The 141,920-nt window shown below is 42.6% G+C and overlaps 6 protein-coding genes across 12 annotated transcripts in view; 3 read left to right on the top strand and 3 right to left on the bottom strand.

Annotated features, from left to right (window-relative positions):
* The window catches only part of SIGLEC15 (sialic acid binding Ig like lectin 15), a gene marked incomplete at its 3' end in the record, with an annotated part of 6,751 nt that extends 5,860 nt beyond the window's left edge, over window positions 1-891 (top strand). The window contains exon 5 of the mRNA XM_082783289.1: window positions 795-891. Coding sequence (XP_082639415.1) covers window positions 795-891 — 97 coding nt within the window. The remainder of the gene's footprint in view (window positions 1-794) is intronic.
* Window positions 892-2,814: 1,923 nt separating this feature from the next.
* Window positions 2,815-52,369, bottom strand: EPG5 (ectopic P-granules 5 autophagy tethering factor). Of its 5 annotated transcripts, none has more exons than XM_082783968.1 (44): window positions 52,314-52,369; window positions 50,000-50,938; window positions 48,296-48,539; window positions 47,355-47,491; window positions 46,881-46,988; window positions 46,118-46,191; window positions 43,764-43,872; window positions 43,142-43,256; window positions 42,546-42,696; window positions 41,490-41,645; window positions 40,982-41,139; window positions 37,552-37,706; window positions 36,888-37,028; window positions 36,529-36,693; window positions 35,143-35,265; window positions 34,504-34,763; window positions 32,635-32,775; window positions 31,935-32,079; window positions 30,949-31,146; window positions 30,316-30,426; window positions 29,349-29,468; window positions 27,599-27,765; window positions 27,172-27,399; window positions 25,435-25,558; window positions 24,891-25,035; window positions 23,696-23,867; window positions 22,614-22,776; window positions 21,882-22,024; window positions 20,546-20,702; window positions 19,370-19,564; window positions 18,059-18,272; window positions 17,549-17,709; window positions 17,226-17,433; window positions 16,489-16,564; window positions 15,552-15,655; window positions 14,438-14,613; window positions 13,578-13,763; window positions 11,628-11,837; window positions 11,346-11,490; window positions 8,940-9,182; window positions 7,963-8,182; window positions 6,293-6,508; window positions 5,416-5,530; window positions 2,815-4,756 (listed from the first exon to the last, which is right to left on the bottom strand). In XM_082783968.1, exons 1-44 carry the CDS (start codon window positions 52,365-52,367, stop codon window positions 4,574-4,576), a joined length of 7,755 nt encoding a protein of 2,584 aa, XP_082640094.1. In that variant the 5' UTR covers window positions 52,368-52,369; the 3' UTR covers window positions 2,815-4,573. The 5 variants fall into 5 exon arrangements, with proteins under 5 accessions (XP_082640094.1, XP_082640095.1, XP_082640096.1 ...); XM_082783969.1 differs by having other exon boundaries at window positions 35,143-35,262; XM_082783970.1 differs by lacking the exon at window positions 32,635-32,775.
* Window positions 52,370-54,840: 2,471 nt separating this feature from the next.
* On the bottom strand, window positions 54,841-71,539 carry PSTPIP2 (proline-serine-threonine phosphatase interacting protein 2). The gene is made up of 15 exons (XM_082782730.1): window positions 71,438-71,539; window positions 65,336-65,436; window positions 64,158-64,235; window positions 63,195-63,229; window positions 61,983-62,089; window positions 61,408-61,470; window positions 60,940-61,038; window positions 60,738-60,783; window positions 60,307-60,386; window positions 59,158-59,256; window positions 58,386-58,482; window positions 57,998-58,079; window positions 57,081-57,115; window positions 56,518-56,575; window positions 54,841-56,322 (listed from the first exon to the last, which is right to left on the bottom strand). The coding sequence occupies exons 1-14, from the start codon at window positions 71,468-71,470 to the stop codon at window positions 56,526-56,528; spliced, it is 1,005 nt and encodes a 334-aa protein (XP_082638856.1). The 5' UTR covers window positions 71,471-71,539; the 3' UTR covers window positions 54,841-56,322; window positions 56,518-56,525.
* A 1,087-nt stretch (window positions 71,540-72,626) lies between these two features.
* On the bottom strand, window positions 72,627-80,162 carry ATP5F1A (ATP synthase F1 subunit alpha). Its single transcript, XM_082782447.1, has 12 exons — window positions 80,013-80,162; window positions 78,929-79,007; window positions 77,681-77,850; window positions 76,691-76,864; window positions 76,450-76,616; window positions 76,162-76,310; window positions 75,089-75,240; window positions 74,730-74,954; window positions 74,524-74,631; window positions 73,829-73,973; window positions 73,475-73,625; window positions 72,627-72,836 (listed from the first exon to the last, which is right to left on the bottom strand). Exons 1-12 carry the CDS (start codon window positions 80,070-80,072, stop codon window positions 72,755-72,757), a joined length of 1,662 nt encoding a protein of 553 aa, XP_082638573.1. The 5' UTR covers window positions 80,073-80,162; the 3' UTR covers window positions 72,627-72,754.
* A 1,244-nt stretch (window positions 80,163-81,406) lies between these two features.
* Window positions 81,407-90,655, top strand: HAUS1 (HAUS augmin like complex subunit 1). The gene is made up of 9 exons (XM_082784285.1): window positions 81,407-81,478; window positions 81,744-81,918; window positions 82,865-83,000; window positions 83,995-84,129; window positions 85,081-85,204; window positions 85,975-86,040; window positions 87,385-87,456; window positions 89,241-89,288; window positions 90,322-90,655. Exons 1-9 carry the CDS (start codon window positions 81,443-81,445, stop codon window positions 90,403-90,405), a joined length of 876 nt encoding a protein of 291 aa, XP_082640411.1. The 5' UTR covers window positions 81,407-81,442; the 3' UTR covers window positions 90,406-90,655.
* A 7,802-nt stretch (window positions 90,656-98,457) lies between these two features.
* ARK2N (arkadia (RNF111) N-terminal like PKA signaling regulator 2N) lies at window positions 98,458-141,556 on the top strand. 3 transcript variants are annotated; one of them, XM_082782968.1, is made up of 5 exons: window positions 98,458-98,598; window positions 113,115-113,931; window positions 130,678-130,860; window positions 134,792-134,918; window positions 138,506-141,556. In XM_082782968.1, exons 2-5 carry the CDS (start codon window positions 113,208-113,210, stop codon window positions 138,693-138,695), a joined length of 1,224 nt encoding a protein of 407 aa, XP_082639094.1. In that variant the 5' UTR covers window positions 98,458-98,598; window positions 113,115-113,207; the 3' UTR covers window positions 138,696-141,556. The 3 variants fall into 3 exon arrangements, with proteins under 3 accessions (XP_082639094.1, XP_082639096.1, XP_082639095.1); XM_082782969.1 differs by lacking the exon at window positions 98,458-98,598 and adding an exon at window positions 99,197-99,240; XM_082782970.1 differs by lacking the exons at window positions 130,678-130,860; window positions 134,792-134,918; window positions 138,506-141,556 and adding an exon at window positions 119,434-126,050.
* Window positions 141,557-141,920: the final 364 nt, after the last annotated feature.

Below are 141,920 nucleotides of genomic sequence, written 5' to 3'. Positions count from 1 at the left end.
GAGAACCTGTCAGAGCTAGTGAGTTCTGTTAAGCATGGAAAAAGATAAGGTAGGTACCAAACAGCCCATATCAGAGGCAGCCCAGGTGTAGCAGGGCCCAATTCTAGCACCCATCACACACTGCCACAGTACCACGGGCATTTCCCATCACCCAGCACAACGCTGCTCCTGGGGATTCCTGACAGCTGTAGTGACCAAGCTAGGGAGAAAGAAAAAAAAAACCTCTAAGGTAAATATACAGAAACAGTACCTAAGGCCAGTACAATTACGTGTGTTTCGGGCTACTCCCTTCCAGCCTCTGTGATGTCGCCGCCTTCCACCTCACCCAAGAAACATGGCCATCAGCAGGACACTTGGGTGTGCAGCATCAGGCTACAGCCAAAGAGGCAACAAGGAATTCAATCCTACAGCTGCTTTTGAAATAATTATTTGCAAAAGTATGGTTTTGCTGATTTAGGTGCCTAAATAATACTGCGCCTTTGGTTGTGCCTGTACAGATACATAGATGAAAGCTGAAAAACCAAGATCCTCCGTGATCTGCAGGGACCCCTCTCAGGAGAGGTTTGTCCCAGAGCCTCCTGAGGCTCTGAAGCAGCAGGAGATAGTGCTGAGGGTGCAGGGTTCATTCCAGATGCTTAAGGATGTAAAACACTGGTTGTATATCAGACACTAAAAACCACCAGCTGCAGGAGGCAGGACCTGTACCAGACAGTATTGCAGGGATACTTGGAGCTAGCTGAAGTCTGGAACTGCCAGAAACGTGTCCTCACCTTTCTCACTTCTTCCACCACCAGGCCACAGCAGCAGGATTCCACCTACGAAAACTTTGACCGCAGACACAGCAGCAGCCAGAGCTTGCCAACAGAAATACCCGTGGCAAGATGCAGCTGAGCACCTGGGCTGTCCCACATGCACCTGCTCGCACGGAGAGCTCCTCTCCCCTCTGTACAAAGCTGGATCACCTCTCAGTGCTTTTTCCTGCCGCATATAAGACTGCTGTGGACTGATGCAGGTGGTCATACAGGCCCTGCAGGTGTGTGTTTTCCATCTCTGCTGCAACTTACGAATAACAGAAGCCTTCAAAGGGAATAAAAGAGGAGTGGAGCTGAAAGAACAGAAAGATTTCCATGAGATGACAGTTCTAACCAACCTGCATGTTTCTAGCCTGCATCAGAGTGTTTAACAAAGAGCTAAGTCTACCATTTTCTCACATCTTTTTGCTTTAGCATATATCAAATGTTACTTCAAAAAGTTTTCACCACTCCACTTGTCAAAACAAGTGCAGACTCCTAGAGCCAGCAAGTGAATTATTTTATGTTTTAAATATCAGCTGTAAAGAAAAATGCTACTGGAATTTGTAGATTTTATTGTTATCAACCCTTAACTTCCAGAAGAGTTTGTCTAAAACTTACCTTTCAAGAGAAGTCCAAGCAAAAAAGAAAATAGGTTTTCAGTTGGCTGACAGAGCTGAAAGCGAGACATTCAAAGGGAGGTCTGTATTGCAACTCTGCTGTGGCTCCTGATAGGGGTACCTGGTACACAAGCCCATGTGCACACTAACAAAGCTCTGATACTCTGCAATAAACATGGTATGAAAACATTCCAATAAAGCAAACTACACCAGCTCTATTTGTGTTTGTACATAAGTGCACAAATAGACACGATTCTGTAATATGTGCATGCACAGTTGATCCATCTTATGGTATTTGTTTTTCCTGGTGAAAACAGCTTCTTAATATAGATTTTTTTTGGAAATCTATATTGCAATATTATCTCTTTCTACTGCAACCTACAACACTAAAAGCAGCAAAAAAAACAGTTTTTCTTCTACTGTCACCTGGATCTATTTAAGGCAGAAACAAGCAACTGCACGATGTGGGGTAGGGGGAAGGATGGAAGATGCTGAGAATGCAGAATTGTTTCCAGTAATAAAAGAAGAAACAAGAAGTCAAATCTGTTGAGCACTATTCAGAGAATGAAGTCCAAGCCCTGAAATGCACATTTGTGACAGTGGGATCTGATAGCTGATAAAATTGCAGCCCTGTTTTTGAGGAAAGCAAGCTTTTAAAGACTTATCGCTATAATGTCCACTGGGAAGCCAGCACATTGGTTTGTCACTGACACACATAAAAGTATCAGCTCACTGAGTTTTCTATGCCTCTAAAAACCTGCTGCAGAATTATTTAATGTCTTAACCATGGTGTGCACTGAAGTAAATCATTTCCACCAGGATTACTGGACCAAGATATGGAAAAAAAATAAAAATACCTCCACCTCTAATATATTTAAACAGTAATTTCTTAAGGAAGCTGTTTCTATGGTCAGGACAAAAGCTGATGTGACGTTTGTGTCAGTGGCATTTGCTGACAGCAAAGCCCTCAGTAATGATGCTGCACCACCAGCCCTGAAGGCAGGGTTTTCCTCTACTTCCTTCCACACTATCAGCTTCCTCCTCATTTAGGATAAAAAACAAATTCTATTGTCTATTCTGGATCAGTTGTAAGTGTTGAAGGAACAGATCCATGATCTTACCACAACACTGCCACAGAGGGCTGTGAAATGTTAAGATGGAATCATCGTTTCTGCCATTACATAGATGAGCTTTCCCGTGGGCTCTGGCCACAAAAACAGAGTGTTGTATCATGTACTTGTTAAATCCAGGACTCCCCAAACCTCCATCAACTGAGCAAAACTGCATGGCATTCCTCCATCATACTTTCTTCTCCAAGAACAGGCATGTTTTATCAGATACGGTCTCTTCCAGCAAGTTGAAAATATCATGGCATTTGTCACAAGGTTTTCATTTTTCATTTTTATTTTGCATGGTCTTTGCAGACATAGCATGTTATAAACACATTTGTAAAAACTCAACAGCTGAAACATCATCATCTTTTAAAAGTGCATGTCAAATACATGTATCCCCAACTCCTTCACATTTTTATACAACTGATCAATAACATATCTAATAAAACCAGTGCTTTTAAGTCTTTGGGCAGGCAGGAAAAGCAGCAGAACGTATTCTTCCAGGAGTTAATTTTCCAAGAGTCTGTTAAAATCCATGCTGCGTCATGATCTGGTTAATATACAGAGAGATGTACATATATATATATATATATATATAAATACATATAGGCTCGCAGATAGAGCAAAGAACTAAGACCACAAGAAGATGATGGTGATCTAATGACCCAACTGGCAGAGTTAGCAGGATTTGTCAAGAAGAGAAAGGTGGTTTGTTTTCCAGCACCAAAAATCACAGTTAAGAGCAACACTGCAAAGCAATCCATTATTGAACAGACAGTAGGTAGTACACTTCCTTCCCCTGGGGACCCAAATAAATGTTTTAACATGCAACCATGTTCTAAACAGAAAGGCACAATTAATACAGGAAGAGAAGAAGCTACCATTGATCCTTCATACAGGCGTACAGATTGGGAATGCAGGACCTTGGGCACCTCAAAGAATCAATGATGAAACATGATGAAATGGCCAACATTAGGCAAGCAACCAGGGAAATTCACTTTCTGCTGTCATCAAGCAAAGGTGCAACAGACAGTCCAACAAAACCAGTGATCATTCAGCTGAAACAACAGATTTACAGGACCATGGTTTGTGCTTTGGTAATGGAATTTTAACAAGCATCCACCTAATTAAATACAAGCTAAATAGCTTTTCACAGTGTCATCTAAAATCCTGCTATGGCTTGCCAAGCTAGGAAGAAATGAATAAACTTAAGTGGTGTCCACTTAGAAAGCCATTATTACCTAAACAACCAGATTTTCAGAGTTACAGGTTATTATCTGACAAGAACATAACTGTTTCCCACACAGACTCTGGGGATCCAGAAAGAAAATCAGTCTTTAGGCATTGCCTGATTTAAAACATGGCCAGAAATTACTTGTGTTTAATCAAACAGTATGGAGGCAGACTCACTAATACCTAGAAAATCAGAAAAAGCTAAAGTCCTTTAGTTCAAATTTTAGTTTGTATTTACAGGTGTGGGAGAAGATTGGTAGGCATGCCTTTTAACTAGAGTTCTGTGGAATATCAAAAAGTCAAAATTTAAAATATTATCTTTTCAAACACAAGGACTTGACAAGTCTCCCAACACACACTCACACACGATTTAGAGGTATCCTGGCTAAGAGAAAGGAAACCTCTTTTATACACAACCCTCCATTCCCTTTGCACTGGCTTAAGTGTTGACACTGAAAATGAAAAAGGCACAAAGCAAAAAAGTAAGATGCTACAAGAAACAATGATGAGCTTTGCTGTCTAATGACTTGAATGTCTGTTCTCAGGTAACCTCCTCTCAGAGGCACACCATACACAGGAAGGTATTCCACTGCTTTCAGTCAACAAAAACTGAGCAATTCCACAGGCCTAAATATCATAAGAGCTTTAAAGGAAGGAGAAAACCTCAAAGAGGATAAAACTTCCAAGCGTGCAGTTCCTATCCACACTTCTGACTTGGTTAAGTGGGACTCTGAAGGTAAAAATTACTTGTGCAATAACAACTACATGTAAACCAGAGGAATCGGAATCGCACGATGGTTTTGTGAGCTCAGTGCTGCTACCGTATGCAGTCCAAATAATGCACTTCTGGGTACAGAGTGTTAACAAGGAGAGCCAGGAGATTATTGCCATCTTGAAGACAATGTTCTGGATGCTTGATGAACACAGAAGCCTGGGAGAGCTGCTCCTGGTAATCCATGTACTGTTTGTTTGATGCCATAGATTCAAGAGCAGTCAGTGCCTAGAGACACAAGGGAAAACGATGTTAGCTGTTTGTGTTTTGGTCCATAACAAATCAGTTCATGAGCCACCAGAAGAACAACTCCACTGGAAGATCTTTACCTACTAGACATCCTGGTGTATTTTGAACAAACATTTGTAAAAATACAGTCACATAATGTTGCTTCAGACCACCTCATTTTTCAAGCTGACTCCACCCCGAGATAAACAACAAGTGTTCTATTCCAGGCTTGCTCTGATCGTTATAAATATTGTCCTATATGTACTTCATGAACTGAAGACATGTTTTTAGGGAAACCACACCAAAATACAAATTGCAGCTCACAACTATTCCATTCAAGTTATTCTTGTTAAGAATCTTTGACTTATGAAACTATTATTTTGCTCCCATTATTAGTATTACAGAAAACATGAATTTGAAATTTTATATACAAAAACCTATGCTGGAAGAGGAGCAATGAACCATTTCTGAAATTCAGAATTCCAAATGTAAAGCAGCAACAAGAAGAGGGTGGGGCCATTTAGCACTGAATAAAATCAACAAGTTGAGAGCTGGACTTAGTGGAAGCTGTGCCTGAAGTGGCTCAGAAGTCTCACCCCAAAAGGTGAGCTAACACAGAAAAAGGGCATTTCTAGATGCCACTGATGGGCACACCCTACCTGCTGGGCTTTCTGCGACAGCTTTGGTTCTGACCCTGCTTTCAGGCGGACTTGACTCTCTGCAGGAATCTGCACCAGGAGGAAGGCAGACAAACTGCGGGCAACCACCCGAAACCTTGAGCAGGAAAAGAGGACAGAGAAAAGGTGACATCAGATTTGCAAGTCCTCAGCAGCACATAAACTGGAAGTTCTGTCCCATGACAGACCTCTTACATGACAAATATTGTAAAGCCTTTAGAAGATCATTTTTCAATGCATTAATAAAGCAGTATCACTGTAATATACACTTCATAGTATATCATCATATATGCTCGCAGATAACATGCTACCATAGATATGAAATGTTACATGTGACCTAAGCTTAGCTGCAGCCTTGAGGTCACATCCAAAATGCTCTTTCTTTCATTTTACAGCATTGAAATATCCACATCATCCAAACCAAAAACTGACTTGAACATGATTAAGATTCCAGAGCAACTTCAAAAGGATGGCACCCCAGGAGGCCTCAAACAACTTTTTTCCTTATGAAGTACTGTGCTGAATTGGTGTTCCGTAAACATTTTTTTCTTTTTTTTCCCCCATGCTGAACTCCACTTTGATACCTAACAACCAAACTGTCTCTCTTCAGAAAGGAAAAAACTAACAAGCAAGCATACATATCTTTGAATTTCTCTTAATATTTTCCAGCAACTGAAGGTTCAGATAGAAAATGCAGCAAGCATGTGATCATAGAATATTCCTGTGATGTCAACCAGAACTTCACTAGAAACAGACATTAAGTCAGAATCCCAACTGCACTTTCTTTCCTGTTCCACTATAAACTTTACAGAAGTTCACATGCATTTCTTAACCACAGTCAAACACCCCCAACCCTTACCTGGGTGACAAAGGAGACCTCCTGCCTAGCCCAATAGCACCGAGTATTCCAGAAGTCAGTCTCTCCTCAGCCAGCTGGCTCTGCCTGCCCTGGATGGACAGCAGTGTCCGAATGACAGATTCGATCAGAATGGCATCGTCTTGCTCCATCTGAATCAAGGATAACTGCATAGCTTTATGCCACCAGAGAAACAACTTTGCCTCTTCCTTTGCTGAGCTGTAGGTTAAGATCGAAAAAATAAAATGAAGTATAGATTCCAAAAGTCAAAAGCATAGTTTAAGAAGTTTGTGCCTCTCCCCATGAGGCCTATGAAGAATTGAGGTAGCAAATTAATGTCAGCTAATCTTACTACATCAGACCAGCATAACTGTTATGTCCCTTTATTACACTGATGTAAGCATTACTGTAATAGACTTGATGCTAACATCAGCAAGCAGGTTTCCACTGCCTGTAAGAGAACAACACTTCATTCTTAGATTTAAAGCCTACAAGGAAGATATTGCATCCATAAGTGGATTTAAATCTTTCTAAATCTTGTTATAAAGGGATTGAAGCTGTACTTCGGGTCTGTCTTTCCTTTATTTACCAGAAAAAAAAAAATAGGAAGCACTAGCTATTGCTTCCACAATAATTTAGACTCTCCTCAAAAAGGAAACACTGAAGTCTTTTGTTGAGCAAAGCACAAAGTCAAGTTTCCCCTGAGGTATTTTTAACCTTTTGCCAAACAATTTGCAGATTCAGTTTAACTTGAACTCAGACTTTCCACACATAGCACTGGCACGAGTTTTCTGCATCAGACTATCCTCAAGCTACTTTATCCAGTCATTTCCCATCCCAGACAGCCTCAGTTTTGATGGTTAGGACAAGCTGTAATTTGCCCTCTAAGGTGGCTCTGCTGCCTTCTTTCCACTTTGGCAATAAGATTACTACAACTATATAGTACCCATAACAGTACCCATAACAGTCAAAGCACTCTTTGAATTTCAAGAAACAAGGGGGAACGTGCATGTTCCCAATACATTCTTTCACATAAATATAAACATTATCAACATTAATATTAAAACTATTCATCACATTAGCTAAATCCTAGTAATTTCAGCAGCAACTGTATATACGGTTGTCATATACCTTAATGTATTATTGTTTTAACCCCACAGCTATTTAGAGCCCTCTGTCCTTTCTCATCAGAAGCCAACTACCTAGTACGTTGTTTTACAGCAATGCAGGCCTCTAATTTGGGGCACCCCACTAGATCCACTGGGTTCATATTTGGTTCAGAGCTGCTGACGTTTTTACCAAGCTTTATGGGTTCCACTGAATATTTAGCATGCAACTCATCCCACCTAGTGGACATCCTGGGAAGTGGAACTCCCGGTTATCTAGGATTTTCTTGAAATATTTTGAACTGAGCAAAATTCCAGGCTGCCATTGAAATCAAGCTTCTCCAACTGGAAGCCAAGCAAAACTGAACAGAAGTGTTCAACCAGGTAAAACATGAATACGCACCAACCCAGACCATTTTGTGACTCTGTTGTTGGCACCCAGAGTGGGCAGACTGACAGGGGATACGGAAGGACTGGCCACTTCACTCTGCAGCCTGATTATACTGGCTACGCAACCACAGCCTTATTTAAGAGTCAGTGCATGTTGAGAAGCTTTGAGGTCCGTACCTTGGATACACTTGCTCCAGCCACTTGCTGATGGTTATCAGGATTTTCATTTCATTGCTAAGAGTTTGGTCAGAATTTAGGCTTTGCAGCAGGTAGACATACAGGGTCAAGTAGCTTCCTAAAGACAAACACTCCTGCAGGAATTCTTCCATAGTTAGCTCAGGAACTTGGAGGGATGCAAGTATAGGGCCCCAGCCTAACTCCTGGTGGTGAGGAAAATCTATAAAGAAAACGAAAGCATCTGAGTAAGCAGCATTTGACAAAACCTAAAAACTGAAGTCACTTTACTGTGTTACTTTAATTTAAAGAACTCAGGCAATTTTAGCTTTTTTCCAGGTTATTAGTTTGACATTCAACTGATGGCAAGAAAAACTCCAATCACAGAGCACCCCCTGGAGGTCAAGGCAAAAAAACATTCTCTCAGTATTAAGTCAGGATTAAATTCTATGATTTTAGCCAATAGCATTATAAATATTTCTGTTAGATGTAATGAAATCTGATGACAGAAAGAAAAAAACCCTTGTGGAACTACATGCTGAGTTATGTAAACAGAAAAAAAAACTAGTGTTTTTTACCACAATTTATTTTCCCTGTATTAGCCTGCAGAATGGACAAAAGCATCTGTTTCGTTCCCTTTGGATGACATTTTTTTTTTTGTAAAAAAGATCCAAAAACTATCCTCCCCTTTAGCTGGAAAAATAACAACCATTAGACACAGCAAGTGGGTCTTGACAGAGTCACATACACTTCTTAAGAAAATACACAATTAGAGCAGTTACATCCCAAACCACGTAGTACTGCACATACATACGTGACACTTGGGACACATCGAATACAAAGAATGGAGACCTGATTGTGAAAACCAGAGTAAGACCCAGTCCCAGTACTGGGCAGCGCGAAGCTATTAGGATTCCAGGTGATTCATGCCTCGTGGGCACCCAAAGACCGATCAATGTTTTCATAAGACGTGTTCCTACCTCCACTGAAGTAAGAGGTGATACAAGCCTCTGTTGTCTCTGCCATGTGTCGCACAGAGGCCAGGCTCTGACAGGCAGCCGTGAGGAGGGGCATGGCAAGCAACCCGTGCACTTTACTGTCGATCCACTTCCGTAAACTGCCCCGCAGCGACTCAGCTGTTGTAACACTGGAATTGTTCATCATCATCAGTGTTTCTGTAAAGAGACTACTGAGGGCCATGTGACGTGTTTGCAGATCCATATCTAGAGGACAGAAGTAAAAGAATTATTTCAGTAATTACATACCAGAACCTAAGTGACTTGAATTCAGCTTCATCACTGAACACTTGCTGTAAATACTGGGAGAGGTCTCTTGCTCATTAGACACCTAATTTCCTTATCTGTATGTATGAAGCTACAACGACACTCATTCCTTGCAGTCTCTCCCCTTGGTAAGTTAATTCATAATATTTATTAAACACAGAGTAATCGGAGCCCATTTTTCATTTACAGTCTTTTACCAGGGCTATGGGCAAATAATATGAATGATAAAACACATTTATAATCGCCAAAGAAAACTTGAGTAAAGCACAATTTGAAGTACAGACTGAAGTGATTCAATTGGAAATATAATCAAGATGAGCCTTGAAATGTTGCAATCCCCTTTTGCACTTTCCAGGAGTCTAGATTTCCTGCTAATTGCTGCATTCAACCCCAGAGCATTGTTTTGAAACCATCTCTTGTAATTGCCTGAACATGCTATCAAGAGCCACTTGAAACACTACCCTCAAAACACAAACTTCTCCTGATCTTAGCTCTTAAAAGCTGAAGTGAATAATAGGCTTTATTTTGTGAAAAGTCACCATTGTTATAAATGAAAGTTTCCAATCAACATCAGGCATTTTAGTAAAAGAAAAGCTTATAAAAAACAGATATGATGAAGAGTTATGCACAAAGTGGGATTAATCACTGGAAAAACACTGCCAAAAGGACTGAGACCTCCACATTTGCAGATATTTAGAAGCTGACCAGACAAGGCCCTAAACAACCTGATTTAACTTCACCTCTTGTTTTGGAAAGGCTACAGGCCTGCAGAGACCCCTTTCAAACAAAGGAATTCTGTCTTAACCTACCTATTAAGAAACAAATAAGCCTTCCAAATCATCTGTCTGCACAGCTCTCCCAAAAGGTAAACACCTCCTATCACAGATGGACTGAAAATGATGATGCCAGGAGGTTAACTGACTTGCCTAAGGTGACTACTAGTTTTACAGCCCGCTCCTACTCCACAAACTGCAGGCATCAAACACCAGGCCCTGCCAACTTCCTTGGGCACTGCCCTTGTAACAAGCCCAGCTTTCCCTTCTCCAGCTGCTGTCAGGACAGTGCTCCAGAACCCTTCCCCTGCCCCCTCCAAATCTAACAGACACCAGATCTGACTTACACCACCGCTTTCCTGCCACCCTGCATCACTGATCCTACTGCACTCTGCAGCCTGCTTGAGCTTTGTGAGCACCAGGGAGCATTCTCTCCTTCAGCCACATAACATACAAACTTGCACAGCAGTTCATGAACCAGAGCTGCTCCTCTCATAACACAGGCTTCTGCCTCCAAAATTTCTCACCTATTAGGAGTGTCAGCAGTGACAGGCAAGTCCTCATTTTATTGCAAGTCACAAAGAATTTTTCTGATTCTGGGGCTGCCCTAAAGAGCTTCCCCAAGAGCGATACAAAACCTGAAAAATGGTCATCAATGTCACAAATTTTTTGATAGTTACTGTTAACTTCTGTTGGCACACTGTGTGGAGGTCATAGAGACATAATTACCAACAAAGTATGTCAGTGTGATGCAGTCAGTCAGCTGATGTGACCTGAAATTCTGTTTCGACAATGGAAGGTCAGAGTGGTACTGGTACTAAAACCTGGGATCAATACGGATGCTGTGGATGCAGACACACCACACTACCATTGTACACCAATGTAATTTCCCTGCTTCCATACTGCAAGTTATCCTGATTGTGAAATGTTTTAGAATCCATTCTTAAAATGCCATCCCTCAGGGCGTGTATTTGTGCCATCTTTACTTTTTTTTTTTTTTAAAGAAAAGGCAGTGTCAAATAAAGAGATTCAAAAACTAGACAGCAAAGAACAGCCGCCCCACACAAAATCCCCTATATTAGCCAGTTTTACTTACAACATAACCCATTTTTTTCTGTTGATACTATCACTCTTAACAGTTCTTTGAGGGTAACAATCCTATTTTTGCTTTATGCTCATTTATCACACACACCCCAAAACACCATGACCTGAACTTAACAGAGATGTTATGGTAAGGCAAGTAATTACAGTCACAGAAGTTCAAAAAACCATGTGTTAGAATAAAGGATCTTGACAGCTTTGAAGTAATTTGCACTACTTTAACACAAACCTGGAGGATTAAAGATGACTATATCATCTAACAACTTGGACATTTCTTGTTCTAAAACTGCAAGAGTTATCTTTCCGCTTTGTTCCAAGGTGCTGAGAAATTGAACCACCTGACGAATGTATGCTTGGCACTTCAGCGTTGCATCCTGTTAACCAAAATTAGAACAATTTAGAAAAAAGCAATCACACCTACAGTTCACTCCACACTCTACATATAATATACAAAAGAACATTGCAAATGACAGGAACAGCTTAGAGACAATGCAAAACCAATTGAACTTACAAGGTGGATGTGACTATCCGAAGATGTGCCAAAGCCTGCTGAGATTTTCAGGAGCTTCACTATCAGTGCAGCTGCAGCATCCTTCGCAAGGATGACAGAGGGAGGGTAGTGGCTGTTACAATAGCTGATGATGCTTTGGTAAGAAGAAATGCCCACGAGTTGCCAAGGAAGGGAGCTGGTCTGTCCGAGAAGATTTATGAGTGGTGATTCCTGAAGATGTAAAGACATAAGCCTAAGCTCCGCTTTCTGGTCTGTTTTAAATTAAATATTCAGAATACCCAAGAACAATTACAGAATACACAATAATAGAAGTAAGCTCAGATGCCAAAATTCAAGTAGACAAAGCAAAAATCCCCCAGAAATAGATGTTTACTGAGAGCAGGCTGAAAAGCAACTTCTTATTCAAGTAGCACATATATGATACCTCCAGCATTCATGTAACAGTATTTAGACTGCTGTAGCAGCTGTAACCAATCACTGCAGTCAGAGAGCCATTAATATGCAATATATAAACACGTAAATACAATTAGAAAGAAACGGAAAACCTGCAAGCTAAAGCTTCTTCAGGGTTTGTTTTTCAAAAAAAAAAAAAAAAAGACAAAAAAAGTACAGAGTTCACAGCAGGACCAGGGACAGAAGCCAGGTCATTTGATTTTCCATTCAGTGAATCATCTGATAACTTGGGGACCTCCTCAATAGCTTATTCCTTAAGAAAAAAAAAAAAAGGAGTTTCCTGTTTTTTTAAAAAAAAAAAAATAAAAAATAAAAGTACAGCAACCTAGTGTCCACAACTGACACAGCCAGTGCAAGTATGCAGACAAACATCTGTCAAAAAGCAGCAGAGACTCTAGCCTTAGCTACTGCCATCTTCTTCTCAAGGGTTCTTCCACGTCTGCAATACAAAAAAGCACCACCTGGATACCAAAAAGCATTAAATTTCTGCAACCTATAGATTGAGTAAATACTGAAATTTTGCTGACAGCCAAACAAACTCTCTGAAGTAATCTCTACCCAATAATGCATCAGAAGCAGATAGTGACAAGCTGGAGAGCACAGTAAGATACAGAGCTAAGTTTTTTTAAAAGTTAAAGATTCTTTACCACCCCCTCCAGACATTTTTGTGTGCTGCTCTGAAAACTAAGTAAACCAAAGCTCAGGTTGACTTAACTGGCCATGGCAGAGTAAACACGTTTCAGTCTCCTAACCCACAGCACTGCAAGTGCTACAGGCGTGGATGCCACACAAAGCTGCTCCTGCACTTACTTCAACAGACTGCCTGAATCAAAACAGACTGACACAAGACACCCATTCCCACTCAGCCTTTCAGAAAATGCTTCACATTAAAATATATATAATTTTGTACACATATATATGCCCATTCTGTATAGGCAAATACATAAATTCTTGCCAGTGCTACTTCCATTTCCTATGTGTGTATACCTAAGGCTTTATAAAGCTAGGAAAGAGAGAAGGAAGGAGGCATTTTAATTAAAGATCACATTAAAAGGCAAGATGTACTATCCAGCAACCCATGCTTAACTATGGAAAGGAAAACAGTAGTACAGTAGTTTTACATAACTTCTTTTTTTTAAAAAAAAAAATAATATATATATATATATTTGTTCTTTCCAAAATCCAAAGAGTCATTTTGTAACTCCAGGAAACTATCTGTATGCATTTGTTTACTCTTTGTGGCATTACTGGATCACAGCTCCTACAGAAACTTCTCAAAACAAACGGCAGAACTTCCTTTTTTCACGCAGCTTATACACAATGTCTCACATATGGATTTAGTCTAACCTACTTATAGCTTGGGGTAGTTTACCTAGGCAGTAAACACTTCTGAGTTAATAATTCCGTAAATAAGGAAGAGGTCACAGCCTGTCTCCTTTTCAGCCATGGATTATTATTCTTCAAAGACAGACAGGTACAAGCCTTTTCAAAAATTACCTCTTTGCCTATAAGTTGTTCCTCCTTTGCCAACAGGACCATCATATACAGCAAACAGACAATCATGTTGTGGGTCTGAGGGTTCGGGTTGGGACTCCAGGCATCAGAGAGGACACTGACCCAGTTTATTTCACATAAAACATAACCCAGGAACAAGAAACAACTCTTGGGGCTGCCTCTTTCAACCTAGGAAAAAGAAAAAAAAAGAGCCACATAGAGCAGCGTAAGATTTAAGTACACTTGCACTTCTTAGCTCCTTATCCAACCATAAAACCACGGCAGCATTTTAGATCAGGGGAGCAGACAGACACCAGTTCCATATCACTTTACTCCCTGCCAGGAGAGCTGCACACATAGCTTTCTAAGTCTCTGAAACAACCAGCACAGCATACAAACTATGGCAAAATAAGGAATCTGGTATAAACTTAACTGCATGATTGTAACTTCTCTTCACTGTAAGGAAAACTGAGAAGTTCTGAGCCCATTTAGAATTGCATGAAGAACCTATCCCAAACAGGTAAGTAGTAAGTCCTGCAGCACTTACCCACCTTGCCACAACTTTATGTTGTCTTAGATGACTTGGAAAGAAGAACATGACCACAGTAAAATACAAGCTTCCTATATATCAAGCACAGCAGTGACAGATTACAAAGACTGCCAGCTTTACAGCTCCCCACATCCTTGTATAAAACTCAATAGCACCCCTTCATAAATATCATGAAACACAAAGTGAGTAGCTGTGAATGCTACAATAAACTTTAAAAGCTTACTTCTTAAAGAACTGTATCAAGCTCTCCAGTTATTTCCAAGTGGAACACAGTTTAGGAACTTAATTCAACTGATGCTATGTACGTACTCACTTTAAAGAACTCCTCCATAAGCATCTGGTCTGGATGCATTTCCTTCCATGGAAGCTTTTTGAACTCAGTATGGAAAGTATAGAGAATAAACTCCGGCATTTTGGGGGCCGTGCAGCATTCACAGTAATGCATTAGATGTAACCAGAGAGCCCCATGGTGGCTTGGCAACAGCTTATCTAGATCCAAAGGAAATAGTCTAATTAACAACAGAAAAAGTTAAGAAGCACGATCCAACTTTGAAGGTGAAAAACCATAAGCACAAGTTACACCAAAGTCCATGCATGAAAAAAAAAAAAAAACACATTTAAGTTTTTCATGTTTGTTTTGTATTTTCTGTTGTTGCTTGTTCCTTCCTTATTTGACATTGTCCTAAATGACATGTCCTAAATTGACAAGTCAGGTAGCTTGCAATTTCCCTTACTCATTCTTTTGAGCAGCTGCTGGCCAGTAATCTGAAGTTATAGAATACTGCTTCCATGTAGAACTTCACCATTTTTACACTTGTGGTTTTGCGTGAGATTTTTTTTTTTATTTAATCTCACAAGTCTGGAAGCTTATCAAATGCCTGATGTTATTTTATGCATTTATTTCTACAACTAAGCTTGAATCCAGCCCATCACTAAAAGTTGAGGCATTTGTGAAATTAATTTCTTCCATTGTTATGTCCAGGTACACATTAGACATAATAAGCAATGCTAAATATTGGTTCAAAATGATTGGATGTGGAGATTAAATTACACCAAGACTAGCTGCTGAGAAACACACACTGATCATCCTGACATGTTGCTACTGTGTATTTTGTACAGGAATCAAGACCTGGAGTGAAGTCATGCACTTTTCATGAGAGCTTTTGTTTCACTTTAATCCACATAAATGCATATCTATCAGATGATACGGTTAATTAACCACATTCTCTGCCTTTGCCAAGAAAAAAAAAGCTGTATTTTAAGGATGAAAGAATATACATGCTAATGGTACCACTACAGTGATCATCTTAGCTAAAAGTTCGTAACAAACAAAATCTCCTCACATCCCATGTCTTAACAGAAAAATCTTTTTTGATCTGATAGAACAGAAAGTGCCATGACATTAAGACAACATCGACCTCACCTACCTTTAAAGCTCTCATGCAAAAGCTTGATGCAATCTGTAAACAAACGGACCACGCTGGATGCTACAGGAGTGTCACTCTCTAACCAAGGGTAGCAGGGCTGGTTACTTAAAAGAAGCAGGAGTGAAACAACAAAAATTTCAGTGCTGTGTTAATAGGTATCATAAACAAGTAGATTTAAATACTCTGAAGCTCAGTATAGTACAGGTATCAACAGTCCTTTCACTCAAACAAAACTCTCTAGGCTTGTTCTTCTTTAAAACAGGTGCATATGTTAATGTCACAGTGAAGATCCATGATACCATTTAATAAGCAGAGATTACTTGTTTAGTATTTTATAACTGAATTAATTTCCAAATTTATTTCCAAATGATGGCACACACCACCAGCAGTCAACGTTCTAATTAAATACTGGAGATGTGCTCAGAGCTCAAAAAGCTTCTGGCTTCAGAAGAAAGTCAAATTTAAGTGCGTAACACTACAGAATAACCCTTCATGTGAAAACAGAAGTACACAGCATAATAGATCATCGTAGGACTGATTTGCCCAAGGTTTGTTTACACAGCACTGCCATTTGAGGTTGTATTAGTACGTTTTGTTCATATGGACTGGTGGTATTAAGTTAAAAAAATACACTCAAATTTGAGTGTGTCTTCAGATCTAACAGCAATCCATATTTTTCTCATCTCTGCTTCCTGACAAGTGTGTGTGGCATTAATTTTGTACCTAAGACAGTTATTCAACCAAGGTCTTGTAAAATGTATCTAGGGAACTGATGAATTAGTTGCATAATTGTTAACAATATGACACACACGTAACAGCTATTTAAATGGAAAGTCACAATACAATTATGAGTTAGAAAAGAAATCACATAAGAGACATCTCACAGGACTAATGTTCTTTCTTTAACAAAAAAAACATTTTGAAATGCAATGTATACCTTGCATCTTCCTTGTCTAAGACCAGTATCCATGGTTTAAAGAGTCCAGCAATGACTGAATACAAGGACTGCAATGCTAGAAGAAAACAAAGTGAAGAAGTTGACATCTCAAACTAGCAACACTGAGACAGTTAATTTTCTGAACTGGGATTAAATCTCTGCTTAGTTCAACTTTAAATCAGTTCTTCAGGGTCAAATAGAATGTTGACCTCAATATGCTTGTTTGTATCTTTGACTAATAACATGATTGTTTTAACAACAATCCTGATCATTTCGTATTTAGATGTTTTATTAATACTACCTTAGCACATCTTTCAGACTGCAGGTGTAATGATTATTCAGACTTTAAAGCTTCATATACAAAAGTTGCTTAAATTAAATTAAAATTATGCCATGACGAAATTCAGTAGTCCCTTGTTCCCAAACCTGTTCTCAGTGCAAAAGACCATATTTCTTTGAAGAAAGTACAATCTCTCCATAAAATAATTCAAAAGCAAAGTCTGGATTGGTTAATGTAAACAAGCCTCCAGTAACAAATATAAAAAAGGAGGAAGCTCAACATGGACACAGAGTAGACACCTATAATAACTTGTATATTTTTTAACACTATCATCATTAAATAAATACAGAGCAAATTAAAGTTGCTCAACCCAAACCATTCTATGTTTCTATGAAATGGTCTTTAACGGGAGAAATTAAGTGCTCAGTTGAAGTCATTTGCTTATAAGACACATTACCTGCTAAAACTTTGTTACTGCCAACATGCTCGTGGGCTAAATTGACAACTTCAGTTTCAATGAGCCGTTTGACAAGGTACTCCAGAAATGTATTCATTTCAGCCACATAAGTACTCCATTTTGAAAACAGGCCAAAGGTCCTGAAGTCCACTGAAGCCAGTCGGAGTTTGCAGAAAGAGCTGGAAAGCCATTCTATTGTCTCTCTAACCTGAAGAAAGAAACTATCAATCAGATAAAGAAAGACTGTACAGCAGTGTTATTTGTCACTGGTGGGCATGTGTTTCAGCTGCAGAACACAGCAAATCAACCAGAAAGGCATCCACCTGTTCTTCAGAGAGGAGAATTTCCACAGACTCCCGCAGTACAGAACTTTCAGTACAATCGTTTTTCTTGAAGCTTCCCTGTTCAGTCACGGATGAACCACATCCCAAAGCTTTAAGCGATGCCTTCCAACATTCAGGGCTTAGAAGCTGCTCTGAAGAGCCTTAGGAGGAAGAGAAGGGAATACATTTGTGAAAAATCTGAAGGATATTAAACCTATTCTCATTTTAAGTCAGAAAAGGTTGAAATTAGAGCTTCCTACCACATTAAAAAAAATACATAGTTCAGGCACGAGTTTGAAAGCTCCAGGTTTAAGGTTGAGCAGTCTCTAATTCCATAGCAAAAGTAATTTCACGTTCCCATTTGGCTCCTACATGCTCTCTTCTCAGGAGACAAAGAAGTTTAGATCATTCTATATTTGTTACTGTCTAACACTACTGCATCAACTTCATGTTTTTTAGCCAGAATAGCGCTGTACAAGAGGTCTAGTATGTATCAATTCAGATACTCACTTTGCACGAACAACCTTAGAAAATCACTATAGTGATCAGGAAACTGATACTGGAGAAGGTTAGTCCAATGTTTGCAGAAGATATTAAACGGCATCAAAATATCTTCCTCAGGTTCAAGGCCGCATGCATTGAGAGCCAAGTGAATAGATTCCAGAAGCCTGGTACGTTCAGATAGGGGTGGCTTAGTAACACTTAACCATTGCGTAAGGTCAAACTAGAACAAAGGACAGGAAGCATTTGTAAGCAGAAGCTTTAATGGCCACAACACCTTCAGGAGAAGGGAGAAACTGTCAAGGGAAAATGCCTCCCTAAGATTTTGTGTACTTAAGTAAAACCTAAAATAATCATCATCATCATCTCACTAAGCCTAGCTCAAAACCAATGTAATTCTCTCTAAAGGTTATGATTCAGCACATTACAGAAGTCCCTAAATGTACAAAATAATTTTTATCAGAGGTTCTCTAATTCATACAAATGCACGTGAGCTTCTGTATTTCAGTACCACCACCAAACACTCAAATGCATTAGACTAGGGGAGCCTCTGTAGCCCCTAGATTTTCATATGGAGATGCAAAGCTTTTGTAGCCTCCAGGCCATCTGTTCAGAAAAAGTGCAGCAGGGACAGCGCTGATTTTTGCCACTAACAACAGTTCAGAGTCATGCCCAAACCAGACCACCTGCTATTCACAGCTATCAAGCCCAGTCCCTGAGTAACTAATGCAGAGAATTAGAACATCGTCAAGGTCTAAGTGTAGCAGTCATTTCTCCACAGATACACAATATCATGCAGCCCTGATACAAGATATGTGCAAATGGCTTGCTCTTACTTAATCCTATGCATTTAAAGATTACATTTGTAGCACTCTTTTCATTCACAGCTAACAGAGGTGGAAGATTCAGTCACTGTTCCTGTTTTTGATAACTTGTTTTTAAAGTAGTTGATATTCACTGTTTCGATGAAGGTCTCCACAGAGATATCAGGCAGAAAATCATAAAGACTCATAAATAACCTGCTTTGACTTCAACTTAAGAATAAGAGTGTACTAAGAGGAAGCCCTAGTAAGCACACACTGATACTATGTGGGAAATGGTAATTCAAGCTTCCCATTTGATTTTCCCTCTAGTTCCTCTTCAGCTTAAAGATAACAAACAGCATTTAGTATGAGCAACATTGATTAATAAAACCTGTCACTGTTATTTTGCAGTTTGAGGTTTGTATCTTTCTTCCATAGCTTAAAGGTGCAGTCATTAAAGGGAAATAACATCCACATAGGGAACCCACAGAACAGAAAGTATTTGTGAGTATTTTACCTTTGTCAACAGCATGAAGACAACATCACTGTTATCCTCACTCAGAAAGGCCACGACTTTTTCATATAAAGTCACAAATTCATCAGGAGAAGCAACAGGAGTGAAGTAAGGAGAAAGAAGTGTACAGAGCCTTCGATTCTGCAGGATCGTCTGGAGGAGACGCTTGCACTCTGACTTGGTCCCACTGATGAACACCTGAGGAAATCAGTAATAATGAGAAAAGTGGTCCAGTGTGAGTCTATGGGGAAAAAAAAGCACTTTGAAACTTTTTGTTGAGATAAGCACAAATGCATTTGTTTTGTTTTTAAAGCTTTCCAAAAAGCAAAAAAGGCAGACTGTATGAGACCAGCTTCAAATAAACACTGCTGTTCCACAAATATTATTGTAAACTAAGCAGTTTCCCTAGCACACTGAAGAACAGCACTTGTGACCGCACACATCACATAGAAATACCCCAAAATCCAATTTTTCTGGCTAACAAAAAACAGAACAGAAAGTGAAGCCAGACTTCAGTAGCCCTGTCTGATACTAGTGAAAATTTAATCAGAACTATGACTATGGAAAGCTTTCTGCACCCCAGCTGTCAGACTGGGACAGGACTTCAGGACAGCTGGGTACAGGGAAACCTGCATCTAATAGATCCAAATAAACACCTGAACACATAGGAAAAATCTACTGATTTTTCCTCAGAGCATCCATGTAATATGATCGCTACTGTGAACAAGGAGTTCATATTTTTTCTACCAGAAACATTCTGGCCAACTCATTACACAAAGGATATTGCAAGGCTTCAGAAGAGAGGTGTCAAAACACAGAGGTTGACAAGACACGTGTAAGCTAGGAAGTCATCAATAATAAAGAAATATATGCCAAAACAACTTTTTATATACTGCACTGGACTTTAAACAATACCCTAAAAATCCAGCCTTCTTCAGCACTTGATACACACAGAGTATTTCAGTGTTCAGCAAGCACTTCAGAGCAACAGTTGTAATTTTGCTCATATGCAAGCTTAAACTCTCCTATATACTGCATGTATTATACAATTAGCTGAAGACAAGAATGGGATAGAAGCTTAAAAGCTAATTTTCAGACTTTCTAAAGATTTTAAGACCTCAATATCAGCAGACAACTGGGGTAAGTGCTAACGCATGCAATGCTAGAGAATAAACTTACTTGGCCGAGAATCTCAATGCATGAAGTGAAGAACTGCCTCGTGGGAGGATTGCGTTGAGTTTCATCACACACATATTCCACTACTATGAAAAACAAACTAATTCCAACCTTCTGAATTGCAGGCATAGGCTGCACCTTGTAGATATTTATTAATGCCCTGCAAAACAAAAGATTAAGGTAACGTGGAAAATAATTATGATATTGATGAACAGTTTCTTGTCCACACGTAGCATTAAGATAAATGTACCTGGCTTACATGATAATTAAGAGTGGTTTCACAGAATTGCTAAGGTTGGAAGCGACCTCTAGTGGTCATTTGGTCGAACCCCTGCTCAAGCAGGGACACCTAGCACAGGCTGCCCAGGATCACATCCAGGCAGGTTTTGATGCTTAAACAGCGTCTCCTGTTTCAGTTTGTGTCATTTTACTGGGAAGACTCAGTGATTTTGCTTTAATTCTTCTATTAATGTTCTCTTGCATATTGCTAAATAAATGTTTGAGGTCAAATCAAACTCCATATTCACTGAGTCTGAATTCAAACATCTGAAGAATATGCAGTTCCACAGATATAAATCGCAATTGCGAGCTCATCTACAGAATTTTTCAGATTAATGATCAAGAATGAATGTGTAGAAACAACAATCAAATACTTTACAACAGAGGATGTACTCTACAAGGGTTGTTTTGTTGTTGTTTTGTTTGTTTGCTTGTTTTAAGTTGTATTTGGTTTCCTAGCTGAAATCTGGATCAAAGAAATGATGTTGCAAAATTGGATCTCTGGGATGAACTCTAAAACGGCTTCAAGAGATGGTAACCCTTGGACTAATCCACTCATTCACACAAAAATTCAGATTTAATAGTCCTCTTCCAGTACAGGATTTCATTCCACATACTGAAAAGCTACTTGAAATCATAGTTTTCCATTACAGAACTATGTCCTCCTACACAGGAGGCACATATTAAAAACATCTCCTTTAGCTTATGGCTGGAACAGCTGTTAAATTTTTTTTTGAAGCTTAACATATCATCCCTGTCTTCACTCAATCTGCTCTTGCACATTTAAAATGAGTATTCTAATGCTGAGTACAATAAATCAAAATAGAGAACATGTGTGCCCTGTTAAGGCTGAATGACCAGCAGTTAGCTCTTCTGATAATGCATGGAGTTATTCTTTCAGGGATCTGTCAAACATGTAGGTCTCCGGGTTCCAGCTCTGTTGTTGACTCAGACTGATAAAAGCATGAAAACCACACAAGTAAGTTCCATATTTTACCTCTAATATATAGGAAAAGAAATATAAAACATCACTACCTAAAGCAATGTCTGAACAACCTACGTTATAAAATTTTCCACATGTACTGCTGCTTCCACAACACCCAGAGAAGGTGGCTTCGTAGCTTCTGCTTGCAGTTGTCTCACTTCTTTACGCAAAGCATGAAGCTGCTGGCTCACTGCTTCATTTTTATGTTTCCCTTCAAACTAAATGACAAAAAGACACATGTTCATTTCAGAATAGTATCCTTTACCAAAATTCTTCAATGTTGCACATAACTGTAAAAATGAAGCAGAGCACACTAAGAACTGAGCATAGAAGGCTTTCTCCTGAGAGTTTTGATCAAGTTCAGTGCATACAGCCCAAACACACATCCTTATGGCACACGAACATAATCCTTACCTTTGTAATAAGAATTTTTATCCACAGACACTGACACTTGGATGGGATCAAGAAATTCACACACCAAATGACATGGGAATTTTTCTATGAACTTTTTCAGTTTTATTCCTAGTAGTGTGAATATTGCTACACTCTCATACTGGGAAACAGTTTAGTACAAATGCTATGAGTAATCCAAAACTTTAAACAATTTATTCTTCCGCTGTTGATCTGCATCTCCTTCACAGAATTACATATTAAGTATTTCAGGTAATTTTTTTTCTTTTTAGAACTTAATTTGTTTCTAAAGGTATAGAGCAGCACTTCATCAAATATGTCCACTCTTGCAACCATTCAATCATTTCATTTTCATTAACCACAGGCCCAAAACAGAAGTGATGTTACGCCTCTAACCTGGATTGTCAGAAGAGCTGCTCCCTGGCAGGCTTTATTTGAAGTTCCCCGGCACTCCAAATGGAGGGTGATCTGTTCTTCCCGGTTGACATACAGCTTAGGTATAGTATCCAGTATTTCACTGTTGAGAGCAACATGTTGGGATTCCCAAAGAGCTGCAGTTCTGAAATGCATTTATTAGTCTTTAGTAACAGTACTGCTAAGAATTTAAAAGCAAGAGCTAAGACTTCACTTAAATGTGCTGTACAAAGACTCATGACACTTCTCTAGGAAACAGTAACTCCATTTCATAATCTTTTAACTCCAAAGTGATAGCTCCTCAAAGTAGTAACAGAATTAGCTTAATTTAAAGAAGAACAAAACTAATAAAGTTTGCATATTTTAATTATTCCCTAAGACATCCTGAAAGGAAGTTAAATAGATTACCCAGTACAGAAGATGCAATTCTCCACCAGACAAAATAAGATAGATTCAGTCAACAGAAAAAGCCCAGGTGAAACTGTTGCTGGAATCATTTACACATCCCTTCTTGGGATTAACAAGGATTTTGCATTTATTTTAAATAATACTACTACATTACTACTGTATTACTACATTGTGTGAGAATACATCTATCACCTGTGTTTGACACTTCAAAAATATTTGATCTGAGTTCTCATAGAGTAATTTTAATAAACAAAGTTTCTTCTCTTTTATACACAAACTTAACAGCTCCAGAAGTCAGGTTTCTCTCCAAAGGGTTTCACTGTTTCAAATTATCATCACTAAACTAGTGTAAAAGGGTAACATTGTCAATAACTCTAGGTTAAAGGGAAGCATTATTTTTATGTCAAATGACAAAAACTGCAGCTGTTAGATATGAACTGAAGCAATCTTAGGTCATTAAATAAGACTTGTATAGCCAGTTAAAGGAGTGAAATAACAAGTGACATGACAGCCAAGAAAAGAAAACAAAAGAAAAGGGCCAAGAGACAGAAGTCAAGTATTGCCAGTCTTGTGCACCATCAGTAAGGCTGCTGTAAAGGGCAGCTGAAGACACTGTTAAACACTAGGGAGGCAAAGGGTCAACAGCTAAGTCTTACTTGGCATGTCGCTGCAAGACATTAAGGTCTGTTCGTGTGAGCTGAATTGCTTCTTTCTGACTGATCAGACTGGCAGAGGAAATAACTGGCACAGGAGCTTTCATTAGCTGGAGCGGAAGAGGGGGCTTGGGAGTATCAAACTTCTTCAAATTATTCATTATCCTCTCTTTGGCTAGAAAAGAAAGCAGAAATAAGTTATGCTGCTAAGAAAACTTTAGAATGATTTCAACAAAATATTTCAGATTTATATATATTTTTTTTAATTTATGAAATATTTTTAGGAGACATTCTCAGGACTCCTCCCCTTTTATTATCATTTAGCTAACCTTTTTCTGTTGTTGTTGACAAAGCTTAATTCACACAGCTAATTTTCACGGCCAGCTCCATCACACACCATTAGGATCCAAGGTGCCACAGTTTACCTTTTTTCCCCTCCACCCACTCCTACCTTCCAGCTTTTCTGTTTTCCTCTTACCACCTTCTTTATTCTCCTCACCTGACAGAGGCTCCTAGTTCCTCCTAAGCCAAATTCATATTCTTTGTCTAAAATTCATCCTCATCTCTAGTCTTGTCGCATCCAAATCCTTCTCAAAGCACAATCTCTTTCCAGGTCAGCTCTTTTCCTGCTGATTCCCACTCAACTTCTTTGCCTAAACAGTACAAATTCACCCATAAAAATATCCTAGTTTCCTTCTTTTCCCTCACTCCCCTTTTAATCAGCCCACCAAGAATATCTCCCACATCCTTAATGTATCTACCATGATTATTATCCCTTTCCTAGGCTAGAACACCCCTTTCGCTGTGCCAGAACTTCAAGTAAACAACAAGGAAATGTACTAGTAACAAAAAAAAAAAAAGAGAATCTTTCTGGTTTTAGTTATAGTGTTTTTTGCCTTTGCTTGCAACTGTCTCTAGATAAACATTAGGAAAATTCAGCCTGTCTGATATGTGCTCTGCGTGGAACAATCTTTGCAGAGCCCACTCACAAACCTTTAGGCGCCACATGACATGCGGTTCTGTGATGTGTCATGCTTTAAACCAGGAACCATGATAGCCTCATATATGAGCATTTCAGTTAGAACACCATGAAAATTGTGTAAAATGCTGTACCAAGCTGTGTTAACATTTTCACTCACAGACATCATTATATTTTTCAAGATACCAGGGTATCATTAATAATTCTCTTATCTCTTACCTGACAAAGGATTGGTGAAATCTGTTTGTCCTGCAGAAATACTAGCTGTTGTATGTGATTCAAGCTGAGACCGCATCCAAAGGTTTATAGCTTCCTGAAACTCATGGTGGATGAGTTCAACATTGACATACTCCATCCACAAGTCCTAAAGCGTAGAAGAATTAATCATTACAATTTTGGTTATTACCATATATTGCGCATCCGTCCCAGTAACTAGGGAGCTAAATAATTAAAACCACACCCCGCAGTTTAAAGTTATATGAAAACACTATGAAGAAAAAATTAAGAAAACTGTTGCAGAATTTTTATCACATATACAGATAAGCCACTGAAAAGGGTTCATGATACTTCAAGAAGAAACCTGACAAACATACATAATATAATTACTAACAAATTAGAGAACAAGTAGGGATGATTACAATTTATGCCCTGAAAGCGTAACACAGAGGAAACCAAAGTTGTCTAAAACATCATAGCACAATTTTACAGCCCACTTTAACAAGTGAATTCAAATCCCATGTTGCCAGAGTCATTAGTACTTCACCTGTTGATTCTGCATGATTTTAGCAAGTCTATGTGCATCATATTGCTTTGGTAAAGAAGGAATGTATGTGTTTCCTTTCTGAAAGCTCTCCTCTTCCAACCACAGAACAAAAACATTACAAAGCCTGAGACGAAAAACAAAACAGGGGAAAAAAAGTCAATACTAATTTTAATTGTATGCATACGTACAGCATAGATTACAGAGTAGTCTTAATCTGGGGTTTAAAGTTAAGGCAACAAATCTTGCTACCAGTTTACACAGCAGAAAATTTGGACTTCTCAGATGCTTTGTGATTAATTTACTAAGCATCAGTTCAAGGACCAGCAGTGGGAAGAAGCTACTTACAAATACATGAAGTGCAATGATGATGAGTAACAGGAAAAATTTTGAAGAGGAAGACATTTATTATGAAGTCACACACAACCCAGGACCAGAACTGTGTGTCAGGGAATAACATCCATAACCCCATTCAGAAGACCAAAGAAGAAAAAATTATATATATTTGAGCAATCTTAGCTTCTCACACCAGGACTTGTCTAGGAAGCCTGCTCTGAAATTTTACATCTGAGCTGAGCTGCATCTTCCAATCGTTTTCTGACTCAATTTCACACCTAGTTTATTCTCATTTCTTTCTCTCCTAACATAATACCTCAATGGATAGCCTCAAAGGCTATCCATTTTTTTTAAGCATAGAATCCAAGTTTTCTTGACTGAATCCAGGGGAGAACAAGAATGCCACTAAATCTTTCCACCATAGGAGTTTGCTTGCGATATTTAATACTGTTTTCTATATCAATCCACTGATGAGAAAATGGAACTAGTCCAGTTCCAAGACTCAACCCTGATGAATTCAAGTAGTATTTTCCCTTCTGTCCAGGTGGCCATTAAACTTTCTCAGCGTAAGATTACTTGGCTGTAGAATCCTATGGTTTTAAGATGGAGTGTGGAAATCCTTCGATGTGTCTGGACTTTCTTAGAAATTAACACTGCAAATATTTCTGAAGGTAGACTTCTCAAGACTAGAAGTCTGCCTAAACAAACATGGACTTCTGAACAGCATAGTTATGGTTTCATCGTGCATGAGATTCATGTCTCCTAAAAACAACCTACTTGACACTGCTTACAGAAATGAGAATTCCTCAGCTGAGTTGCAGTATGTCTCTCCAGCATAAGGAGAGACTCTTCACTAAGATTTTGATTAAGTAGACATACCACATTTGTCTTTCCACCTAGCACACAATGTATTTATTGCAGCTCAGCATTAGCACACTGAGTAAACTGCACTAACTGAATTATGAGCTGAAGTCCCTATTGACTTCCCTGCTGTATTCAGATGTAAACTGGGGCCCCAAGTCTGTGCCAAACAGGTATACATGCAAAGCAGCACTTAAAGCTGCTATTATGTACTTATATATACAAGACTATGAATGTGTCTATACTAGTATTTTAACAGCATGGGAATGCCACTAATTAAAAAAAATATACATCTCCCCTCTACGGAGGGTGACAATTCAACAACGTTTAATTTTTAGTAGTAAAGTCAACCTCCTTAAACAAAACAACTTGCATCAGAGGAACAGACATGATCATGACTAGGTATATAACAAGTGCTTAGTACATCTATGTCAGCCAAGAGTCCCACCCCTTCACATCTCCCATGGCTAAGACTGGTAGCACAGCAGTCTAGTAGCTCAGGTGTTGTCGTGAATAAGACTGAACTGGGCTGGAGTTCTTTACCTGACAAGCTCCTTATGCAATTCCGGTGAAGTCAGGTAATCTGATGAGCAGCTTGCCTTCTCCAGTGATCTTTCACTGCCTTCTGCAGGACTCTCCACTTTAAGAGCCTTACTGGCAGCATGGTGGAAGTCTGCTACCTCTATTAAGCGCTGCTTCATTTCATTTAGTAAGTTAATATGAGCTGCACTCTGGAAAAATCGTCTTCCAATACAGCCATCTACAGGTAATCTAAAAAAGAACAAAACAGCAAAAACAAAGTCTTGTTGCAAGTGTCAGATCAGAATGTCTGCAAATGAACTGACTCTGGAGAAGTTACCAATACCTACTGCTTTCAAATGAGCTCTTAGTACGAAGCACTTAGACACGTTTACAGTGCAAGCATATTAGTGCTTGCTATTTTACCTGAAGGCTTTATGATCAGACTCACCCATATTGTGGTCCTGGTCGGTGAAGGTAAAGCAGAAAGAATTTCTGCCAGATTAGTGGCATGAGAGGGTGATCAGCAGGTGTAGCAAGGGCCTGGTGAGCCCAGCGGTAAATCATTAGCCTCTGAAGGGAAGGTACAATGGGCAGCTTCAGCTGGATCTGGGCTTTCTGCAAAAACAGTATTTTCAGTTGGGTGCCCCGCTGCGGTTTCCTGCAACAGGCTGTCACATCCTAACCCAACAGATCAGCACAGCAGGAAAATTCAGCAGTTCCAAGGCAGAAAACTTCAGATACGTTCATGTATCTGTTCAAGGTCTTGTAGGAAATCTGCCCAACTAACAGTTATGTTGGACAGCTATTAGAGAGCAGTACTACAACTCTGACACTTACAAAAAAATAACACAAGTATTACTGTGATGCAAACCCAACGTAAGCCTGTTGGTGTTACAGTTCCTCCTCACAGAAGTATATGCTTTAAGCTTCCAGAAGGTGGTGTTAAGAGAACAAGGCAGCAGCAGTGAAGTATAAGGCATGTTCCAAACACTAAAAATAAGTCATAAGCTACATGAGGAAGTAGAGCCCTACATCATGCTACCGATTTTAGCAATTTTCCATACTATGTTCTACACAGCCCTGCTGAACATCCAAAACAAAGTAGAACTGATGTGAAGAAAGCATACAGAAGGAAAAGCTTTTTTTTTTTTTTCCTGCAAAAACAGAATAAAGGCAGTGCAATGTACAAAAGCAGAACACAGAATGCTAACTCTATAAACTAAATCACAGGAAACTCATAGACCAAATCCCCATGGACTGTGCCTGTATCAGGGGAACTCTTCTGAGACCCCAGGCCTCAGTGAAGATCCTGGCACTACCTCATCCCCTACGTTAGACCTCAGAAACCCTCAGCACGCTTTTCTGCCCAGTCCCCACACACCATCTCACTGCTTACCAGGGAAATTGAGACAGGTAAGCCCAGGGACAAATGTTCTCCACACTTGTCTCCAAGTAACCAAGACACATACCAGTCTGGCTGTAGCCAAGCAAATCCACTTCCTTAGGACTTCTAGACTAACTTCTTCAAAAAAAAAAAAAAAACACAACACACTAACAGTTGAGATGAAGGACAGTCCAGAATTTAAACTTTTACACAAGACAGCTTGTTCTCGACTTGTTTCATTCAGAATTTCTCACTGAATTTGGGCAAACAAACTGCAAAACACTGCACTCTGGCTTAAAGAACACCTGACTTTGCAAGTTAATAACAAACTTCTCTGTCAGTTTTGAAAAATACTTCAGAGAATAAATAGGGCAACAAATAAGTGTAAAACGCTAAAGCCCAGACTTTTTTTTCAGAATTCAGATCATCTGAAAAATTGATCTTTGACAGAGATGTTTCCCTGCCTGCAGATTAAGAGTATCTGCACTACTCATCTCAGTGGCACAGAATAAATCCACCAAAGACTGGAAGGCATTCAGCTGATCTAGGAAATCATGTAAAAACCCTAGTTACTGAATGAAACTTTCTGTAAATAATTACGTATTAAGAACAGATTAAAAAGTAATCTTTGAGTATTCAACTCAAAATGTGAAGGGAAGCATTCGACATACATTTTCTCCAGGAGAGCCAAGCAGATATAAAGCATTAGTTACGACTTTGGCTTGGTAAGAAAAAGCAGAGGAGATAAAAGCTATGGAATACAAACGAACACTTTTCTATACTAACCCTCTAAGAGGATGAACAGTTTGCTCACCTTTAAAGCTTGATCAGGAGTTAAATCATTAATAACTAATTCCCCCTCAACAACTCTGCGAAGCTGCGAATCTTCTTCAAATATTGACTCCATATTTAACACCATCCATGAAAACCAGACCTGTACAACACAGTAATAATGGAAATATTGGTAACAAAATTGTAGGTGCAGGATCAGAAAGCTTGCTGTTTTCTTAAGTGTATGTCTTTTCCAGATTTTCATTACAAACATGAAAGAGTATTGTCACATCAAGGCAAGAAAAACACTTTCTTTACCTACATTCACACATCCTTGTTGTATATGGTATTATTTTGAGAAAGGAAGGTGAAACCAGGGACCACTGATAGAATTCGCCTGAGAGTTTCAGAGGGATACCATAAAACAGGATCTCCTCTCTCCCACCTGCACTACATTTCCAGCTGGGGTACTACAGGTTTTTTATTTTTCTTTTTGCTTCAGTGAGAACCTTTTTTAAGCAGAAAGAAAGCAAAATATTAATCAGAAATTGACTGATCTAGGAGAAGAGTCAGTCTTAAATTTATTGAGAGAAAACACGTAGTTGAGAACAACTGAAGATTCTTATTAAATAAGTTCTATTGTATGAATCCTTGGGCAGATCAGACAAACTTCATCTTTGAAAAATTCTTCACGCTTTCTTTAGTGTAATAAATCTGCAGCATTCTCTTATGCTAAATTAGGATTTTATTACAACACTGCCCACAGAAAGGGGGATATGGAAAAAGAGCGAGCAACAGAAAGTCTGCAACAACTTGTGAAAGCAGGAAAAAAAAAACCTGCTGCCCATGGAAACTGTAGATGCCCCATCCCTTGACGTGTTCAAGGCCAGGGATTTGAGCAACCTGATCTAGTGGGAGGTGTCCCTGCCCATGGCAGGGGTTGAAATTAAATGATCATTCGAAGGCCCCTTCAACCCCAACCCATTCTATGATTCTATGATACCACTTACCTGAGAGGAGTTGGCATTTCCCTCTACAAAGGATGGTGTCACATTGCCTGCCACAATCCAGCTTACAAGCGAAGACAGCAGACCTTTGTCACAATGATAGCCTAAAGCATTCTGCAAGGAAACAAAACTGTTTATTATTATTTTGTAGGAAGCCTAACAGATGATTTACAAACTACAGACATCATGCTGCTTTTATCCAAGTTCCTTTCTACCTCATATGACTACTTCCCAACATTAGCTCAGCCAACCAGCACTGAATCCCTTGTTTGTACCTCATTTCTCATCAGTGAAAAGGTTGTTTTTTTTAGTGACTATTTTCCAAAAGATGATGCTCTATTGTTGTTCTCAATATACTATTGAACATATGAAATGCAAAGACCACAAACTAAGATACTGTTATAGAATTATTCTGAATGAAACCTGAGTTTCAAGTAGATTTAATTATTATTAAAATATAATTTATTCCACTAATCCTGAACCACTTGGAACCAAACCAGATAGCATAACCACATCATGCATTATTACAATTGTTGTTGGTTCCTTTCAGGAAAACAGATTCACATCAAAATGAGAATAAGTAACTCTAGAACTGACATTTACTCAATAGCAACACAAACACAACAAACTGTTTACCTTGTGTTGTTGGTAAAGCAGCTTTTGTACACAGTCTTCCTGACTGTACTGAAAAGCAGCTTTACAGAGGTGATCCAGCAGGAAAAGCGTTGCCCTGTCCCTGTGCCACAGCTGCTGGCTGGTGAGGACCTGAACCCAGAACTCCAGTACTGCAGCCGGCCCCACACCATTTGGCTGGCTGCTTAGGAAAATGTGAGTCTGCCAAATTAAAGGGTAGAATCGTTCAAATGCTTTCAGCTTGAATTACAGCATAAGAATTTTATGAAGAACTGTTTAACTTGCATGAGGCTGTGGGCCTACCCTTAAAATAATACAGAGCAATGCTCTCTATACCTATGTAAAAACAGGTTTATCATCTCCAATCTCCAAAAGAGATTCTGCAGACTGAAGAACTGCACATCTCACACAATCAGCAGAAACAGACACGAACACAGGACCCCCTGCAAACTGCAGGTATAAATAACACCTACATGTGAGGCCTTGCCTGCTGTTCCTACAGCAGGTACAGATCTCTTTAGTCCATACCCTTCTCTGATGGCAGTCGGCCTTGGTTCTTGAACCCTCGTAACGAATACTGCAGTTTTCTAACACAGGAACATTTTTTCATACTGTAGCTTTACGTTAATGGACAAAAGCAAAGCTTCAAAGCATCTAGTAAATCTGTTCCATTCCTCAGCTAACACAGGTGAGACAGTAGTGCTGTGTATCACGTTCCCTTTTCAGACAGTTTTGTTACCAGAATATCTGTCTTTCCAGAAGTCGAAGGCACAGTTGATATGTCCAGTGATACATGCATCTTAAGCAAGTTTAAGCCAAAGTATTTCAGGAAACCAAACCCAACTTTTCAAGCTTAGTGCAGAACACTCTATGGATGCAGAACTGCCACAATCAAGTATTCTTTCTAACTTTAAGCACAAACTCAGTCAAAAAAAATACCTATTTTTAAGCATCGCCCCTGCTATTATCTTTAAACATTATCTTCTTACCTGTATCATACTACTGAGCAGCTTAACATTTTCTCCATAGCTCACTCCTGTCAAGTGCTGTGTTACCTTGTGGGTAACCTGCTGGGTCATGCCTTGAGGGACTCCACTATCCAGGTGAAGGAAGAGTTGAACATGTGATAAAAACCTAGAGATATCAAATTAAATTCCATTAATTTTAAACTTTATTTTACAGCTTAAACATAAAAAAACTGCTTCTAGAGAATTTAAAACTTTAGCATGAAGCACAACAGCACTTGCTGACACACACACACAAGAATCTTGCTTCACAATGATGTTGCAGAGTTACTTGCTCCACTTTAAACATATCATAGGAATATTATGAAGAGTTCAAGGCAGACCGTAATTCAGGGCAGTTTATCTGGACTAAAGGTATTTGAAACTGTAAGGCAATCTGAAGATCTGAGAACAGACCGGTAGGTAGCGCTGCACAACAAGCCTTGAAGCATGGCCAAACTGCAGAGCAATATACCTTGAGTTTCCAAATAGAAAACAGTAGCTTGCATTGGCTACCCAGCTTTTTGGAAAGGGCAATGTTTCTCGGAAATCACACACACTTCCCCACCACGTGTCACATTCTCACTAAACATGAAACCCAAAATGAGATATGATACATTTTAACTGTTAATCTTAGCTTTTGCTTTCTTTAGCAATTAAGATATGAGGAACATACGAAACTTACTGTTCATTCTTCAGGAGATAATATTGACAAGAGTAAAATACAGGTAAAATTTTATCCAGTACATGGACTACTGTTCTCAGATATCTAGACTGGACGAGTACACCCAAAAGGGGGATCCCTTCAGCACAGAACTTCTCAATGCTGTCAAAACAAAAGAAATAAGAAAGAGCACATAGACTATTTGTAAGAAGGGACATGGGATGTTGGCTTTTTTTGTAAACTGAGGTGTAAAGACGTTGATATATTTACACAATCTTTGAAATCCTCAAGACCTAAATACAGAGTTTTTTTCTTCAGCTGCAGATGTAAATCAATAGCTGGAAGATTTATTTTTTTAAATCTTTCCAGTCTTTTGGGGGATTTACATCCTCTCTTTCAAAAACCAAAATTGATTGCTGAAGATGGGTGCCTTCACCACGTTTCAATCAATTTAGAACTCAGGGTGCTTGCCTAACCTTGTCAATCAGTTTCCCAGCTTCGTGTTATCTTCCTTTGACATGTCCTTAGGATGAATGATCCTATTTTTCTGCACTAACTACTGATGAAGCTCAGACTTCACCTTATAGTTTATACTTGGACAGTTATGATTAGATGAGATGAATCCCACTCTTGTACAGAAAACTACTGGCAGCTGATATGGCACATTGCTCTGCATCAAGCAGAGACAGTGGAAAAGTGTTTTACATTAGAACAAAATGAAAAATATTAGTCTTATGTGTACTGCACAGTCACAAAAACGTAGGCTTCCCAAGGGCTTCATTTTAGGGCCACGTGTCCTTAATATATTCATAAATGACCTGGATGCAGGACTGGATCAGACGAACCCTGTGATTCTATTCCAGCTTGGGATATTCTGTGATTCTATGAAATACAGCATTAGGTCACTAGTATTTATTACAGACCTTTAATTCTGCACTTTTGTGCAGTAAATATCAGATGTGCAACAGTTCTTCAAAAGGCCATACAGAGCGCTTGGGAAAAAAAATATCAAAAGCAAAGAGGTTCCTTGGTTTTCCATCTGTGTTCAGTCACGTAAAAGCTTCCACCCTCAAACCAGATTACCCTCACATTAGTCTCAAACTGATCTAGTACTGTTAGTAAGTTTGTATGCATCTATGGCATAACCATACCATCAAGCAATGGCTTGAGGAAGAAGAAATCCAAGACAGTCTTCTGAGACAAGTTAACGCAAAATTCAATGCAGAAAACAAGTTATTCAGAATTTTGATGAAGAGCCAGAGATATTTAAAAATTGATCACAGATTCAAAAAGTACAGCCCTGGGAAAGATTATGAATCCAATCTATCCCTGATTTTGTATCTTAATCACTTAATATTATTTATAATATAATGTTAATATTACACTTGATTATACGCACACTTGATTATAAGCACGAGCATTGCTTATAAAGCAACTGAAAGCATTGGAAACAACTGTGTTGGAACACAGTCAGGGCTAGGAGGTTCTGCAGAAAGGTTATATAGCTCTTAATTTATTATTATCAACAGAAGTGGTTTCCTCCTCACTATTTTCTGAATGTTCTGCTGCAGCTCTACTAAAAAGTTACCAACTAAACAACCCTTTCAGTAAGTGTGGTTAAAAGTTCGTACGACTGAAATGGCCAGAAATACTGCCTCAGTTTCGCTACTATTTCTAATCGCTATTTTCACCCCAATGTGGAGAGGTCAAAGTTAGTACTAGCAAAATAAAATAATTGGCATAATGCTCAAAACTGCACGTCCCTGAAGACCGCTCAGTTCCTTGCATCAGAAGTCGTTTATCATCTTCAAGCTCACATAAGATGTCAGTAGCCCTCAGCTCACCAGCTACTGGGCTGTTCCTCCCAAAGCAAATACAAAGCACGCTTACCTATGACCTAGCACGGTCATGGCCAGTGCCAGGTAACAGCCGATGGGGATGCCAGCTTTAACAGCCTTCAGGAGGGGGTGAAGCGTGACTGACTCTGTCATGTCGAGCATACTGTCAGACACAGGCACTGCAGGCCAGCCATGCTGCATGCCACGGTCATTTCTGTGAAGCTTCAACCGCAAAATCAAGCCCCATGCCCACTGGTTAAAAGAAGTCTCTGGTGTTTCTCCATAACGAACAATGCTGGCTAAGTAGGAGACCTGCAAGAAAGCAGAAGGAACAGGAATGAAAGGAAGCACAGCTGTGCTATGGCATGAACAGCATTAGCACAGGACTTGGGTTAGCTTGGATGAGTGACTTCTTCTATCACAGTACCATAAGAATATGGATAGCAGTAACAGTATCAACCTACAAGGGGACCAATCTGAAACTTTTATTTCTCATACAAACATTCCACAGAAAACAGCATTTTCAGAGAGCACTGTAGGTGGAAAAATACTGAGAGCTAGGATATTTTAACATTCTAGTACTAAGACAGCATAGGTCTTAAAAGGAAGAAAGTAAAGAAGTCTCCAGCTGCAGTTCTTCCTACGTATCACTAGCAGTACATTATCCCCTGTAAATCTGAAGAAGAAATACCTGTTTTATGCTTTCAGAAAGCAGCCCAGCATATGGTTTCTGGGAGAGATATTTCAGGTATGCTTCCAGAACCATCAATGCAACTTCAGAATGGACAGCTGGATCCAGATGAAGAGTATCCTGCTAAAAACAGGATCAAGAATCACAGCAAAACTTCATTTAAAAGAAAAAAAAAAAAAAAAAAAAACTTTGCTTCATTTAAAAGGTCTTTGCAACCATATGATTAAGTTGCACTAAAAATAACCCTTAGTTTACATGGCCAGAAGGAGAATAAGTATTGCAAGGCTTGGTCAAAACCTTTACCGGTAAGAAGAATTTTGGCCCAACACTGAAAGATAACAAGATCATATTGGGCAATACGAAGCAGAACAGTTGCATTACTTCCAGAAGTGATCATAACCATTAGATCATGCACATCATGGGATTTACAGTAATTAATCCAAAGATACATGGATACATAAATTTAATTTATATGGTACAAGCACTGGAAAATTTGCCTTTAAAAAAAATGGAATAACCAGAACCTACTACAAATTGTATCTAAACATAATAATTCCTCTTATCAACTGCCACTTTAAAGAACTATTTTCCCCACCTCTGACATGACTGTTATTGCAAAGCAAAGACCTGACAGTTTCTTAACTGGTAGTTTTTTTCTTAATGGTAGTTTTCTCTACCATTCCGTTGTGTTCATGTGTCGTCAAGAAATGGGGAGAAAAAGTAAGGCAAACCTCATTTCCAAGAATCAATACAGCAAGGGGAAGAGTTCAGTATGATCACGTGCACAGATTACAATACTAAAATGTATCGCCGAGCATAGGCAAAAGGATTTTTCCCAACTTTATTTCTGGTTCTCTCTCAAAAACAAAACAAACAGAAAACCACATTCAGACTGGATTGAACGCCAAATGGATGAAGCTCCTGGAGCAACCTTTCTATGGAATGTTTTTTGGTCATCTAAGTAACGCTCAGGGCTTTGAAAGCTCTCTACTTCAATCACTGAGGTTTTTGTGCATTGTGGGAAAAACATACCTGGATGTTCTCATACATACCACTTGAAGGATTCCTTTATTTCTGCAGTCAGAGGTATCTTAAAATCAAGTGACTAACAAAAAATATCTAGTCAGCTGTTTTGTCAGCTATTTCCTTCTCATTTAGGAGAGAAGGAACTCCTGCTTAAAGCTTTTAGTTTCAACTACAGTACTACAAAATACCAGCAGAAGGCTAGAAAGTTATTGTGAATTTCCCATCCCACGCCTTCAAAGACACAGTAGTCATATCAATAGCATATAATTATTTTTCAAGTTCAGTTAACAGTCCTAGGTTGAGTAATACTTCTTTCCTCTGAAAAACTGTCCAGGCGCAGGCCTCCTGATTAATACGTACCTGCTCACCAAATCCCCAGTTTAGACCTTCCAAGATAATGCAGGCGAGTTTATTCTCCACCGTTGTTAGACTGTAATTTAGTAACCAGTCTCGAATCAGTGCTATCTCAGATGAAGAAGGCTTCCACAGGTACAAGGGCAGTTCTTTAAACAGATACAAGGAAACCTTCGGGAAGAGAGAAAAAAGTATATTCGATACTTACTGTGGAACAACAATCAGCACTATACCCTTATGCAGTGATATAGTCAAAAAACAGTCAGGTTTTTAACTCGATCCATTCATACTGTGTACCTGGTCTGTATGATCTCTACCTAGCTTTAACTGGGTGTCTGCTTTAAATGACAGAGGTAAGAACTTACCATTCCAACTTTCTCAATAGTCTGTTTAACTCTATCCAGCAGTACAGAAATAATCTGTGTATGGATGCTGGCAATTGCTCCCAGGAGTTCACGGCCAACTTTTGAAAATGTCTCCCTTGTTGAAAGACTAACATATGACACCTGAGAAGATGAGCAGAGAGAAGTTACTCATTCTGGTTGATACTGACACTGCAATAAAACCTGTTTTTGAAAATACAGAACCAAACTGCTCTTCGTGATTTTGGACAACGTTGATAAATGCCACATTAAAACTGACTGTCCTAACAGCTCATCAAATTACTACATCACAGTCGTAAAAATGAAGACCAAAACTAAACATATAAACAACAACTATAAAAAAACAGCAACACACCTCACAAGGAATTTCAGAGATACAAGTTAAACTTGAGAAAAAAGAACACACCGTGTTTTTTTTTTCATTTATTTCATTCCAGCTTGGTCTCAAGACTACTGTTCTTCCTCCATAGAAGGAAGCACTTCAGGAGATTTTAATTCAGTAATAAATTATAAACCTCAGAAACAGCTCTCTTCATTTTGCAGTTGAACAAACTACAGGAGCCATATATGTTTCACACTTCTGTCTGTTAGAAAAGACGAGAGCATTGTTCATCCGTCTCCTGAATGGACCAGTAGGATTTCTCACCTCATAGATCTCCAGAACAATGATTTTGATAAAATCCTCATCAACATCAGCCCGTTTGGCTTGTGCCATCTGAGCAAATGTGGTAAGTAGACAAATTTCTTCTGAGCAGTTCATTGATTGGAGATACTTTTCAAAATTTTCAAGGTGCTGTGGCTCTGGAAAAGTCACACAGTGTAAGTGTTATCTGACATACATAATCAGAATTTATACAATTATACAAATTCAAAAACGGAGAAGGAATGAGTAATAAAGCATACTCTCTTCTGAGGTTCTTGTACCAGCTGACTTAAAAAAACAAGTGCAAGAAACATCATAATATGCAGTGAGCCCATGCAATTCAGTAAATACACTAGTAAATCAAAATGAAAGCTAAGCCTACTTCAAGAACAGCTGGAATATTTTATTTTTAACTACATGGTGCTGATCACTCACAGGAAGAACTACCTGAATCTCTGTTTTTTAAAAAATGTTATCAGCATTTCAACTTCCATTATAGGTTGCAGCAATTAATTCTACAGATTGAAGTCCATTAAATTCCATCCTGAATCAGTCAATAAAAAATTAAAACTAAGCCTACACAAGGACAGAAGACAGATTTTGATCAAGTCAAGACAAGAGACACTGCTCATTCCAAATAATGTGATTTCAAGCAGCAGTTAAACTAGGGAGATTATTCTATGCTGGTTACAGATAGAAACACCGAAAGCATCTAGCTCTGGGTCTAAAATATGTCCAAGAGTTACAAGGAAAGCTTAATTTAAGTTTCTCAAACAATACAACAGAATTATTGAATACACTAGCTTGGAAAAATCTGAAAACAGGGAACTGAAGTAGCACAGAAGCACAAGGAGGTCACTTCTTTAAACACAGGAATGACAAGTAGCCAAACAAACATTCCATCTCTTGTGGTGGAAGACAACAGGAAGGGAAGAGCACAAAAAAAGCCTAACAGGACTTGAAAAATAACATGTTTTTAATTTCTTCCAAAAAAATGAAGCGTCTACATGGAAAAGTAAAGTATGCATTAAAAACTGCCCTTGAGCTGTAAAAGGGTTTTGATAATGGCCTACTTCCCCTAAAGCTTAACATATGAGCAGAAATGGTTTACAGTGATCTTCTCACACCAGTTGAGTAGACTGAACAAGCACTGGTGGTACTCAACTACTTAATCAGCAGAAGCATGCAGTTAGCACGCTTGTGATTAAACACTTCCACTAGGCTTAGATTCCACGTTAAGTGCTTTCAAGAATCTTCAAACGTACTTCAACCTGAGATCAGACTTGTACAGCCTGTGCATCTCATGAATGATGTGCTGGAGAATCATGCAATTTAAGTAAAGAGTTTTTCCATATAGTAACATAAATCTCACTCCTAACAAATGCAGTAGACACACCCCATCCATTTATCTCCCTTACCGAACACTACCCATTACCCTTAGCAGCATTTTTTTTGTTGTTGTTGTTTTGTTTTTACATTTAGCTAATTTTTGTTTGTTTTTTAAGGTAATGCTTAAGGACAGAAGATGACCAGGTCATTATTACATCAAAAGGCCCAGCAGAATGAGGCACAGATTAGGGAAGGGGTAGAATGGGCAAGCAACAAATGAACCAGTAACTGCAAACCTTACCACGCTTGCACCACAATTTGCGTGTTTCATTAGGCATAAATCAGCTAAACAAGAAGGGAGACAGAAGAGAAGAGAGAAAGGATCCGGTAAAGTCAAAGACCGTAAAAGGAAAGGAGAGGGCTGGAGCCAGCTGCTGAGCACACATACCCTAGACCTTCTCTGCAGCAAGACTCATCTCAGCAGCCTCCCAGCTTCCTGCTTTAGCCACATCCTCCCCTGCACTGTACCTGTGCTCCACACCGCAGTTCCCCCATGCCAACCTCAAACTCCCACCAAGCCCTATCTTGGGACTGGGGAACGCAGACAGTGAACAAGGGAGGAAGAGAGACTCCATCTCATCTCAGTGGAGCAACATCTCCATAAGTATCAATAAAGGACCACTCTTCCAAGAGAATGTTAATTCCATGGTCTTCATGTATTAGGGTATGGAATACAGGAAATAAAGCCAGCACTATACTGGTAAACGTCAAGCAAAATAAACTATTTCAGAGGATTAGATGGATTTCACTAAAAACTGTTGATATTGCCTGTCTAGACATTTGTGAAAAAATACCAGAGTGCTGACATAAACCACTGAGAAGAATGAAGAGAATAAGCATATCCTGCATCAGCATACCAGGGACTTTAACACAAAATGTTACCTAGAAGCAGAACAATGCTCGATCAAAAAAAAAAAAAAATGGTTGTTTGTGTCAGAGCTGCAATCTACCACATCATCTTATGTTCTCTTTGTTTGAGATGCAGTAAAAAAAATCTTTGCAGAAACAAGACTGTCCTCACTGAAACAGCATAACTGTTACTGATTAGCTCCAAGCTAGCCAAAACAGATCAGCGCTTAATAAAATATACATAGTTAGAGTCTTGGTATCACTCTCCCACTCTGACTGCACTGCCCTAAACGTTAGCTGAGTTTTAAACAGAGTTGAGATGCTCAGTAACTTGAAGATCACCCTTTTCTTCTACTTCTCCATCAAAAGGCTTGGTTGATGTAGTGATAGCTATCTGGCCCATTATCTAGCTGAAGAGTAAAACTGACAGGAAGCGAGAGCAAACCTCAAGAGAACAGAGGCTGTGAAGTAAGGAATTACTGCTTTGTTTACCTGACTCCCTGTCAATCAAGTCCCTGAGTAAGTTTTCCACAAAGATGACAACAAAGAGAAGGTGGCATTCAAACTGGCTTTTAAGTAACTCTGCTACATGTGAAACCACTACAGTAGCTGCAGATATCAACACAGGCCAGAAATAAAGGGAAAACAGAAATAAATGGTGGCATACAAGACAAGAGAAGCATCAAAAAGGACACAAAATACGGGCAACATCTGCAACTGTGAAGATAAGTAGATATCTAGCAACGTAAGTTACTAATGCCAGAACTACCAAGTTTAGGTAAAGAAGGAGGATGGGGGTATTTATACAGCTATCAACAGTTGAAGACTCAAGAACAGTCAACAGCTCATAAAAAAAAAAAAGTGTATGATTCCTAACTCTGTTTTTCAGGATTTAAGTCTCTGTTGAAGGCCATCCTGACTGTTACTACATGGCACTCCTGAAGCTCTGAAGCAGCCAGTAGCACTGACAAACAGAAAGCTAAAAGGACAGTAGATATGCTAATCCCCACTAAAATTAGCATTCGGTCAGACACTTGCTGCAAGCCCATTAACTATCCAAGTTAATTCTGAGGCCTATGGACCTGTCATGCTACCAAGGGTGCATTTAACAGCAGAACCTGCAAAGAATTAAACACGCTGCCGATGCACCTGTAGCTGAATCTATTAAAATTGGTTCTGAATGAAGGAGTTCTACCTTTGAGCCTCTGTTTGCAGTCAGCAGGTTGTAGAGAAGAGCAGAGCTTTTCCAGGTGTTCACTCTCTGCACAATGCATGACAAAGAAGAGCTTCCAAAGCATGCTGCTGGACAATGTTCCGTAAGGCATCTCAGACATGAAGAGCCAGACTCCCAGCCTGTAAGGTTTGAAGAGATGCAAAGAGTCTCACCCTGATAAATCCCAATATCTGAAAAGGAGCCATACACCCACATCTCTGCTGTACAACAGAATTAGGAACGTGAGGATTTGTTTTAGTACTTCTATTTTTGAGCTAACCTATTTCTGAACTGAACAATTCCCCAGAGCTGCTGTCAGGTGCTAGAATTTAAGTGCAGCTCCTCCCCATCTTGACACTACCAGTGTGCTGAAAAATCCTGCATACTGCAGTCTTGTTGAAACCATGAAGTCCTTAAAGCTAATGCAATTCCTAGTTTCAAGTATCTCACTCCAAGATGAAGTCAGTATCGATCACATTGGACAGCCTACCTTTTTGCCTTCAGAACATGTAGAACAGCTCTGAAGAACAGCTCATCGAACTCCAGTTGCAATTTCTCCACAGAGTACGGATGCGCTATTGATCCATACTGTTTATTGCCACTAACGTACTGCGCCCAGTGGTCACTCACATGACAGAGTGTCATCCTACACAACAGAACAACAAAGTTGCAGAGGGATCATTAAGTATGTCATCACCAGATAGAAACAGACTTCTGCAGCTACACTCTGGTCTAGTTCCAAGAGACATATTTAATCCTTGGTTTAAGCCTTGGTTTCCAGAAACTGCCATATAAATAGCATGTACTTTTCCTTCCACACTTCAGACAGGGTTAGGCTAAAATTCTTATCTTTCCTTGGTTTTGCAAGCAAAAAATACGTAATATTCTGTTATATCAAACTAATTTGTATGTGAACTTCCAAGCCCTAACGCAATCCTACTTTATTAAATGGCAATACACTAAAAGCCCATACAGGAAAAATTTTATTAAGTTCTCACTCTACTAGCACAAAGGAAAACCGATTTTGGTTTTGATTCAACTGCATCCCTCTCAACAACACACTCATATAAGCCACTGAAAGACTTAGAAACAAAGAGCAACTTCTAGCTTCCAATTACATTTGCTTAGTGCAACAAGGATTTTTCAAGGAGCTAATTATAAAAAAAAAAAAAAAACAGTTCTACATTACAACAGAAAGAAGGCAGTAACACCAGTTATAAATGGAGCAATTAGAGACATTGCTGAACTTCTGTGACCCCACACACAACCCTGAGTGAAGTCAGCACGGTGTTCCTCAGCTCACCTGGCTCTTCTGTAGCTACAGCATTTAGACTCTGCAGCTCTTCACGTCACAGGCAGCTTTGGGGTCAAGGACTCTGGGATTTCAGATTCACCCATGAGCTAATGCTAAACTGACCAATTCTCACAACAAAAGCTACTCAATAAATGTTTTGGGTTTATTTACGTATGCATTAAGGAGCTCTAAAAAATAAAACAGAGCGCATGAAAGTGATTCAACCATATTGCAGAGAAGATATTCTCTTACTTTATTAGCTGACCAATTCTCTTCACAAACTGTCGGTACCGTGCTCTATTAAATGTTTCTAACCCCACAGACAGAAGTTCCACTAAGGAGTTTGCAAAAGCAAAAATCTTCATCATCTCCTGGGGAGTTGTTTTTTCAGGAAAATAAGTACCTATGACCAAGACAGATAAAACTAAGTCTCAAAAATATGCATGAATTCTGGATACTTAAGTAATTTTTAATTACACACTTTTATTATTAGCCAGCTAGATAGTGAATTTGTATTTTCTTTATGAGATGAATGATAAATAACTGTTAAGTATCAAAGTACAAGTCATCTGAGCAGGTTATAAGATCTCTAGCGAGCAGTTATCTTCATGTACTTGTCCACAGACTTAATAGAATACTTACACACTAGTATTGCTATAGTCTTTTAAATTATCCCATGCAAATAACATATACTTCCATCTATATTTAGTATGTGAGCCGTTGTACCGGTTCTATATAAGTTCACTTCAAAAGTCTTGTAATGCAGTAACATTCTGTGACTTTGTGGTCATTAATACCATTAAAAAAAAAAAAGCAAAACAAAGAGAAACACTATAGTGGCTGATTACCTGCAGACTTAAACCCAAGAAACTGCTGAAACAGTTCATGAAATGGGAATTGTGACAATAGGGCAATCAAGTCATCTTCCAAAAGCAGAATCCAACTTGTTTCAGGATCCTCATCCTATAGAAGAATTCAAACAGTCAGTTTTACTAATAAGAATACTAATTTTACCAATAAAACACATGATAGAACGGCTTCACTACTTTGCTAATTCCAGTTTGCTTTGCAAAACAAAGAAAGTACAAATGAACTCTCCTTTCCACACATAGAAGCTCCTAAATTCCTGTCTGTGTGCCCCTACACAACAGCACTTGCCAGCTAGAAAAAAAGAGCTAGACAATGCTACACTAGCTTCACTGCAGAAGCTGTGTTGGACAACTGTTCAAATGCACTATTTCCGTGCTTTCTGTATGCAACAGCACCCTTAAATTCAATCTCTCATTACTAATTTCTGGAAATTCCATTATCTACATTTATATCACAGAGAAAAAGGCAAGTAAAATAGATTGAAGGTTCAAATGATGCTTTTAATCTGAACAGCAGTTAGTTTTCTTTATTCCATTTCACAAAATCAATACAATAAGCCTGAACAAAAGCACAAAAAGAAAACAACATCATTCACTATACCTCTTCCCCTCCTTCGTCTACTAGTGTCCAGTTTCCAGATTCTTTCCCAGAGGAAGAGGAGCTTTTCCTTTCAGCTGGTTTCATGTGGCACATGAACTCCATCCTATTTCTGATTTAAAGAAAAAAATAAATTTACAAAAATTTGAAAGATAAAAAACTTAGAATTTCATCGTATTTCAGTTAAGAGATCATACTGGTTTTGGCTGGCATGGAGCTAGTGTCCTTCACAGCAGCCTGTATAGTGCTGTGCTTTGGATTTGTGTTGAAACAAGTGTTGATACCACACAGATGCTTTAGTTAGTGCAGTGCTTGCAGTGTCAAAGCCTTTTCTGCTTTCCCTGCCAGCAAGGAGGCTGGGGTTACACAAGAAGCTGGGAGCAGACAGAGCTAGCACAGGTGACCTAGACTGACCGAAGGGATATCCCATGCCTCAGGACCAGCAATAAAAGCTGAGGGAGAGGGAAGCAGACACATTCATAGCGATGATGTTTGTCTTCCCAAGTAAGCCTTTTGTATGATGAGCCCAGCTGTCCTGCAAATGGCTGAACATCGTCCTGCTGATGGGAAGCATCAAATGAATTTCTTATTTTGTTCTGTTTGTGTACACAGCTTTTGCTCTACCTATTAAACTGTCTTTATCTCAGCCCACATGTTTTTGTACTTTCACATTTTATTTTTTCCTCCCCACACCAGGGGGCAAGTAAGCAAGTATTTGTGACACTTTGTGTGACACTTCTGTGTGACACCTGGCTATCTACCAAGATTAACCGATACCAGAGAAAAATATTCGAAACAGATTCAAGGACAAGTAAGCCAAATAACCTAATGCCTTACAAGACTCAGTCTGCAATATTCTGAGAACTATAAATGGCTGTCAGCCCTGTATAAAAAGCATATTTTAATATGAAAGAAATAAAACTATTATCCTCATGTGAGAAAAACCCCTGAAATCAAATAAAAGGATATGATTTTTCAGAAGAGGTACAACTACTTAAAGCTATCACATGGTGAGTCAATGACTAGCAGGACAAGCACAGGCTAGCTGCACTACAGAACTGCCATAGCTGCACAGCTGGATGCCATGCCAACATTAGGAGGACTGGGCTTAGGTACACTGAGCTACCACAGCTAAAGAACTTCCAGGAAAGAGTTGCCTCACTTCAAGCCAGCTCCAATTCCGTGTGTTAGACCATCGTAAGGCTGGGATACTAGTTTTCAGACTCTGTACCATCAGTATCTTCAGCTGTTCAGATATATACCAGCAAGTTAAATGAACAAGCAGAAGGGCTATACAGATGTTAAAAATTTAACTTACAACTTCCTTTTAAAAGGAATTATGTACAGGCAGAACTCTGAACACAATGCAACAAAATCTCTGTCACCACATCACCCTCCTAATCTGTCCAAAGCCACACTGATAATGCAAACATACTAGAAACGAAATACAAGTTTTAAGATAACAGTTTCACAATTCTGAATTTCACAATACTAATCCAATTCTAAATATGGCTTAGAAGTGAAACTGGTTCCTGACACACAGCAGCTGTAACAGAAGCATCAGATCTTTAATAGTAAGTACAGCCACCGAAGTCTGTGCATTCCTGCATAATAAACACTTGAGAGAGCCACCCTGTACACCTTGAATCAGTCCTCATTCAAAGCAAAATCTTACCCCACCAACAATACACATACCCTCAGGACACATTTGTTTCCCCAAGCACCTCTAGAGATGAAATGTAAAACAAAACCCTTAAGAACAACAGTCTACACTAATCAAAGTCTTAGTTAATACAGGGTCCGACTATCAGGATACCAGTAGTTTGATTCTTCAACACTAAAGTCTGATGGGTCAGGGCAAGATATGCATTTTATCTGAAGTACATAACAGGAGTTTTCTCTAATGATTAATTTCATTAGATAGCATCTCCTAGCATCATGTACTCCTTCTCGATAAAAAAGCACAAAAAATAAATTAAGAAATACAATCAGCATCTACACCAATTTAGTAAACCCTTTATTCAAGCCCATATGTTGCAGAGGCAGCGTTCTGATCAGGCCATCATCCACAGCAAGAACTATTTCAGAATTCACTAAAAAAAGAAGTCAGCCATCACAAGCTATTTGACAGTTAAAAGAAAGCTTTATCATACCACGTGCAGTCAGAGAACGTGCTGCCAAGGCTGTATTTCAAGGTGAATAAATAAAAAGGGTTTGACTTTAACCACGAATCTCATATTTGTGCCTGCTTTTACGACTTTGCCTGCAATGTGCTTTCAGGGTTGCACAAGATTTTACATCATGTTTTCTACTACTAAATCATCAGATCATATTTATAAAATTATTTCCATACTTACTTGACAGGAGACATAAGCAAGGCAAGAGATTGCATGAAATGAAAGACACCTGATGGGTTATCCAAGACTTTGATCTGGAACGAAATGCAGAAGTCTAAGTATATAAGTAAAACTCAATCCAAGTAAAACAAAAGGGAATTCAGTTTTACCAGAAAAAAAATCATATTCTGGGTTTCACATTTATAGATAGTTTTTAGTCTGACCAAAAAATGAGTGGAAAAGACAGTTCTGATAACCTGGAGGAAGTGTTGCTATGGCACAGTATGAGGTACTATAGAGTACAGGTATAAAAAAATTAAAGGAAACAAACATCAAGAAGGTACACAGAAAGACAACTTTTCTTCACTTCTCACATACACCTGCACACCAGTGGGAAGCTGAGCACAGGGGAAGTTACAATGCTACCTCCAGTCACCCTTTTGTTTCATGGCTCGCCTTACCCAATTAGCTTAACTGCAATCTTTTCCTAGAGCTAGATTTCCTACATCTTCCCCTCTTGGAGGGGACACCTTTTTTGAAACAACGCCCTGACACCTATGGATACCTAGGTTCCCTCTGGTCTATACAAAATGAACCCTTTTCTGTGCCCTTGAAATTTCCCAGCTAATTAACTTCCCAGGGAAACGCAGCCCAGTCCCATTTCAATGGGCAGGTTGTAAAATCTGTTCTTCCTCATTCCTCCCACACCACACACAGAGGCACTTCCAATCTCACCCACCAACCCCCTCCAACCTTCCCACAATAAAGAAATAAACATTCACACCTGAATGAATGGAACAGCCCATTCACCGATCCCAGCTGGGCATCGAAGGATGTGGTTGAAGAGGAAGAGCTGGTCACCTGGACAGCCAATTCTTTGCAGCACTGACACCTAAAGGGAAGTAAATAATCTCAGTGTTTGTTTATATCCTTGCTACATAGAATAATATCACTTCTTCATTTCTCTTCCCACCCTTTCCAGCAAGCCTCAGTTTTCAGAGCAAGTTAGAGCAGAACAGTATTTAAAAGCCTGCTTGCTTGGCTCTGAGCCACAGTGCAAAACAACAAAATTAATTACAAGTTTCTTAATAAACAATTTATTTAGAAGTCAGCAAGAACAGAAGTTTCTCAAAACTGCTAATTAGAATAATTTAACTTCCAAAATAGAAGCATTAGTACTCTATACACATTTAAAAAGTCCTCTCTGAATTCATCCCACATGTTGGATCAAACAGCTCTATCATGCTCACTCCCTCACCAGCCTCTGCAGCCACATGAGAAGGTCACTCTGAAACTGAGGATCTTCGATAAGCCTGCGAGTGAAACTGAAGAGAACGCTGATACATTCTTTCAAGTGGCCCAAGTCTGAAGAAAGATTTTCAGAGTGCTTTGAAACTGCAAATTAAGAAAAGAATTAAGGAGCTTTGAGGAGCAGCTTTCAGCAGAGTAGCATAAGTTGTTGTTCTGGGGCTGTACAGAAAACTTTGTAGATAACAAGGTATTTCAAAACAGCCATTTGCCAAAACTGACAAACAAGAACACCTATGCAGCATATTTCATTTAACCTTATAATTACGTATTGGATGCTAATTGCAAGAAGAATATCCTATGGTTGCTCTCATAAAAGGCCCTCCCTCAACATCAACTTTGTAAGAGGCAATATTTACTACACATATAAACTATCTGGGGGCAAGGGACAAAGGGAGGAGAAATATCTGAGGGAGGGATACTTTAGCTAAAAGATACTGGTAGACACCCGAGTAAGTAACGTGCTTAGCCTGAAAGCCAGAAAGATTTCTAATAGAGCTGTGAGATTTCAAATGGCCTTCCAAAAAGTAAAGCAGGAGGTATATCCTTCTGTTTTCAAACTTATGCATCATCAGTTTTGCAAAGGGACTCTATTATTTGGCCTCTTAGACAAGAGCTTGGACTGCAGGTGTCCCATCCCACCTGGTGTTCCCCTACAGCAATCTGTGGCAGGATACAGCCTAGACAGAAGACAGGACACCTGCATTCAACTTCAATTTTCCAGTATGTAGGAAAACTGAAGGTTTTCTGCAAGAAAAGTATTTCACTGATCCCTCCATAAAACCAACAGGTTTTAGGATCAGAGGAGAAACACTCTGGTGTACAATTCCCACCACAAGACTCCAAAACTCCAGGTGAACAAGGTGCCGGGCACAGGCAGCGTTCACCCACCTTGTTCTTGCTGCTGAAGAGCCACCGACCTCAGCAGGGAGGAGCTGTTCAGCAACCTGTACACATAAGACTCCACTTGCAACCGAGATAACACCGAAGTGTACGAGTGTAGTGCCAGCGTCTGGTGCACGTGTTCTGCTTTGGCTTCAAACAGCTTCTTCAGCTCCCCCAACACACCTTCATTCAGCTCCACGGTCTGGTAGCGATGGTGACCTGTCACTTTGCACTGATCTGCACAGACACCCTGTAAAGCAACCAAGTATTTTATGTCAGTGGTTTTCTCATTTTGCATGGTCAAGTGTTGCTTACAGAAAGTAACCCTAACATAACCCTCCCCTCAACAGATTTCACAGCTTTCATATAGGGGACCACTTTACAGGTGTACAAACACTTGGGAGCATTCTACTTACTTTTCAAAGCTGCTGAATACTGAAAATGCACATCCCTGACTTCTGAAAAACACGACTCTCATAAACCCTCAATAACTGAAGTTTAGAGGTACACATAAAGTGGCTTGCCTGTATCACTGAAAGATGTGAGCAAAATCAGCTGTCTCTGCTCCCACTGAGTGCACCTGCTTCTCACTTCATAGATTTCTGTAAATATTTGGATTTATTATTTTAAACCTAAGATATAGAGTGGAACAAGCTAAATATTTTTCTAAGCTCTCAGAACTCACTGTTGATAGCAATTCCCTATAATACATTTAAAATTTCTGAAGTGAACTGTACTCTTTTTCCCCAAACTGGAGTTAAACAGTGAGAACAATCCTCCCCTGGCCTATCTCTAACTCTTCAGCACGAGAAAGCCACAATACGTAACAGGCCATCATCCTTTCACGTCACCAGAAAACATGCTTCAGACCATGCACTTTGGAAGCTTGGCCCTATATTTTTGAAATTATTAGAATAAAATTTTTAAATTAGTAGTTATTAGAATAAAATTTTTTAAATTAGTAGTAAGGTAACAATTATTCTGAACCAGGAGGCAGCAAGCTTAGCCAGCTGCACAATAACAAATAGTGACTTCAGTGAAGCCAAAATTGCTTTCAAGGAAAGTTATCAACACAAAACAGAGCCCAAAGAGGCTCAGTGACACAGGCCCATTACACTTTTACTCCCCAGTAAAAAGGAAAAGGCTCTGATCTGTACAGCGGATGTCTCTCAGCATTAAACTCTGAGAAACTGTGCTTCCAGTAGCAGGGTCACCTGTGAGCATGACTCAAGTTCCTCTGCATCTGCCACCTGACAGCAGGAAGCCGCCAGGACTGATGTAAACAAGAAGTGTCACTACAGGCAGCAGGCCAGAGGGGACACCATCACTACGGTCCTTCTGGAGCCCCCCAGCCAGCCCTACTCTGCCACACAGCTCCTGCATCTCCTCTAAGGACTGCGACACCAACCTCACCCAGTGCTGTGGGCAGAACTGGCTGGGCACAGGCATTGACTGACTACAGATAAGCCTGACTCCAAAAGAGGTCACTAAAACAAATCCCACTGCCATGCACTCGCCAGAGTTTACATCAGCTGACTTAAGGGTCAACAGGATCTGAAACTGGGGGCCAGTGGAGATAAAGAAAAGCAAAGGCAACCATCTACTTTAGAAGGGAGCATCCTAAATACAGGAAACTTAACAGCAAGTAAAATCAGCGTCCAGAATCACATCCAAATAGTTCTGCTCCAAAAGCAGCTTCAGTGACAGCACCTGCACAGTTTTCTGTTCTTCTTTAAAGGTCCACAATCTCCCCTTTGCATTTTGGCAGTCTGTCGTCATAGCCTGCAGCTCCGCCTCAGCCAGCAGCAGCTGCTTCCTGCAGCGCATGTAGTTCAGGAGCAGCTCGTAGAACTCGTGCCTGTCCTGATGAGCAACGCTTTCAAATTCCTCCGCGTAGGAGTCAACATTCTCCAGCCATGAACACGGCTCAAAGATCTTCAGCTGCTCCCTGGTGAACGGCACCAGCTCGGGCTCAGTCGGGAGCTCAGGATAGAGCCTCTCGTTGTGCAGCAGGGGTTTAACAGCCATGACTGTTGGCCTCTCGTAGGAGAGCTCAGCCGACAGGTCTGGGTACAGTGACTTCAGCCCCGAACGCTGCACAGGCGCCTTGGGTTTGTCACGGAGCTGTGAGGTGCTGAGAGGAAGCTTCTCAGAGAAACGGACAAGAGGATTTTTAACATCCTGCGCGTTTTCAGCTCCTTTGTCCCGTGCGATGCCCACTACTGCCTGAGAACAGGCTGCGCCAGGATGAGAGGCACTGCCCGCTACGTCAGAGTGTCCTGATTCACCAGCAGCCACCTCCACAGGGCTGGGTGGCTTGTCCACCTTTTTTTCTTCACTTTTCTCAACATCCCCTCCACGTTCTTTATGTGAGGGGTCAGCTTTGCTCTCCTCTCCATCTGTTGAAGGCTCTAGGGTCGCTGCCGAAGACCCTTTGTCTGCTGAAGTTACATTACTATGGGGAACATCACGTGCATCAGTTGCAGGTTTTCCATCCTCTACATCATCACTGAGCTGAATTTCTGTGAAATCTCCAGGTTGTTCCACTTGTACTTTACTGGCTTGAGAAGACGCTTCTGCGACGGGAGGGAGGAAGACATCATCAGACTCTCGTGTCCGGGATTCCTCGCTACTTTTCTTCTTTTTCTCCTAGAAATAGATTCACAGTGTCGTCAACAAGCAAACCCCTCCTCCTGGCATCCCGAATCCCACCATCACTAAAATCAGCATTTGCCAACATCACTGACAAAAAGCCCCTCTTACCAGATTGATTTTCATGGTATTAAAGGTAAAAAGAAATGCATTAAACAGATCCCTGGTCTTTAAGTGCCCTTTAAGCACTGTGCACCAATGTCTACTGTCTTGGTCACTTCTCCATCAAACATCTCAATATTTCTACATTAAAAGCTACATATTACCCAGGGCAGAGTTTCACTGATGTATAAGTAATCCAGGTAACAGGACCCTGCCTGACCTCTTGGAAAAGACTCACTAGATTTTACCATACAGCAATTAGTTATTTTAGGATTCATCTCAAGTTTTATAAAAGTATCTTAACAAACTGAAAATTATTTTCAAAAGGTAACTTCAGAACAAAGAAAGGTCTAGAATGCAACCCCTAATCATATCTGAAAACCACCACGAAATCTGGGCCATTATGGAAATACCTACTGAAAACAGGTGTTACAGACCAGAGACGCAGAACAACTTAGAAGTGACATGAAAATTGTAAACCACCAAGTTATCCACCTAGGGGTAAGCAGTTCCCACAAACCTAGTCTGAAGTATAAATTTGTAGCCTCCTTCCCAAAGCACAGCAGGGGTCATGAATCACAGAATCACAGAATTTCTAGGTTGGAAGAGACCTCAAGATCATCGAGTCCAACCTCTGACCTAACGCTAGCAGTCCCCACTAAACCATATCCCTAAGCTCTACATCTAAACGTCTTTTGAAGACTTCCAGGGATGGTGACTCCACCACTTCCCTGGGCAGCCTGTTCCAACGCCTCACAACCCTTTCAGTAAAGAAGCTCTTCCTAACATCCAACCTAAAACTCCCCTGGCGCAACTGAAGCCGCACGGCGCATCTATAACCACTCTGCTAACGGTGTGCCCACAGGCTGCGTGCGTGCACCGAGCATTTCCAAGAAGCAAAAACTGCTCAGAGTCAGGTTAAAGCACCCCGGTTGTGGATGACCCAAATACCATAACAAGGCACGAAGCAGAAATCAGGAAAAGCTCCCAGCACCCCTCCAGGGCTGGGGAAGAGGTGACGGGTTTGGGGGCTCAGTGACAACTCCCCAGCTGCCCAGACACCGCCTCACACGAGGGCCTCGCGGAACAAACACCCCGGGGGCCCTGCGAACCGCAACCCCCAGACCCCTCTGAACCCGGGCGCCTCCTCAGAGCTTCCTTACGGAGCGGCACGGCACCGCGCTCGCTTTCCAGGCTGTGCTCCCCTCCATCAAAGCCTGCAGCACCCCCAGGGGCCGTGACCCCCTCCCCAGCCCCCCCCGTCCCTTACCTTGTCCCGGGTCCGGACCCGGACCCGGCGCGGCCCCCTCACGGCCTCCGCCATGGCCCCCCCCTCTGCCCGCCCGGCCGCAGCCGGAAGAGGAGCCCCCTGCCGCTGCCCCGCCCCCGCCCGCTGCCGGCCAATCGGCAGCGCCGCGGCTACGGGAGGCGCAGAGGGACAGAAAGGGGGCGAGGCGCGCCGCTTCGCTCCCCCTCCTCCCCCCTTACTCCTGTTGGGTGTTTTTCCCAAAACAATTCCCGTAGGAATTACAGAGTCACAGAACCACAAAATTGTCTAGTTTGGAAGAGACGTCCAAGATCACCCAGTCCAACCTCTGACCTAACACTAACCAGTCCCCCACTAAACCATATCCCTAAGCTCTACATCTAAACGTCTTTTAAAGACCTCCAGGGATGGTGACTCCACCACTTCCCTGGGCAGCCTGTTCCAGTGCCTCACAACCCTTTTGATAAAGCAGTTCTTCCTAATATCCAACCTAAACCTCCCCTGGTGCAACTTTAGCCCGTTCCCCCTCGTCCTGTCACCAGGCACTTGGGAGGACAGACCAACCCCCACCTCGCTACAGCCTCCTTTAAGCTATCGATAATTTCACAGCTGTCCGAGCGATAATGAGGGTGTTGCTCACCCAAAAAGTGCACTGCCGGTTATGTTACAGAGCAGGAGAGGTAGGACAAGCAGGAACAGCTTTAAACTAAAAGAGGGGAGATTTAGATTAAAGGTTAGGAGGAATTTCTTCCCTCAGAGGGTGATGAGGCGCTGGTACGGGCTGCCCAGAGAAATACCGGGTGCCCCAGCCCTGAAGGTGCCCAGGGACAGGCTGGATGGGGTTTGGGACACCTCTTCCAGTGGGTGGCACCCCTGTCCATGGCAGGGGGGTGGAACTGGGTGGTCTTTAAGGTCCCTCACAACCTGAGACATATGACAAGAAATAAAGGTCGTAATAAATGCTAGTGGCTTAGTGCTCTGTTTCATACAATCACAGAATATCCCAAGTTGGAAGGGACCCACAATGATCATCTGGTGCAGCTCCTGGCTCCACACAGGACCACCCAAACCCTTCCCTCAAACAATTAACCATGCCATGCCTGATGCACCCCAGGTTGGCCCTCCTGGCTGCCAGGGCACGCTGCTGGCTCGTGTTCAATTTGCCATCAGCCAGAACCCCCAGATCCCTTTCCCCATGCCTCTCATCCCCCAGTCTGTATGTGTATCCAGCATTGCCCTGTGCCAGGTGCAGAATCTGTTACTTGTTCTCGTTAAACTTCTTGATTGCCCAGCCCTCTGATTTGTCAAGTTATCCGTGCAAGGCTGCTCTTCCCTCCAGGGAGTCAACAGCTCCTCTGTACTTAGTATCATCTACAAACTTACTTGGTATACCTTTCAAGTCTTGCATCCCAATCACCCAACATTAAATAAAACTGGTCCTGAAATGCAGCCCAGTGGATAGCAGTCCACGGGAAGAACAGACTCCTGTTTAAGGAGTGAAGGGGGAGGCTGGGCTTCTCTATTTGGGTCTGGGAGAAGGCTGAGGCTCTCTATAGGGGTCTGCAGGGAGGCCCAGCCTTCCTATAGGGACCAAGGAGGAAGCTGGTTCCTCCACTGGGGCCTATAAGGTAGTGAAAGTTTTATGCACCACTTCAAAAACAACAAGGAAAGGGAATTTGATGAAGATAAATATCAGTTCAGCATTTATGGGCACACAGACTTTTTTCACAGTAACTTCATGTTTGGACACTCCTCTTCCAAGCCAGGATTTGCTTCGCTTGAGGTCTCTTCAATAAGTTGTTGAACAACTGTTGTATTCAGGGCATTAGAACCAGCACCCTTATTTGGGGATTACTTCTGCACATTCAGTGAGTGTGCAAGCCAAGTTTCAGCCTCACTGGGAAACCTCTATATCCAGAAAAGCCTAGCACCCTCTATTGTATTCTGTCAGCTGAAAAATCCCTATAAAGAAAGCATGAAATGTCTTATGGAGTAAATCGTTACCATGCTAACCTTGCTGCAGCAGCAAACTCTAGGAACCATAAAGGAATTACTGATGTTTACAAGCTGAAAGTGGTAGAATCAAGTCCTGAATCTGTATAAACATGCCTGATGGGTTATGATCCCATCCAACCCTCAAAAACAAAAATCCAACCAAAAAAACAGGAAGCAAAGGAAAACTGCCTTACATGGCCAACAGCTCACAGCTGATCACACATAGTTGTTCTCATGCCAGCTTTCCTTGGTGTGTTCTCTCCCATAACTATCTTGGTATTTATACAGAACAAGCACTGAAACAAAAGCTGTGGAAAGATATGTTCTTGTAGGCTTTCTTCCAGGAAACGCAAGTCCCCCCACCTGATTGTGGTAGGATGCTTTGAAGATGTATCAGCCCCAGACCCTGCAGAAAGCAAACATGACAGCATAGGAAGAAAAAAAAAATCCAGCACACAACTCAGAACTGTTATTTTTAATATATATATATATATATTTAAAGAATTAAAACTACAACAGGCTCCTTCAGAAGAGTATTTCTATACTTGGTCTTTTAGGAAAAGAAAAAAAAAAAAGGACAAATTATTCCTTTTATTGTGCACTTTGTACATTTCATGCAAGAGGACAGAAAGTAAAGCTCATTGTGATCCTTTCCACATAAAGAAATAAAGCATATCCCCGGGTACCAGTGTGTTTAGGCACACACTGAAGTTGCGTGGATTCAACTTGAAGAACATCATGCAGCCAAGCAGCCCCTGTTGCTCCAGGTTTAGACAGCTAAATTGTGTCCAGCACCCTCTGTCCCATATCCCCATGCTCAGTATAGCAAGGCACCGAGGAGCTGTTAAGCCACACAGCACAGAGAGACCAGCAGCCCTGAGGTATGTGAGCTTCTGCATTAAACATGCAATCATGTATAAGGCAACAAAAAGGAGAAGTCCTTTGAGAAGACCTGACCAGGAAATCAGTTTCATGGCTCCACAGCTAAGTTTGTTTCCAGTGGTGTGCAGACAGAACTAGACAGACCCTGCAGAGTTACTGCTGAGGATGCCTCTAGGAGTCAGAGTGAGGAAGTCAGAACAAATATTTTGTTGTCAAGCCTGCTAGAGCAGAGGGAGAAGTAATTCAGATAGAGAGTTGACGATTTCCCTTTCATTTTTACTGCCACTCAAATCCCTGCTGAAAACGGATGCTACATTTGGATCTAGCATCGATACATGTCCAAAGTTCAGGGATTCCCAGAAGTTAATCAAATGGGACTATCTGCAGCCTACCACGGACAAGTTATACCACGAGCCTAAAAAACCACAAGCCCCTCATTGGAGAGGTGGTGGAAGAGCTGTCTGACTTCCTTCCGATCCTCAACAGTATTGCAGGGTGAGAGACTTGCCAGCAGGTTTGTAGTGGCACAGCCCTTTGCTGGGTTTCTGTTCTGTGAACTGCTGCACCACACAAATCAGCACCAAACAGCACAGCAAAGCCAGACCCATGATGTAATCGATGGTGCTCCTCTATGTAGTCAGCTCCCAGAGAAACATTACTGGAATTAAATCCAAATTACAAGTTTAATCGCCATTAATAAAAGACTTCAGAAACAGGCCAAAGTGTACCCTTAGCTCTGAACACAAGCCAGCATGCCCAAAGCTTTGCATAGCTCCCCTTGGCACAAGTGTTTTTTAGTTATTTGGAGAGCAGAAGGCTCCAGGCTCTCCCAGATGGCTGCACATAGGAAGCACTTCAAATCAAAAGTTTCTTGCAATGCAGATTGCCCTCTGTCCAGTTCCATTGCTTTTACTCTTTTTCTTCCCCTGAGCGTGAAAATCAGATATATGTCCAAGGAGTTTGCTTATTAAAAGAATAAATTTTTAGTAGGTGCTTTCTGAATGCACAAATAATTATCAGAGTCCTCAAACACTTTCTTAAAATGAAGAAGCACTGCAGTTCTGTGTCGCTGAGAATAACTGAAAACACCGACTGCCGCGCTGGCCAGACTGACAGCATCTTCTGCCTGGAGAACCTAGAGAACAGGATGGACAGCATCAAAATCACAGCTCCAGCTCACACAAGGACAGAAGGGCTGACAAAATTGTCACTCCCACCCCGTCACCTCAAGTGTCCTTTCCCCTAAATGGTGGCCTTTCTTTCTCCACTGCCCCTCTGTTGAAGTTGCATCTCTTGTTAAGCCCTTTCTCCATCAAACTCGAGTACTTACCGTGGCTATTAGTGGTGTATCAAGCTGTAGCCATCAATTGTGGCATAATCAGGGTCACCTAAAACACAAAGCACAAAAATATTAGGTCTGCCCATGGGAAGTGCTTGTTAAGAGACTTCATGCAGGGCAAGACCACCATGCACTGGCCACCTCTGTTATAAAGGAGCCAGGGATGGGGCTCAAAGAGATGAGTTGATTTGCCTAAGAAGCAAAGCAGAATTTAGTTTTACTGAGTCCCACTGCGTTATCCCATCCCTGAAGTGGTCTGGAAATGACGAATCACATGCTGTTTAAACAGAGAAGGGCCTAAAATGCAGAGACTGGTGAGACACCAAGCTTAGGCAATGTGCACACAAAGGGCTTTGATCAGAACTTATAGGTGAAATTTTGCCACCAGAGTCAGTAGCCAACTTCCCAGCATCTTTCCATGGGGACTGGACTTATAGGAGGAGCTGGGCCTCGAGCAATCCCTTTAGACAGATGAAGCTCGTGGTCCTATGGGGAAGAGCAAGATCAGAGAGATCCTCTGTGGGAGCAGAAGCCACCTAAGGTAAGGAACTCACCTGGCCCACTGGTTGGGGTGGGTAGAGGCGCTCTCCTGCTCAAAAAGAAACAGAGGTGAGGACCTGCATGGCTATGGGACTCCCTCCCATCCAAGGGCACCTGCCCAGGCCATTATTCTGGCTCTGTGGCTCCCAAACCACCCTCCTGGAACTCACAGGAGGGCAAGAGGTTTGGCCAGCCTGGGCTTTCTGGAGGCCTGGCCATGTTTTGGGTCATTCACCAACAGCCTGCTTGGCAGACACAGGAATTGAGGCTGCTACAGTGACGAAGAGGAAAAAGTCACCAAAAAACACTGCATTGGCAAAACATTCATGAGTGAGCCTCGGGGCATGCCTTTTACATGCCTCTGCCCAGGTGAGCCATCAGGAAGCCATAATTAGGCATGACTCTTCTCCTGACGCAACAGCCGGAGGTGCACACTCATCCTTGGCAAGAGTCTTTAGCCCTGAATCCTCATCTTCCTCGTGGCCGAGGCATCTTTCACCCTGACCTCAATTCTCTCCAGGCTGCCTTGCTTTTCTGCTGTCTGGGTACCGCAGCCCCTCACCTCAACCCAAAGGACTTGCGGAAGAGGCTTGGCACAAGGAAAACTGAGCACAACCTCACCACAAGCACCTTCAGAACAAGATTCCCAGCCTCAGGAAGGGAAAAATCACCTCAAAAGACAAATAAGAGCAAAAAGCTCTGGGTGGACTTGAGGGCTTCCTTGAACATGACGTAGCAGGCATCATGCTGGAATAATTTCTGCTGGAGAGAGCAATGGGCTACATAGCATGGGAAATATTTTCCTGTAATACTCCCAAAGCTTCCAACAGACCAAAAGTAATAAAATATGGTTTTGTTTATTCGTTTTTTGTTTTGGTTTGGTTTTTAGACAGCATCAGTTGCAACAGCAATTGCAAATTATGTCCCTTACCGTGATATAGGTACGGAAACCGGACTTCTCACAGGAGTGGCGTTTCTCTGTGTGTTGTAGTAGTTTTCATAAACAACAGGAGCTAGGAAGAGTTAACAGCAGTAAAGCACAGACCTTTCACAAGGTGCTACTCGACAACCCCAACATTCAGCTGCTAAGCTTTTCCCCGCTCTCTGGAAAGGTGTTTGAAATGTTACAGAAAGGGGAGATCATCGTCAGAGGCTTATGGTAAGTGGCAGAGGGACTGGTGCTGCTTGCTGGGGAACGAAAGGAAGGATGTTACAAAATCAGTAGGTTTTGCATCTGAATTGATGCTGATCCAGGCAGCAGCACCATGAGGAGTAGAAGCAAGTCGTTGCTACTTCAGGAGGTTGCACCGAGCTCTCACCTGGGGCCGAACTTCCAGTTTTGCGCAAATTTACAAAAAAATCAATATCCTTCTCAATGCTGCACATTTCTAAACTCTTGCGGATTTCCTCGTATTTCTGCGGGAGAGAAATGACAAGCATTTCTGTGCATTAAGTCAAAAAACAAAAGGACATTTTTCGATCAGTTATCACACATGGGTTGGGAGCCCATTGCTCACCCAGGACCCAGGCTTCAATGGTGCAGGGAACGAGGAAGGAATCCCAAAGAAAACTTAATCTCTAAGAGCTCTGGCTACAGGCTTTCTGCCTGCATGCTCATGTTATCCGATCAAAGCCTGTAGGCCAACTTGAATTAACACAGTTCAGAGCACAGGAAAGCAAACCAGGCTCTCTGCTTTCCCATTCCCAGCCTCAGATATGCAGGAGTTGTAATAATCCTGCGTAATCTTTGGCAAGGTCACCTCCCACTGCATTTCATTTGCCTCTTTTTCAGCCAATTTTCTTCAGCCAGGGAGAGCACTAAGTGCATCTTTATGACGCTGATGGCAAGGAGCTGAGGACACATCTTCATTCCTGTACTGCCTTCTCACTATTTCTCCAGCCACAGATATGCACAGAAACTTGCACTCAGGGGGTCCTTACCGCATTACAACCACACCCTGACAAAACGACGGGCAAAAGATAACCCAGGTGGGCAGCAGGGGTCCCAAAGGTCTAATCCAAAAGAGACCTCATAGAGGTCTCAGATCCAAAACAGAAAAACGGATGTGGAGGGACCTCCACCCAGCTCACCTCGTCGTTCTGGACGCAGCCCTGGGAGAGCTGGTTGACATGGAGCCAGAGGGCATTGCGGAAGTAGCTGATGCGCTCGCACTCCTGTGTCTCGAAGAACTGCAATGACATGGGCAGAACAGCATGTCCCCTGTCTGCTCTCCCAAGGGAGAAAGCATCCTTCTGTGCAACCAAAGAAGGCGTTCAGCTCAGGAAGGTCTACAGGTGGCAGTGCCCTGCTACACCCATGTGGAAGGGGCCACCCAGCACCCCTCGGGGAGACCAGACCAGCTTCCTAAAGGCAGTGTGGGTTCCCTGGGCACCCCATGGTCCTGCAGTCTCAGCTCCCTTCTCACCTCCCTTCCACAGGTGCAGAGAAATAAAAAAAAAATGGCTGGGGATGTATGAAAACGGAGGTGCATTTGGTTGGTCTCCTTCCTGTTTCCTGCCATGCCCTTTTCGTAACAAGTTTAAACCCAAGTCTGTTGAAATTTGCTGTCTGGTGCAGCCAAACCCCATGCACCTTTACGCATTTCCAGTGAAAGACAGACTTCCATCCCGAGTGTACGTTTGCATTTGTCATCAGTTACGGCCTTTGCAACGTACTGAGGGGAAAACTTCCACGTAATCTCTCTGTGGAAGTGAAACCCTGGCTTCCCAGCCTGGCCTGCAGAGAGGCTTCCAGAGCCCACAGACACCGCACGCACCCTCACGTCCCCCTGACATGGCACAGCAAACAGGCAGCAAATTCCACCCCAGTGGGGGAAAGTAAAATAGAGGCACGGGTGCTCTGAACGTTTAGGCTGTCAGCATCCAAGGCAGACACTGCAGCCTCATGTCCAGGCCACGACTGAGCCAGGTGGTGGCAGCACCAAACATGCAAGCAGAAAACAGGAAAAAAATGTCACTACTGAGCACATTGACTCTGTCAATTTTAAAAGGCAGTGGAAGAAATTAAAAATAGCGCAGTGGAAACTTTGAAGTGGTGGGACCTTGAATCCAGAAACCAAGCAGGAGAAACGTGCAGGGTTACCTGCAACACGTCCTGCTGTTGTCCTGTGAAGGGAATACGGAGCAGAAGGCACGTCTGCTCTGTCCCCAAGCCCTGCAGAAAGGGGGCGAACATCTAGAGGACCACAGTGCCATGTGAAGGAAGTTTGTGGTATTTACCTCACAAGCCTTGATGTGCTCTTTCAGCCATTCTTCCCTGATCTTCTCCAGTGCGGTAATACTCTGCTGGTAACCCCTGTCTGTGAGAGAAATCAAATTGTCAATTGGGTAACATTAATTTTAAAAAAACTCCTTCACTAGGAGGCACCATGTCCAGCATAAAATGGCTGGGATACCACAGAGAACCCAGCAGCAATGTGTGAGCTCAGCTGCTGGTGGGCGATGCATCGGGATGGGAGCCCCACAGCAGCCGTGGCGGGGCCATGCAGCCTTCTGCAGGGCAGGAGCCACCTCCTGTACCTCTGGACACATTTCCGAGGAGCTGCAGCTCCTGTGTGCCGTGTCACAGCTCCCAGCCCATCTCCTCCTACCCCCGGAGGTGCTCCCCTCATCCCCAAAATGCAGCCAGCACGCTTCATCTCCACGCTCACCTGAATCCTCCAGGGCCGATTTCGTCTGGGCCAACTTCAGGAAGAGCTGCCAAAATTGGGGGAGAGAAGGAAGGTGTAGGAGAGCCCTGGTGCATTGACATGGGAGTGCAGGCCCCAGAGCTGAGAGAAGGGACGTGGGGCAGGAGCCCAGCCAGAAGAGACGTCCCTTTGCCTGGCAGCACGGCCCCTGCCTCTCCTTTACCTTCTCCTGCTGCTTCTGCGTGACCAGGTTGGCGTTGCGGTGCACCGCCTGTTCTGCTTCGTCTTTATCCCTGCAGCGCTGCTCGTAGAGCCGCTTGGCCTAGGGGAGACACCAGACAGGGCAGGAACATGTTAGGAAGCAAAAGAGATGAAAATCCAGCTGACAGGCGATGCGCCGGGTCTCGGACACCCCATCCCTACTGCCTGGGCAGCACGGTGCTCACAGCAGGGGCTATTCTTTGCTCAGGACGAAAAGCTCGAGGCTACTGAGTCCAGGACATTTAAACCTCTTGTATCTGAGCCAGCATTTCCCCTCCATGCTCCTCAAGCTTTGTTGAACACACTCTGCACATTGTTAGTGTGAAAGGGGAGGGAGGGAGGCCCTCACGCATAGGCCTGCCCTCGCTCCATGTGCGCGTTTTGGCAGCGTTAGCCCCTACGGCAAGAGACAGCAGCACACTTGCTTTACCTCCATGGTCTTCTTGTACTGCAAATTCCTGTTCTTGTGAATCGCCTCCATTATGAGCTCTATCTGTGGAGACAACAGACCCCAAATCAGTGCGTCAGTGACCGTCATAGCTCCAGGATGAACTACAGTATGGTATGGTCTCCATGAGCTCTGGCAGAATTGGCAAGCCCTCTCCCCTCTGCTCGGTCCATATCAGCCCCTGGCTCTGACAGCTTCCCCTCATTTTCCAGACAAGGGAATCTCGAGCCAGTAGACGTTAAAGAGCTTGCTAATTTTACCAAACTCCATGTAGACCATACAGCACTACACATACACCTTAACAACCCCCCTAGTCAAGGCTGGAGGGAGCCCCCACTGTCTCTGGCCCCAAACGACCCTGAAGGACAGCACGTGGCAGCAAGAAGAAGGAAGTCAGGGGTTGCTGCACAGCTCTCCAGCACAGTTGCAACACGTAGGAAAGAGCTCAGGACTTCCTGGCACTGGTGGGCACGGAGCAGGCTGGGGCACAGGGGGGGACGGGGGACAGGGGCAGCCCAACTGTGGAGGTTCCTCCTGCAATGCCCTCAGCTCCTGACCTTCTTCCGATGCAGCTTTTGCTTCTCCCTGAATTCCTCCATTTTCTTGGCTTCCTCCCGAAGGGTTTGAGCCAGCTGGATGTGACCTTGTCCCACATTGTCTATCTCTGCAAAGAAAAGAAATATACATATATATATATTCCTAAAAAGGCTCTTGCATAAGCCAGCTTTTCTAGCTGACATCAGAGTGACCAGAGACCCCTTCCACCCGTGGTCCCACCTCATGAATTCCCCTGCAGAAACCTGAAAGCAACAGCACTTCCTACACCCTACACAGGGTCTGCCTATGTAAGAGTGATTCATTATCGGTCATGCTGGGGCCTGCGCTTCCATTTAAGTAAATCGTACCAAGAGAAGTTATTCAAATGAGCACAGTCACTTTTCCTCCTAATCTGGATTAATTCAGGCATGTTTCAGCACATCACACCCTAAAGCGTCTGTCTGAATGAAGCATTCCCCCAGGCTAGCAGAGAAGCAACTTGGGGCAGAGAAAAACTATTGCTAAATAAATCTCAGGCTCATTTTCGGTGTCACACTGAGCTAGCCCTGCTGGAGGAGAGCAGCCATACAATAAAGCACCCAGCCAGCAAGCAAAGCAGCAGCTCACAAAGGCAGCTAAGAAAAACTGTGGTTCAAGAGCTAACACCCAGAGCTATTTCACACCCATAGTGATTAAAGCGTCAGCTACTGCAGGCAGAGCCTCGTTAGAGCATCAGCCCAGGAGCACAGCAGCAGAAATATCTGGCCAGTGTGGATGGTGGTGGAGCTGTGGCTGCCAGACTTCAGCACTGGGCAGCAGAATGGTGAGGAACGGTTACTGCATAGTGGCCAAACCCTCATCACTTGGACGCTCTGATTACTGCATATTTGTCTCAAAAGGGCAGGATGAGCCAGTCCAAAACAACCCAGATGAGCTTTCCACAGACACCTTCAGATGCTGCACAACTCTGAAGCTGCCCCAAAAGCCCAACAGATCCCCAGAGGGACTTGCCATGACTTCCCTCTGGTAACTGTGCCCTGGAACACTCTATCCCAAACTCCATGCACTGTGCTGAGCAAGACCACGAGGACAGCCTACACCTGATCCTGGTATCAAACACTTATGGAGATTTCTCTGTTTCTTCCCAAATATCTCTGTTTCTTCCCAAGCAGTAGCCTGAAGGCTTCAGCACTGCCAAGTGTCCTGATAGATGAAGAAGAAGGATTACTTACGTTGCTTGAAAACATCCAGAGATCTCTTCAGGGTGCTGAAAAACACAAGAACAGCATTAAAAGAATAAGAAAGCAGTGCCAGATGCAGGCATGGGCTTCAGTGGTGACAGCAGGGCACTTCTGAACTGGCAAGGGAGTCCCTCACTCAAGACCAGCCAGATCAGCCTGGAGCAGGTTTATCTACCCTCTTTACACTTCCAGCTCTTTCCTTACCAGCGAGTATAATGCTGTCCACTTGGTTTGAGATCTACCTTAAGCCTTCTTCCTGGACAGTGAACACTATTAAATATTCTGAGTTTCAAGACAAATGTTCTGTGTAATCTCCAAAGAGTATCAGTTGGGACACATGAACAATTTTTTTATATGTAGTATGGGCGAGTGGTTGGAAATGTAGGGAACTTTCCTCCCTATTAAGATAATGAAACAATGTAAGTGACTGACTAATATAGAGCTGTAAACAAATGAGCAGAGAACACCAAACCAGGCATGTATGAAGCACAGCAGGAAGTAGACGGTTCCCAGGGCAATGGGGAAATGGAGATCCACAAATGGAGCCAACTGCAGCGGCTGCAGCACCCGTGTAGGGTGGCAACGTGCTGGGTTTGAACATCTGTGTGGTTTGACTCAAGGAAGTACGTGTACTTCCCTCTGGCCACAGAAACAGTGAGGAGCAAACCCAAGGTCTCATGATGCTCGGCTCTCTGCTGAACCACCAGCCCACATCTCGCCTGAGCGTCCACAATACTTTGGATACTCTACGGCAGGTGGGAAGTTGGTGGAGTCCAACTCGGTATCGGCAAAAGCCAGCACAACTGGGCACCATTCATCCACAGGACTGAACATCTGGTGACATCCCAATCACATTTGAACACTGGTTTGTCTCTCTCAGCCTCCTTCCCCCGCCCTCCTCCTTCATTGCCCCAATTACAGATACCTATAAAAGGCACTGGGCTCTGAACTTACTTCAGCTCCGTCTGCCCACAGGGCTTCTTCTTCGACAGGTTAATGAGCTCTTTGCCATACTTTTCTTCTATAATCGCTCTGTTGAGGAAAGAGAGAAATGAGAGGAAATTCTCATTTCAGAAAATGAAAGTTGCTTGCAGCAGAGGCCAAGAGCAGGAGGAGTTTCACAAGAGACATCCCCTGAGCACGGACGAGGGAATAGCGGGTGCACAGAACACCCTGGGCTGCAGACAGGCTGACAGCACAGGCAACCACCTCCCTGACCACCACAAACTGCCCCTGGGCTTGTGGCTTGCTGTGTGCATGCTCAGAGTCCTGCCAGCTCCTGAGCTGGTGGAGGTGGCACGCTCCTGGATCATGCTGCAGGATCGACCCGCAGGGAGCATTGGAACGGACCTACAAAGATCATCAAGTCCTGCTGCCTGAGCACTTCAGGGCTAGCCAAACGTGCTCAACAGGCTAAATATAAAGACTGCTGTAGAATGACCTGGAATTAATGTAATTTTGTTATCGACTGGAGAAAACAAGCCTTGAATACAAGACTTGGGACAAAATAGTCCGGAATAAATGTGATGGGCATGCAGAGCAGAAGAGCCTGCAATTTATAGTGTCTAATGCACCTACATCTGTTTAGGCAGTAACCCCGTGGAAAAAAAAAGTTAAACAAGGTGAACCTCACCACCAAACTATCAACACAGACATCTGCACTTGCATTAGAGATAAGGACATTTTAGGAAGTTGTTTATTTTATTCCACAACTCCCTGAAGAGGAGAAGCAGGGAGGGAGCAGTGGTCTCTTCCCACTGGGAACCGATGGCAGGACCTGCATGAACAGCAAAAAGCTGTGCCGGGGAGGCTCAGTACTTCCTACAGAGGTGGTTGATGCCCCATGCCTGCCAGTGTTCAGGAGGCATTTGGACAGTGCCCTTAATAACAAAGCTGCTGGGCTTTGTGGCTAGCACCACCCTCCCAGCTGAGGATCCCCAGGTATGGATTTCATATGGATTTCAGAAAAAGAACAGTGTGAAAAACCAGTTCCTCATCAGTCAAAAGTGAAAGATGCTTCAGCCCAGTGGACAGAAACACGATGGAAACCCGAATGGGAATAGAAGAAATAGAAGTGCCTCTGCCTTGCTTCCCAGATTCAGCCAAACCCGTTTTCAGAGGCCGCTCTGTACCTTTCCTTCAGAAAGTCTTCAAACTCTTTGCAGTTCTTCCTGCCGTCGTTCAAATGTTGAATGATGCTGTCATAGCCAACTGTGCTCGTCAGGTCTGTGCTCTGAAAACACAAGAACAGGATTGACGTCCCTGTAGGAGCAGTCCATGCCCACTGCCACCCTCACAGGCACTTATACAAGCGATGGCTCGGCTGGGAGCAAGTGTGCCAGGGCCTCTTTCTGGTTCGCCCATAAATTATACAAAATAAACTCTTTTTTTTTCTTTTTGGGGTGGGAGAGGGTCTGGAATGAAGAGAATGAAGGACCTTCGTGTTCTTCACAGGTCAGAAGAGCTCAGACCTGCCACATCCTGGTGATCTCCCCCCATTCTCAGCACCTCTGGCCCTGCAGCGCACTGAGCCCCCCTAAAACTCCTACAGCACTTTCCCTCCTCCCGCCTTGTAAAGACCATCCTCATAAAATCCAGCCCGCCTTACTCCTGCTTCTCCCAGCCTCTGCAGGCACCAGGACAGATCTCTGTCAGCGCCAATTTGCAGTTGTCTGCCTGGTCACCATCCCCACACCCGGCCTCGTTGCAGGAACCCACACCCAGGCCGGGGGGAGAGCTGAGCAGCCCTTTCTCCACGGCATCACCGAGCTTCCTATGAGCTTCCCTGGCTGCCCACACAGCCCTGAGTGACTGCTGCTGCAGCAGCCTCCTCTCCATCCTCAGGAAAAGCCACCCTGTCCCGCTCACGTCAGTCCAAAACTCCAACACAAAGACCACTTCCCTCAGCAGCAGGTCCTTCCCCACCCCTGCTCTGTGCCCTTCACGTCCCCCAAAACACCACGGCCAAGTCCCATCTTCCAAGCCAGGGCTCTCAGCCCCACAGTGCTACCCGCACTGGGGAGCAGCTTCCCGTAGACTTCTGAAGGACCATGGCTTTCCCTCAAATTATTCTCAAAAATAGGGATTTTCCTGTGATGGTTATTTAAAAAAAATAAAAAATGTGACAATGATGTAGCAGGGCTAGGATAAAGGCTGAATAACTCCACCCCATTCTCTCCTTACTCCTGTGCTGGGAAGCACCTTAGGATAAAAAAACATTTTGTCCTATATCCGCTGAGGATTTGCCACCCTGAAGACCTGGAGCAGGGCTCCGAAGTGCTGTGATGTTATGAGAGGGATGCTCTGACCGCAAACCCTCCTGCTCTGGAAGAAGCCCAAAGCGGATGCAGGAGGAGAGCAAAACTGCCCGCTGTCCCCTGCAGAGAGGTCTGGCTGGCACTGCAGGAGCAGCACGGGCAGGAGCAGAATAGGGAAACGGGCTGCAGAAAGGAAGCAATGGCAAAAGCAGATATGAAGCTGCGAGAAAGGAAGCAGAAACCACAAATAATTATTATGAAGCTTAAAAGAGGAATAATGGCAGGATGGAGAGATCCGGGAAACGGTTCCAAGCCATGATGACAGCGTGCAGAGAGCTGGTGCTACAGTGCTGGCAGCAGAGGGGGATTTCTCATAAGTTTGTGCCCAGAGTGAGAGCTGAGGAGGAACAGGGCCAGCATTTGTGACAAATAAAAAATTTCATCATTGTGGACTTCCCCAGGCAACCAAAGACTTGAACACAAGTGGCCAGAAAGCGGGAGATAAAGTGGATATCTGGTGGAGTGGGGCCAGCAGGAGATCCCTGGGAATCCTGGATCAGCTTTGCTCCATCGTGGAGTGCATGGGAGGAGACTGCAGCCAGGACCTAGGGAGATCCTCAAACACTTTCTGTTTCTGTACTGAGCACGAACCTCCTCCCAAAATGAGCTTATTACTGAAACAAAAACGCAACAGGTTCTCTGTTTGCTAACCGGCTCTGCAAAAGCAGGAAGCACGCTTACACTGAAATCGCTTTTCATGACAGTTGCAAAACTCAGGAACATCCTAACTTGACTTTTTACCCCAAAATAAAACGGGCAGGGGCAGGCAGGAGGGGCTCCCGGCCCCACGAAGCTGGGCTGGGCAGCGTCATACACCACAAAAACCACCCTGGCAGCGCCCTTCTGGGCAGACGTCAGCACGGAAAGAATACAGGGGAGCAGCGTGACTGCCCACGGGAGGCAGGGAAAGAGGAAAGAGGAAGGGGGATACAGGGAGGACAGAGCCAGGGAGGGAGGACAGGGTTTAAAGCCACTGTAAACTGAGCTGAAGAGGGCTCTGGAGGATGGGATTTTGCACCGAGGCTCCCCAAGCTGCCCCAGCAAACAGCACCTCACCCCTTACGTCCTGATTTCCTTCCAGTTTTTAGCAGTAATAAGGCAGGAGGTTATACAAGAGCAGAGGTTTGCTGTGAAAAGGGGAATAAAAGAAATGGCTGCTCTGCTGCTGTCGCCTTCAGAGAATAAAAGTCAGGCAAAAACTGCTGGGCCAGCTCTGCCGTACCAAAACCAGCAGCACGGTGCCAGCCTTCCCACACCAAAAATGATGTTGAACGGGCAAATAACTGAGCAGCCTGCTGCTGGAAAGAAGGTAATCTGACCCTCTGGGGCTCCCTGTGCTGACAGGGTCCATTTGGGGTGTAACAGGGAGGTTTCCGTCCCGCTGCACCAAACCAGAGCCCACCTGCAGTGCAGGTCCGCAGGGGCTGCACGGAAACAGCCGGGACCTGGAAAGCACCAATGCAAATTCCTTCCCTGAGAAATCAGTGGCTCTGCACAGCCCCAGGAGCATCCCAGAGCAAGCACGCATGGGTTATCCCCATAGGTTTGGCTGTAGGATTTGAAAAAAAGGCCCCAGCCCCACGTTTTGCAGCTGGGGAACTGAGGCAGGGCGACCGGAGTACTGGCCCCAAACCCCGCCTCGCCCGGCCGGGTTAACAGCGGGCATGCTATTTAGGGGACAGCACCGCCCGTGGAAAATACAGGCGGATGATTTCAAGGTGACAAAGCAGCAGCTGATGTTTCCCGAGTACGCAGGGCTCCAGAGGAGTGGAAACTCCCGTTCCTGCCCTTTCGGAGGGGGAGATGAAATGAGAGGCTTCATGCAACAAGAAGGGCAAGGTGGGATTCGCATCTGCAGCACAGGTGGGGAAGTGCCGCTTCCCTTCTGAAATTTTGGCATTTCAGGTGGCATGAAGTTAAGATGTTTTGGGGATTTTGCTTGTGCTTAAGCAAAAGAAGGGCTGAAATGCTCCCGTGGGCACGCAAAGTCCCTCTTTCACTAAAGGGAAAGCTGTTTGCTTTGATATCTTCTCCATCTTCTTCACATCAATCCCCCTCCAGACACAAGCCCTGTGAAGATAAGGGTGCAGGAGAAAAAGCAACCTGTCCCAACCTCCCCAAAAATGAAAGGTTTGGGGCACACAAAATTTCACAAGTGACTTCAACACTGCCACGCACACGTGGCCACATGCATGTCCCCAGACACATGTCCCTGTCCCTTAGCTTTCAGCCTTAGCAGCCTAACCAGAGCCACGCAGTCACAAGCCCAGGAGCCCAAACCCTCAGCGCTGCTCACGGACCATTACTTGACACGTTTTACTTGTGCAGAGCTTTGTCAGCTCTCCTCAGCTCTGTCTCCTCAGAGAAACGCTGCAGAAGTTGTATGTCTATTTTTGTATTTGGAAACACCGTGCGATGACAAATGGCTGTGCTATTCTTGCTCGCAGCCGACACGATCTCAAAACTGCTCAAGGTCCACCGGAGGTCACCAAGACCGAGAAAAATCTTTGTGCAGGTTTCTGCAGGGTGCAGAGGTAACCCAGAGGCTTATCCTTCGTCCCCAGCGGGTAGCTGGAGGACGAGCTCTCATCCACGGCTGGCACCATGCAGAAATCATGCAGCGTGAGAGCTGCACGGGAACAGCACCGACCATACCCCGAGTCAGCCAAGTGCGTACCCAAATCCACAGGCCGGCCAGCTCCATAAGATGGTCCTCTCCATCTGGTGAACTCCAAGCAGGAACATCAGGGCAGGCAAAACTCATCCCAGGGATGAACACTCACTGAAAATCCCCTCGCCTTAGCACAGCATCCCACGAAAAGGCACCCCAAATGTGAATGTTAAAGCAATCGACTGTCGGGCTCGATGCAACCACACCTAACCAGAACAGCCACCGGCATCCCTGTGAGCCAGCACCTGATGAGCACCTGATGAGCTCATCAGGCTGCCCAGGAAAGCTGGTCCCTTGAAGGATGAGCAGAGGAAAATGAAACAGCCCAGCCTGCATAATGCCATGAGACAGCAGCCAGGGAAAGCACCCAGAAGCCTGGCGGGCACCCCCCTTCTGCAGCCCTGCAGAAACACGGAGCAAAAGGAGCTCATCCCCAGCCTCGCAAAGCCCTGTGGATCTGGGCAGGTTAAAAGACAGATAGCAAGCAGGGAGAGCAGATAAAGCTTCATCCCACTGAGGTGTGAACCAGCCCAGTGGGATGAATTTCCCAGTGTGCAAACAAACACGCTTCACCAGCTCTTTCAGACCCTATCCCACGTGCTTTGGTAGAAAATTAAACATGCCAGTGCACCTTCTCCTGCAGGAGAGGTGCCGTGGAGTGTTTCAGCAGCATCATTTAGCACCTCATTTTCTTAAGGTGGCTGATAAACATTTGGGAGTGCCTAAGAGGTGCACGCACCTCAGTCTGATATGCAAAGATCACTTAACCAGAGCAGCCTCAGTGGGAGCCAGCAGGTCTCAGCTCTCAGCATCATTTGCTTATCTTCTCAATGTCCTACCAAGTCCTCCTTTTTAAGGCACCCCACCACACTCTGCAGAGGGCAGAGCTTTTGTCTCTGAACACAAAAAGAAATAAGGTTTGTCTGAAGACAAAAAGAAATGGCCAAGAATCTGCCCTCCGGGTTGCAGGCTGTTAGCCAATAGGTCAGACATAAACCTTGTTTTATCACTATCAGATTTCCCTTTTCCCTGCATGGTTTTACAGATGCCTGTGAGCCCCAAGTGCTCTGATGAGACCCAAAGCCCTGCTGTCAGGTTTCCCAAAACACTCTGCCAGAAGGGCTTGCGGAGAAACGGACACTTATCAAGGAAATGGTAAAAATGAAAGGCAAGCTCTCACGCAGTGAAAGGAGAACGGCAGGTTGCAAAAACATGCAAACAGCCCCACGCTTGCTCAACTCTCAGCAGTCGCTGCAGGCCGGGCAAGAGGAACCAAACAGGATTTGGGGTGTATTATTTTTGCACAGCTCTTTGGTAGGTGGCTGCAGCATACACCGAGATGCTGTAGGGTGAGCAAAAACAACAAATAAGGGAATGGGGGAAAATGTTCGAGACCAGCTGCAGCCCACGGGGCTAGGGACAGGTAGGGACATGGGGCTGCCGACATTTCTTCAAACCCCGAAATGCAAAATCAAGGCCTAAACGAAGCGGCTAGCCACACACAGTATTTGTTCGTGCTTATGAAGTGGTGGTTTGTAGGCTTTGGCCCACCAGACAGAGCACAGAAATCCTCTCCCTCTGCCTCCAGCCCTCTGTGCAGCATCCTCCCTCCCCTGCAGCCACCCGGGGCAGCCGCAGCCCTCCCAAAAAGCAGCCTGGGCTGTCCTGAGCCCTGTGTAATCCTCTGCATCTGTAATCCTCTGCTTCAGCAAAGCAGCGCTCTCCTTCCTCTTCCCTTTTTGGCTCAAGCAAAGCTAATAAAAGGGGAAAAATCTCAGGAGGAAGTTTGCACTCCCTCGCTGCCTTACAGCCAGATGAAGCCGTAGCAGCAGCCCCTCTGCACCTGGCCCAAATTTGGGTTTTTCTGTCCACCTCTCACCCCCTCCTCCTTCCCCGCAGGTGATGCACGCTCACTGCTGCCTTCTCCACGGCCAAAATGACCGCAGCGGGTCCTGGAGGCAGCGCTGCCACGCTCCCATCCCCGCTCAGACCCCGCTGGCTTCAGAAGGGAAAAAAAACACGCAGAAAGCTCATTAGCACCAAGAGCTCGAGCCCGGATTATTTACAGATTACCTAGTAATTAGCCTCGCTTGCCGTGAAGGCCACAAGGACCTCTCCTTGTGCCAAAACCCAGCACCGGCTCCTCCAGCACCCGCGCACCTTCTCCCCAGTCCTGCAGGGCTGCGTCCCGGCAGCGCAGCGCAGGACGAGCTCCCCCTTTTTTCCCATCCCAAACCCCGACTCACCCAAAAGTGGTCCCTGAAGCGTGCCTCCCGCATGCTGCTGCTGCTGCTGCCGCTGCCCCCTGCTCCCTCCCAGCTCCGCTCGGCTCGGCACGGCCCCGCCTGGCCCCGCCCGGCCCGGGGACAGCCGCAGGGCTTCGGCTTGGAGAGCCGGGACGGGGGCAGAGCCCCGAGGGGTGTGCTCAGCGCGCAGCCCGGCCCCACGCAGGTGGGGAGGGTTTTTTGGGGAGGGTTTTGGGGCGCACAGCCTGCTCCCAGCCCCGGGGAGGTGTCGCTGCTCGAGGTGAGCAACCTATGGTCTTGGAATAGCGATGGGGGATGAAAGCAGATGGGCAGCGACTGTGCCGATTCGCCCTAGATAAGTCGCTGCCTCTAACACAGGGATAGCTAAAACAGGCCAGTAATATGAAAATGAGGCATTTTCCACCTAATTTATCTGCCCAGGGTGGCGTGACACCTACGGCTAAGATGTGCTTGAAGGGCTTTCTCTTTTGCTGCTCGTGGCCACGGTCGCAGCCGGGGCTGGGCTCAAGGCTTTGAGGTTTCAGCAACCTCCTCTGCGAGCACATGAGCCACGGTGCAGAGCCGAGCCAACCCCAAATCCTGGAATAAATCACCAGTTTTCCTCCACACCCTCACCTTCTGCACTGCAGGCACTTTCAGCCAGCCAGGTAAGCCCCCCTGGGGCTGAGACAGGCAGGAGGAAAAAGTAGCCAGGGTCACGGCACACACTGTGTGCTGTGGCACCCACACGAGGAGGCAGCATCAGTGTGGTGCTGGAAGCTGCAGCAAAACAGGCACAGCGAGCACTACCTGAATGAAAACGCAGCAAAAAATCAAACTTTTTTTTTTTTTCTGGCACACGGAGGCTCCTTTCAGCAGGTCTCCTGGGTGCAAGTGATCTCTTGCTCTCTGCAGTGCCTGCCAGCAGCCACCACCACCACCACCCGCCCGCTGTTTCCCTGCCTCGCAGCACCACCCCGTGGCCTGCTCACCCCACAGCTCCACTTGCATGACGGAGCAGTCAGTCAGACACACACTGCTACCCCTCCCAGGTTTTATTTTTTTGATCTACTCAAATCAAAAGCACCCTGATGTTTCAGTGTTCCTTTGTGTGTCCAGGGAAGTTGTGCACAAGAGTCGTTAAGAGCAGCTACACAGAAGGGCAATAATTGAGAACAGGACATCCAAGTCTTTTTACATGGAAACTTTTATTCTCAGTGAGATCTGTACATTCAAGTCGCACATACTTTTAAGTCTTTGATGGAGCTGTAGCACATGACCACAAAAACCGCCTGGTCTGTTTGAATGGTTACAAGTTTATGCCTCGAAAGTAGACAGGAAATTTGTGACTATTTCCTTCAACTTAGCTTCTGTCTGGTCAGAGATCTTCCCTTCGGTCCTGTTGAAACAGAGTTTAGTTAAGCTTCTGACACAGAAATAAACGTACTGTTAATTCCCAAGTCAAAAAAAAAAAATCTTTACTAACACAACCTTCCTTCTTCACAGGAAGTTGGTCCTGTTAAGAACTAAGGTTTGTCCACAAATACTCTCAGAACAGAGCCGTGCTGAACCAGGCACAGCTCTGCCAGAGCTGGAACGCAGAAATCTCAGGACAAAGCAAGCTAGAACCAGCTCACAGGACAAGATTGTGGACATACCTAAACCCCCAGAGTCAGCTCTGCAACAAGGCAGCTAGCAGCACTTAATCCACAGAATTCTAATATTTTAAAGCTATTAGCATGACAAAAGCATGCCAGCTCACTGCCTGAAGTGAGTTCCATTTCAGATTACAGGAGAAGCATGCAAATAGGTTCATTTTAAGCATCAGCTGGATTTTTTTGAATAAAAACTGTGGACAAGATGCTGAGATCTGTGTAACAGTGTAAGGACAGCAGGCAGGCTGATTTAAGCTCCACTCAGAGGCAGCAGAAGGCCTGATGTTCGGGGATACACTAGCTTAATGAATGGTTTGGTGACCATCTGTGCTGCAGCTCCCAGGTCAGTACTCCTGAGATGAACTAAGACAAATTATCATACCTGATTGTGGAGAGGAGGGCCTGGTGCTGGCTCAGGACATGAGCCAGGAAAGCACTCTCAAATTTAGTGATTTTGCTGGGCTCCAGCTTGTCCAAGTGACCTCTCACACCAGCATAGATGACTGCAACCTGCTCCTCAATAGCCATGGGAACTGCATGAAAGAAAACATTTGTACCATCAGCCATTCTTGTTTCAGGATACATCAGTATCAGTCTCCCTGAAGATCAGCTCTGTGTATGCAACAGGGTTGCCAAGCCTGCGTTTACAATACCCAGAGGCTATCTTCGTGCTGCCACAAAGACCAGCACCACAGACTAAGAGGGAATGCAGACACGTTACACATGAGACACTCACCGTACTGTCCTTGTTTGAGGAGCTCTGTCAGACGCACACCACGATTCAGCAGCTGCTGCGTGGCAGCATCCAGATCGGACCCAAACTGAGCGAAGGCAGCTACTTCACGGTACTGAGCCAGTTCCAGCTTCATGGTACCTGCCACCTACAATAAAAGGCAAGGGCACGCTGAGTTTCACCAGTTTTTAAGTGAATCTAGTTGTCATCTTCAGCTGACAGTTGTCACAAGTCAGCTAAATAGGTGATTAATCACATTTCTAAAAAATCCCACACTGTCTGGCCTTTAACATGTTATTCCTCCCTGAAAGTATCACAACTGATACTTCTAACTTGCATCTGGATTAAAAAGCGTGGCATTAACAGAGCATTCTCTGTACCCAGCTGGATCAGCACCCAGTTCAGCACAATGGAACTTTTGACCATTTTTGTCTGGTTTTGACTATTGTCAAAAATCTTTATGCAGATACTCTTCCCTCCCCTCGCCATGTCCTGCTTCCTGCCAGCGTGTGATGGAAATATCAGACTCCATAAATTTGTCTGATTATTATTTTTTTTTTTTTTTAAAGTTATTTCACAATACCAAGGAATTCAGAACTTACTTCCCTTTCTATTCTTGACTCTGTAAAGAGTGATATGGGTTGGACAGCCTACACACTACTCATCTCTGACGACAGGAGCTCTCGTTACATGCTTACCTGCTTCATAGCCCTGGTCTGAGCAGCAGAACCCACACGGGACACAGACAGACCGACGTTGATGGCTGGACGGATACCTTTGTAGAACAGCTCAGTTTCCAAGAAGATCTACGGGATAAATTTGTTTTATTACCCTGGTCAGAAACCTCCCTCAGACACACCAGCATGTCTGTGCAACTTACTGGCAGAGGAAGAGAAAGCCCTACCTGTCCATCAGTGATGGAGATGACGTTGGTTGGAATGTAAGCAGACACATCACCAGCCTGAGTTTCAATGACAGGCAGGGCAGTCAGAGATCCACCTCCAAAGGAGTCGTTCATTTTGGCCGCTCTCTCCAGCAAGCGGGAATGCAGGTAGAACACATCACCTGGGTAGGCTTCACGGCCAGGTGGACGGCGCAGCAGCAGAGACATCTGACGGTAGGCAACAGCCTGTGCAGAAGCATAAAGGAACCCTCTCAGACTTCAGCAGCTCATTTAATATTCTGAATTTTTAAGCTTGATGTGATCTTACAGCTATAAGCATCAATGCTGGACCACAATGTCTATAAGCAATGCTTCCTGACCTGCTTGGATAAGTCGTCATAGATGATCAATGCATGCTTTCCATTGTCTCTGAAGTATTCCCCCATGGAGCAGCCTGAATAGGGAGCCAGGTACTGAAGGGGCGCAGCGTCAGATGCTGTGGCAGACACCACAATAGTGTACTTCATGGCATCTGGAAAGAATTTGAGAGAATCGTCACCTAAGTACATTACCTTATCACGCCAGTAAACAGCAAATGCAACATGTATATGAAGTGCCAGTTGCTGAAGTAAACCCAGGCAGCATCACCAGTTACAGGAAAGTAAAACAGATGATTAACCTATTAAGCTTGATTAACTCAGAGTTTCGCGAGCAAGTTTATGGCAGCTATTATCTGGCACTTGCAGATTATTTTTCATCTAAAGCGAGGCTTCAACTTTTACTAAGACACCCTTGGGCTCCAGAAGTCAGAGACCTGGAAGTCTGATTCCTTAGCTTTTACAAGAAGGAGCTACAATGCTTCACAGTCCAAAAACAAATTGCCACTAAAATACCTTTTTTTTTTCTACTAGGTATGATTCCACTTGACCAGCAGGTAAGAGGCAAAGTGCCTAGGTTCTTTTAAGCCCTGTTATACACACGGCTTTTTTGCCAGACATTACTGTTTCTGAAAAAATACAGTGACATAATGGATAATGTTTGGGCAGTAAATTCTCTTCACCAGACTTTAAATTACCATTCACACTGACTTGCATGCATACGAAGCAAATGCAAAGTCCATAAAAATACTTGCAGGCCACAGCTTATTATCAGGCCTGACTGCCAAGAGGAAACTCCCCCAACTCTGATGAAAGAAACATGAAGGGTAATGTTTTCAGAAGCAATTAAACAGTTTCAGGGCATCATTTAGTTTTTGAATACAACAAAGTGAAAAGGTGTCCCCTGTCCCTGCCGGTAACTGTAAGAACTTGTCTAGAAAAATAAGTAATTTTTTTATCAAATAAGAACAGAATCCTGTCTATACTTTCAATCAGGAGAGTTCATAGTATTATTCAGCATTGTAAGAACAGGATGTCCTTATGTGCCAGGCTCAACCATCATCAGAAATCTGTACCTGCGTCAGTGAGCCTCTTCACCAGCTGCGCAACAGTAGATCTCTTCTGGCCAATAGCAACATAGATACAGTACAGCTTCTTTTTCTCATCTGTTCCATCATTAAATCGTTTCTGGTTGATTATTGTGTCAATTGCAATTGATGTTTTCCTGTACAACACACGGTTTGGTTAAGTTAAGCGACCCATTCCTCTCCCAACCTCCACCCAGCTGTGTTCAGGTACAGTAGAGCACACTGCATTCAAGTCTCTATTCATGGAAACATTTTTCGTTTGGGCATTTAACTTACCCAGTCTGCCTGTCACCAATGATCAGCTCACGCTGGCCCCGGCCAATTGGCACCAAGCTGTCCACGGCCTTAATACCAGTCTGCATGGGTTCCCGCACAGAGATTCTGGGAATGATGCCAGGGGCCTTCAAGCCAACTCTCCTACGTGTCTTAGATGTAATAGGACCCTTAAAAGAGAGAAGAAACCCCGTTGCAGTCTGCACCACACAGGAGAAAGCTTAACGCTGAGCGTGACACTCACCTTCCCATCAATGGGATTGCCCAGGGCATCTACAACACGGCCCAGCAGCTCCTCCCCAACAGGAACATCCACAATGGCACCGGTCCTCTTCACAACATCCCCTTCCTTGATCAGTCTGTCGTTACCAAACACGACAACACCAACGTTGTCGGGCTCCAAATTCAAGGACATCCCCTAGGATAAAGATCATGATATCATGAGAAAAACAATACCAGCATCTACGGTGAATTCTTGATGCTTTAGTATCGACGTGATTAGTCTACAGTGTGAAATACGGGACACTGGCAACAACTACCAATGTTCTGCTTACATCCAATCATAGAATATCCTGAGCTGGAAGGGACCCACAAAGATCAAGTTCAGCGCACTTACCTTCTTCCATACTGGTGACAGAACCTGCCTAAGCATTCAGTTTACTACATAATTATACTTGCAGCAATCATTCTTCTCCCAGAGAAAAACAGAAAGGTTAAGTAGGTTTTGAATACATTTCTCTTGCTTAGGAATTCAACAAGAGAATTCGTCTATCTGCCTGAGGCAAGCCAGAGCATTAACAATTCTGGAAGAGATGCTGCAGTAGTATTAGGTAACAGTCAGCTTTTTAACGTTAGTCTACCCTTAGGACTAGAAGGAGTCACCAAATTGTGCACTGTAATAGATCACAGAGCTTTTTCTTCAATGGTAATCATAAAAGCCTATGAAAACAAAATCCAGTGCCAAATTAGCCCTAAACACTTCCTAGAGGAAGGCAAATAAAGCTCAACTGTTGGCCAAGAACCAGATAAGGATACCAAAGGAAAGCATTACAAATTCAAAGAATATTTGCTTTCTGTAGTATTTGCCTAGTAGTCTACTAGTTACTACTCATTTAAATTACAATGAAGTCTGTAAAATCTCCATATGGAGAAGTCCATGCACAGACTCAGACTGTCTTTTAAAAAGTCATCTTCTCATTTGTACAATAAACAAACTGCTTTAGTGGAAGCTCACCTTCAGCCCAGAGGAAAACTCAACCATTTCTTCTGCCTGCACATTTCTTAGGCCATACACACGGGCAATACCGTCACCAATCGAGAGCACACGGCCGGTCTCCTCAAGTTCAGCAGAGGTGTCAGCTCCCAAAATACGCTCCTCAAGAATAGAGGACACCTCAGCAGTGCCTAGGAGAAGATATTTCAAACCAGATTTAGCGAATTAAAGCACAGTAGAAATTCAGTAAACTTTTCTTTAATTCACAAGCCAAGGTAGCCTCTCCCAGGTATAATTAAGTTCTAGCAGGAAACATTCTTCCATATATATATAATGCAGAAGGTAAGTAACAGTTTGCGTTCCCAGCCAGTAAAAGCAGCTTCAAGTCATCACTGAACAGACTTCAATCAAAACACTGATGGCTGTTTAGTTTTATCATTGATTTCCTTCAGTATATCCTACCCTGTTAGCAATCCCTCCCTCTGGAGAGCCATTAGACTAAGTAGATTAGACTTCACTCAGAAAGAACTGACATGCCCTCTCTGCAGGCAGTGCGTTTACTTAGACTGGATGCATGAAAACACCAACTCATTCGTAAACCAGCATATGCTAAAGGCACTTAATGCCTCTACAGAGCAAGTTGTTCAATATGAACTATAACAATGTTTTCCATCTTCCCCTGATTTGGCAGCATGCCCCCAACAACTTTTTATTTCCTCAGCTAGGAAACAGTAAGCAGTGAAAATTATTTTCTAATAAAACCTTTACTTGGCCTAAACCACAACAAAAATTGTACATAAACTGCTACCAAAACACAGCTATGCAGTGCTGTTGCCTTCTCAAGACCCTAGCAGCTCAAGAGTAACGATCAAGGACAAAAGGTCAAACTAGGCCTGAGAAAGTCATCCTTTCTCTAATATTGCCAACAAGCAGACAGGAAATTGGAATTTGGGTTATTTTTCAGATAATTCTGCAGGACTGAAAGACTGAATTGGGCATTTGGGAGGCAGATAAGCTGAGTGAGCCAGCTGACATGCGATCACCCCATTGGTTCGGACACACTTTGACCAATTATTAAAGTTAAGTCTGACAGATGTGACCATGTAACTGATATTCCACTTCCCAACACTGCCAGTACATAAGTGTCCTGAAGTGTTTTGTCAGCTGACACATGCACCTCACACTCCAAGTTCAAATTACCTCGTCTGACTTAAGATCAAGGTCTTAAACAGTACTCTTATAATAATAGGGGCCTTTCTTCAGACTCACCAGTTTTCTGGAAATGGTTTTTGGAGGCATGGATGTTTCTTGTGGCAACAAATGCTGCACCCAGGGTGTTTCTGGAAACCTAAAATAAGTAATTGTTTCAATAAGCGAAGCCTCTTTGATCACACAAAATACAGTATTTTAAAGAGAGATTACGTTAAAATTTCCCAGTATGAGATTAGATATTTAGCATGTCTCCATTTTGACTTGCGCTCCAAAGCTCTGCATTCCCAAGCTGCAGCTACAGAACCAAACCCAACACGAATAAATAACCACGGGCACTAAAAGAGACTGCTCTAAATCGCTACGTTTTTCTGCACAGCCCTGGCGTTGCACTGTCACCACCACAGCGCTGCAGCAGCTCCCACAGCAGCACCTTCCTCATCTGCCACCATTCCCCGTGGCATCGAAAGCTCAAAAAAAAAAAAAAGAAGAAAAGCACAAATAAATCAGAAAAAAACTCGTGCATCTGCACAAGGGAAAACAAGGTTATGTCGTCTTAGGAGGATTGACTTCTCGGTAAAGCGAGGAGTGACCTTTTCTAGCAAAGTCTAAGGGCAAATTTCCTGAAGCGCGGCTAAAATATAGATGACTGTGCAAAAGAAAAAGCTGTGATAATTGATGCATTAAATGGTGATTACAGCTATAAATCCTGAAGCTCACAGTGCAGCTCTGCAGCCGCAGAAAGCCCACGCTGCAGCCCCAAACCCCCACGAAGGCCTGCGTTCACCTTCACAAGGGGCACGGGCTGGGGACAGCCCCTGCGCCCCCCTGCCCCTCATGGAGCCCCCCAAACCCCCCGGGACTTCGCCCCTTTCCCCACACCCCTCACGGCCCAATTTTCACCTTCAGCGAAGGGCACGGCTCCCCTAACCCCATCCTCATTCCCCAAACCAACCCATCCCCGGCAGGACCCGGTCCCCGGTGTGTTTTGGGGACACCCCCCCCCCCCCCCCCCCACAGCGGACCCCCGGGGGCCGAGCCACGGGCGGCCGCGGCCCCTCAATGTCACCGCGGCCCCCAAGATGGCGGCGGCGGCCGCCCTCCCCTCAGCCCTCAGCCCGGGTGGAGGGGAAGGCGAGCTCACCAGGCCGGCATGCCGCGGCAGGGAGCGGGCGAGGGTGGCGGCCAGGCGGGCGGAGAGCATGGTGGCGGCGGCGGCTGAGGGCTGGGGGTGATGCAGACGGGAGGAGGCTGCCGGCCCCTCGCTCTCTCCACAAAATGGCGGCGCCGCGCTCCGCCCTTAATGGGCGGCGGGGCCACGCCTGGGATGGGGGGAGCTTCCCCCGGCCCCTCAGCCCGCCCTCTCTGTGTGTGTCTGGAAAAGCAGAGAGAAATGGGGTGTTTAGAAAAAATAGCCTTTATGGCAGGTGCGCTTGAAACGGCCCTGGGTGGGCGCTGAGGGGACGCGTGGGGCTGGGGGCTTCGCCACCCTTCTGGGGGCTGCGGGGGTCGGTGTCCGTCTTGTTCAGCTTCTGAAAGCTGAACATGGGGCGGAAAAGTGCTTAAATCTCTTAAAAACTTAAATCTGTGCTCTGGAAAAGAAGGTGAAAAAGCCACAGCATGCAGCACTTTGCTGGTCTTAGTGACCTGACAAAGCAGCTTATTTATTTCTCAGCCCCTCTCTTGCTAATGCTGGTGTCCTAAAAGGTGACCCCTCAGCTGCCTGGGTGCAGTGACAGCCACGCAGCCTCGCTGCAAGGCCCGTAGGTGGGGAGGGTGCCAAAGGTCGGGCAGCACGCCGGGACAGCGGCCTCGGAGTCCTGCAGGAGTCTGGTAAAGCTCCCAGCAGGCCTTTGCAGGAATCGTAAATGTTAGTCAGAAAAGGAGCATGCCTTTTTTACGCAAGTAACAATACACAAGCTATTCAGGTTCTAACTTTTGCCCTTTAGTTTAAGAAGATGACTCGTGCCTTCTTGGTGAAGGGTTTCATATGTCTTTATTTGTAATTTGTATCGTGATACGCATGAAACATAAAATTCCATCAAAAGCCACTTCAATATTTTACTGACTAAAGACTTCTTAAACTACTGGGTGCATAAGAAGAAAAAGTAAATTCCTTCAAAACATTCAGAGCACGTCAATAGGCTCTGTTGAAAGCGATGGCTGCAGGTAGTGAATTGCACCGTGTGTTGTTTTTTTTTTATTTTATTTGAGCTTTGAGATTTTAAAGTTAGGATATTGTAACCTCGTATCTAAGCAAACTTTAAATAGAGAGCTCCCAGCTGCTTGTCTGTTAGCGACCGTGTGGCTGAACTGCCACAAGGATGAAGCAATAGGATAAAGGATAAAGCAATAGGCTTAATAAAAAATAATAATAAAAAAAATATGAAAAGCATAAAACAAAAGGGCTTCAGGTGCTAAAAATCACACCCAAAAAGGCAAACGAGAGGACAACCGCAGCTGCGGCTACACGGCAGGGGCGGCGGGGCGCTCCCGCAGGACTACAACTCCCAGCAGGCCCCGCGGCGCGCGGGGAAGGCCGGGGTGGAGGCGGGAGGCTCAAGGCGGCGGTTGATGGCTGAGGCGGCCACCATGGAGAAGCTGCGGCGGGTAATGGCGGGGGGGGGGGGCGGCTCGGCGGAGAAGGGTCGGGGGGAAACTGTGGTGGTTGGGGTCTCCAGCGCCTCTGTAGCCAACAGGGCGTGGGGATAAAAAGGTGAGATTTATAAAATTAGGAGGTGAGCAGGGGTCCTGAAAAGATGAGGGAAGTTAAAGGGGAAACGCACACGCAGAGCTCGCAGCGCTCCGGCTATTTTCTCTCACCTCACTTAGCTGTTTACTTTTTTTTTTTTTTTCTCCCCCCATCCTCTGGCAGGTTACTTTATGGCTGAAGGAAGTGTTTGAGAATCAGCCCATTCCGCATTACGAAGTGAACCCTCAGACTGTTGATATTTTGTATAATCTTAAAGAATACAGTGAAACCAGAGAGAGGGATCTTGCTTTCCTGGTAGAAGACACGGAGCAGAAGGCAGCAGAATACGAAGCACAAGGTGAGTTAGAAGCTCCGGTTCTTGGTTTCATCACAGTTTTCCTTAGTTACCTCATGGACTTTTTTTATTAAAACCTTATCACCTAGTGTATTTAAAAAAACAGACTAGCAATAAGCTTAGCTTTTGTTACGGTACAGCTTTCACTCCAATGTTCTCTGTGCTTTCCTTTCAGCAAAATACACTCTGACCTAAGGTTGGTCAAAAGCAATCTTTTAGCCAGCTTGCGCAGGCTGTAAATGTGGACAAGCAGGTTGATTGCCAAAGCCTCCTAGCCTGCTGAATAAGAACAGCATTAGAATATTGTCTGGATAGATAGCAGAGAGACCCTACAGCTAATTTAAGAGTCTGAGCTGGTGCTAATCCGCTATTAAGGAAAACAGTTCAGGAATCTGAAACAACAGTGAGGTGATTAAGTTATGCTCTTGCAGCCTGGACTCTGTGTCCAATATTGTTTTTTCTGGAGCAAGTGAGTCGTTTAGGGGGACATAGAAGATCTTAATACATGTTCCAAAGGATCATCCCTTCATTGGCATCTTTCAGGAAGGAATTTTACTGCTCTGTAAAGAGGGTGATGTTGTGCACAAGAAGACAATGTTGTAGAAACCCCATTTGTTTTTTTCATCAAGTCCTCTAGTGATTTGACATCAAATGAGTAGTAATGGAGACTGTGCAATTGATTTGGGCTCTCAGAATGTAGACGCTACCAGACAGTTACAGATGTGAGCTCTGCTGTAATTTCAGACTCCCCTGCTAGGAAGGAATATCATTACTAGCAGAGGTTTCATATGACAAGTGTGATGGCTCTTTCCATAATAGCAGAGAGATAAAAAAAAAAAAAAAAAAAAAACTTCTGGAGTAGAATTGGGTCCTACCTAGAGCTAAAATAATATTATAATATTATAATTTTTTTTTTTTTAATTATTTTTTGTTTCAACTTGTTTTTCAGCTAAGTATCTAGAGGACCTTCTCACAAAAGGCTTGGGTCTTTCATTATCCAGTCTGTCCAGCGAAGGCACCGCCCACCTCAACACCCTGGTAAACAGTGCAATAACACTTGGAACGAAGGACACCTCTCTTGCCAGGTAGTCCTTCCCACTTCGCATTGGGGTGATGGTCTCTGCAATTTCCCTTTCTACAGTTTCAAATTGTGCTTTCACAACAGGGGTCTTACTTGTCCAGCTTCTTTGGCACCTCTGGGGCAGCTTTAGAGGACACAGAAACCAAGCACAACGCTTGATTTTTCCCTGTAAGGAAAGCCTCTGAAGCCCTGAAGGTGCCTTAGCCACAATTAAATCTCTTTTTGGCACACGCCTTCGTGATCAGTGCCTGCAGGATGTGACCACTACAACTGTCCACAAGCTGTAGCAGCTTTTATATTGCTGAGGCAAGGACTGTGGAACTGTAGCTGGTTGTTTAGTCTCACCTCCTCTCTTATAAGGCCTCAGTTATTGTAAGGAGATTTCCTTGTCTCAACCACAGAGCAATTGCAGCTGTTAGTCTGTTCTTTCTGTTCCCTTCTGCCTGGCCTTAAACTATAACACAGTAGGAGTTCCTTGAGCATTGTCAGTAAGGAGGAGCTGAAATCTGCCTTGGAATCCATTGTTTTTAAACCATGTCCAGGAGCTTTGCTCTCACGGTTCTTTAGAGACAGAGGGGCAGGCAGAAATGAACAACTTGAGAAGAAAAAGTGGATGAAATACTTCTGAGTGTGTCCCAGGGGCATGCATTTTCAGGAAATGAATTTCAAAGGCAATTTGGCAAGCCAGGAGTGGAGCATTTTATTATTTCAAACCTGGTGGCTATATTCACTGGACTGCCAGGTCCTGTTTAGCCTTTCCCAGTACTCAGTTTGCTGGGCTGTTTCCCCTTCTGGACAAAATCTCTACTAATTAAGGGAAGCAAATACTTTCAGTGACTTATTTTCTTCTTCTAAAATACCTGGTAGTTAGTTACCTAATACATCATAGCATGAGAAAAACAGGTCATTTGTGGAAAGTGTGAGGTGGGTAAACAACAGTAATTCTGAGCTTCATAAAAGTTGACTGAGTATTCCTGTTGATTGATTGTTTCCACCAGCTTCTTCTGTGCCATCAATGACATGAGTTCTGAGCTGTATGCAACAGAATCAAAAAACAAAGAATTGGAGCTGGAGTTGGCCAACATGAATAAGAAACTAACTGCTGCACTGGCGATGGAAAAGCAGTTAGAGGAGTGAGTAATGGATGGAAAGGGGAAAGATGTAAGCAGTGCTGCTGATCTCTGCTGTGTGGTGTGTTCCTTGTGACAACTAACAAGGGTAACCGAACTGACAGGTTTTTGATTCATCTGTAATCCACAGTATTGGGAAGTATCTGCCAAAAACTGTGTGTTATGGGCACATTCAGAAGTCAAAAGACTTTGGGGCTATGATCAAACCTATTATTTTAAACCAAAAATGATTTACAAGCATTTTTTGGGTATGGGGCGGCATCTTCCACCAGTCCTCTTCAACTGAGGGTGGTGGCAAACTACATCTTCTGACCACACTTACTGTAGGCTTTGTAGTTAGAGTGAAGGAGCCAGGCAAAACCAGAAAGATTCCTAGGTAAGAATTTCCTTTAACCAGTGAGAGTCTAAACGAAAAAAAATAAATAAAGAGTATCAAGTCCATTCCCTAAAGGATGTCATCTGAAGGGCTTTGCCGAGTGTGCTGTGATGAGCCCCTCTCTGGGCATTGGTCCAGATGTTCTCCACAGTTCCCTTCCATTCTAATTATTGTCTGGTTCTGCCAAAGTTTTAATTGTGGTGCTGTTGCAGCACAGATGCAAGACCCAGATGCCTCTCCCAGTTTTGCCATGGCCCCTTTCTATGCCCATAAGTTTAGCCTGCATAACACGTCCGTAAGTGAATTAATTACAGAATGAAGCAGAAGACTGTTATTCTGTGCTGTTACACAGATGGCTTTCCCCTTGACCCTTTTATCCTGTGGCCCTTGGGAATCTGGAGTTGACAGCCATGGATATTTTCATGGGGGAATCTTGCAGGAAAATGCAAGCATTCTCCCCCTCTGGAGTTGGTTGTATTATGGTGTTTAGGTGGAGCATAGATGACTAAGTGGTATGTGAATACTGATGTCTGTTTGCATGTAAAGGCTTGTTTCTTTTTCTTTTTCTTTTTTTTTAGGGATCTTAGAAAAACACAGGACTACCTTGAGGTAGAAAGAGTCAAGGCTGAGAGCCGATCCCAGAACTTGAAGTTCCTGAGAGACAAATCTGAGGATTTCAAAATCAGGATTAAGGCTGCTGAGGTAGACGGAAGGAATTACTTAACAGGATTCTGTAATATGTTGGTGTAGTTGTGATTGGTCAGGCCCAAAACTAGTTAGGGACACTGCTGGTGCTTCCTAAACTCCTGGATTTTGTATATGTGGGCTAACAGGATGAGTTGTTACCATACTTCAATTGTTCCCAATATGTACACTCTCATTCTTCTGAATGTCCTTTGGTAAATGCAAAGATACTTTCCCTTTTAAGAATATTAGCTCAGACTACTTTGTGCTTGCTGTGATGTACTGCTAACTTGTCTGTATACTCTTATGTTAACAGTAGAACATATGATTCACTGAGGAAAATTGTGTCAAAATCCTGAATATAGCTATTTGGGGAGGATTAATGAATGATTAAATGTTGAAGGCAGAAGTTGTTCTGTCTTCTTCACCTCTCCCTATGTGATGAAGGATATGTGAATGCTTTATTTAATACTTGGATGCTGTTCAATATCCTGACAAATACCAGATAGAAAATGTTGAATTAGTGTTAACGATGTTTTACTGAGAAACCTCTTCATAGCCTTGCCATGTGCTCTTCCCCCACTAATTTTCAGGAAGGATTTATTACTATGAATTTTAGTAGTATGATTTCATACACCAGCTAGAGCTGTAGTTAAAGTAGCATATTTCTATTCTTTTCAGACTGTGTTCTTGTCTGCCTCTTTCAATCAAAACCCAAGGAAACGGCAAAATCTTTCTCTTTCCTCTTATATTTTGTCATTTATGTTTGAACTCTTTCCTGTTTGTAGGAGAAGCTTGCTGCCAGTGGGTTGGATTATTCATTGATGCATCAGTCACTAGTGAGCATGTCTGAGGTAGGTCTGTTGGTACAAGAGAGATGTTTCTACAGCAATCCGTGTTGCAAATGGAGTGGGTATTCTGTGGAATGTATCTCATTACATGGCTGTCTGTGTATTGCAATTACTAAATAAAATGACCCAGCTGATTGCTTCTAGGGTGTACCTGCTCTCAAATGCTGCTGAGCTAAGGGAGAGGAGATTGAGTGAAACCCAGATTCTGAACCTCTGTGCGCCTTTTTCTTGTCTTTAAACATAACATTTTAAACTAAATGCTAAGTCCAGCAGGATGTTTTTAAAGAAAAAAGCATACTTCTTGAATTACTAGCTATAGATCATCCGGGTTTGCTCTGAGTATTTATAGATATTTAATGTGTTTGAGTTGTTGTGTCTGCACTCAACATGTTTTAATGTTACTTGCTATTACTGAAACGCGCATTTCAGTCTCTCTTCCCATTTCTTTTACACTCTCTTCTTGCCTATTAGGCTGAACAATTAAAATAGGTTTCCTGAATGTATGTTGTCATTCTTGTGAACCAGCACTGGGTGGCAATGTTGACATTGCACAGTGTTTCAGAAGAGCACTAACTAAAAATTGTTGCAATTCTACATACAAAATGGCCTTGGAACCTTTCTAGTCTTTATCTGACCTTCATCATCTTCCCAAACCTAAGTAAAAGGGCATGTTTGACTCACTGGCATTTCTATGTCTGCTCTGCCAAGAGCTCTGTAAATTAGGCAGCACGGATGACTTCATCTTCAGAGTGTGTTTTTCTTTTCTTTTTTTTTTTTTTTTTTTTTGAATGTCTTAGGTTGATTATTTGAAAAAAAATACGGGCTTTGTTATGTGCTAAATTTTAAGCCCCCTGGAGAAACTACCTCCCCTTGTTAACAGCATGAGCAAAGCACTGCATTATTTGGGGACTTTTTTTCTGTTGCGTGTGCAAAATTATCACACCCAAGGCATAGGCACGAGACTGTATCTCCTTCCTTGGGGCTCAGGTCTGTGTGTGGCCTACAGTGATGTCGACCATGAAAGTCCTGTGGTGGCTTCTGAGTTGACAGGCTCCCTCCTGTCAGGGAGGTAAGATCAGGTGGTTATCCTGTAGGTAACAATGTTGTATGTTCTCAGAAAGGAAGAGAAAGTATATCTGTGTAAAATTTGAACTGGGTTTAACTGACTGATAGCTGAATGAATGGTAGATCTTTAGTTCTCTGTGCATTTTGTGAAAGATCACAAGACCTCTAGCCAACATGGGTGACTTCTGAAATGTTGTAGATAATTGTAAATGTATTTTTGCTGATTTACATCACTTCTACAAGTAAGTCTATGAAATCTTATCTACTTTGTTCTGTCCACAGAAACTGGAAGAAATGCAGAAAGAAGTGGTGCCTGTGAAGAGGGAACTTGACTCCTACCTAGATTTAACTCCTGTAATTATTTTTCACTGTTCTTTTATACATGCAGTCAGATTGACTTCAATGGACTTCAAAAATATAAAGGAAATGGTTACATGTTTCAATAGATAGAAAGATCTCTGTAGAGATCTATTAATGAGTCGTGTAAACAAAAGACTTTACTAAAACAAGTAGCCATATATTGATTAATCAAAGCCAGAAAAATAAGAGTGTTTGCCTGGCAAACTTTGCTCTAACAAAATGTCTAGGAATGTGACTTGAAGAAATAGGCTGGTTGAGCTCAGTATCAAGATGAATTAGCTAGAAATCAAAAATTTAGAAGAAAATGTATATTTCCTTAGTATAACAAAATCTTTCAGATTACACGTGTCCTAATACATTAGTAAATCAGGCTGTCAATATGGCAGACACAGCACACGGTGCAGAGGTTGAAGCTCTGAGCAGAGTTGTAGAAATGATGAAGAAATACCCAGATGTAGACTTTGTTCCTTAAGCAAGTACTATAGCTTGTATGAGTACTGGCTGCTCCATCATTTTCCTTGATTTCTCTTGAGGGTGCCGGGAACACACCTCAGTAGGTTGCTCTCTGAAGCACCTTTTATAAAAAAGATGTTTGATCATTTCAAATTAGAAAAACTCACATTACAAAAGACATTTTCAATTGAGGGCAGTTCTGTAGACAATAGTGGCTTAAAGAAATCATGGGGAAACGGTAAATCTGTGAAACAAATGTCTTTGGCTGAGTGTGCTGTGTATATATCACCGCCTGAGATACTTGGGACAACTCAGCCCAGGTATTTCTGATCTCCTCTGGAAGATCACTACTTTTACAGATGAGTATTAAGGATTTTCTGCCATTCAAGTGAGATTCTGCAAAAACTGGAGCAGATAGTCGAGTGGGCTTTGGCTTCAGTAAATAAAGCGGTAAGCTAAATGCTTGCCATTGCATTTGAGTTTCCTGTTACGGCTTCTGTTACCTCCTCATCTGAGCACCCTGCAGTCCATAATACAGGTAACCTCCAAGAGGTGAAGGATTTATTCCAATTTTTATAAGCAGGGAGTAGAGGTCCAGAGAAACAAAGGGATTTGTCCAAAGTCATGCAGAAATTCTGAGATGAATCATGTATCTTGTGTTGTGAACTGGGGACCTGTCTGCTGGACCAGCCTTCACCCCCTCAGCCCTTACAGAGTTCCTGCTCCTCAGCACGCCTCCCTGTAACCTGATCTCTCCCTTATACAAATACTGCCATCTCCCTCCTAGAACAAAAGGATGAAAGGAGAGGATGGGACTGATTCTCTTTTAAATCCATCTTACTCCAAGAGGCAGCTGCCTCCTCTCCTCAAGCAAAACAGGATGTTCAAATTGGATTAGGTTTCCCAATTCCTCCCTCCCCGACTCCCTGCCAGTGGAGACAGGGAGAGCCCTGATGCCCTGCTGCTGGTGCAGACAGAATGAAGGAGGAGGGTTCATACTTGCACACTGCTGAAAGTTTGTGCTCTGATAATTTAATTCCTGGATATGGTTAAAGTCTAGTTCCTCACTTGGTAGTTTTGGAAAATGGATAAAAATATTTCCTTAGACATCAGGTTATAGCAGAATCTTGAAAAATATCTGATTGTCCATACCAAACTGATAATAGGCTTTTAATGTCAGTATCTATAGTATGTGAAGGGTGTACACAAAACTGATTTTATTATCCCTGAAATCCCCTGGGGCACATGATTAGAGTCTTGCAATGATGCAGGAACTCTGCAATTCATGTTGAAATATTGATTTTTATGCCATTTTCTTTCATTAGAATCCATCCCTTGTACAAGTGAAGGTTGAAGAAGCAAGACGAGAACTGGTAAGCGTTTTTATCTTTTACAGGGATTTAAGTGGGTGCTGTCATTCCAAAACAAGCTATATGTATTAATTGCTTGTGGATTTATCTACCTCAGATCATAGTCTTAATGATCTCTGGAGGGAAATTCTTGCTCTGATATGGCAGAAGTAGTGCATATTGGTAGGAGGAACTGTTGGAGGCACGATATCTAAAGCTACAAGGGTGGATGAGCATAATGGTATCAGTGGGGATTACGTATCTGTATCCCTCTGGATTTTCTGCTTCACCTGTCAGAATGTTTATTCACTCAACTGTGCCACAGCTTCTTGGTCTCATGACCTTCATTACTGTGCCTGAATTCTCAAAGGGTAGTAGGGCCCATGTGTTATTGAACAGCTGCCTTGTGGACTGCAACAGGGACCTTTCCCTATAAAACACAATGCCTGTTTCATACATGCTTGTGTAACCTGCAAGGCATTGGTGAGAAAAACTTCATCTAAAGATGTTTGGGAACTCTGTATGTACCTTTCCAGAGCAAGCTGGGCCATGTCTGAGCATAGAAGCTGTCTTTGATTTCTTTGGGTTACTGTCTGCTTGTTTATAGACACGGCACAAGGTATTCAGTGATAAACCTTAAAACTGTGATCAGAAAGCACATTTATTTGAGAGTATTCTATATGTTTTCAGATGGGACTAGTCAGGTTGGTGATCAACTTATTTATGTTCCAGAAATACAAGCTCACCTTAGCAGCCTGTAAGGCTTTTCTCAGGTGTGTACACTCTAGAGCATATCAGTTCAGCTCAAAGGTGTCCCATCGGGGCACAGTACAAAGGCTACCAAGTGATTTTGGCTGTTCTTTTGGAGGTTCCTCTGTAGTGACTACTGACACTACTGCCACTTGCAGCAGCGAGAACTTTCAGTTCAATGCTTGGGTTAATCAGTGCTAATAATATCTTGAGGTTTGATCTCTGCAGATGTTTGTGTCAGAAGAATATATGAAAACTACTGTGTGTGATTGCTGAGTTCTCTTGTGCCTTTTTTTTCTCCTGATAGAATGCCTTGGAGGCAGAGCTCTCAAAGCAGATTCTCATGCTGACTCTCGAGATGCCAGAACCCAGAAAATACAAGTTCACCTGAAGTGGCTTGAACGGAAGATTTCTTTTCCAAATTTCTATTTTACTTGCACTAGTTTGGACTCACTGTATTTCTGCAGCTTTCTGCCTTACTCTTCTTGCTGTCCGATGGCATGCTTGTGACCTTCCAGTGAGTGTAATCTTTCTGTAAGGGTTCAGGTAGCCATGCATTTGTAAATGTCACTTTTTTCATAAAGTAACATGCAAGCTTCTTGTTTTCTCTGACAGTTATTTTTCCATGAGTGATACAAACCTGTAACCAACCTCCAGATGGCACCTTCACCAAGAACCGTCCCTACCAGCATCTGGTAGGCCCTTACCACACAGAATTGAACTAACTGTCTGGCTCTTTCTCTGTGTCCAGGCTCTGGATTGTATTTTTTTATTTCCCTGGACTCCTTGCTTTGGTGGTGCAAATATGGTAATGACAGGAGCCTTGCACTTACTAGACCATTGGCTTTTGCTCTCCTTTTCTTGTTATTTCAGAATTGGAGAGGCATCAGTTTTTTTCTACCACACATACCATGTCTAATGTTTACCAAGTTTTTGAAGATGAATTGTAGATTCTTAGTTTGGGTGGTTTCTTTAAGGGGGAATGAAATCAACTTTATTTCATGTCTTCAGCAGGGATTTGATACATTAATCAAAACAAATAATATGAAAATATAGCCTAGGGCCTTATAGAGACCTATAATAGGGCCTAGAATTGTAGTTCCCAGTTTAAAGCCCTGCAGCATTTGGGACATCCCACAAAGCGGATTTTTGTGTGTGTGACCAATGGCTGTCTACTTTAATGGAGACAAATTCAGCTGTGACTTGCCTCATACGGTTTATCAGACAGGCTTCACGCATCAAATTCTACTGCTCACACAGGTAAGAGCTGGAGTGAAATGCAGCAGTACCAGCTGCCTAAGAATCTGTAGTTTCTTTTGCCATCTGAGAAAATGGAAACCCATTACCTTAAACCTATAAAGTTTGCCCATGTTGAACACTTAGACAGCAGACCAGTAGCTCTCAATTTTTCCCTTCATTACATTCTAGTGTTAAGCATATGAAAGTACAAAAGATAGCTTTGTGGATAGCAATGGAATAACTTTAAAAACAATAAAAAAGGGGCTTTATACATGTAGTAAGACTTTCAGAGGTCTAAAGACATGGATATCTTTGTAGACCTACTGTGAGATAGTAGTTTGAGGCTAGATTGACCCTTCTACTTCTGCGTCAAATGTCATCTTCCAAAAGGGTCTGCGGAACCCTCCTCTTTCTATGCCACCACCACACAAGCCATGAACACCCAAGTTCTTAAAAGCTGTTTTGTATGAAAAAGCCAGAATCTGAGAAGCTTGTGGTTGGGAGGGAACCTGGGAAGCGTCAACACCTAAAGACATGGAGCATGGACCATGGGCCATTTGTATCAGACAAATGTACCAGGCACTGTCCAGATAAATAGCTGTGGTGCTCTCAGTAGCAATCTGTAGCTACATCTGTTCGCAATTACAGTTGCAAAAGATTATGGTAATGGTTGAGCGTGGTGTGCCTGTCACCAGGAGCTGCTGCTTGTTTCGATTCAGAAATTGATTTCACTGATCTGCAGGATGAGAGATTCTGTTGTTTCATGTCCTCGCTTGAAGCAGTAAGATCATGAGATTGGCACCTGATGGTTATGATGATTACGTGCATCTCTGATTTCTAAGAAGCTGCAAGCTCAGGAAGACAGAGTAAGTAAAGCATTACAACCTCATCACCTTGTGACCTTCCTTGCCTCATATTTTGCACCTTGATGGGGAAGAATTAAAGGATGTTCTTAGAGCTGATGCCTGTGGGATCTGTCTTCTTCCAGATGCCAGAGAGAGCTGATGTTTACCTTCAGGATTTTTAATTAGAAAGTTAGGAAAGTACTAGTTGCCTTGGTTTCATGACTATTATCTTCAGTTCTTTCTGGGCTAAAAATCAAGATGGCAAGAACAGGTGGATGAGCTGTATATTCTGTATATACACATAGGTTAAACAGGCAAAGGGGAAATTGCCTCAAAGAGGTAATTTTTCCTGTTGTGGAAGGGAAAAAGTCATAGTCTTAGAAACAACATATCTGGGCAGATGTTAGAGAGCAGTTTAACAAGGAAGCCATTGTAAGGCACTGGAGGTCATGACCAGTCAATTACGGAATCTTAATCACTTGAGGCTTTTAAGAGCAGATCAGAAATGCTTTGCTTAAGCATTTATTATGCTAAGGAGAGTTGATCATGCTGGGAGATAGTAAGATGGATTAGATGACTGCTTGAGGATGCTACCAGCCCTGTTTGTCAATGAAAGCCTCCGGACTTACTCAGCTAACACACGAAGGCTTTTTATTGCACACGTTACCGTGACTCAAGGCTTGAGTAGGCTTCCTCGGGCAGTGGCACTCCCTGAGCACAACTTTATCACACAACACCACACCAGTTGGGAAACTTGGTGGGAGAAAGGGGGGGGGGGGGTCTCTACGCCTGCACCTGCAGGGTAGCTGTATGGCTCCTGGCTGTGCTACCTCACAGCACGGCAGCATGTGCTGTGGCCCACTCATTGGCAAAAAGCCCGACTACAGAGGATGGCAGGGCTGGACTCCGACTCGAGAGCTGTCCAAAGATAGCCATGTGTTGCTTCCCAGTGTTGGAAATGTAAGGGGGGAAAAAATACCCAGCAGCTGCATGTGAGCTGTGTGCCACAGCTGAGCCATCTGCAGCACATGCAATATAAATCAGGAGCCAGTTGTCAGGGCCTACAGTTTGGCTTTTGATGAGAGCAGGGAAAGTCAAATAAATGAGATTTATGCAGCAAATGGACTGTCAGTAAGATGTCTCAGCTCTTCAGTTACACGTTTGCATGGGCAGGGTGCATTGCAGGGCGATCAGAGACATTCCTGCTCGCCGCTGGTATTTTAGGGCAGCCCAGCTTTTCCAAACTGGGGATCGGATGCCAGCACAGGAACAACTTGCAGAGGTGCTGCCGAGTCAGAAGCGCGCTTGGCTGAGAAAATGTTTGATTTTGGGCTTTGCCCTCTGCCCTGGCAGCTGTTGAGTGTTTCCACGGAGGTCAGAGCTGGTGGCAGGGAGCTGTGCTGCAGCCTGGAGGGAGGCTGCCAGCTGGACCTCTCTGCTGCTGTATATTAGGAAATAATCACCCAACTGGGAATGACACAGTTGCCTGGGGAGGCTTTTGCTTCTTCAGCCCAATTGCAGATTACATCAGCTGCTCCACCCTGAGTCTGATTTTTGGGGATGCTGTGTAATAATCACACCTGCCCAGGCTTCCAGTCATGTGGGGCTCCCTCAGCTCAGCCTGAGCTGGGGATTGCCCTGTTGTACTGCCGTCCCATGTAGGACACGTGTGTGCTTTGTCACAGCTCACTCTGTTCCTCCCTAGGAAATATGAGGATCCCAATTCCACCTGGAAAAAAAATAAAATAAAAAAAGGATTTAAAGTTATGCAGTAGGCGTGAAAATCAGCGGTCAACCTCGAGTATAAACTTGTATAAATGTATAATAAATTTTACCACAAAGTGATAGACTGTTCTTATCAGGACAGCATGCAAAACAATAATTGCTTTAGAAAATAATAATAAAAAAATAATCTTCAAATGAGTTCAGTGGTATGGATTTATTTAAATGAAAACGCTTAGGTACTTTAACTTATAACAAGAATAAAATGCTAGAGGAAAAAAAAGGCAAAATTAAGGCCAATGAGATAAAATACATATATATTTACTCTAAATACACTGGATCAAAAGATGTGGATGGACACTTGGCTATAATTTGTCTAGTCCATATTGTACAAATACTCTTTGTTGCAAATAGTTCACTGAGGTTGCTTTTCAAGCTTACTCTGGCTGAAAACATTCAAAATTTTCTTCATTCATCTTAACCCTTAAGTAGATAGAGAACTTTGGAATTAAATACATTTTAAAAATCTTAAAATAGTTTCAAGATGTATTTGAAAAGGAGGTTGGCTGCATGTTGTACCGTCTCCCGTAAAACACTCCAAATATTCTTTTGATAAAGAATTCTATTTTGGGAAGTTCTAAACAAAACAAAACAAAAAAAAAAGGGATGTGCCAACATGCCTGTAAATGTACTTAAGTATTTTTTTTAATCACATCTAGTACTGAATAGGTCTGGGAAAGATTTCTAAGCTACTCTTTGAGTTTTCAAATTACAGGGACCAGTGCTGGAACGACAGTAATTCTGGTCTGCACAGCCGTGCATGCTGCAAGAAATCCTTCAGCTTCGTCTCCGAGTATGTTGTTGCTGTTAGTATCTTCATGTGGCTTTAGAAACATTTTACGTTTTTTTATGCACTAACTTCATTAAAGCAATCATGTTCCAGGCTGGAAGGATTTCTGCTTCGCTAATTCAGAAATATTTCACTTAAAAAAATAAAAAAATAAATCAGAAGTGAGTAAGCAGAGGCTTTACCAGTAAGCGTGTGCTTCAAGTCAAACTTGCATTTCCTTCATTCTTAGCTGGCTTCCACCTACGTGGTAGGACACAGCACTACCTCCATCTGTCTTTAAGTAATTCAGCATTACACCATTCTTCCTAAACTGTGCAATCTCTGGTTCAAAAAAAAAAAAAAATAAATTAAAAAAATAACACCACCAACCCTCCAAACTCAAGACCTAATGTAATAAATGTTTCCTCTAGCCCCATGCTAGATGTGCCTTTAATGCTAATTAAGCAGCACAGCACAGCTGCTTAATTAGCCAACATTGGCTGGCAAAACCCAGCAGTGAGGAAGGTTTGGCTTTCTTCCTTCCCTGGGAGAGGAGGGCTGCAGCTAGAGAAGAGGTGAGCATTTTAGGGCCGTGTGGGGCATTGCCACCCCCGTGCTGGTGTCCTGGGTGCCTCTTTTCTGATCCCAGGTCAGCAAGTGGAGGAAATGGTGCGACGTCGTGAGGGAGCAGGAGCACAGATAGGATGGCTTGGCTGGGTTTCAGCTTTTGTGACTTCAGATGCTTGGCAGCCTGCAGCTGAGCTTGGAAAATGGGCGTTTTTTAAATGTTACTCAGAAGGTGAAGTTTCTATATATTCTTTCTGCAGAGGATGTTTAGTAATGTGCCTGTGGACCCATGGAGATGGGCTCTTGAAAAATCATTCTCCCGGTCTGGAGCTGGAGGGAAACTTCTGCCCTGGGGGAGGACAAAAGGTGTGAGCAGGTACGGAGGAGGTACTCTGCTCTCCCTGCAAGACCCAGCGAGGGAAACCAGCCTGGAAACACTTACCAGCCGAGCAGCTTGGCATCCAGCTTTTACTTTGACACGGGAGCACAGCACAGGGTCATTCCCGCGCCTGCTAGACATCGTCACACCGCAGGCGAACGCTGAGCTAATTTCCTCCCATTGTCTTTGGGGAAGCACAAGTGCTGCAGAGGGGATGTCGAGGTCCCCTGGAAGCTCGTGCTGTGCCTCCTTCCACAGCTAAACAAACCTCTGCTGCTTCCCCGTGAGCCTTCGAGAGGTGCTCTGCCGAGACTCCCGTGTCTCAGCCGCTCGTTGTGGCGGAGGAGTTCTTATCGCTTCCTTGTGGGGGTAACTAATGCTGAAATAATTTCACTGTTGGCAGATGCAGCCTAAGAGTGATAAAAGAGAGCCAAAGGAGTACAGGAGTACAGGAGTTGCTAGGCTGTACTCCCTGAATTCCTGGAGCCAGCACCACCTCTCACTTTTCTTCTTCCTCTCCTAATCTTTCAGCCTATCTCCCTGAAAATTCAAAACGATCCCCCTGGTATTTCTCCTAATCTGGCATTTAAAGTCTCAGGCAATAAAGCTTTCACCACTTCCCTTAGGGAGACAATTTTCCAGCCTACGGTTCTCTATTCAAAAGCTTTCCACCCTGATTCTCAGCTTAAACATGCCCTTTCTTAATTTCACCCCATTAAAATCATTAATGTATCACCAGTCTTCTCCCTTCATGCCATTTACTTCATTCAAATATTTACAGATCACTAATGTGTCCCTGCTTAGTTTACTAATTATAGTGTACCTATTATATTCAGAACCTCTTCTTTCTTTTCATAATGCCTCCGGGCTGCTGATTCCTTCAGTTGTGGCTCTTTGAGCTCCTTTCCATTTATCACTCTTCTTTGCAAATGTGCGGCAGATGCTCGCCGCCCTCGCCTGTGTCGTTATGCTTTCCTGTGTGCCGTCCAACACGGCATTGCCTGTTCCTCGCTGCCGCATCCTAATGCGTGTGCAGCCGTGTGCCAGCTGTCTCTCAGGAGTCGTGCCCCCGAAGCACGTCCCTTCCTTCAAATAGAGAGGCTGGGATGTGGAACCAGAGGTTGCCCAGAGATGGTTTTAGTCGGTGGGAGGGCACGGTTAAAGCTGCTTGGGAGAGCAGAGGTGGTTCTGGGTTTGAGCTGCCAGCAGGGGTGCCCAGGGCTCATTCATGAAATTGCCGAGGTTGGAAGGGACCTCAGGAGATCCCCCAGTCCAACCCCTGCCCAGCAGGGTCACCCCGAGCATGTTACACAGGATGGCATCCAGGTGGGTTTGAATATCTCCAGAGCAGGAGACTGCACAACCTCTCTGTGCAGCCTGTCCCCGTGCTCTGTCACCTCACTGTAAAGTCCTTCCTCACGGGGCAACAAAACCTCCTGTGGTTCAATGTATACCCATCACCCTTTGTCTTCTCACAGTGCCCTCCTTGTGCCCTCTGCTAATGAGACCACCGTTTTGGGATGGGCTGATTTTGGATGGGTGGGCCAAATTTTGGATGGGCTGATTTTGAACAGGCAGATTTTGGAAGGGCCAAATTTTGGATGTGCTGATTTCAGATGGGCTGATTTTATGTGCCAGTTTTGGGTGGGCTGATTTTATGTGCCAGTTTTGAACAGGGCTATTTTGGGTGGGCCAATTTTGATGTACCGATTTTGAGGTGCTAATTTCGGATGGGCTGATTTCGGACAGGCCAATTTATTGTGCCAGTTTTTGTATGTGCCGATTTTGATGCGTCAATTTTGATGTGCTGATTCTGGGCGGGCTGATTTCGGATGTGGTGATTTTGGCTGGGCCAAAATTTGATGCATCGATTTTGAGGTGCCAATTTTAGATGTGGTGATTTTGGACAGGCCGATTTTGAGGTGCCAGTTTTGGATGTGGTGATTTTGGATGGGGCCAAAATTTGATGTGCCGATTTTGAGGTGCCAATTTTGGAATGTGGTGATTTTGGATGGGCCAAATTTGATGCACCGATTTTGAGGTGCCAGTTTCAGATGTGGTGATTTTGGACGGGGCCAAATTTGATGCGCCGATTTTGAGGTGCCAATTTTGGATGTGGTGATTTTGGATGGGGCCAAAATTTGATGTGCCAATTTTGGATGTGGTGATTTTGGACATGCCAATTTTGATGTGCCGATTTTGAGGTGCCAATTTCGGATGTGGTGATTTTGGGTGGGCCGATTTCAACGCGCCGATTTTGAGGTGCCAATTTTGGATGTGGTGATTTTGGGTGGGCCGATTTCAACGCGCCGATTTTGAGGTGCCGATTTTGGATGCGTCGATTCTGGACGGGCCGATTTTTGATGTGGTGACTTTGGATGTGGTGATTTTTGATGCACTAGTTCTGAGGCGCCAATTTTGGATGGGGCAACTTCGGACGGGCCGCTTTTGTGTGCCAGTTTCATACGTGCTGATTTCGATGCGCTGATTCTGGTGATTTTGTTAATTTCGGACGGGCTGCGTTTGACGCGCCCATTCTGAACGCACCAATTCTCGACAAATTGTCTATCTCCTACAAACACTGCCCGCTCCGCACCACCCCCCAACACCCCCTCTTTCGGACAAAACCCACCTCTTTCGGACAAAAAAACCACACTCAGGACACATCTTTATTCCCACACACGCCTCTCTCCCTTCACCCCACGCTCCCCTGAGGAGGGAGCCGCCTGAGGGCTCCCCCCGCCGCCATTCCCCCCCTCTCCCGCTGCCCGGCCTCCGCCGCGGCGAGGCGCTGCGGGGCGGCGGCCGCTCTGCTCGGCGCTCGCCTGCTCCGGCTACGGAAGTGACGGCGGGCGGCGGAGCCCCGCGGCCTCCGGGGACATTTTCTCCGGTGTCGGGGCGGCAGCGGAGACCCCCCCCCGGCTCCTCCCGGCCGTCCATGCCCCAGCCGCTGCCCCCCCGGGGGGGAGGAGGAGGCGGCCAGGAGGGGCCCTCGGCGCCCAGGTGAGCGCTGGGCGGAGCGGGCGGGGCCCGGCCGTTGTGGCCGCCGTTACCCCGCGTCCCGTCGCGGTGTGGCGGCTCCCTGAGGGGGGTGGGAGTTTGTGTGTGTGTGTGAGAGAGAGAGAGAGAGGGATTTTGGGGAGGAAAGCACAACTTTTGGGGGTCTGCGGGGCGGCAGGGGGGCGATTTTTTTAATTTTAATTTTTATTTTATTTTTATTTGGGGGAAGCCAGGCGCGTTCCCCAGTCTCACAGCTTGGCATCGAGGCTATCCGCCAAACACCTCCTCGGACCCCTCGGGGAGGTCTCGCCCCCTCTTTTTGTTTTTTTTTCTGGCAGGGGGCTCACAGCCTGCCCTGGCCGTGCTCACGCCCTGGTTCCTTCGTGGCGGGGTCCAGCTGCTCGTGTTGACATCTGTAGGTACCTGTGTGAGGCGATAACTGGGTTAAACTGGGTTTTACTGGCACCTCCCTGCCAGCACAGAGTGCCCTGCTGCACCTCAAGGGCTCCAGCAGCTTGGACGTGGAGGGGCTGTGGCGAAAGTGTAAGTCCCGGTTTGTTATTTTTTATTTTTTTTACCGTAGTTCTGGCTTTTAAAAATGAATGAGCAGTAAAGCTTTGGACCTGTAATCGTCTCCTGAAAAGTGTAAGTTTTCTCTTAAACGCCTCCCCTCCGAGTAGATTTTTATTTGGCTTTAAGTCTTTTCTGGTACTTGTCAAGCTTAAGACTGAATAGCAGTCTTCTTACAGGACAGGATACTTGCAGTTTGCACGCTAAAAACTTTAACTGCAAATGTATTATCTCTCTCCTTAGAACAGCAGACAAACATTTACACTTAAAATGTTTGTCTTAAAGTGTTTTCAGTTGCCTGGATCGGTTAATAAACCCAAGGTCTGACCTTGGTGATACACCATGCACTCCAAATAAGTGGGAACACGGTGCTCCTCTGAGGTGCTCATCGTGTGGCCCTCCTGCCTCCCGTCGCACCCGTAATCACCATTTCTGAGAGAGGAGCAGCTTCCCTGCTGCCCTGGAGGAGGGAGAGCTGCCTTTGTGGAGGCAATAAGTGTGTAACAACCTCTGAGGAGAACACTAAGTTGCTTGTGAGGCGTGTTTGCTAAACCCAGACGCCCCACATGGAGCTCAGATGGCAGGTAAACCCTTGGTGCAGGAGCAGTGGGATGAAGTGCAGTGAGCTCATCTCCCTCGCGGCAGTCGGTTTTCAGCAGTTTTGTGAGCATTTCATGTGTCCGGTGATCTAGAGGAGCCTGCTGCTGGCGAAGGAAGCTCCAAAGCAGGTGGTTATGTGGCTACTAAAAGCTAATAAAAGGTTGCTCTCTGTGGTTCTGGCATACCAGCAAGGCTGGTGTTTTGTCTGTGTGGCTTGGGAGGAGGGACGGGGGGTGAAGGAAGGCAGTACGTGAGTACAGGCAGCTGGTATTTGTGCTCAAGTATGAGAATAACACTTGTGACTCATTTTAAGCACTTGAATTTTTAATTATAATGTGTTGACTATTTCTGTTTGCTCTTCGAGCTAATTGCTAGTTGGCTAGCACACAGGCTTCACAAAGAGGTGCGATGAGAAATTCCTGAGAAATCAGGAAGAGGAAAGGGCTCTTTCCTTGCGCACAGCGCGCGGCGCAGCCTGGCCCTCTGCTCTTGCACGAGGGCTGCCCGCTCAGTAAAAACCCGAAGCACACAAAAAATGAGCTTGGAAATGAGCGGATGCGTCGAGGTGGGTACCGTGGGGGGAAGCAAAAGGGGAAGAAACCCGAAGCCGACCGCAAGGCAGTTGGGAACGGTAAATGCGCGGCGGTCCCAGCACGTGAGCCGAGCTGTGCCGTAAGCGATAACGGGGAGGTAGGAAGGAAGGACGTCTGCCTGCGTCTGGCAAACGGGCAGCTGGCTGCGTGGACGAGGTGGGGATTAGTGGGGTAAGATAAGACTGGATGAACAAAGAGTAAATATAGAGAATCGTGGGGGGCTTTGAACGCTAAGCGTTACGGAGATAAGTTGGTGTAACTTGATCAGAACAACAAGAAATAATTGCCTCGTTTTTCCTGACCCCCCCCGTCTTCTTGCTGGGTGTTTACATTTACAGTGCAGGCTTTTTCACCTCGCCTCCAAGGCTGGAACAGATTTTCTTCACTTTCTTCACTATCTCTTACGCGTGATCCCATCAGCCCCCTGCTCCACCAAGGATGCCTGTGACGTTTGTGACCCACAAGATATCAGCATCTCACAAAAACAGCTATTTCCAGGGTGGGAGCATCCGCACGCCGTGCTGAGGTGGCTCCGCTCTGCGTGAGCAGTCTGGTTACACTCTGGCCAAAATATTACCACTAAAAGCATTGAAAGCTTCGAAACTTTTCACATGAGTAAGTTGTTCCATCAACCTGTGTCTCGTTCGCTGTAACATCTCAAAGGCAGTGGGTTGATGGTACTTTCTGAGCACGGGGTCTGTGGTCCATCTCTGCTTCTGTGTTTTCGCCTGCAGCTGACCATGTGGCTTACAAACCTGTAAACATTGACAGAAGCTGGGCAGCAGGCTTAATAACACATTTACTAGATCAAAGTGAGAGATTTCAGTACTTCATGCACGTAACTCACACCTCAGAAGAGGCTCTCCTGGAAGGAGGTACTAGAACTTGAACAGCGTTTGCTGACTTGTGCATTGTGGGGAACCAAAAATGAAACGGCCGTGGGAGAGCGTGACGGGCTCGGGGCTGGGAGAGAGCACGGGGATAAAGAAGAACTGCTGCACGATTACAGCACTGAGACTGCAGCTTAGGCTGTGTGTAGGTCAGCAAGGAAGCCACTTCTGGCTCTGTTTTCCAGCACACGAAGCGGAGCTCAGCAGAGAACCAGAGCTTTTGACTTAGGTGCTGTAGCTGCGGGGCAGCTGAGCTGTTACAGCACCGGGATCAGCTGCAGCAGAAATTTCTGCTTTGAGTCTACAGATTGGGAGCTAGGATGTAACTGCTACATACGGGCAGTTCTGAGGGGGGGTGAAAAAAAACAACAAAAACAACAGAATATATTATCTTTATTTTTTTTTTTTTAATACTAATTTAGATATAGAGTAACTATAAGCCTCTGCAGTTGCTTTATGCCAAGTCCATCTCTGAACTCGCCTGGAGTGACTGATAGTGTCGCTCACCCAGTTGCTGTGAAGTTAGAATTGAAATTTGTGGTTGCCTGTTCGCACTTGTTTGTGTTCCCCCTTCGCACGGCTGATGAGCACGAGCAGAGCTGGTACGGTGTAGTAATTTCTGCACGGATGTGACTTTGTTTCTGCAGTTGAGGCACATGGCCATTACTCATTCAGGACTGGAAATGAGATGCAGCTGGGTGCCTGAGGTGTTGCTGTTACACCGTTGCAGATGCATTACTGAATGCACAGGGAGGTCAAGTAACGTGCCCATGGCTGTGTGGTGAGTCGTCTTTAGATTCCCAGGCATCCGACCTAGTACCCCTTTTTATTTAAGAAGATATTTTTAATCAGTTTCACCACATAGCCTGTCTCCTGAATGTTCAGAAGTGGATTTAATTAACAAAATAGTGTACGGACTTTGGCCATATCACACCTTGTGATACTTGTCTCCCAGAAGACAGCTGAAAGCTGTTGGGTCTCAGTCTGGCAGCTTTTAAGTCATAAGAATAGGTGGACACTTCAATTAAATGCAGGTAGTTAAGACTCAAGCTAGCATTTTTGTTTCAGTGTACTTGCATCTTAGCTTTGATTTCATAATGAAACTTCTGCAGCATCCTGCAGGACGCTCTTCTGCTTTTATGCTTTATAATTTCCTCAAAGTGAGCAGGCAGAAACTGACTGTGGTTGGATAATGTTCTTGCCACGTTTCTTCTGTAATGTCTTATTTCATAGTGCTTGGTCATTAGTCTTCCAGGACTATTTCAGAGAAAGCAGATTTCACTTCCATTCATTCAAAATGGATAGAGACCAAGAGGCTCTCAGTAGCAGAGCTGGGAATAGCTGAGAGCCAGGCTTTGCAGTGCCAGTTGTCTGTGAGTAGTTTCCACCATTTCAGTAATTGTTTTTTCATTGGGAATATTGTGTTTCCATGATAGCAGTTTGCACCGTATGCTCCAACAGTCCTGTCAAACTTGAAGTAAAAAGAAGCAACTTAACATGATAGCCAGATAAGATTGAGATAGCATGGTTCTCCTGTACCGTGGTTTCTAATCAGCTGGAAATCTCCCGACTCCTCAGTTTACTCTCCCAGTTCTTGCTCTGTGGGAATGCCAGCTCCTGTAGTGAGATCTAAGTAACCTGGTACAAGCAAAATTTTAGGGAAGAGTGATAAAGGCTGGGCCAGGAAGCTGTCTATTAATCCCGAGTACTCTCGTTAGGAATACAATGTAAGATAAGGGTTGTTTTTTTAGAGACTCTGCTAAGGAAGTGAGCTGGATGAAATGCCGGTAGCCTGAGGTCTCGCTGTGTTTCACAGGATGTCTTTTGGAAATGAAGTTGTCGCTGTGGGAAAGAACGAGCTTGTAGGTAACGGTGCCCACGAGCTGAATTACTTATAAATACAATTTGAGTTGTCAATAGCTGTGGTTCCCCCAGAACTCCTAGTACTTTTTGATCAGCATTGCGTGGAATATGAGGAGTTGAAAATAAATGTGTTGTTTAAAAAAAAAAAAAAAAAAAGAAGTTTTATTTTCTATGGTTTGGTTACTGATATTAATAAGTCATCTTAAAGGCGATTCACAGGCCTTGGATCCCAGGCCATTCTTGATCTACAGCTTTTATCAGCCCACTGTAATAACAGAAACTCCAGAAATTGTTGAATACAGCAAAACTAAGCTAGGGAAATCTAGTGAGTATCATATTGCAGCTAGCTACTTTTTGAGGGCTTATGAAGCTGTAGACCTCACGTAATTTAAAAGTTGTTTTAATGATGCATTTGATTTCTCTTTTTTTTTGGGTTATAAGGTGAAAGTGCTTGTTCTACTTAACACCTGTAGTGAATTTTACTGCCCCATGGAATTTGTAAAGCTACATCAACGATAGGGCTGTGTTGGATGAACACAGTGGGATTTAATTAATATTCCAGACTTAACACCATTTTTTCTTCTACATCTCCTTTTGCTAGGAAAGTTATATGTATGTTACTTATACATCTTCTATTGTTAATTATTAGCGTTATTCTTAAGAAAGCTCTTCCAGCTGAGCTTTTTTCCTTAAGTAAAGAACAATAATGCAAAAATCATTTGGGGGTAAATAGTGTTTTTGATTTAAGGGTAAGTGGGGCTTTTTTTTCCTGTTACTACCTGCATGGTACTGATGAAAACTACCATCCAGTTTTCTTTCTCTCTCTTTATAGTTGGTAACTTGGTGTTCTCTTGGGTATGCTGATACTTAATCCCTGTAGGCAAATACATGCAAAGTCTTCTGTACATTGTGGGAAAGAAATGCCTATTTCCTGGTCTGTCTGTTGTCCTCTCACAGCAAAGGTCTAATTTCTTCACCTGTGCCAGCTGGAAGTAAATGCTTTAGGAAGTATCTGATAGTAAAAACAGCATTAAAAACATTATTCATAATGCACATGCAGCTGGCTTCTGACCCAGTCAGTTGTGTGTTAGAAATACCCAGAGCAGCTTTTGTTCAGTTGTAGAACCAACCTGTGTGCTTCCTACTAATTTATTCACCTGCTGGCTGTCAAAAGCTAATTAACCCTCTTCTGCACTGTCCTTTTTCCTGACGTGCTCTGTTCTCCTGCCGTAACAGATCGTGCCCCAGTCTCTTGCTTACTGCCTGCGTCCAGACACCTATGGCTGCTGAGTCCCGTGAGAATTTCCTGTATTTTTTGTCACAGTAGTTTCTTAGGAAACCTCAAATAGGGAGCAGTGCACTGGGATTTGTAAAAATACAGACTCAAAGTTTGGCTGTCTTGTTAGCTGTGGTCTTGGTTACAGTCCAGCAGCACAGGTGAACTTTCTTAGTGTGAAGGCAGCAGGTTGTTCCTGCTGGAGCTCTGTGTGGCTTGCTGAGTCCTTAGGTCACGACAGAGCACTGTAACAACAGCTTCCTTCAGAGGAGCATGTTGAACATGTAGAAACTACATTTGCAATCTGTTAGACACCAAAATAAATTGGTATCTCTTATTACTAGTTTTTAGAAAGAGACTTTGGCGTCAGTAATGGCCCAACAGCAGTTGATGTCTACTGTTGCTAAAATGTTCATAATTTGACCGAATGACTTTGTCATTAGTGTATTGATAACATTTATTTTTTTAGTAGTATGCCTACTGCAATTTCATGTCACAGCATTTAGATTTTACACTTCTAGCTTAATAGGTAAATCAAAAAATGAATGCTAATAACTTGTGGATGAGGAAATAACTTGAGGTGAGGGTCTGGCTTTTAGATCCTTTCCAGCCTGTGTGTAAAGTCTGGGCTTGTCACCTAGTTCTTCAGCTGTCCAGACCATAAAATGTTTATGTCGCTGCCACATGTGGCAGGAAGATTCTGGCTTTAGAAAAAAAAACAAACAAACACAGTTTTGGTATTGAATTTAGGTGTTCAAAGTTTTAAAATACACAAAATTTGGTTTGCGTTTACTCCTTCCATACTAATATGTGACAAAGATGTGTAAAATGGGCTGATGGTAAAATACTTGCAGACTGTAAGTTTGCTTAATATGTCTGTTAACTCGTCTTTGTTAAAGACAGACGGCTGTCATAAATCGATACCAGTGGTAGTTTATTGAGTGGCTTTGTCTTTTAGGTAGCTTTGAGAGATGGTGAGCTGCTGGTGATTCCCTTCGTGTGCTGCACCAGCTGCGGCAGGAGCACAGGAGCTGGCACGGTCCCTGCAGCAGGCAGGCAGCCCCCTAACTGGAAGGGAGCAGTGGCACAGAACTTGACAAAACAGCTCGTTATTGAGAGTGTCTGTGCTCCCCATCGCAAGGGTTGTTTAATTACAGGGTGGTTTTCTGCAAGATCAGGTGGATTGTCTGGTGTTGTCCCTTGCTGCAGGTCTGTCACTGCTGTCCCTTGTGTTAGGCTGCTAACCCTGCTCTCCTGGAGTGTAGTTCTCTGATCTCATTCAGTCCCCTGGCCCTGCCATCAGGTAGGGAGCTTCCTCCTGGGAAGGCGGATGGCAGACGGAGCAGCAGGTAGGCAGTTCTGCCTCCTCGCCGTGGCACTGAGCTGCTGGAGGGGCTGAAGGACTTGTGGAGCTGCCGTGTGAGTATCCCACAGCACTCGCTGCTGCTTCACATTTTCCAAATAACAGCAGCAGCAGGGTACAGAGTGTTCGTTTGTGCCTGTCTGTGCTGGATCTGCTTTGATTTTGCCGGAGACAGCAGTGAGATGACTCGTGCTTCGAAGTTACATTGCTCTTGCCTTTTGAGCTATTAGTGGGTAATGCAACGTGTGATTACTTTCAGGCTTTTACAGATAAACGTTCTTAATAGAAATCAGATCTGTACTCTGAAGACCAGGATTGAAGCGTTACTGTTGTTCCCAAGCAATTTTAAAGACGTGGCATTTCTGTGAGCACTACTTTATTGACCACAGTAGAACAACGGACCAATGATTCTGGAGAAGAGGTTTGCTTATTTAAAATGGCGTGAACCAACAGAGGAAGCACATTTATTTTGAGTTATAGAAATGGATAGGTGAAATGGGAAAGTTTGTTAAACTCAAAGTCTTACAAAAAGATAGTGCATCTCTATGGCTATCCTCAGTAGGGTGATCTTGTGCAAGCTAATAAATGGGAGAGGAAAAAAGAAATGAAGCATGGCTCTCCCAGCATGAATTTCTACCACTAGTTTTATTGAAAGAATAAAGAAAATCTGAGTGAAACTCTTAAATTTTTAGGAACAGGTAGTGATAAAAATATGCCCTCTGCAATTTATGGAGTAGAGAGTGCTGTAGACTTTAGATCACTGTGCACTTGGAAGAAAGACAGTTATGCTCTGAGGAAGAAATGGTATTTTAGAAGGGTAAATGTGTCTTTATCTGTATGCTAATGGATTTATTTTTACAAGGACTGTGATTTTTGTGGGATTTTGGTGCAGCTGGTGAATGTTTCTGCAAGACTCTGTCAACTTGTAAAGTAACCCGTAGCTGGTAGTTACTTTATTTTTATTTGTACAGTTTATTTTATTTGGAAGAGGCAGGAAATGTGCATTAAACATTAGAATGCAAAGACCAGTATTTAAACGTAAAACCTTGTTTCTTATTAACAATGGAAAATGTTGCTTTTAAAGGTTTCAAAGGATGCTTCCCAAACCTTTGTTTAATACATATGCTTGTAGTTTTTATTCTGCCTTGAATAATTTGTATAGCCAGCCTGTTGAGCCCACAGTAGGAGCAGCCTATTTTTAACCTCAGTTTGTTTATGCAAAACCAGTTGAAACAGAGCATTACTTTAATCCTTTCTTCTTTTGTTTCACACCTCAATTCTCTTACCACGTCCCTTGCAGAAAGGGTCCTATTCTTTAGGGTTGCTACCAGGCCTGATTTATGAATCATCTGATAAAGAGCCAACTCCACTCCCAGAAATGTGCCTTAGGTAGAATTGTATGCTCGTGAGTCAGCTTCAGGGCAGCATTTTCAAAGGAACACTATATAAATTACACAGTATCCATGCGGGGGTGGCTCAGTGTTATGAAAAATCTGCTCTAGAGCATCGTGCATGCACATCCACACAGCGCTGAGTCAACTGTCTTGAGTTAAATTGAGTCCTGGTTGCACTTGTGTTGTTTGAAGAGCAGAGGTATGTGTGACACTTAGAGGGAAATAAAAGGCATGTGCTAAGAATGTGCGGTATCCCTGGGGAGGAGGTGGAGGAGTACAAAAGACAGCAGTTGGGAAGTCCAGAAAGCATCACTGCTTCCTTGTCATCATGCAAGTTAGTTTTTTTTAGTGGTCTAATTCTGTGGATTGATTAGTTTTTAATTACTTAGGCATTTTGTTGTTGGGCACATCCGCGCTTAGTGTTAGTAGGAGAATGGCACTGATGAGCTTGCTGCATTAGGAAGCCTGGTTAGAGTAAAAAAGAAGGCATGGCAAACACGTGGATACACCTGCAAAGGATTTAGGCAAACATTCAGAAGTGGCCAGTCACTGCAACTCCACATCTCCACGGTCGTGTGACTCTCTGTCACAAGTGGGCATAACTTTGGTGTTTGCCCAAGTTACTGTTCTGTTAGGATGAATTAGTCTTGGGTGTCATGGTCAGCTCCTCAGTATCCAGGTTGTGTGCTGCTCCTGCCCTCCCCATCTCCCCTATCTTTAGGTAAGTGCTTGATTCAGAGCTCCTGCTGCTCTTGTCAGAATGTTTACATTTTTTACTGTTTAAAAAAAAAAAAAAAAAAAAGACTCTTTTACGCAGTTCTGTTGGGCTAAGCTGTATACATTTGTCTATAACTTGTTTAGCTCTTACTCCATCCATGCTCAGTTGCTTTCGGTAAAGAGGAGATAATCCACTGCTGATAGAAATCATTGTTTAGGGAAGTTTCAGCCACTGTATTCTTTAGGTCCATATAAATGTAAAACCATTTAGATGAAAACTGGAGCTGTAAGGTGTATTTCCTCTGGGCAGACTGCTTTAGTTAGCTCTGTTTTCTAAATAAGTAACTAATCTGCAGCACTGCAGTTTAACTTTTCATTTAGCTAGTCACAGACTGTACATTTTCTGCAAAACTGTACATTTTCTGCAAAACTATAGGTACCGTTTCTCTTTTTTCAAATTATAGCTTGTGAATGAATGGCTAGTGGTGTGAGGAGGTGGGTTGTTCAACCTTTTTTTCTTTCAATGCTAAAATGGCATTCAAAGACAGTATTTTGCTAGATATATATGTATATTTTTTAATGTAAGCAATTGCTGGAACTGGTGTAAGAACAGTCATAAGCAGGTAGAAGTGAACTGCTGCCCTCTGGGTAAGAGGACATTGTGGAGTCTGCGTCAGCGGAGGTTTTCAAGATGTGCTTTGTGCTAGGTACTCTCACCTAGGCTCACTTTTCCAGGTGATCTTTGGAGGTTCCTTCCAGCCTGGGCTGTTCTGTGAAATGTGCCAGGAGTGAACTAAAGGCTCTGCACCCAGAGGTGGTCAGGCACTGCGACGGGCTCCCCAGGGACGTGGTCACAGCACCGAGCCTGGCAGAGCTCACAAATCATTGGGCCAATGCTCTCAGACACACGGTTTGATTTTGGGGTGGTCCTCTGGGGACCCAGGAGTTGGACTTGATGATCCCTGTGGGTCCCTTCCAACTGAGGATATTCTGTGATTCTATGCTTTACGGTGACTTTTAAGAGCAAGCTGCTGTGAGAGGTTTACTTCTTCTGAGTCTGTCGTACCCACAGCTGCTGAGGGAGCGCAGGCTTCATTCTTTATCATGAATCAGTTCAATAACACCTAAAAAGATGACGTACAAAGAAGATGAGGCTATCATGATGTTTATTAAGTGTGTCAGGCTTTATCATTTGTTTTGGGTGAAACTCATTTCCTACTGACATGGCAGGATTTACAATTCTAAAGGACATTTGCTTTGCTGAAAGCAAAACAAAAATGTTTTGAAGGATGCACATGTGGCCAGTTACTGATTAAAAGCATCCATACTGTCCTTGGTACAATTATTTGTGCAGTAGAATATATTAATAGCATAAATTCCACAATAGTTGTTCTTCCGGAACTACTAATACCTCTGTTCAAATTTCTTTTTTGGGGGGTTTTTAACCATTTTTTATCTTCAAAAATCTCAGAGCAAACAGTGCTGTGAAGGAAATACTTGGCAGTCCCCCCTGTGGGGATTTGGAACCTGTGAGTTCAAGGTGTGATGAGATCAAACAGCAGGTAGTTTTTTGTCAGGTTTGTTTTTATCTGAAGGGATGCTTTGTTCCATGCCCTCCCTTCCCTAGTCTTACTGCCAGCTCTGGCAGAAAATTTCTTATATTTTGTGTATTTTGTGGGGTGTGTGTGTTTTTTTTTGTTTTGTTTTGTTTTGTTTTGTTTTTCCTGCTGAAGTGAATCTAGCCAAGAAAGGCCGAGCCAGCTTTGGAGCAAAGGAAGGAGCAGGACTGCCCACTCGTGAGCAGGGGGTAAAAAACATCTCGATGAGAGGCAGCGAGCTGTGAGACTGGCTGGGCTGTCTCTGCTCGTCTGACCTTTGGAATCCTCCTGACTTTCTTCACAAAAGTGCAGTTTTCAAAGAGAGCAAATTGTCTGCTTTTACAAACGAGTCCGTGACTTGAAAGCACTTCTCATGTACAGGTAGATGTTTAAAGGTTTCCACGTAGTGGTGCTTGCTGTGTGTGGTTGAAAAATAAAATAATCTGTTGAAAAAAGCTAGCCTAGGAGTTTTTATAGAATTGCTTTTTTGAGTCGATATCTGTGCGTCTGAGAAAGGAGAGTGACATTTCTGAGCAATATCTAATTAAGTATCCATCTGTGTCTGTAAGCACCACAGCTTATTTTTCAGTGCTATGTTGTTCTCGTTTAAGAAGAAAACTGTTCTTTTTCTTGTGTTACTTTGAGATCACCTTTTCTAATGCCATTGCAAGAAAAGAGAGTGACAAGAAAGGACGGGCGTTTTTCAGTACAGTCTATTTCTCTTTATGATCTATACATTTCTCCAATAGAGCTAAATCAATGGTTTTTTTTCTTCTTTGAGATGTGACTTTCCTTGGCATAGATATTTTACCCCCACAGTCTGCATTCTTCCCTACAGCAAAGTCTGTTCGAATCACGACAAACCTTCTTCCCCCAAGATAAATGTGCAGTTTTTTATGCACAGTAACACCAGAATTCCTGCAGATGAAGCTAGGGATATCACGTAAGCCAGCAGGGCAGACTGGAGTCCGTGGATGAGGAGGCTGCTGGATGTCCTTGATACCATCTCTACCACCCGTGAAGACTCCTGGTGCCTGAGGGAGGCTGCTGAGGACAGGACCAGGCTGTGGCCAGCCCGATCTCACGGGTCCTGCTCTGAGTGGGCAGGAGCTGGGAGCAGAGAACTTCGGAGCAGACCCGTTGTACAGAAACTGTCCTGTGGTTCTGTGACTCTCTGTATTTGGGTTGTTAAAGCTCGGAATTTTTATAAAATTCTTGCAGCGTGAGTGAAAAGAGGTCTGGTGTGGTTTGAGTAGTCAAAACATGATCCTGCATAATAATAAAAGGCTTTATTTTGGATTTAGACTCTCAGCAAGGTTGCAACATGTAGATAAAACATAATATTTGTTGTTTTTTTTTTTTGTCTGATAGACCAGCAAGATGGAAGGTCAAGTACTGATGTCTTTATGTTCCCTTTGGGGCTTGTGAGTAGACGATGTTCCTGGGTAGGACACTCATGAGAAAAAAATCCCTGGTCAATTTGTGCCACCCTTTAGCTCTGTGTTGGGCTCCCCTGACCGAAAGGGTGAAGGGTACAGAAGCTGTTCTGTGGTTACTAGCTTGAATTTTAAAATGCATTTCTTTTGGCCAGGCTATTATTCTTACTGTATGTATTTGAGCAACCAAGTTTGTTCCTGCATGAGTAGAAATCACATTTCAAAGTTCCTAGGAAAGGTATTTTTCTGTTCAAAGTGTATTACCAAGCAAAAGCTGGGAGTTGCACTAGCAGATACAGTACATACCCCGCTGTGAGTGGCTTGGCAAGAGTTATATATTCATCAGATCTCTGTTCTGCTTTCATGTCTCCTAGGAACATTATTTGGTAATGTAGATTTGCAGATGATATATGTAGGAATACTGATTTTATTACAGCGTTGGGATGCTGTTGTCTCAAAGGTGTATTCGTCATGTGGGTTTGTTGATACTGGGCTGTGGCCTGGTAAATAAATGGGCTCTTACGTGATATTTATTACCTACATTAAATTACCATCTCCAGAAATTCTTCTTTTAAGTTGGTTTCAAGAGAATTTTTCTCAGTGCAAATATTGGGAACATTTTTCTCTCTATCTATTTTCCTTTATTTTAAACTTACTCTATTCTTGTATTTTTTCACGTGAAATGGGGTTCCTACTTGTTTTTTTGTTTCCTTTTTTGTATTCAGTATACCTAGAGTTGTCACCTGTGCCTTTCTTCTGTTGTCTGTTATTAACTAAGTTTTCTTTCCTTAGCTGGTGTTTCCCATATTTATTTTCATAAATCTGTTGCATCATCCAGCATTTCATTCATTTGCCTGAAGGAGACACGACCTCTACTTTAATGTTCTTTTGAAAGTGAAGTTTTGAAGTGGGTTAGGGCAGACAGCACAACCCACAGCATCTTGAACCAGGGAAGCAGCTTCACTCTGTGCTACAGGCAGCAGCAGCATTCACATACAGGCAGCTTGGGATCGATGGGGAGACAAGAAGGATTGTCAGGGCATAGAAAAACCTCTCTGACCCATCTATGCTCTCTTAGGCTGCTCAAGTGCTATTTGCCCTTGCCTGCAAAAATGCTGTTTTAAAATAGTAAAGCTTAATATTGCTTTTCCTTATGTGTCTATGCCTTTTTTTTTTTTTTTTGAAGTGCCATAAATTTGTTGTTTTCTGTACTTCTAAACCCATGAACCATTTGTTCCATACAATTAATCTGCGAGCGAATGCGGTAACTTCCTTCGCTTTTTTCTTGCATTGAATTCCAAATGGAAATTTGGGTTGAAGGCAGAGTGTGAAAAATTAAGATAAAACGATAAATATTGTACTGCTGAAATTTTATTATTATTTTTTTTTAATTCCCTGAAGGTGCTCTAAGTGCTGCTTAGTTGATAACGTGCAAGTTATTAATCAGAAAAATAGCTTGTTTTTTGTACTTGTGCTGAAGCAATGCAATTTATTAAATTATAATTTAAAGTAAAATAGCGGTGTGGGTGGATACTGTTTGTCAGTTGCAGCCCATACTACTTTATGCTGTTCTCCTGGCAGATTTAAGAGAAACTAGGTCAGCCTGTAGGTTCTTGTACCAGCAGGACTTGTACGGGAGCCTTTCAAGGAGCACCGAGTGGTGTTTTAGATGCTCCTGATACGTTTTTACACATGGCTCACGTTGGTACTGTAAGTTTTATAAATTATCTTAAAAACATTAGATTATAAAGTTTGGAGCCCTGATCAATTGCGAAGAGATTTCTCATAAAGATGAAAACTGGACAGTGTTCTGGGCTGTCCGGGCAGATGGCTACAAGTCTGGGAGTTTTCGCTCTGGCTTTGTTCATAGGTACTAAAGTTCTTTGTTAAAAGGTTTAAAGGCCTAGGTAAAGAACTTTAGTGTATGTTGCTCATAAGACACTGGTTTAAATCTTTGTAAAGGAAAAGTAAATATTTTTGTTTTCTAATTGTTTTGATCTAGTGAGGTAAGCCATGTTTACAATGTGTGCAGTGCTGCTTTTCTTAAGTGTGTAAAAGGACGAGTAGATTGGTGTAATGGGATGAGTTCATTAGGAAAAAGTAAATGGGGGGGAAAAAAAGCAGTATGGTACTGAGCAATGCTCTCCATGATTGAAAGCAACAAGCTGACTGAGAGAGTTATTTGGGTAAATGATTCTTACTGTTCTGTTCTTGTGCAGGCTGCTGTGTTGCTGAAAACCGTATCTAGCTGACCCAGTCTTCCAGTCCGCGTGCTCCATGCTTTGAGACCAGGAGAACCTCGGCGTTCTGAAATGAAGATGGAGGCGGTGGGAAAAGCAGAAGAACTTCTCGATTCGGAAGTTCCTCCAAAGGCTTCCGAGAAGCAGGAGACTGCTCCCGATGAAGACGGACCTTTAGAACTGGAGCCACATCCTCAGAAGGACAGTGTGCCCGCTGCCTCAGACTCCGCAGTGCTCTCTTCGATGCCTTGCTTACTGATGGAACTGCGGCGAGACTCCTCGGAGTCTCAGCTGGCGTCCACGGAGAGCGATAAGCCAACGGGTGGTCGAGTTTACGAGAGTGACTCTTCTAATCATTGCATGCTTTCCCCTTCTTCCAGTGGGCATTTGGCTGACTCAGACACGTTGTCTTCCACAGAAGAGAATGAGCCCTGTCAAGCTGAAGCTGCTGTAGAGGGAGACCCTTCGGGGGTGTCTGGGGCTGCAGTTGGGAGGAAATCCAGGCGATCCAGGTCCGAAAGCGAAACCTCAACAATGGCTGCCAAGAAAAACCGCCAGTCTAGCGATAAGCAGAATGGTCGAGTTACCAAGGTAAAAGGTCACCGAAGCCAAAAGCACAAAGAAAGAATCCGGCTGTTAAGACAGAAGCGGGAGGCAGCTGCTCGCAAGAAGTACAACCTGCTGCAGGACAGCAGTACCAGTGATAGTGACCTGACGTGTGACTCGAGCACGAGTTCATCAGATGATGATGAAGAGGTTTCAGGGAGCAGCAAGACAATCACTGCAGAGATACCAGGTAGAGGATGTTTTTTAAACTGAACTGTAACGCATCTGACATCGTTTCTCAGCTGTCATGCTAAGTTAGATGAGTGACACTTGAGAAAAACCAGAACTGCAGCTCTGTAAATTTGAAGACTGCAGTATATTAACAAGATATGGGCAAACTTTAAAATCTGTTCTGAGGTTTCATTGCACTTTTGCATACCAACAAAGTGTAGAAATGGTTAATTGGAGGAAGGACTATCTTTGAATTCTGGAATTTTCAGATCTCTTCCTTTGTAAGCCTATATGAATTCATGTCAGTGCTGTTAAATCCCATTAGATGGTGATAATCTAATAAATACATTCTTAAGATAAGTGGCCAGCTTTGCTTTAATATATTAAGACCACAGCTCTGCAGCTGTGTTCGAAATGACATGGCATACCTCTTGCCTGTGTTATAGTAAGGCCCTGTTCACTACTGCACTTACACTGTGCTTTCAGCTCTCCATTTCAGTGCATGACAAACCTACTTAGCCTTATTGTAAATTCTTGCAGGTTGCTGCTGGTCACCTATTTTGGGACAGAAATAAGAATTCGTTTACAGAGGTGCCCAAGCTGTTTCCAAATCTAAATTTTCAGCGTTTTAGACAAATCTGTTACCATTTTCCTATGTTGTAAGGATCTATCATTTCTATATTTTTGATTTTCCCAGACATCCATGTTAAAAGATGGGAGGCAGCAAATTTTAGGGGCCTTCTTATGATGTTATTAGTGAAAGAAAGCTGGATTCTTCAAATTCTTGTCTGCTGAGTCTTTGTTATTTTTATTAGCCTAAGTGCCATGGACAGGATTTTGTGTGAGCTGCTCTTGCAGAATATTATACCACAGAACCACCATCGTATGGCAATCAAAAATAAAATCACATAAAAATAAACTTTTTGGCTTGCCAATTTTTACTGGGTTACATGACTTTTTGCCTTCTGTGCTAGAAGCTTTTTTGGAGATAAGTTTAAGCTTACATAAGGCAAGAAGACCAAAAGGAAAACTGCAATAATTAATATTAAGTTTCCGAATTAATGTTTGCTAGAATAGAGTTATTTAAAATATTTGTATCAGATTTTACAAATAATGATCACTGTTCTAACTGGCTTGGTTATGGTGAGTGATCCTGCCACCAGGAGAACTGGCACTTTTCCCACATACTGCTAGGAAGCAGGTTGCACAAAGGAAGTTAATGTTTATTATTGGAAAGTCTGGGAAAGGCATAATCCTCCTATAATTATTGTGCAGTAAAATTTTAATAGAGACTCTAAAATTATTTTTACCATTTTAGTAGCTAGCCAGACCTCTAGCTTTCATAGTTCTGTGCCTTTTTACTTACTCTATTTACGCTTTGCTGGGCAATAAGACCTAATGTAAAGCCTGTCCTGTGTAAGAAAACTTTCTTTCATTGAGTTTTGGGACAGCTCAGCCCCTCTACTCCCAAAACAACCCACCCACCCTCAGTGCAAAATCCCTCAGGGTACACTGCTTTCATTTTTTTTATAAAATTATAAAGTACCTTGTGACCCAGAAAGGTACCACCTGGTATTTTCAGATCTGCCCAGACTTCTGACTTGCAGTGCTGAGATCTGAAGGCACACCAGGGTACTTTTCCGTGTCAATTGGCTTCTCAGTATTTGAGCTCCAGGTCTCGCCATGAGAGGTGTGCAGTGAAAAGGTCCCATTGTGGCTGATGGAAGAACCTGTCGATTTCATGATTATTAAACCAAAGCCTGATTTTACCTGGGTTGCAAGACATGGGAGTGCAAAACCCACCTTGGAGAACAGTGACCTTTATTTATTTGGAGGCTGTTATCACGCACCTGGCACCAAATTACATTTAAGACAGCAAAACTTTTGAGCTGTCCTTCTGTGACTAGGCACAACGTGTACCTGCCAGATTGCAGTTTTCCTTTAAACAGAAACGACGTTGGTTTGTGGGCAGCAGTCTGCTAGTCCGAGGGAGAACCATCCCCTGCAGAGATGGGACAAGGGCGGCCAAAAACGCCTCCTGCACTTGTTGCAGGCTTTGCAGGCACTGCAGAGCTGTGGGCTGGGGGCTCCCAGCACCCCCCCTGCAGTGACAGGTTCATGGGCCCTCCTGTTGGGATGGGCAGAGTGGTTTAGGTTGTTTTCCTGAACGGACAGCTGTTTTAGTGCACTCAGCTTTGTGCTCTAAGCTTCCTCAAAATTTTGGGGAGGAATGAGTAGTTAGAAGATAATACAGGGTAGCAAAGCATTGCTGGAAATCTGAAAATACAGGGTTAGCCTAAACCTCGTGGATGCTAGTGAGAATTTTCTCACTGACTCAAGCAGTTTGGGCTCTATTTCGTTTAATGCCATGATTTTTGAATTACTGCAGGTGAGGAATAATTTTTTTACATATGATTGAGCCTCTCTGTTGGCAGTAGGGTTTTACCATGCTATAACAAAAACTAGATAGCATTTGCTTTGGGCATAGGAGGATGATCTTCAAGTCCTAAAATAAATTCTTCTAGACTTGCTGCTATTGAAAGGTTTGCCTTTAAATGCTTTCAGATTTGATCATACAAGTTAACTCTAAATGATATTGGCATGAGAGCAAGTCTGGAAATCAACATTTATTTCTTTGGAAGAAGGAAAGGGTTTTTAAAAAATTTAAATATAATATGAAAAGATGGTCCTTTCACCGCTGTTGTGCTTCCTACAACTCAAGAAGAGGTCTGAATTGAAATAGGGATGACTCACGTTCTAGGCTTTCAAAAATCTGTAGTTCGAAGTACTGATCTTAAAAAAGATGTTGCAGCTCATTTGTTTGAAAAAGAAAAAAGGATTTTTAATACACAGAAATCTGAAGAGAGGAGCACAGTGTGCGTGAGGGACTCTGAGCCAGTTTACTTCCTCCAAAGGTTAGTGCACAGAGCTAGACTGAAGCATCTTGCAAGGGGTGAATTTTGTTGGAAGAATGATAAGCATAGGGAAAAATCGGAGTGATTTGGAGTCAGTTCCTCCTTTGGAAGGGCAGGATAGGAAAATGGCTAGGTATTGTCCACCAGTGCTGATTGCAGTGAAGATGCAGCATGACTTCTAAACTGTTATGTTGTCTGTTTTCCTAAATTAAATGACTTTGGACGTGGTCATTATTTGGGTAGTTAATTAACAGATCCCATAAAGAGACAACAGAAGTTCCATAGGTGCTGTTCTGCAGGTGATAGCGTCTTGGCTGACTTCTAAAACTAGAGCTGCAAGCTTGCAGTTAGCAAGGGGACCAATTTGATAAACGCTAGCTTTTTAGTATTAATAGAAATGCATTTTTAGACTTACTTTTTTTAAACACCAAAGGCCACCAGTAAATGACAACCGAGTAGGATATGTTATAAGTAGAACTGCAGGGGAAGCCTTTGAAGCAGATTGGTTTGCTGCTGCTGTAAATTGTAGGTATGCTATAAATGATGCCTTTTAAAAAAAATGACATTACAGGGTAATGTATATTTCAGTACATAGTCTCTTTTAGTTTACAAAACAGTTTTGTCAGCTTTGACTGTGCTAATTCATTCTTAACTTTAAAAGCCTGCCTATATTGTATCTCACATATCACTGTCAGCAGTGGTTTTAATTTAAATTGCAGTTAAAACTTAGTCAGCGTTACTTAAAGGTGTCAGCTGTTAAATCTGTGGAATTCAGGCTGCTGCTTAGTCCTTTTGTCTTGGGATAAGTTCCCTGACTAAAGAAGAGTAAATACAAACGTATCAGCTGTTCAACACTAGGAGTATGTGAACAGAAATAATACTTTTTTCAGGGGGGAAAAAGATATTGAATATTCAAAAGGAGCCACATTTTAGGAAAAAGGTACCATTTTACTTAATTATTTTTAGTTAAATGCTATCAAAAGAGATGAAAGGTAGTTACTATAAAGTGATTTATTTTTGGGCAGTGGACCTGAATGATGAATTTCCAGCATGTCTGAGAGAGAAGACTTCAGAAGTAGGGTTTTTAATAGAAAGTCTTTGCCCCTCAACTGGAAGCCTTGCTACTGCTGAAAAGTAAAAAGAGAGTAACCCCAGGCTTTGTTTAGCTGTTACTGAAGGTCTTATGTATACCTCATTTAAATAGCTCCTAAAATGAATGTATTGCTCAAGTGATACTGTAATTTCGTACGCTCAGTGGAATCCCAATAAAGAGTTAGTGCCTTAAGCTTTTATTAGCAAGTATGCTTAGGTTGTGCAATGATTTCTCTCCCTCGTAAGATATTTTCTATTATTCTTAAGCTAGAGGATCCTGCGAGTTTCGTATTTATGTACTAAGTTGTCAGTTTATATAGCTGCTTTGTGTAGTTAACGTGGTGCTTGTCTCCTTGTGGACCACCTTTAGGTGACGTTCCTGCGTTAGGCCAGCATGCACGCATTGGTTATTGCTTATCAGACAGGTGCAAAGCCTCACCTTCTTGGGGCTTTGTTGCTTCTTAGAGGATTCCCGAGTGAACTTTAAACTTAAAAATAGAGATACCGCTGCCTTCTCTTGTTAATAAGCAGAGTAAAATAATGAGGATGGCCTTGCATTCTTGCTGCTAAAGCTCTTCCTGAACATCCCAAAGTCACGTTAACCATCCTTTTGATGGATGGAAGGAGAAAATCCTCCTTCCAGCTATGCCCAGCCTGTTTTTAGCACTGGCTAGGAGGAGTTTCGTGAGAAATGCCGCACGGCCAGCCGCTGGCTCTGCAGGTGAATTAAGGGCACGCTTGTAGCCGGTGCGAGGTGAGCTGCTGGCATCGGCATCATCACACCGACCTGATACAGTCTGTGGGCTGTTCCTCTGATGGAGCTGGGCTCTGCTGTCAGACCTGACAAAAGCTGCTTTCACCTCGTGTACTAGCACAGTGTCTGTGTGTCTTTCTGTGCTCGTGTCTGTGTGTTTGTGTCGTGTATTCTCTTCATCGGTGTTCACTATTTTTTCCCAAAGTTAAACCAAGAGCGGTAAGATCTGGGCTTGGCTGCTCTAGATGCTGCAGTCACTGCTTCAGCCTTTCTCTCTGTTATTTGTGTACGGTTTTGTGTATGTCCATGATAAAAGGGTTAATCTAGCTAAGCAAAATGCATATAATTGTTCAGGTTTATCATTTAAACAGTGGCATCTTGGACCACAGCTTAACAGAAGTAAATCTCTTGTTGCATGATGTTTCGGATTCCTTCAGTCGAATTCAGAACTGAAATTGTAAGGGAATTGGGCTAATTTGATTTATAAAACAAACGAGACCTTTGTGACAGAGTTGTCTGAGAATTCTAGAATAAAAATAATTTTGAAGCCAAAATTTATGATAACTTCAGTGCGTGTAAAATGTTGTTTATTTTAACATTAATACTGTTGGTTGATTCAATATTTGCTAATTCCTCCCCGATGTCATATCCAAGGGACACAATTAGAAAAGTTTTATTTTCCTGAGTTAACGTGCCTTAATAAACAATATTATGTTATTGCTTAATGATGTCTTATCAAATGGCCTCAATGTCTTTAAAGCTGGCTTCAGTCGTGCTGGGGGATCTGGAGGAGCGACCAGGGAAATTCCAGGATTGCTTGACAGGGGCACCGTATGGGATAGGAACTGCATAGGCAATGTCCTGGAAGAGGCCATGAACTGCTTTGCCGAGATGCAGAGGCAGACAGAGGAGAAATTTCGCATGTGGATAGAAAAGCTAACCCGTCTTGACACGGATGAAGAAAGCAAGCAACAACTGGAGCCCAGGGATCCTAAAATGCAACTAGTTGGCCAAAGAGTCCCCCCTACCACGCAGTCAGGGGCATTCATACAGATGCCTGATAGCCAAGTACTTCCACAGCAGTCGTTTAATTCTTACATGGGCTATCAAAGTGTTGATGCTACGTTAGAGTTTCCAGCGACTTTTAATAACAATTTTCCAGGTATCTTTCCAGAGAATGGGAATATTGCAGAGCCTGATCTGAATCAATCATAAACTTAAATATATATATATATATTTATCTCCTATCTTTGCAATCTTGATGTTACTTTGGATTATGCTAAAAACAAGGTTTGCTTTTCTCTTCATATATATTTGTTTCGTTTTTCTCTTCTGGGTTTGAATACCATGGTATCTTTTTTAATTTATAGAGAATATATATATATGTAGTTTAAAAAGAAAAATAAATTTACACCCATGTGCATGTGCCAGCACACACATAAAACACCTGTAAAGGGAGGGGGGGAGTGGGAAACACCGTAGGCTTTCATCACCCAACTTGGGAAAATATAACTTAGAATCCTTGTTTAAACACCCCAGAAGGAATAGAGCTATGTTTGTTACCACAGGAGCATTTAGACTGCTCATTCAAATGCTCTCTTTGCATGTTAGAACATTTATATAAGGAAATAAGTTTTATATTTAAAGATGCACCCTAGAGAACCAGACAAGATACAGACCCATAACTTTTCCTTAACTCTCTGTTTGTTCCCAATTTCTGCAGCTTGAACATGGCACACATTAGTTTTTCTTCTTCCTTTTTAGGTAGAAGTAACAAATGAGCTTGCCCTAAAGCTTTAGCTATATATAACCAGTATGCACAACTGATTTTTTTTTTTGTCTCCCATTTAGTAGTTCATTTTCTGTCCAGAGTTTTTATTAATGTCACTGCTGTCTTGCATATGACATATTTATGGAAGCAGCTGTCTGACGCTGTGTGCACAAATAAGCACATGTATACATATATATATATATGTGTTCAGCTTGGGTGGAAATCATCTCCTCTAATTTTAGGCGTCTAGTTTGCTGTTCTGCAGATCTCTGGAAAGAGAAGCACCTGTAGAGGATATCTCCTGGCAGCGTCTTTCTCTTCCATCAGTTGTCTGCACTCCCCTTCTAAATAGTTTAGGTGAGATAACTTCTGGCTGAAGTTAGGCGAGATGAATCACCCAAAAGGACATGTGTGTGCATGCGTGACCGGTGCATACAAAGCACTGCTGCTTCCCTGTGTATATACGATCAAACTGCATCCTTCGTGCTGGGATAAAAATAGTGGTGTCAGTCCTAAGATAAGCAGCCGTTGCTGGATGGATTGGTTCTTGGCACAGGAATTCAAAGAAAGGTTTGGCAGGCAGATGAGCAAGCACTGTGGTGGTCGGGAGGAATGGTTTGCTGCTCTGGGTCAGACAGCAGGAGCTTCTTCTGAACCATGCTGGAATGCTGCTGAAATCATTATTTACTTGTGACTGGGAATGCCAGAGCACTAGTTTCATTTAAATAATACAATAACTTGCTATTGCGTGGATTTTTTTATACTGATAGTTATCCTGAAAAGGCAGGCTTGAAACTGTGATGTTTAAAGTAGAATTAATTTAAAATATATATTAGAAACCTCTATTTAATTCTTACTATTACTACTACACACAGGGATTTTTGTTCACCTCTCCAGTAAGGCCTTTCTTCTCCATAGAGAAGAAAGTAACTTCTCCATAGCTACCAAAAATGTATACTTCTCATCAGCTAGAACGTGTTAAAAGTTTCTAATGCAAATCAAAATTTTAATAATGGAAATTGAAATTCTTTGCATAGGCATAGTTTAAGTAAAGAGAACACTACAGGTCTCTTTTTGCTCTGCTATTTTGTCTTTTAAATATCGGTCACTTCTGTTTTTTTCTAATTATTTTAGCCAAATTCCTTTTCTTTCCATTGGAAGTAACCACTGTATCTTCTGTAGGTCTAACTTCTTCCTTCCTGAAGTCAGTGGGAGATTTTTCATCAGTTTGTGGCTTTCAGATCAAACCTGTAACCAGAATTCAAGAAATGCTTTTTATTCTTGGTATAATACTGTCACTGGTGTTTTAACGTTGTTCTTGGCTCAGACTCTTTTTTTTTTTTTTTTTTTTAAATTTGTGATGCCTTCATTAAATAGAAAAGTTAGAGAGCTACGTTATTTTCAACGTAAGTGTTTGAAAGACTATGCAGGAGATAATTTTTAAGAACTGGAATAAAATCTATACAGAACATACCAACTTCATGCTTAATTTTGATACAAAGATTTTGATATGAACTTACGAGAAGACTCCCTCATCTGAATTTGTGTGCATTTTTAACTTAACTGTAGGTAAACTTTAAATGAGTTACATTTAATTGCAATTTAATAAACGTATCTGCTTAAAATTTAAGGTCATTCAGGGAAGATAATTTGCTGATATGAAAAAAAAAAATCCTCCTGTTGTTCATAGATTTGATATATATACCTTTATGATGATAAGAGCAGCATATTTTAAAGCATGACAACCTTACAAAGCCTTCCCATGCATGCAGAAGCAGCTTTTTGCAGTGACTGGTTTCTTTTAATGTGTAGGCATCACTTAACTCAGTATGTCTGTAAGCATGCTCTTAGCCTTTTTTTATAAAGCACTAGGTATGGAGCAATTAGGTATTTCAAAACAAATTGTGTAAGGGGATCAGTTGAGCTTATTTTTCTCTCAGACTTCTAAACTGACTTTTATGTACTGAGCTCATAAATAGATAATAACTTTGGGGATGTAGCCAGTGAAATTTCTGCCTACCTTCAATGTCTTGGTTAGGTAATCTTTTTTTCTTTAAAAACAAAACAATAACAAAAACAAAGCAGAATTGAAATAACTTAGTGTATTAACAGGTAATTTGCATTTGAATACTGTAGACAAAAAATAAAAATTCTCCAACACTTTTATCCATTATTATTTTATTTTATTTTTTTTAATGAAAACAATTACAAATGTGAAAGAACAAGCAGACAATTAAAGATGTAATAATACTAGGGTCAACTTATTGAAAGGCATCCCGAAGGCTGAGGGGATGGTTCATCTCAGATGTAATTGGAACTCATTTTCCCTATGAAAGCTGCCTAGCGTTGAGGATACCTGTGCAAGACCAATGGCTGTAAATGATTTTGGAAACTTCCAGGCTCCTGATAGGTAACTTCAGAGGTTTTCGTTTTCTGGAAAAATGGAAATATTTTTGCTGTAGTATCTGACTACAGTTGAGTTTGCCCAGATTTCCATTTTAAGTCTGTTTTCAAAGGGCTTTGACTAAAAACTTTCAGGGAGTTAGAATTTCTTCAGCTGAAATTTTAACATAAATTTTAATCTCATCGATTCAGTATTGCATTAAAGTAGTCCAGCCTTATTTAAGTGTGTCAGGAGGAAACACTTTTGCTTTTCAACCTGGAGATAGATTTTTTTTTTTTAATGTATGTTTTTGCTCACATCTCAAAAAATTGCTTTAAAACCACTGAGTTTAACACATAGAGGAGAATCAGTAGGACTTTTTGCACAGGTATGGAGAATCACAAATGATGATTTGGAGTTTGTATAATTTTCCTAAGATTTATACTTCAGAAAGGATTAAAGACACATTCTAGTTTCTTAAGTAGATAATTACACGTGGTCTTATGTTTTCGGAAGGGTAGATGCGTCAGGTCAGATCAGCTGGCGTAGACCAGGATAACTCCAGTGTAATCGGTGCCAATGTAAACCCAACTGGCCTATTCAGGTTTCTACGTTGCCATTTTTAATATTGAATTATGTTCTCAATGCGGCAAACATTTCTGCATGGGAGTAATTGAACACCCCTTCCATCGACTGCAGAGTCAGGATCTAGTAGGAGGCGAAACACAGCTACTTCACTAATGTTTTTATATGAGTGCAAACGAGCCTTTAGAGGAAGGACTAATTGAAATGTCACGAAATGTCAAACTGCCAATTCGGTGAATGAAACATTACAGGATCTGCTCCTAGGGTGGGATCCAGTGCAGAAGCCCTTGGAGGTCCTGGGGGCTGAGCACTCGTGCTCCTTCCCCCCTTGAGAAGGGTTTGAGAGGTACAGGCAGTCCCCAGGTTTGGCACACACGTCGGTTTAGCTGAGGGTCGGGGGCTTTTCTTTACATGTTTCTATCAAAGTAAGTGAATTTTCAGGGCTTGTTTAGGAAAAAAGGTATTTTTTTTTTTTTTAATTAGCACACAGAATAAAATAAATTCAAGTCAAGGCAGTGAGCCTTAAAACAGTCTATTGGAAAAGTAACTGAGCAGGGGGAAAAAAGGCAAAAAAAAAAAAATAATCCTAGGCATTTCAGGTATACCAATCTTTATTGTTATTTCTAACAGCATTAGGACAAAATAATTCAGGTAGAAATATGCATCTGTTTGTGTTATTATTTTTTTAAGTTCACGGTGTCTTAGTGTTCGTGCAGGATTGTTTGGTTATTTTGTCAGAGCTGCTAAAGTTAAGACTGGAGGACCGGTCTTAAATGTGCTGGAATGAGGTTGGGCATTTATTTTGCCAGTCGAAACGTATTTATATTATCACCGCGTTTTCTTGTTAATGTATTTTGTTTCTTTCTGTATCACATACTGTAAATGTCTTTAAGTGCTATCCTGTGTCTTTAAGGGCATTAGAAATTAAATCCCAGCCCTATTAAAACCAGTAGAAAACCTCTACTAATTTCAATGGGGCTGGCATTTCTCCTCATTAGCAAAGGAACTTGCTGCAGGTTTTGGTCAGAGACTAAGGGGACTCTTTGCCTGATAAAAGTGTGTAAATGGGGCTCCCTGAGCTGCTGTTTGTTTTTTTGAAATGATCAAGGTCTGCACTGTGACCACTGCAGCTGTGTTTGGAAGCATTAGAACAAACGCGCTGTGCAATTAGTACTGTAGACGCTAAATACTCAGGCTGGTTGATGAAGATGGACAGTACTTCGCAAAACATGCAGCTAGAAAACGCTTTTTCTCACAAATTTTATTAATCTCATGGTGCTGGATCAGCAAAGCAAAGGCACACGGAGAACAAGATTAAATTAAGACCGATTTTGAGCGCTCTGTTACATCTCAGACTGATGGGCAGGGGTTAGCCCGGACCATCAGGCGTTCGGTATCTCATCGGGCCGCAGCAGCTCGCCGTGGGAGGATGCAGGCCGTGCTCCAAAAACGTGATGCTCCTGGCAGGGTGAGCCTGCCTGCACTTGCCTGCCTTTTGCTAAAGTAAGTTGTGCCTCCACAGGAGAGTTTGTGGTTGTAGCTCTGTGTGATGCTTTCAAATCCCTCCTGATAAACCTCTCCCCAGGAAAAGTAGGGAAGAGAGCTGGCTAATAGGTCTGCTTCCACAATTAAGCCGTCATTAAGTAGCACCAGTGACAATGAGTCCTGTTGTGCGACAGACATCGTGCATTTCCTCCTGTTCTCAGTGCACAACCATGCTCCGTGCGCCTTTGCTTAACACACATTGAGAATACCTTTATTGCGTCTCTCGGTGTAATTCGGTAAAACAAATCCAAGATACTTTCCATCTGGCCATCAAAAAGCCTGAAAGAATGAATGTTGATCAGCAAGACTTGAATTTTTGAGATCTCTTCTGGTGTGATATATTATAAATGATCCAGTCTGAGAACAGATACTCATTTGATCATGTTGGTTTTCATTATTTTATTATGATAGTTTAAAAAAAAAAAAAAAAAAAAAAAAGCTTTACTGTGTGAAATGAAGGAAACTGTGAGGAAAATGGATTCATCATTTTTTTGTTCACTTTATGATTTTAGGGAGAATGTTGTTACACTACTATTGTTTTTTATTGTATTTACCATGTATTCTTTGCCTAACCCTGTAAATTTTGAAATGTAACTACTGTAACCTGGAATAAATAAATAAACATAAATAGTAATGAAGTGTTTCATGTTGCTAAACAACATTTAAAAAAAAAAAAAAAAGGCAAAGGTCTCCTGCCCCACACCCTCCTTTGGGAACTGCTTTAGAGTTCAGATCCTTTATGCCATCTGAACTGAGCCTGCTTTTGCTGTAGCTCTGGATCATGTCTTAAATAATACCAGGTTTGTATTGTTTATCTAAAATAAATTAAAAAAAAAAAAAAAAAAAGTGGTTGCTTCAGCCTGTACTCTTATATACGAAGCCATCCTGTTTAGGTGGAAGTTACTGGTTTGTCTACTACAAAGCTATTTCAGCAAGTCATTTGGGATGCAATCCTCTGGATCTTAGTTTTTGGCACCCAAAATTTGTTTGCCTTGATTGCCATAGTGATTATCTGAGCTTTTAATTGATGGGGTTATTAAAGTCCATGCTATGTTTTGCTTAATCTTGAAGTCAGTATAGTTATCCCTCAAATTTGTGCGAGGTGTAGATGAAAGGTGTTCTCGGGTCTTTTTATTCTTTTAAAATATCTATCTCAGTATTCTCTCTTGCTACATAAAATCAATAATTTAATTCAAGGTACTGGGGTGGGCGTAAAACAGAGCAATGCCTTTATTCCTGAAGAAGACCCAGAGGTGAGGCCGTGGCTCTTTAGGCTTGCGACTACCTGGGTGCCTCGGCGTGTTGCCTTTTCAGCTTCTGCACGTTTCAAGAATACATTCCCGAGCACTATTTTTAAACTCCCCCATAATTTCCCAGTCAAAAATAGCTCGGTAATTTGAGGGGAGCGTTGTTTTCAGCCCAGCTCAGCTCCCCAGCTTGTTAGCCCTGAGCGAGCCGCACATCTCTGCGTGCCTCAGTTTCCCCCACGGGCAAGGGGAGGTGAACAACCACCTCGCTGAGATCACTAATGGAGAGCTTTGTTCAGAACAAAGCGCTGCAATTACTGCTGCTGCTGTTATTGTGCACGTCTGAGAGCTTGTGGTGCTGCTCACACCTAAAGGAGGCTCCAGACACCGCTGGCTCCAGCAGGCAGCCCCAACCACCAGAACTGGGCTTTCAGCTGTGGGGTGACTGCAGCCCTCTGAAGCCTCCAGCCTTTTTTCTTTACTTGGAGGGAATTTAAGCACATAAAGTACTCTGAGTAAGTCCTGTCCTCAGGGCTGGAGCTGGTCTTGCCAGGCAGTTTTGGTGCTGGATTTGGGTGCTCTGCTGATGCCAGACCAAGCCCTGCACGCTGGGGAGGCCGTCCCCCAAAATCCCCCTCTCTGGCTGCAAAGGGAGGACATTTGGGCAGCGAGCTGGGCCTCCATGCCTAAATTTAAGAGAGCTGAATGACTCGGAGGAGTAAATCCCCATTCAGGTCGTGCTAGCTTGCCCTTTGTTTCACGCTGCAAAGTGACCCCGGTACGCTGAGCATTGCTAGGCAGCTGCTTCAGCACAAAGGTAGCCAACGCCGCTTCTCCCAGGGGCGCTGCTTTCTTAACCCACCGCTGGGTTTTTACGCTCGGCTCCCCCTTTTTTGCTCGTGCTGCCCTTCTCGTGAGCTGGGGGATGAAAGGAGACGTGGCTCTGTGGAAAGCATGGCAGTGGCTAGCAAGTAGGAGGCGACTGAATTTGCTGCGTTGCAAACTAAACTTGTTATGTGTAGAGCTGGATTTCTGTGCATGTGGCTTTTAATTCACGTGTCCTGAGCGGATTTAGCCTTGGTGGGCTCTGTAAATCGAGGGAGATGCTTGAAAGTTTTGTCCCTGTCATGACCTCTGCCTCCAAATTCTTAATAAATAAATAAATAAATAAATCCTTGCAGTCTTTCCCTCCCCCTGTTAACATTAAATGTCAACAGCTGTATTTTGCTGCTGGTACTTATTAACTTTCAGCCTTGTCTTTTTCAAGCACTTAGTGCTTTAGTAATAAATTAAAGCTTATCACCAGTGAAATGTAAGGCTTCCAGCTTCCTTGGGTGCTCAGAAGAAGTGATTTTTCCTAAAGGCATTGTTTAAATTACTGAGTAGGGAACCTCCTAATTGTGCCACGTTAGATCGTGATCCTGGCATGATTTCGTTTTGCTGTCTCCTTCGAAGTCCCTTTGCAGCCAGCTACTGCGAGGAGCAGCCCTATGGCAAAGACAACCCGATGTGAGTTGTGGCTGTGGCTTTGGTTGGTCCTTTCCAACCTGAAAGCCCTTTTCTGTCCCTATTTCCTAGCCGAAGCCAGCTGTCCTTATTCCTCAGCACCCCGCAGTCCCTTTGCATCACGCCGTCAGATGGCCAGGGTTAACCCCTCCTGCCCCAACCACCTGCTGCCAAAAACGAAGCGGGCTTTGGGCACCGGAGCTGTTTTAGAGGATTTTTTTTTGATAATACGTCCACTGCAACTTTCATCCGGTTGTCATCTGGGACTGTTTCATTTATTTTTTAAACACACACAAGCATTTCTTGCTTGTTCCTTCTTTTATTCGTGCTGGGAGTCCCAGGCTTGTTACCTCGGCCGCGTACTGGTGATAGGTGTGGGTAACCCTGGCACCAGGGCCCTTCCCTCTCCAAATCTGGCTTTGAAAGGCAAGGCTGAGAAAAGCACAAAGAGACCTCTGCTGTGCTTGGTTTGTAAACAGGCAGCTTGTTTTCTCCAGATCTTTAAATTGGTGGCTGTTACGCTGACAAATATAATTACAGTATGTAAATTATATTGAAAATATTTTTGTCTGTTTGATGTATACTAAATTTAAGCTAAGTTATAAGGTGTGCTGTTTGGAAGTGTGGAAGATACAAGAGTGGAGCTACAGATAACAAGTTTATGCTTGTATTTCCTACTGATGAAGACTTTCACACAAGTTATTTCTATGGGTAGGTGATGAGAATATCACTCTGCATGTATATACATTTATTATACATTTTTGCATGATTATACATGTAGGAGTGGTACAATTTTGACTTGAGACTATTGGTGCCTTCTGTCCAAATACAATTTTACTTGTGTAGACATGTCTATCTAAATCAAATTTCCCTGCTTCTTTTGGAGACCTTAGCAAGAAGCGAAAGAAACAAAGCCCTGAAGGAACAGTACACAGCTCCTGAAATTTTAGATAACCTTTTGTAAAAATGGTCAAATAGTCAATATTGTACTTGACCCTCGTATCTTCTGCACTCAACTGTTTATTTTTATAGATCACATTATATATGTTCACGCTGAACTCTGATGATAAGACTGAAAGAAAACATTCCTCTCGTGATTCAGTCCACTTGTAACTTCTGCATGTAATTAAGTCATCAGCTTGCACAAACAATTAACCGAACATCAGCCAGCTTAATTTTGAACTTGGAATGCCATTATTTTGCAATCGCCTTTTCAAAAGCAAAAGATTGCCTTTCAGTTAATTATCGGGATTTCTTTTCTAGTCATAATCATCAGTGTTTCATGTTGTGAACAGTTTGGTCTTTAATACATTGGCATTTAACTACTCATTTATTTTTGTCGGGTCTGTTTTAAGTTTGTAATATAACATTGTTTTATGAAGCTGTTGTTTTGGAGGCAGGTCTGATCTCAAATATTTTGTGAATTTCTTCATACCTCGTTGCAAAACTGATCTTTAGTACAACTTAAGCAATATGGTCACTCTTTAATGAAGCGTGTTGCTAATCACAGAACAGGCATTTCTTAGGGTATTGTGTTGAATTATGTGTCAGGGACCGAGTTACAAAAGCAAACCTGAGTAGATGCAGCTTTTCAGGGACCTAGATCTGAAACTTTTAGTTCATTGCATTCTTTGTCTTCAACAGTAGACATTGGTTACTTCCCAATGAGACTGATCTTTCCTGAAACTTTTTTCTTTTTATTCTTTGTGAATTTAAAAAAAAATCTTCATTCAGTAACTCTGAAGGTCCTGTCTTTCTGAACACGTCATTAGTGTCCCATATGACTGATAATGTTATGAAAAAGCCCCTCAGATGTTCAGCTGCCAGCACTCCTTTGGAGCTGTGCAGTTACACGAGGGAAGCAGCTGAGCTTTGGCCATTTTTCCATTTTGTACCATTTTCTGTGGCTGAAGTCTTAGCCCAAACCAAGTTTTCATTCTGGCACTTGAGGAACTCCAAACACTTTCACCCACTCTGAATTGATAAGCTGTATTTGCTAGCTGAGACAAGGTATTTGAATCAAAATGCACATCCTTTCAGCATTATGATGTCTAGCTGTTCTCTCTTTGCTTCCACATCAATCCTTGTCTTGAATTTGAGGTTTCTCTGAGCCTCTTCTGTTTCTAGTATGCTTCCTAATCATAGGAGGTTTTCATTGCTCGAAAAGGAAATATTCTGCCCTAATGAGATGGACCAAAAATATCTTTTTGTTTTTCCTCAGTAAGATTTCAGAATCATGCAAGCAATTCTCTGCTTATTTCCCCCTTCACTTTGGTGGCAAAAGGTGCATATGGTGATCATAAAAACAAACAAACAAAAAAACATATTTATCGCTGCATGCTATAGTTTCATTCCTCATTGTTCTTGATCTTAAAAAAAATATAAAAAACAAACAAACAAACAAAAAAATACATTGCAGTTTTGAAAAATCCTCCCTATCCCTGACGGACAGCTGTTACGTAAGGAAGCTCAGCTGATGTTAAATTGTTGTAACTGGATCAGTTATATCAGAAAGTTAGCTTTACTCAACCAACCCTAAAGTAATGTGAGCTGTCACTTGAGTTTTGTAAAACTCTCTAGTTAAATGTCTTGCCAAATTTTATGTTCCGTAGTATATTATTTCTTCTTTTAAACTGAAGGTTTTATCCTTTTAGGACTGTAAATGTAACATTGTCAGATACTGGAGCTGTTGTGTGTTAATGTGAAAGATAATACCCAAATAACTGGCACATTCATAACGCTGTTTTCCTCACATCTGTGTTTTCTGTGTATACAAAGGTTAAAATGTCTCTGTAATCTCAGACTATGTTCATTAACTGAAGTGCAATAATTGGTACAATTTACAGTTCTTTAAGAGCTTTGCTAGGAGATTGCATTAATCCTTAAACAATTTATATGTATATTAAAGGTGCCTTTAAAAGGTGTATGCCGATTTCTGACAGCTGCTGCCTTTCTCTCCTTCTGCAGATGGACCTCCAGTTGTAGCTCATTATGATATATCTGACACAAATTCGGACCCAGAAGTGGTAAATGTGGACAATCTGTTGGCGGCTGCAGTAGTTCAAGAGCACAATAATTCTTTAGGAAATCAAGACTCGGGATCTACCTGGAGAACCAGGGGGCTGATAGAGGAGCTGAGCGCTGATACAGGTCTGTTGAAGTTCCCTTCCTCTGGTGTTCATTCATTCCAGCATCTTGGCCACTGTCTCTGCCTTCTGTCCTTTCGGTATCTTTGTAATTTATATGGCTTTAAAAGCACCTTGTACGGATTATGCAATAAAGCAGTATAGGAGTTTATTGAAAATGTCTGGCATTTATTCCAACATACAACTGGTAAAAATTGGCAAAGGTTCCTGCAATGTGTTTTTTTGAAACTAATTTTCTTAATTATTTTTCTTCCTTCCCCTCTAATTACTTCTTGGAAAAAAGGTCTTTTTTTTTTTTTTTTTCCTTTTTTCCTTTTTTCCTTCTCTCTAGTGAGAGCGAGCTAAACTTATTACTTAATGATTGATTATGATGACCCATGCCACTAGTTAGTAACCAATCATAATCTTATTTTAATTATTGTAATTGTCTATGTCTATGTATGTCTTATTTTTTCTCTCTTTTTATTTCCTTAAAACATACGCATTAATTATTCCCATATGCCACCTTCATTTTTTAACATACCCCAGAAAACTGGACATACTGACATCAAATAGATGAAGGGTGAAAAAGTGCTGGTAAGGGGGCTTCGCATCAAGAGACTGAAAAGAAATTTCCTACAAGAAAGCAAGAGCAGGAATACTGTGGGAGGCTTCATAAAAACTGCTCAGCTTCACTTGGTGCTTGCAACGCTTCGCTAGCAAAAGAGTTGAGCAATTAGACGAGATGTTGCTGTGTCTTGGGGGAGAGCCATATAAGCAGGGAGCTAATGGGGAGTATTTCCTATCGACTTCATCAAGTATCCTCAAGTGGCAATATATTATCTTCCTTGCCACTCATTTTTGATATATGGTTAAGTTTTTTAGCTGCATAAGACATGGAGTCTTGCTTGTCTTGGTGGAGCAGAGTTTTTTGTGTTAGTCAGTTTTTAAATACCAGTAGGTCGCAGCTACTTTTCTGTGTCTATCAGGCTTAAAGAAATACAAGTACGTGGCAGATTTTGAAGGAGCTGTTCCATTACTATATAGCAGACGTTTCTGTTATGTCAATGTGAGAACCTCTGTTGTGTTATCTTTGCTGTGCTCTGTGGCCGGATGATGTTCCAGCTTTTTTGAAGCTTGCCTGCGCTTTCCAAGCTCACTGCTGCTGTTTGCAGGATAGTAGGCTAGCAAGCCTACTCCTCTATTAAGTGATTAAAAAAATATATATAAATATTAGAACAGCTGAAATTAACTTTATTACATAGCACTAATGATTTGGTACTTTAGTAGAAAGAAAGGAATGTAAGGAAATAAAAAGTGAACGTTTCTTACCAAGCTTCCTTCTGCTTACCTGTTATGAGTACAATTGAGCGATGCAGGTAGAAATTTGTCATCCCTCCTTCTACCTATATCCAAGGGCACTCACTTTTGCAAGGACGAAGCTGTGAGGTAAAAGAAACTGAGATAACTTCAAGAAACTTCTTTATCCTTGAACCGATGTGAACATGTCCAGACTAATTCACTCCTCGTGCTGGGAAAGCATCTGAAAGGATGAATCTTTTTTTTTTTTCTTTCCCCTCTATATACTTTGCCCCAGAGCCTTGTACCTCTAGTACACTTCTGACTATACATTTGTCAGTGCCAGCCTTTTCTTACCATGCCTAAGAGTGCACGTTTGGAAAGCAGATGTAAGATTTGAAAATTCTGTTTTCCAAATTAATCTCAAGCCAGTATCTAGTTTAGCATGCATTAAAAGATGCGTTCCCATGGGAAAATAACACCGTAAAGTTTATCTAAGTGAAAAATCATACTGGGACACACTATCACATATTTGTGTATGGGCAAATATTTGGAGTTGTTTTGCAAGCTGATGCAGGGAAAACAAAACATCTCCTTTGGGCGTCATCTTCACATTAAAAAAGCGTAAGCATGTTATTAGGCATGAAATTCGTATGGCCAGAGGCTATAAATCTGTGTGCCGTAATCCTGATTTATACTCAGCTACGTGTTGTAATATTTACTTTGCTAATCACGGTTTCCCTACTGCTAAGTACCTTTTTTTGTCTGAATGTACAGTGATGGCAACGTCCTACTGTTTTGGGGCTCTTGTTTATACCTTGGGGACTTGTTAGGGGGCTGTAAAAGCCCCTCTGATGGGCATTACTGTGTCTACAGAGGTTGCAGGATGTCATAAGTCAGTTTTTTAGCCCCAGCAGTTAATGTACTAAGGCAGACCGAGAGCAGTAGCAGCAAGCTGGAAGTGGTCAAGGAGCTCCTTGCTGTTCCGCTGTTGGGATCGGGGCGATGCGACCCGCTGGGGCAGCAATCACCTTCAGCTCCTGGTTGGCATTGCCAGCACATGAATCAAAGCCTCTGAGCCTCTGTTTCACGTTGCACAGCTTGCCTGTGTGCCCAGCCACTTCTGTTTAAGAAATATCCGTGACCCGTTTGGGGACTGTATGGCAGTCTGTGATATTTGTTCAGCTGAACTGTAATATTAGGAAAAGTCTGCCTGGGCTATTCATTTAGTTTGAGCTCATCTTAAAATCTTTCTAGCCTTGTGAGGTGGAAGCTCCTCCTTCAGGCCCATTGCAGCACATGCATTTCCTTCCCTTTCCAGCCCTGCTCTGATGCTGCTCCAAGCGCCTTCACTGTCCAGAAACAGCGAGCATACAGTGCTGTCACTGTCCTATTTTGCTTCCACCCTTTCTGAGCATTTCAAGTATTTCTGAGTATTTTCAATTAGAAAGTCTTCCTGACGCTTGTTCTCGGGTTAATTTCTTCTTTTTGTGTCCTCTTGGTCCACCTTGGGGTTTAATCAGTTCTGCAGTTTGCACGCTTTGGGAGTTCTGTAGATGATTATTGCAACCTCCTCCTCCTATCTTTGAGGAAGTGTCCAGTCAAACTAGATACGGATAATGCATTTGGCTAATCTCAAATTTTCCTGCTCTACAAATGATTCTTCCCATGTGTAATACAGTTGTGTGAATTGTTTCCAAGAAGCAGGTAGTCTCGTCTTCAAGGTTGCCCTGCTTCTCCCAGGTTGCTGCTAAGGAGACAATAAAAGTATATATTTTTATACTTTTACGTATTGAGTTATTTTATTGTCTATAAAATAAAAATTGTTTTGTCTATTTTGTGTTTTCTGTGCAAGTATAATATTTCACAACGCAGTTTCACTAATTGTGGAGAAGTACTCAGCAGTACTTTGCAGGAAACTGAAAACCTGCCACACTTCTTGTGTTTAGAAAGGACTTGTTGTTTGACAAACTGATGAAATGGATAGCCATTGAGGAGCTGTGATTAAAAACAAACAAACAAACAAAACCCAACATTGTTATATATAAAGTTTATGAAGAAAAGTGTGGTTTTTTGTTTGTTTGTTTGTTTGTTTCTCAAGTATTTATACTAATTTTAGAGCAGATGTGAAGCGGTCTGACCAGAAACTGATAGTTTTGTTTTCTTCTGTCTCCTGGTTTAGAACAAAATATTGACACCAACATTTCTATTTCCTCAGGGTGTGTGTGGTGTTTTGATCCATCCTGTAGCCTTTCTTTCCCACAGTGTCAGTGCGTTTGATTTATTGACAGTAGATTGTCATCTTGCTTTATCTCGAAGAGGTTTAGGTGCAGGCTAACTCTTAGCATTATTGTAAAATAACAGTTGGAAAGTCCAATTACCCCTAAAGCGGAGGAGTGTGCCTGACACAATGTGTTCCTGTCTTTTTTCACATTTGTGTGATAACACCATCGCTAGAGCTACTGAGATTGGATAAATCCAGTGATCATCCTGTATCAGATAACGCACTGAAAGTTAGCTAAGTTGATCTGACAACCTTTCCTGATCTTGGTATTTCAATCTTTGTTGGGTTAGCTCTAGAAATTCCTTTTCCAGCTGATTCCTGAGTCATGTAAGCTGTTAAACATTGGCTTTGTTTGCATTTTTCCCTTCTATAGGTCATTTGGATCCAGGCGTCCTTGCAAGTGACAAAACCTGTTCTGGTAATGCCCAGATCAATGAAGAAATTAATATTGCCTCTTCTGATAGTGAAGTAGAGATTGTCGGAGTTCAGGAACATGCCAGGTATGAATTCCTTTTTCCTACTTTTTTCAATTTTAATATTTCATTCATTTTATCAGAATATCTGTGTTGCAAAAAATAATAAAGGAAAAAAAATTGCTAACTTTCACTTGGCTAGTTATCATCCTTGACTGATGCCCCAAAGGTAGCACTTGTTTTTTCTGTTCTGCTTGTCATGGTGATATCAGAATGTTTTCCTGCAAAACGGTTATCAATGTCATATGTATTTAGATTAAGCTTGTGATTTGCTATCAAACATCAGCAGGCTAGACATATGAAATATTGCAACACCAAATGTTGAGATACCAACTTTGTGTGTGTCAGGAAACGTTGTTAGGAATTCTGTTTTTAAGTACACAGGATAAATATGCAAATACATAAATCAAAATAATTATTAGGGTTCTTGTTTCTTTTCAGAATAATTCACTTTAAGCATTTAAATATTTTTTGTTTTATTTAATTAATCAGTTGTTGTAGAAGTAAAACCAGTAGTGTCTTTTCAATGGCCAATGCAATAAGATAGCCCTTTCAGCCTAAAAGTCAAATCCGTGTTAATCTTAGTTTTATTTGAAGATAAAAGGTAATTCAAACCCCCAAACTAGATCAGGGCAGGAAAGCCACAAGTTTCTCTAAAGTTTGGACAGATAGCAGTTGAGCTGTGCTTTGGCTGTTATTCTTGGTAGGCATATTTTGATGTCTCTCTCTTTAGGCTGTGGTCTTTCCTTCCTTTGAGGTATTTTGAATCAGCTGAGCAAGACCAGCATTTTCATACAGTGAGGAGAGTCAATTTGGTGAAATAAAACCAAGTTATTACAGTGTACACACAAGCTCTGTTTAAAACTAGTTTGCTTCCTGGTGAGTGCTAGGAGGAGGAAAAGGGGTGTGCAAGAGAAGGAGCGGAGCTTTTCTCTGTCATTCCTTCACCACATCTTTCTGGGAGAAAGGAAGAAGGAAGATGTGCAGGACCCAGTTTCCTGGATAGAAAACTACAGATAGTTTGGATGCAGGGCAAAAAAATCAAAATTCTAAGGTGCTAAAGGCAGATGAACTTAGTCTTAGCTTCTAGAATAGTGGAAGTCTTCTCATGGCTAGCCTGCCTATTTATCCAGCAGACCCAGAGCTTAGAGAATCTTTACCCTGATGCCAAGTGACGAGGACTTGTTCTCCACTACTATTTCGTGTGCTAATCTGTCTAGTGCTATATACACAAAAGCCTTCTGCATGAGGTCCCTGAGTCAAACACTTTCCATGCTGTTTGCCTCAATAATGTTTACCATGTATGAGAATAGAAATGTTAAGTAAATGCAGAGTTGCTGTTTAAAATTAGTTTTAGTAGATATGGACCGAAATAATTTCAGCAAAGATAGATGAATAGCACACTCTTCTTCTTCTGCTTGCCTTTGTTCATGTAACCACTCTGTCATCCCTCAAAAAGTGGTTCTTACTGGTTCCGTAAAATATGTGCACATTTTGGTTGTTTAAATCCTATTTAGAGTTTTATTTCTCTTGCAGGTCTAGGCTTGCAGTTATGAAGTATTGATGGGCTTCTGACAGGGTTGTCGTTTGGAAAAGGTTTAGGTTTTTGATCAGTATTTCTTGCATGCCTAGTTAGTACGGTGTTTGGATTCCGTTCTTTTGCTCACACTGTTTTCATTGTGCTCCATGCTCCATGTTGTCATTGGATTGGTGTGAGTTGTGACACTCTAGAGTTTGTCTCCCATTTGTAGTTCTTGAGATTGGTAGCAATTTGGTGGCATTTCTCATCATTAGAATTATACTTGGCATTTACTTAGGACACCAAGTCATGTTTCTCAGTTTCTTTATTTTTTGTCTGATAGAATTATTTTTTTAATCATGCATGTGTATAAAAGTCTTCCATTTTTTCCTAGGTTTTCTTTTTGTTTTGTTTTGTCCCTTTACCTGATATCATCGCTTTAGCTACAGGTTGGAAAGCATGTTCCCTAAGTTAACACTTGATTGAACATTTTGTTATTGGCTGCTTGTGCGACTTGTTTGAGGATAAACACATTTTTTTGCAAGGCATCATTTCCATGAGATAAGTCGTAGATCGCTTTCTGTCATCTTCAGGGAGAAAAGTTAGTGTTAGCCTTGCCTAAGCATGGAGGGCTGCTCTGTGTTGTAATGGTGAAGCATAGTCCCTGAGACTGGGCACTGTATTTAGTTTGCTTTGGCTACAAACCTTTCGTGTCAGTTAAGCTTTAAAATGTTTCTTCTTAAAAGAAAGTTTAAAAAAATCCCCTCCATTTGTTAGAGTTCCAATTCCTTATTACTAATTCTTCGTAGACACCTAGTTTATGTATGCGTTTTTAAGCTCAACAATGTAATAAAAATAATTCTGAACATTGCATCCAAAACTAAACAGGGTATCTGACATTTGTATTCTAACAAGTTAGAGCTCAGAGAACGAGATTTTTGATCCTATTTCATGAAACTCTTTCTCTAACCAGAGACAAACATGATGAGCATAACCTAAGGCGTTCTGGAGAAACTAAATTGTGCTGCCTTGAATTAAAGCCAGTAAAACGTAAATGTCAGGAATATTTGACCAGTGCAGGAAACGTGGGTGCCTGAAATACAGTTCACGTGCCTTCACAAAGAGGAAAAGGTTACCCCAGCGGCCCCAGATCTCCTGCCTACAAGAGCAGAATAATTTTTGGAGCACGAGGTATAACGTTTTACTAGTGCTTGTTTAAGGTTTCCAGCTATGAAAGGAGAGACCATCTTAAAGACCAGTAATTCTTGTCATCACTTCATAGAGCAAGCTGAGTCCTCTGTTATGCTTTTTTTCTAGTTGTTGCTAGCTTGTACTTAATTTGTCACTTACCTGTTATCAATATAATAGATAAAAGTACTGTGCAAATAAGTAGACACGTACCTCACTTCAGCAGGGCACTTGAGCGTGTGCTTATCTTTAAATATGTGATTTAGTCTCATTGACTGCAATCACTGAAAGCCTAAATGTTTTGCTGAAGTGGGGCTGTACCATTAGCAGGGAGCATTTCCCAGCATGTTTGTAATTTTTAGTTAAGATGACCGAAGAAAAATCAAGTGTAATGGCTTTATTATTGTAATGAAGGTATCATTATGTCCTTACGGCAACACAGTTTTTTGATTTCGCATAGAAAGTTGTCTTTTCTCTTTGTCTCATCAAGTCTCGCATTCAATTTTTCCTTTTTTAAAATTCCAGTGGGTAAAATTGGTAGCGGGAAGCTGAATGCTTCTGCATAATACGTGATGGGGCAGAAAACTCCTCGAGATCCTGAGGATCCATCCACATATTTATGGGGAACACCCACTGGTAGTAAGAGTTCTTAAAAAGAATGTAAACCCCAGCAGCCCCTTCCCCACCTCTGCCCATGATTATGAATTTAAGTCTGGTCTCAGCGTGGCGAACCTGCAGATCAGTGGGTATTTAAGGTGTCGTGGGTCTACAAATGGAAAAGCCCCAAGGAAATTTTGGGGAGGGACACGTTAATGAAATGCATAAGCGGTAACACACTGCAGCTAAGAATCTGGTGCCTGAATTCAACAGCAGCTTTTAATGCTTTTTGCTTTTTGCCTTGCTACAGGTGTGTGCATCCTAGGGGAGGCGTGATCCAGAGCGTGTCTTCCTGGAAGCACGGCGCCGGCTCTCAGTACATTAACACTCAGCAAACGCAATCATGGACAGCTGTGACTCCCCAGCAGAATTGGTCTTCGCCCCCAGAAGTAGTAGACCTCACGTTGGATGAGGATACCAGACGCAAATATCTACTGTAATGCGGTGTCACTGTGTTTCTGTCCCCATCCCTCCTCCCTTTGTGGCACAGAAGTTCATTGTTACAGCTTCAGCTTCAGAAGCCCTATTCCTGGCGTTATGGCATTCAAACTCATAAAGGTTTTCATTTCCCTAGGAATGTAGTATAATTTTAAGATCATTTAAAACGGTTTCTTTGCCTTCTCAAAGGAGGATTCTTCCCAGAATAAAGACCCAATAGCTCCAAATTTAAAGCACAGCTCTAGTAGCTAACTTGCGTGTGTTAATTTGAGGAAAAGCATACAAAGTTGTCCTCCCACCCTGTCCTGCCTCCAACTTCAGAACATTTTTTAATTTATCAGTATATCAGGTTTGTTAGTAGAAGTTAGTGTTTTGCTGTGTGAGCATCAGTGATTTTGAGAAATGCTGTGTCCTCACTGATTTCAGTGGAACTGGGGTTATTCAACACTTCCAAAAACTGGGCCGAGACCATTTATACCCAAGCTGATGTGGTTACGTTACCAGCAGGAGGGACTGTCTGTAACACAAAAGGCCCATAGCATATGCACTGAACAGCTTTTAATTAAAGGACTTTTATTTTCAATTTAATTTATAGTTTACGCTCTTTTCAGTGCTGAGTCTTCTGTCTACTTGACTACTGTGTTTCACTGATCATTTCCCACAGCTTATTACAGTTCAAAATAGTCGTAACAGAAACTTTCTAGCAGCTAATTATTGAAAAAGCACAAGGAAATGAAAAGTAATAAAAAGGCCCAACACCCCTCTCCTTTTTAAATGTATCTGAGCTTTTTACCTATTTCTGAATCTTGCCTCAAGTAGGGGAAGGAGAGAAATGAAATGTATTTGCTCCTAGTCCTCATTTCTTCTATTGCTTATCTGCTTCATTGACCATCTCAAAAAAAAAAAAAAAAAAAAAAAAAGAAAAAAAAAAAAGTGTAAAGCCCCAGTCTAGCAAAGCACTTTAGCAGCTGTGTATTGTTAAGCTCTGACAGTTTGCTGAAACTCTCGGGGCCGTTCAAGTGCTTCAAACTCTGTCCTAAAGGTCGTTGCAGGATCAGGGCCTGAGGTTGTGATCTGTTCTTTAACTAGATCTGCACCATTTTCCTGGCTTTAGGTCATGTCTCTTATCCTAGTTCTGGAATTGCTTTTAGGGTATGATCCAGGAAACACTTTCTGCCGGAATATTTGCTTGACTGAAATCAGTGGAACTGCTTGCTTCGGAGGACTCCAGTTTCTGTAGCGTATGTGGGGGTTCCTGGCCATAATCTGTCATATTGAGCCTTCTGCAAGGCAAAAGCCAAAGATTAGACTTAAACAAGATGATACTCACTTTGAGTATCTGTTGTGCAATTAAAATATTCCAATGTTTCTAATGGAAATTTTCTACAGCTCTCTTGGCAGCCTTTTGCCATGTGATGCTGAACAGGGGGTAGTCAGGACATGGGAAGTTGTGTTTCGTGTTTGTGTTGGCTCGTTTTTAAAGTTATTTGGCTTCCAATATTTTTTTTTCTGTGAGCAGAAAACAACAACAACAAAAAAACCACCACCAAAATTCAGTTACCTGTGTTGTCACGTAATGTAAAAAGAAAAAAAACAAAACAAAAAACAGTGGTGGTATAGTCAACTACAGTTTTTTTCTTTAATAAGCAGAAAGGTTATGACTGCACTTTAGAGAACAGCTAGGTAAGGGATTGTTATTCCAGTTTAAAGCTTTCTAAAACGTGGAGCTGTGATAAGTGTATTGCATGACCAGGCAGTGTATGTGGTGCTTCTAGCGACGGGTTTCTTTCTCGGGGGTGGGAGGGAGGAGCGGAGCCCACGCTCCTTGCAGTAGGGACAAAAAAAAAAAGAGCCTGCACCATCAGGACACTCTATCAGCAGAGGCTGCTGATCTTTTTCTCCTCGTGTTTTCATCGCGTACCTCGGCCGTCATTTTGGTGGGCTGGCACACATGCTGTAAGGTGACTTTTGGATTTTGTGTGGCTGCTTCTTGCTGTTTGATCGAGTCGTTTAAAGATCAGTTTCGAGGAAAGCTGCAGGGACCCATTTGTAGTCCTTCCATTAAAATCGCAAACTATCTGTTTTTCAGTTTGTATATGATGTGACTTCCATGTATATATAAAAGCGACTGCGTCCTAACCAAACTTCCTCCAATTGTGCACTGTGTTTGTTTAAACAACTCATGTATCGTAGTCTGATACAGGTTTTCTTTTTATTTTATTTAAAACACTACATTATTTTCTTTTATTCCTAACAAATTTGAAATGATAGTGATCCGAAAACCACAATCACTGGATAAATAGGAAGTGTTTTCGTTTTATTGTTTTTATTTTTTATTACTTTTTTTTTTTTTTACAAGAGAGCAAAAGGTGCCTGGATGGTTTTGCTCTTCTCAGCAGGAAAGTGAAATGTTAGCCATTGTATGGCTAAGAACCAATGCACTTAGGGCCTGATCCAGAGCCCACCGGAGCTGATGCGGGGCTTTCCGTCAGCTTCAGTGTGCATTGGCTCAAGCCCTTCATCGTTTTAGCAGTTCCTGAATTGCTGGAGTGTGAACTTGGAATCTTCTGTAGTGAAGACAAATCATTGCTTAGAAGTTAAATGTTTAAAACGTGTGACTCTAGTTAAAAAAAAAAAAAATGTTTGATTCTTCTCGACACTCGTTATTTAGTTCTCATTTTCCATCTTGTATTTAATGGTCTTTGGAGAAAAAATAATAATAAAACAGAGTGTTATATATATATATATAAATATATATATTTTTGGTGCAAGATGAGACCTTCTGTTTTTTGAAACAAGTCTGTAGCATAAAGGTTAAACTATTTTAAGACAAAATAAAATAGAGTGTATTATTTAAACAATATCATCTTGTTTGGGATGTTTTTTTGTTTGTTTGTCTGAGCAGCCTCCTCGTGGTATTTCCTCCGAGCGCGTCCCCTTGTCCTCCTGGTGGTCCCTGCAGGCTGAGCAGAGCACTTGGCCACTGGGATCCTGCTGCACGCAGATTTTCCCCACAAGAACCACAGTGGCCTGAAAGAGCTGGCAAGCTGAAACCTGACATTTGAAAGAGAGGTGTAGACCAGCAGTGGAGCCGTGCCCGGGTCCTGCAGGCCACAAGAGGTGGTGCCACGCTGAGCTGCGTTTGGGGAACCCCTAAACTCCCATCTATTGCCTCCACTAATATGGAAGCAGGAATGAGAATATAAAATCCATTATGTTTCCAGCCG

Source organism: Aythya marila (assembly GCF_965140915.1).
Source record: "Aythya marila genome assembly, chromosome: Z".
Classification (NCBI taxonomy): domain Eukaryota; kingdom Metazoa; phylum Chordata; class Aves; order Anseriformes; family Anatidae; genus Aythya; species Aythya marila.
This window is presented reverse-complemented; position numbering and strand designations above follow the sequence as displayed.

Coding starts and splice junctions, on each gene's coding strand:
- EPG5 (XM_082783968.1), bottom strand. CDS start 52,367: ATGGCGGAGGCCGTGAGGGGGCCGCGCCGGGTCCGGGTCCGGACCCGG. Junction 47,492..48,295: donor TCTTCAGCAGCAAGAACAAG/GTGGGTGAACGC, acceptor CTTAATTTGCAG/TTTCAAAGCACTCTGAAAAT. Junction 32,776..34,503: donor ATGACCGTGCTAGGTCATAG/GTAAGCGTGCTT, acceptor TTGTTTTGACAG/CATTGAGAAGTTCTGTGCTG.
- ATP5F1A (XM_082782447.1), bottom strand. CDS start 80,072: ATGCTCTCCGCCCGCCTGGCCGCCACCCTCGCCCGCTCCCTGCCGCGG. Junction 75,241..76,161: donor GAAGAGGCTCACTGACGCAG/GTACAGATTTCT, acceptor AATTCTTTCCAG/ATGCCATGAAGTACACTATT. Junction 73,626..73,828: donor CCTCAAACAAGGACAGTACG/GTGAGTGTCTCA, acceptor TCTTTCATGCAG/TTCCCATGGCTATTGAGGAG.
- HAUS1 (XM_082784285.1), top strand. CDS start 81,443: ATGGCTGAGGCGGCCACCATGGAGAAGCTGCGGCGG. Junction 84,130..85,080: donor ATGGAAAAGCAGTTAGAGGA/GTGAGTAATGGA, acceptor CTTTTTTTTTAG/GGATCTTAGAAAAACACAGG. Junction 86,041..87,384: donor CACTAGTGAGCATGTCTGAG/GTAGGTCTGTTG, acceptor TTCTGTCCACAG/AAACTGGAAGAAATGCAGAA.
- ARK2N (XM_082782968.1), top strand. CDS start 113,208: ATGAAGATGGAGGCGGTGGGAAAAGCAGAAGAACTTCTCGATTCGGAA. Junction 113,932..130,677: donor AATCACTGCAGAGATACCAG/GTAGAGGATGTT, acceptor CTCCTTCTGCAG/ATGGACCTCCAGTTGTAGCT. Junction 134,919..138,505: donor GGAGTTCAGGAACATGCCAG/GTATGAATTCCT, acceptor GCCTTGCTACAG/GTGTGTGCATCCTAGGGGAG.
- PSTPIP2 (XM_082782730.1), bottom strand. CDS start 71,470: ATGCGGGAGGCACGCTTCAGGGACCACTTTTGG. Junction 64,236..65,335: donor GAAGACTTTCTGAAGGAAAG/GTACAGAGCGGC, acceptor TTTCCTCAACAG/AGCGATTATAGAAGAAAAGT. Junction 58,080..58,385: donor AACTGGAAGTTCGGCCCCAG/GTGAGAGCTCGG, acceptor AACTCTTCCTAG/CTCCTGTTGTTTATGAAAAC.